Raw genomic sequence first — 144,179 nt, 5'->3', positions numbered from 1 at the left:
ACACCAGAAACAAAATTGTAGCCCTGCACCAGGCTGGGAAGACTGAATCTGCAATAGCCAACCAGCTTGGAGTGAAGAAATCAACAGTGGGAGCAATAATTAGAAAATGGAAGACATTCAAGACCACTGATAATCTCCCTCGATCTGGGGCTCCACGCAAAATCCCACCCCGTGGGGTCAGAATGATCACAAGAACGGTGAGCAAAAATCCCAGAACCACGCGGGGGGACCTAGTGAATGAACTGCAGAGAGCTGGGACCAATGTAACAAGGCCTACCATAAGTAACACACTACGCCACCATGGACTCAGATCCTGCAGTGCCAGACGTGTCCCACTGCTTAAGCCAGTACATGTCCGGGCCCGTCTGAAGTTTGCTAGAGAGCATTTGGATGATCCAGAGGAGTTTTGGGAGAATGTCCTATGGTCTGATGAAACCAAACTGGAACTGTTTGGTCGAAACACAACTTGTCGTGTTTGGAGGAAAAAGAATACTGAGTTGCATCCATCAAACACCATACCTACTGTAAAGCATGGTGGTGGAAACATCATGCTTTGGGGCTGTTTCTCTGCAAAGGGGCCAGGACGACTGATCCGGGTACATGAAAAATGAATGGGGCCATGTATCGTGAGATTTTGAGTGCAAACCTCCTTCCATCAGCAAGGGCATTGAAGATGAAACGTGGCTGGGTCTTTCAACATGACAATGATCCAAAGCACACCGCCAGGGCAACGAAGAAGTGGCTTCGTAAGAAGCATTTCAAGGTCCTGGAGTGGCCTAGCCAGTCTCCAGATCTCAACCCTATAGAAAACCTTTGGAGGGAGTTGAAAGTCCGTGTTGCCAAGCGAAAAGCCAAAAACATCACTGCTCTAGAGGAGATCTGCATGGAGGAATGGGCCAACATACCAACAACAGTGTGTGGCTACCTTGTGAAGACTTACAGAAAACGTTTGACCTCTGTCATTGCCAACAAAGGATGTATTACAAAGTATTGAGATGAAATTTTGCTTCTGACCAAATACTTATTTTCCACCATAATATGGAAATAAAATGATAAAAAAACAGACAATGTGATTTTCTGGATTTTTTTGTCTCAGTTTGTCTCCCATAGTTGAGGTCTACCTATGATGTAAATTACAGACGCCTCTCATCTTTTTAAGTGGTGGAACTTTCACTATTGCTGACTGACTAAATACTTTTTTGCCCCACTGTATATATCTTTCCTGGACACCTTTAGACATTGTTCTGTTTTCTATCCAAAGTGGTATTTTACCACATGCATTTTTAGTTAGCATACCAACTGAGAAAAGTGTCAGAACTTTAGATAAATTGGAGGCACAGTAATATGTTATTAAAGGGAACCTGTCATCTGATTCACGCTTCCCAAATTATGTAAAGCATGAGTTAGAGGCTGGCTGCACAGTTATTGCCAAGTATATTTTTCAGTGAAACGCTCATGGCTGGCTCTTCCCAGCACTGATCCATGTGATTGCCAGGTCTCTATGTACACACGAGGGAGGGACTTGTCGATAACTTGCAGCAGGGCAGGGCATAGCCGGCCTAAGGCAGCACCAGATATATCTTGTCTGTGGCTATGGTCCCCTGGTACAAATATTTTAGATACAAATATACCTTGCTGCAATTCTTCTTGCTCAAAGTTTGGGATCAGATGGCAGGTTCTCTTTAAAGTGAACCCATCATGTTCTTTTTGGCATGTAAACAGTCCCCAGTGCATCAGTAGCAAGTATTCTTCATTAAGAACAGAGGTCTAATCTAGTGCAAAAAGCACTTTAAATACACTGCTCAAAAAAATAAAGGGAACACTTAATATATAACTCCACGTAAATCAAACTTCTGTGAAATCAAACTGTCCACTTAGGAAGCAACACTGATTGACAATCAATTTCACATGCTGTTGTGCAAATGGAATAGACAACAGGTGAAAATTATTGGCAATTATCAAGACACACTCAATAATGGAGTGGTTCTGCAGGTGGGGACCACAGACCACATCTCAGTACCAATGCTTTCTGGCTGATGTTTTGGTCACTTTGGAATGTTGGCTGTGCTTTCACACTCATGGTAGCATGAGATGGACTCTATAACCTACACAAGTGGCTCAGGTAGTGCAGCTCATCCAGGATGGCACATCAATGCGAACGGTGGCAAGAAGGTTTGCTGTGTCTGTCAGCGTAGTGTCCAGAGGCTGGAGGCGCTACCAGGAGACAGGCCAGTACCCCAGGAGATGTGAAGGGGCCGTAGGAGGGCAACAACCCAGCAGCAGGACCGCTACCTCAGCCTTTGTGCAAGGAGGAACAGGAGGAGCACTGCCAGAGACCCTGCAAAATGACCTCCAGAAGGCGACAAATGTGCATGTGTCTGCACAAACGGTTAGAAACCGACTCCATGAGGATGGTCTGAGTGCCCGATGTCTACAGATGGGGGTTGTGCTCACAGCCCAACACCGTGCAGAACGCTTGGCATTTGCCACAGAAAACCAGGATGGGCCAATTCGCCACTGGCGCCCTGTGCTCTTCACAGATGAAAGCAGGTTCACACTGAGCACATGTGACAGATGTGACAGAGTCTGGAGACGCCCTGGAGAGAAATCTGCTGCCTGCAACATCCTTCAGCATGACCGGTTTGGCAGTGGGTCAGTAATGGTGTGGGGTGGCTGTTGTGAATTTGGATTCTGGGCTCCCCCGGTGGCCGCTTGTGGAATTGGACTTGTCATCCTCTTTCCTGTTTCACCTGGTTCCATCAGTAGTGGGTGTCGCTATTTAAGCTCATTTCTCTGGTGGTTTCTTGCCGGTCAACAATGTTATCTGATGCCTCTCAGTGCTTGTTCCTGCTTCTAGACTACTACTAGATAAGTTGGACTTTTGTCCTTGTTTTGTTTTGCCTATTTGTTCCAGTTCACAGCTGAAGTTTTGTTACTGTGTCTGGAAAGCTCTCGTTGATCAGGGATTGCTACTCTGGCGTTATGAGTTAATGCCAGAGTTTAAGGTAATCTCTGGATGGTGTTTTGTTAGTGTTTTTCTGCTGACCATGAAAGTATACTATCTGTCTTCTGCTATCTAGTAAGCGGACCTCAAATTTGCTAAGACTATTTTCCTGCTGCGTTTGTTGTTTCATCTGAACTCACCGTCATTATATGTGGGGGGCTACTGTCTTCTTTGGAAATATTTCTCTAGAGGTGAGCCAGGTCTTATATTTCCCTCTGCTAGCTATTTAGGTCTTAGGCCAGAGCTGGGCATCTAGCGATAAATAGGAAATGCTACCTGGCTATTTCTAGTTGCGCGGCAGGCTTAGTTCATGGTCAGTATAGTTCCATCTTCCGAGAGCTTGTCCCTCTATAGGCTTGCTATGATCTCTGCCTGCAGAGATCATGACAGTTTGACCGGCCACTAAAGTGTTAAAGACCCAGGTTTAGAAAGGAGAGTTATAAGAAGTCTGCTGGAATTTTTTTTTTTTTTTTCCTCCAGTCTGCCTTGCTGCAGTCTTTTTTCTCTCTCTCCTCCTAATCTCTGTATGCTCTGTGTGCACCTGACAATAATGGATCTCCAGAGTGTAACTGCGGGTTTGAATAATCTCATCACGAAAGTACAAAATTTACAAGATTTTGTGGTACATGCTCCGGTATCTGAGCCGAGAATTCCTTTGCCGGAGTTCTTCACAGGGAATAGAGCTAGCTTCCAGAATTTCCGAAATAATTGTAAGCTTTATTTGTCCCTGAAGTCTCGTTCAGCTGGAGACCCTGCTCAGCAGGTTAGGATTGTGATTTCCTTGCTCAGGGGTGACCCTCAAGATTGGGCCTTCTCATTGCCAGCAGGGGATCCTGCGTTACGCGATGTGGATGCGTTTTTTCTGGCCTTGGGCTTGCTTTATGAGGAACCTCATTTGGAACTTCAGGCAGAAAAAACTTTGATGGCACTATCTCAGGGGCAAGACGAAGCTGAAGTTTTCTGCCAAAAATTCCGTAAATGGTCTGTGCTTACTCAGTGGAATGAGTGCGCCTTGGCGGCAACTTTCAGAGAAGGTCTCTCTGATGCCATTAAGGATGTTATGGTGGGGTTCCCTTTGCCTGCAGGTCTGAATGAGTCCATGACAATGGCTATTCAGATTGATAGGCGTCTGCGGGAGCGCAAACCGGTGCACCATCTGGCGGTGTCTATGGAAAAGACGCCAGAAAGTATGCAGTGTGATAGAATTCTGTCCAGGAGCGAGCGACAGAATTTTAGACGGAAGAATGGATTGTGTTTCTATTGTGGGGATTCTACTCATGTTATATCGGCATGCTCTAGGCGTACAAAGAAGCTTGATAAGTCTGTTTCCATTGGCACCATTCAGTCTAAGTTTATTTTGTCTGTAACCCTGATTTGCTCTTTGTCATCCATTGCCACGGACGCCTATGTTGACTCTGGCGCCGCTCTGAGTCTTATGGATTGGTCCTTTGCCAATCGTTGTGGTTTTGATTTAGAGCCTTTGGAGACTCTTATTCCTCTGAAGGGGATTGACTCCACTCCATTGGCTAATAATAAACCACAATACTGGACACAAGTAACCATGCGTATCAATCCGGATCACCAGGAGATTATTCGTTTCCTGGTGCTGTATAATTTACATGACGATTTGGTACTGGGATTGCCATGGTTGCAGTCTCACAACCCAGTCTTGGACTGGAGAGCAATGTCTGTGTTGAGCTGGGGATGTAAGGGTATTCATGGGGACGTACCTTTGGTTTCTATTTCGTCGTCCATTCCCTCTGAAGTCCCTGAGTTCCTCTCTGATTATCAAGACGTCTTTGACGAACCCAAGCTTGGGTCGTTACCTCCGCACCGTGAGTGCGATTGTGCCATAGATTTGATACCGGGTTGTAAATATCCAAAGGGTCGTTTGTTTAATTTGTCTGTGCCGGAACATGCTGCTATGCGGGAATATATAAAGGAGTCTTTGGAAAAGGGACATATTCGTCCATCTTCTTCTCCCTTGGGAGCTGGGTTTTTCTTTGTCTCAAAAAAAGACGGCTCTTTGAGACCATGTATTGATTATCGGCTTCTGAATAAGATCACTGTTAAGTATCAATACCCATTGCCATTGCTTACTGATTTGTTTGCTCGTATAGAGGGTGCTAAGTGGTTCTCTAAAATTGATCTTCGTGGGGCGTATAATTTGGTGCGGATCAGGCAGGGGGATGAGTGGAAGACCGCATTTAATACGCCCGAGGGCCACTTTGAGTATTTGGTCATGCCTTTTGGTCTTTCTAATGCCCCTTCAGTTTTCCAGTCTTTTATGCATGATATCTTCCGCGATTTTCTGGATAAATTTATGATAATATATCTGGATGATATTCTGATTTTTTCTGATGACTGGGACTCTCATGTCCAGCAGGTCAGGAGAGTTTTTCAGGTTCTGCGGTCTAATTCTTTATGTGTGAAGGGGTCTAAGTGCGTTTTTGGGGTCCAGAAAATTTCCTTTTTGGGGTATATTTTTTCTCCCTCTTCCATTGAGATGGATCCCGTCAAGGTGCAAGCTATTTGTGACTGGACTCAGCCCTCCTCTCTTAAGGGTCTTCAGAGATTTTTGGGCTTTGCCAACTTTTACCGCCGATTTATTGCTGGTTTTTCGGATGTCGTTAAACCTCGGTTCATCGGCCCTTATAGAATATTGGAGATTCTTAATCCTGTTTCTTTCCGTTTGGACCTCCCTGCGTCCTTTTCCATTCATAACGTTTTTCATCGGTCGTTATTGCGCAGGTATGAGGTACCTGTTGTACCTTCAGTTGAGCCTCCTGCTCCGGTGTTGGTTGAGGGTGAGTTGGAGTACGTTGTGGAGAAAATTTTGGACTCTCGTGTTTCCAGACGGAAACTCCAGTATCTGGTTAACTGGAAGGGTTACGGCCAGGAGGATAATTCTTGGGTCAATGCATCTGATGTTCATGCTTCTGATCTTGTTCGTGCCTTCCATAGGGCTCATCCTGGTCGCCCTGGTGGATCTGGTGAGGGTTCGGTGCCCCCTCCTTGAGGGGGGGGTACTGTTGTGAATTTGGATTCTGGGCTCCCCCGGTGGCCGCTTGTGGAATTGGACTTGTCATCCTCTTTCCTGTTTCACCTGGTTCCATCAGTAGTGGGTGTCGCTATTTAAGCTCATTTCTCTGGTGGTTTCTTGCCGGTCAACAATGTTATCTGATGCCTCTCAGTGCTTGTTCCTGCTTCTAGACTACTACTAGATAAGTTGGACTTTTGTCCTTGTTTTGTTTTGCCTATTTGTTCCAGTTCACAGCTGAAGTTTTGTTACTGTGTCTGGAAAGCTCTCGTTGATCAGGGATTGCTACTCTGGCGTTATGAGTTAATGCCAGAGTTTAAGGTAATCTCTGGATGGTGTTTTGTTAGTGTTTTTCTGCTGACCATGAAAGTATACTATCTGTCTTCTGCTATCTAGTAAGCGGACCTCAAATTTGCTAAGACTATTTTCCTGCTGCGTTTGTTGTTTCATCTGAACTCACCGTCATTATATGTGGGGGGCTACTGTCTTCTTTGGAAATATTTCTCTAGAGGTGAGCCAGGTCTTATATTTCCCTCTGCTAGCTATTTAGGTCTTAGGCCAGAGCTGGGCATCTAGCGATAAATAGGAAATGCTACCTGGCTATTTCTAGTTGCGCGGCAGGCTTAGTTCATGGTCAGTATAGTTCCATCTTCCGAGAGCTTGTCCCTCTATAGGCTTGCTATGATCTCTGCCTGCAGAGATCATGACAGGTGGCATTTCTTTGGAGGGCCGCACAGCCCTCCATGTGCTCGCCAGAGGTAGCCGGACTGCCATTAGGTACCGAGATGAGATCCTCAGACCCCTTGTGAGACCATATGCTGGTGCATTTGGCCCTGGGTTCCTCCTAATGCAGGACAATTCCAGACCTCATGTGGCTGGAGTGTGTCAGCAGTTCCTGCAAGATGAAGGCATTGAAGCTGTGGACTAGCCCGCCCGTTCCCCAGACCTGAATCCAATTGAGCACATCTGGGACATCATGTCTCGCACCATCCACCAACATCACGTTGCACCACAGACTGTCCAGGAGTTGGCGGATGCTTTGTTCCAGGTCTGGGAGGAGATCCCTCAGGAGACCATCCGCCGCCTCATCAGGAGCATGCCCAGGCGTTGTAAAGTAGGGAGGTCATACAGGCACATGGAGGCCACACACAATACTGGGCATCTTTTCCTTGTCATGAGGCATTTCCACTGAAGTTGGATCAACCTGTAATTTGATTTTCCACTTTGATTTTGAGTATCATTCCAAATCCAGACCTCCATGGGATAATCTTTTTGATTTACATTGATAATTGTTATGTTTTATTGTTCTGAACACATTCCAATATGCAATGAATAAAAATTTGCAACTGGAATATTCAGAGATATCTAGGATGTGGTATTTTGGTGTTCCCTTTATTTTTTTGAGCAGTGTAGTTAGATCATACCTGCTCATTTAGTCATGGGTGTGCTTCATTTCATTCAATCACAGTTGTCGCCGCCCACGCAGTCTGAATGATGTTCCCAGGGTTACGCCAACGTAACTCAAATCCGCTTTGAAAATCCCGCACTTGTTCAGTGTATTGTGGAACCGCGCATGCGCCAGTTGCGTGGGTGGTGACAACCGTGACTGAATGAAATGAAGCACACCCCTTTGACTAAACGAGCGGGTACAATCTAACTATATAAAGTGATTTTTGCACATGATTACAGCACTGTTTTTAATTAAATTAAAAAAAAACTTGTTAATTATGCACATTGCATCACTAAAAACGCACTGGGAACAGTTTCCATGACACGTTCCTTTTAACAATTGTTCTATTATCATGTAATATAAGCAGAGCATTCTATTTTATTTCAGTTCCTGTGCAGTATTATTTTGAAAATCGTATGATATGGCATTCTTATGATACAACATTTTGATTTATGATGCCGAATTCCTATTTTCCCTCTTTAATGAGGACACAAAATAACTTTTTTAATTTAAAAAGCATAAATGTATTATTGTCTTAAATTCACCACAAACAGTGCAGATGTAACACTCTGCATCCCTGCGTGGCCCTTCTCCCTCCTTCCGGCAGGGTCGCCGACATACACACAGTTCTGACAGCGTCCTCGTTCCCTGCTGTGCTTCCTCCTGCTCTGTGCATGTCGCACAGGTTTCTCAGTGGCACGCCTAGTGCGTTCACTCAATATTTTTAAATAGGGCAGCATGCACACTCTAGCTAAAATCTGGGAGGCATTAGGTATTCAAGGCACACTTCCCAGTAGGGAGATGCCTAAGCAACTTTTTCATTTTAGTGATATCATGTGCAAGAACCCTGTATCCCTGCCAGATCCCTGTATCCCGTACTGTCTTAGTCTGAACATTCTCCTTTATCTCATTTTGTGTAGCCCTAAATCCTGAAATCGCACTACCTGTGGCTTGAAACTGCACCCACGGCACCTGAACCCTGACACTACTCCCTGTGGGACCTGTGCCTGACACCACTCCCTGTGGTACCTGTGTGAAGCCACACCCATGGTACGTGAACCCTGATACCACTTCCTGTGTTATCCGAGCCTGACACTGCTCCTTGTGGTTCCTGTTCCTGAAGCCGCACTCGTGGTACTTGAATCCTGACATCGCTCCATGTTGTACCTGTGCCTGAAACTGCACCCATGGCACCTGAACCTTGACACCGCTCTTTGTGGTTCCTTTGCCTGACAACACTCCCTGCCGTACCTGTGCCTGAATCTTCCCCTGCAGCACGTGAATCCTGACACCGTTTCCCTCCAGTACCTGAACACAGAAGCTGCTCCAGTAGGATACCGGCTACTTTTTTTAATTTTGCATTCTCACAGCCATAATTTTAGAATTTTCTAGCGATTCTATGAGTGGCTCAGTGCAGAAGGGGTCAGAAGTTTTGCTTACCAAATCTACACAAATGGTAGTTGAACTTCACCTGGATTGTCTAGCTACTATATATGTGCAGGGGTCAATCTGTTCAGTTGAGAGCTCCTGGAGCTTTCCTGCTTTGATGGTCTCAACTGTTCAGTGTTAGCCACTTCCCTCTGCTATATATATTAGGGATTGCCAGTGCTAGTTTCATACTGCTTGGTTCTGGAGCTAGAGGTGTTGGCTGTTTGAGGAGGCATTTGGAGTGTTGTTCAAAAGTCTGTTGCTTGGTGATTTGTCTGTGTGCATATCCTCATTCTCTCCCATTTGTTTTTTCCTTTCTTAACTTCCTGGTGTTCCACTCTGTTATTTGTGAGTGCATATTTGTATGATTGGTATTTTTTTTTAATATCTTTCCTTGTTAGTCTTGTTTGTGTATACCTATACACTACAACTCTCCACTTTCCTGTGTGGGGGAGGGGACAGATAAGGGTTGATTTAGGAGCTGAGCAAGGGACGTGGCCCCAGCGTCTTCACCATCAGAAGTAAACCGGGGAGAAGGGATAGCTAGGACGCACCTACCTTTAGGGATAAGGAAGGAGGCCATAGCCCTGGGATATCTTGCAACAGTGCTGTGACATTAACACTGTCTGAAGCCATTTTTTTGTTCCATCATGGATCCAGTGACAATTCTGGCAGGGCAACTGCAGCAAATCAGCCTGAAGCTAGCAGACCTATGCACTGTTGTTTTGCAGCAGCCAAACACATTTAAGGACCATGACTCCCAGGCAACCCCTGGTGGAGCCCAAGATCACTTTGCCTGATGGGTTTTCTGGGTGGGTGAGACAAGTTTGCTGTTTTCAGGGAGGCCTGTAAGCTGTATTTTAAATTATGTCCTCACACCTCAGGAACTGAGGGACAATGAGTGGGGATCGTAATTTCTCTCCTTCAGAGTGACCCCAAGCCTGGATTTTTTCTCTAGCAGAAGACTCTGAGTTGCTTCGGACGGTTGAGGAATTTTTTCGGGTGCTGGGTCATATATAGGACTAACCCGACCACGTCTCTGGCTCAGTCTTTGTTGTGTCAGCTTCAGCAGGGCGACCGGCCAGTGAAAGAGTATTACTCCAAGTTTCAGAGGTGGTCCACAGATACTAAGTGGAATGTCTGTCATGGGGAGACTAGGTGAGCAAGAGCTAATAACCCGGGCCCCTGCAGTTTCCCTCAGACTAGGGAAATCCTGACTGACCCTCTACCTGGAGTTTACACTGATGGTGTGCATGTCCAGGCCTCGAACCTCACCCTGAGTCCTGTTTTAACCCTAGGCTGATACCTCCGCACTCCACCCAGTGAAGAGGTAATATTCCAATACCCACAGTTAGCACAGACAAGGATAAAGGAAAATATACACCACGCCACAGTCACTCAGGAATACACTATAAATGTGCAGGGCAAAATAAATACAAATATAGGAGTAAATAAGACAGAGGAAAATACACCACCAGCAACGAATCTCCAACAACCAGCTCTCCACTCCAGACCGAGATAACAACACACAAGACAGAAGCTATAATCGGCGACGCCCAATGAACAGGAGAACTATTTAAAGGCAATGGGCATGGCCCAGCTTCCAATCCAAGGATTAGGTAAATTAAGGGTACCTTTACACAGTGCAATTTTGATCGCTACGACGGCACGATTCGTGACGTTGCAGCGTCGTATGATTATCGCTCCAGCGTCGTAGACTGCGGTCACACGTTGCAATACACAGCCCTGGAGCGATAATTTCATGACGTATTTGCGATGTAGAAGCCGCTGGTTACTGTGCGCACATCGTATACAACCTGTGTCACACGATGCAATCATGCCGCCACAGCGGGACACTAGATGACGAAAGAAAGTTTCAAACGATCTGCTACGACGTACGATTCTCAGCGGGGATCCGGATCGCAGTAGCGTGTCAGACACAACGATATCGTAAATGCATCGCTGGAACGTCACAAATCGTGCCGTCGTAGCGATCAAAATTGCACTGTGTAAAGGTACCCTAACCCTGGAACAGCTAGATAAAATCTAGCAGATGCAAATGAGCAAATAGTGGTCAAAAGTGGAATTAACGCTGTCTGTCGGACGACCTGGTCTGATCAGCGTTCGACATGACAGTACCCCGCCTTTTACGAGGGACCCCAGGGCCCTCACGGCTTATAGGACCCGGCTTGTCTGGATGGCGACGATGAAAAAACCTGACAAGCCGATCCGCATGAATGTCCGAGGCTGGTACCCAGGATCTCTCCTCAGGCCCATAACCACGCCAGTGTACCAAGTACTGTAAAGTGCGACGCACTACACGAGAGTCAACCACCTTGGAGACTTCAAACTCCAAATTACCATCCACCAAGACTGGAGGTGGCATAGACGCTGCGTCCACAGAACCCACCACCTTCTTTAGAAGAGACCTGTGGAACACGTTGTGTATCTTATACACCGTAGGGAGCTCCAATCGGTACGCTACTGGGTTAATGACGGTGGTGACCCTAAATGGACCAATAAACCGTGGACCCAATTTAAGGGACGGTATTTTGAGTCTTATGTTTCTTGTGGATAACCACACCCAGTCATCCACACTCAGGTCCGGACCTGGCACACGCCTACTGTCAGCCACACGCTTGTACCTAGCACCCACACTCAACAGGCGCTGCTTAACTCTCCTCCAGACTGATGACAATTGTGTCCCCAACTGGTCCTCCTCCGGAACGCCGGAAGAGCCCCTCTGACTCAAGGCACAAAATTGAGGATGTAGCCCGTAAACACAAAAAAACGGAGACTCCCCAGACGACTCCTGGCGGTGATTATTGATGGCAGACTCAGCCAAAGGAAGAAAGGTAGACCACTCCTCCTGGTTATCAGAGACAAAGCAGCGTAAGTACTGTTCCAAATTTTGGTTCATACGCTCAGTCTGACCATTTGACTGAGGATGAAACGCCGAAGAATGAGATAACTTGATCCCCAGCCGTGAGCAAAATGCTCTCCAAAATTTTGCCACAAACTGAGACCCCCTATCAGACACGATGTCAGATGGAACCCCATGAAGTCTGACCACCTCCTGCACAAATACCTGAGCCAGAGTCTTAGCGTTAGGCAACGAAGGCAAAGACACAAAGTGCGACATTTTAGAAAACCGATCAACAATCACCAAGATGACCGTGTTCTCAGCTGATGAGGGCAAATCAGTGATGAAATCCATGGAGATTTCCGTCCAAGGCTTACTAGGCACCTCAAGAGGAAGTAGTGTGTCAACAGGACGGGAGCGAGGTGTCTTAGCCCTAGCGCACGTGGAACAAGCCGACACGTATGAGACCACGTCCTGTCGGATCTTGGGCCACCAAAACCGACGTGACACCAACTCCAAGGTACCTCTAACCCCTGGGTGGCCAGCCAGGACAGCATCACGATGCTCCGCCAAAACCTTTAGGCGGAGATGAAGCGGTACAAAAGATTTGTTGACGGGAAGCTCAGATGCTACCTCCTCCTGAGCCTCGGCAATCTCAGCCTCAACCTCGGTAGTGAGAGCCGAAACCACAACACCCTTTTGGAGGATGGGTACTGGATCCTCCCGAGGTTCTCCCCCCAGAAAACACCTGGACAGAGCATCCGCCTTAGTGTTTTTAGACCCCGGTCTGTAAGTGACCACAAAATTGAACCGCGTGAAAAACAATGCCCAGCGAGCCTGCCTGGGGGACAGACGCTTGGCTGACTCCAAATACAGCAGATTCTTATGATCGGTAATAACAGTAACCTGATGTACCGACCCCTCCAAGAAGTGTCGCCATTCCTCAAAGGCCAACTTAATTGCCAAGAACTCCCTGTTGCCGATATCGTAGTTACGTTAGGCGGACGACAGTTTCTTGGAGAAATAGGCGCACGGACGTAAACCACTCAAAGATGAGCCTTGAGATAGTACCGCCCCCACACCAACCTCAGACGCATCGACTTCCACAACAAAGGGTTTAGATACGTCTGGCTGCACAAGAATGGGGGCTGAAAGAAAACTGTTCTTAAGAAATTCAAATGCGCGCACAGCAGCCTCAGGCCAAACGGAGAAATTGGTACCCTTTTTAGTCATGTCAGTTAGCGGTTTAGCAATGATGGAAAAATCCTTGATAAATTTCCTATAGTAGTTAGAAAACCCAAGGAACCGCTGAAGTGCTTTCAGGTTATCAGGACGTTCCCAATGCAGCACCGCTTGCACCTTAGCGGCGTCCATTTTAAACCCAGAAGCAGACACAATATAACCCAAGAAAGGCAACTCTTGAACAGAAAATACACATTTCTCAAGTTTAGCATACAGCTTATTCTCTCTGAGAAGCTGTAACACCTGCCTGACATGATCTAAATGAGCATCACGGTCACAAGAATATATGAGGATGTCATCTAGATACACGATAACGAATTTCCCCAAAACATGCGAGAACACATCATTGATGAAATGTTGGAACACTGCAGGTGCGTTAGTCAACCCAAACGGCATCACCAAATTTTCAAAATGACCCTCAGGGGTATTAAAAGCCGTCTTCCACTCATCACCTTGACGGACTCTTATGAGGTTGTACGCCCCCCTGAGGTCAAGCTTGGTAAACCACTTAGCACCTGCCACCTGGTTGAACAAATCTGGTATCAGAGGCATAGGGTATGGATCACGAACCGTAATCTGGTTCAACTCCCTGAAATCCAAACACGGGCATAATCCGCCATCTTTCTTCTTCACGAAGAAGAACCCTGCTGCCACCGGCGAGGATGACGGCCTGATGTGCCCTTTGCTCAAGCTTTCAGCAATGTAATCTTTTAACGCTTGTCTCTCCAGACCGGAGATGTTAAACATCCTTGTTTTAGGCAATTTGGCCCCTGGTTTAAACCTGATAGAACAGTCATAGGGACGATGTGGCGGCAACTCTGAACAACCCTTCTCAGAGAACACATCCACAAAATCCAGAAGTGACTCCGGAACGCTTGAAGTCACCGCAGCCACACATGTGGCCAGGCAATTCTCCTGGCAGAACTCGCTCCACCGAATTATGTCCTGAGTTTTCCAGTCAATTACCGGGTTGTGCATAGACAACCAAGGAAAACCCCAAACCACCTGAGCAGGAAGATTCCTGAGCACCTTACATGTAACCCGCTCGGAATGTAGAACTCCTATGTGGAGTTTCACTTCAACCACATATTCAGTTATCTCCCCCTGAGAGAGAGGAGCAGCATTGATGGTGACCACGCGGATAGGATGAGACAGTTTTTCAATCCTAAAACCTGCTGTGCGCGCTGTTGTGAATTTGGATTCTGGGCTCCCCCGGTGGCTACTGGTGGAATTGAACTTGTGACATCATCTTCCCTGTTCACCTGTTCTGATTAGATCTGGGTGTCGCTATATAACCTGGCTTCTCTGTTAGATGCTTGCCGGTCAACAATGTTATCAGAAGCCTCTCTGTGCTTGTTCCTGCTCCCAGACATCTACTAGATAAGTTGGACATTCGTCCATGTTTTGTTTTTGTATTTTGGTTCCAGTTCACAGCTGCAGTTTCGTTACTGTGTCTGGAAAGCTCTTGTTGATCAGGAATTGCCACTCTGGTATTATGAGTTAATGCCAGAGTCCTAAAGTAATTTCTGGATGTGTTTTGTTAGGGTTTTCTACTGACCATGAAAGTATGCTTTCTGTCTTCTGCTATCTAGAAAGCGGACCTCAAATTTGCTAAAACTATTTTCCTGCTGCGTTTGTTGTTTCATCTCATATCACCGCCAATATATGTGGGGGGCCTCTGTCTCCTTTTTTTTGGGCATTTCTCTAGAGGTGAGTCAGGTCTTATATTTCCCTCTGCTAGCATTATTTAGTTCTCCGGCCGGCGCTGGGCATATAGGGATAAAAAGTAGGACATGCTACCTGGCTACTTCTAGATGATGCGGTAGGTTTAGTTCATGGTCAGTACAGTTACATCTTCCAAGAGCTTGTTCCTATTGAGGCTTATGCTAGTTCTCTGGCCATGGAGATCATGACAGTTTGACCGGCCCACTAAAGGGTTAAAATCCTTGGCTGAGAAAGGAGAGAATAGAAGTCTGCTGAAAATTTTTTTTTTTTTTTTTTTTCTAGTAGTTAGTGTGCTCTTAATTGGATCACTTGCCAGTCTGTCTATGCTGCAGTCTTTCTTTTTTTTCTCTCTCCTTCTAATCTTTGAATGGCTCTATGTTCACCTGTCTATAATGGATCTACAGAGTGTAACTGCAGGTTTGAATAATCTCGCCACGAAAGTACAAAGTTTGCAAGATTTTGTTGTTCATGCTCCGGTATCAGAGCCGAGAATTCCTTTGCCGGAATTCTTCTCAGGGAATAGATCTAGCTTTCAGAATTTTAGAAATAATTGTAAGTTATTTTTGTCCCTGAAATCTCGTTCTGCTGGAGACCCTGCACAGCAGGTTGGGATTGTGATTTCCTTGCTCCGCGGCGACCCTCAAGATTGGGCTTTTGCATTGGCACCAGGGGATCCTGCGTTGCGCAATGTGGATGCGTTTTTTCTGGCCTTGGGCTTGCTTTATGAGGAACCTCATTTGGAACTTCAGGCAGAAAAAACTTTGATGTCCCTATCGCAGGGGCAAGATGAAGCTGAAATTTACTGCCAAAAATTCCGTAAATGGTCTGTGCTTACTCAGTGGAATGAGTGTGCCTTGGCGGCTACTTTCAGAGAGGGTCTTTCTGATGCCATTAAGGATGTTATGGTGGGGTTCCCTGTGCCTGCAAGTCTGAATGAGTCCATGACAATGGCCATTCAGATCGATAGGCGTCTGCGGGAGCGCAAACCAGTGCACCATCTGGCGGTGTCCACTGAGAAGACGCCAGAAAACATGCAGTGTGATAGAATTCTGTCCAGAAGCGAGCGGCAGAATTTTAGACGGAAAAATGGGTTGTGTTTCTATTGTGGGGATTCTACTCATGTTATATCAGCATGCTCTAAGCGTACTAAAAAGCTTGATAAATCCGTTCCCATTGGCACTTTACAGTCTAAATTTATTTTGTCTGTGACCCTGATTTGCTCTTTGTCATCTATTACTACGGACGCCTATATCGACTCTGGCGCCGCTTTGAGTCTTATGGATTGGTCCTTTGCCAATCGTTGTGGGTATGATTTAGAGCCTTTGGAGACTCTTATTCCTCTGAAGGGGATTGACTCCACCCCATTGGCTAATAATAAACCACAATACTGGACACAAGTGACTATGTGTATTAATCCGGATCACCAGGAGACTATTCGTTTTCTGGTGCTGTATAATCTACATGATGATTTGGTACCAGGGATTTGGTGGCAAGATCCTTCTGGTGGCCTTCCCTGTCACGAGATGTGCGAGGCTTTGTGCAGTCTTGTGACGTTTGTGCTCGGGCCAAGCCTTGTTGTTCTCGGGCTAGTGGATTATTGTTGCCCTTGCCTATTCCTAAGAGGCCTTGGACACACATCTCGATGGATTTTATTTCAGATCTGCCTGTTTCTCAGAAGATGTCTGTCATCTGGGTGGTGTGTGACCGTTTTTCTAAGATGGTCCATTTGGTTCCCCTGCCCAAATTGCCTTCTTCTTCCGAGTTGGTGCCCCTGTTTTTTCAAAATGTTGTTCGTTTGCATGGTATTCCTGAGAATATCGTTTCTGACAGAGGAACCCAATTTGTGTCTAGATTTTGGCGGGCATTCTGTGCTAGGATGGGCATAGATTTGTCTTTTTCGTCTGCTTTTCACCCTCAGACTAATGGCCAGACCGAGCGGACTAATCAGACCCTGGAGACATATCTGAGGTGTTTTGTGTCTGCTGACCAGGATGATTGGGTTGCTTTTTTGCCATTGGCGGAGTTCGCCCTCAATAATCGGGCCAGCTCTGCCACTTTGGTGTCCCCGTTTTTCTGTAATTCGGGGTTCCACCCTCGATTTTCCTCCGGTCAGATGGAATCCTCGGATTGTCCTGGAGTGGATGCGGTGGTGGAGAGATTGCATCATATCTGGGGGCAGGTGATGGACAATTTAAAGTTGTCCCAGGAGAAGACTCAGCTTTTTGCCAACCGTCACCGTCGTGTTGGTCCTCGGCTTTGTGTTGGAGATTTGGTGTGGTTGTCTTCTCGTTTTGTCCCTATGAGGGTCTCATCTCCTAAGTTTAAGCCTCGGTTCATCGGTCCGTATAAAATATTGGAGATTCTTAACCCTGTTTCCTTCCGTTTGGACCTCCCTGCATCCTTTTCTATTCATAACGTTTTTCATCGGTCGTTATTGCGCAGGTATGAGGCACCGGTTGTGCCTTCCGTTGAGCCTCCTGCTCCGGTGTTGGTTGAGGGTGAGTTGGAGTACGTTGTGGAAAAAATCCTAGACTCCCGTGTTTCCAGACGGAGACTCCAGTATCTGGTCAAGTGGAAGGGATACGGCCAGGAGGATAATTCTTGGGTCACTGCATCTGATGTTCATGCCTCTGATCTGGTTCGTGCCTTTCATAGGGCCCATCCTGATCGCCCTGGTGGTTCTGGTGAGGGTTCGGTGCCCCCTCCTTGAGGGGGGGGTACTGTTGTGAATTTGGATTCTGGGCTCCCCCGGTGGCTACTGGTGGAATTGAACTTGTGACATCATCTTCCCTGTTCACCTGTTCTGATTAGATCTGGGTGTCGCTATATAACCTGGCTTCTCTGTTAGATGCTTGCCGGTCAACAATGTTATCAGAAGCCTCTCTGTGCTTGTTCCTGCTCCCAGACATCTACTAGATAAGTTGGACATTCGTCCATGTTTTGTTTTTGTATTTTGGTTCCAGTTCACAGCTGCAGTTTCGTTACTGTGTCTGGAAAGCTCTTGTTGATCAGGAATTGCCACTCTGGTATTATGAGTTAATGCCAGAGTCCTAAAGTAATTTCTGGATTTGTTTTGTTAGGGTTTTCTACTGACCATGAAAGTATGCTTTCTGTCTTCTGCTATCTAGAAAGCGGACCTCAAATTTGCTAAAACTATTTTCCTGCTGCGTTTGTTGTTTCATCTCATATCACCGCCAATATATGTGGGGGGCCTCTGTCTCCTTTTTTTTGGGCATTTCTCTAGAGGTGAGTCAGGTCTTATATTTCCCTCTGCTAGCATTATTTAGTTCTCCGGCCGGCGCTGGGCATATAGGGATAAAAAGTAGGACATGCTACCTGGCTACTTCTAGATGATGCGGTAGGTTTAGTTCATGGTCAGTACAGTTACATCTTCCAAGAGCTTGTTCCTATTGAGGCTTATGCTAGTTCTCTGGCCATGGAGATCATGACAGCGCGCAAACTCCTCATCAATGAGATTTGTGGCTGAACCACTATCCACAAAAACAGTAATTGGCAGCTCACTGCCAGCAATAAAAACCTTAGCAGGGAGCATGCATTGAGAAACCACCATGGAGGATATACATAAGCTCAGATTGGTCTCCTCCACACCCTCTGAGCTTAGAAGTTTTCCGCTGTTGCGCTTTTCTTAGACAGCAGAGGACAGATGTTAATAAAATGACCAGTTTTACCACAGTAAAAACAGGCTCCCTGCTTCCTGAGCTCAGGGGCTTAACGCTTGACATGTGACACCCCTGCGATTTGCATAGGCTCCGTGGGCTCACCTGCAGCAACCTCACGTGAACCTAAGCCCTCTCCCATAGGCGGTGTTTCATGCTCCCCCTGACGCAAACGGCGATCTATGCGGACAACCAGACTCATGGCGGAATCTAGAGAAGCAGGAGTCTCGTACATCAGAAGGGCTTTTTTAACCCTTCCAGAAATCCCTTGTATAAACTGACTCCACAATGCTGGATCATTCCATTGTGTATCGATCGCCCAGCGATGAAATTCAGAACAGTAATCCTCTGCAACTCGCTCCCCCTGGCGAATAGTGTGTATCTTAGATTCTGCTAGAGCCATTCTGTCAGGTTCATCGTAGATTTTCCCAAGAGAAAAAAAAAACTCACCACAGAGTCAAATGCAACAGAATCAGATGGCAATGAAAACGCCCATGCTTGGGGATCCCCGCTTAACAATGACAACACCAGGCCCACACGCTGAGCCTCATTACCCGAGGAGATCGGGCGCATACGGAAATATAGTTTGCAAGCTTCACGAAAAGAAACAAATTTACTGCTTTCCCCAGTAAATCTTTCAGGCAAAGGAAATTTAGGCTCAGCAACTCCTCCTGTCGCTCCAGCCTGAACATTAGATACTGCTAGTCCCTGTTGCTGCACTGCCCCCCTCAACTCAGTGACCTGTAGGGACAGCGCATCCAACTGGCGGGTTATGGAAGTCATGGGATCCATGACAAAACACAAAAAAAAGAAACCCCTTTTTTTTCGTTGGGCCGATTATAATGTCACGGGGAGACTAGGTGAGCAAGAGCTAATAACCCGGGCCCCTGCAGTTTCCCTCAGACTAGGGAAATCCTGACTGACCCTCTACCTGGAGTTTACACTGATGGTGTGCATGTCCAGGCCTCGAACCTCACCCTGACTCCTGTTTTAACCCTAGGCTGATACCTCCGCCCTCCACCCAGTGAAGAGGTAATATTCCAATACCCACAGCACAGACAAGGATAAAGGAAAATATACACCACGCCACAGTCACTCAGGAATACACTATAAATGTGCACGGCAAAATAAATACAAATATAGGAAGGAGTAAATAAGACAGAGGAAAATACACCACCAGCAACGAATCTCCAACAACCAGCTCTCCTCACCAGACCGAGATAACAACGCACAAGACAGAAGCTATAATCAGTGACGCCCAATGAACAGGAGAACTATTTAAAGGCCATGGGAATGGCCCAGCTTCCAATCCGAGGATTAGGTAAATTAACCCCGGAACAGCTAGATAAAATCTAGCAGACGCCAATGAGCAAATAGTGGTCAAAAGCGGAATTACCGCTGTCTGTCGGACGACCTGGTCTGAACAGCATCCGACATGACAATGTCCCTGTCTATAGCCAGTTCCGTCAAGGGATATCTACAAGGGTGAAGGATGCCTTTGCTCTGTATGAGACTTCGTTTTCTCTTGAGGCGGCCATGTCTCTGGCTATCCGTGTGGACTTCCGTCTTTACCAAAGACATAAAGAGACAATCAAATTTGCGGGGGCCTGGGGTCATGGAAACCTACTGTAGGTCTGAGTCAACTGTGGAACCCATGCAGTTGGATGGGGCGACTCGTTCTTTTTGTCCAACTGTAGTTCGGCGTAAAGGGGAGTGTGTTTTTTCCGTGGTGGAAAGGGTAATTTTGTTGGTGCTTGTTCTTCCTTATCACACCATAAAAAAAAACACTTCAAAACTAAAAACCTTGGGTTGCGGGGAGGCTGGAAACCTGGGTGTACGTATTTCCTCTGTGGGTAGGTCTCAATATGTTTTTTTACCAGCCGAGATCCAACTAGGCAAAAATATGGTGGTTATTTCAGCCTTTCTGGACAGGTAGGAAGGGTTTAATTTTATTGATGCTAGGTTCGTCCAGGTCTAGGGAGTTAAACTACATAAACTGTCTAGACCAATACCCATTATGGCCATTGACTCTGCACCCTTGAGTCAGGTGTATTTTACTCATGTCATTCGAGTGTTACATCCACAGTGCTACATCTCCTGTGGTTCTTGGACTACCTCGGTTTACACTGCACAATCCTGTAGTAGACTGGCAGACTCGTGAGGTTGTAAAGTGGACCAAGTAATGTCAAGGACAGTGCTTGGGCACTCGGCTAGTAGGGTGGCTACCTAATCTCTGCCTGAACACCCGTCTGACTTTGGGGATGTGTTTTCATAAAAGGGGTGTCAAGATCTTCCTTCCCATCACTATTCATTTTTTACTTGGGGCTAAGCTGCCAAAGAGCAGGCTATGCATGTGGCCCCAGTATCTTCACTATCAGAAGTAATCTGAGTAGCAGGGATATCTGGGGCACCCTGTTATGGACCTGGTGGTTAGGAGCACCCGGAAAGACCTGATGAGTAAACTAGTAATCGGAACAAGCTCTGGGAAAGTGGGAACTCTGCTGACCGCAACCCCTACTCCTATCACACACACTAGAAATAGCCGTGGAGCATACCTAACTCTCCCTAGACGCCTCTTCACAGCCTAAGAGCTAACTACCCCTAAAGATAGAAATAGAAGCCTAACCTTGCCTCAGAGAAATTCCCAAAAGGTAAAGGCAGCCCCCACATATATTGACTGTGAGTTAAGAGGAAAGTCACAAACACAGGAATGAAACAGGTATTAGCAAAGGAGGCCAGACTTCACTAAATAGTCAGAGGATAGAAAAGGAAACTATGCGGTCAGCATAAAAACTACAAAAACCACGCAGTGTATGCAAAAAGACCCCCACACGGACTCACGGTGTGGAGGCGCAACTCTGCACTCCCAGAGCTTCCAGCTAGCAAGGAAATATCATGATAGCAAGCTGGACTAGAATTTAGCAGTACTAAGAAATATATTCAGGCTGCAGTAACAACAAATGAACTAGCAGGGACTTAGCTTCTGCTGGAGTAGACAGGTCCTCAGAGAAGTCCAAGAGAGATCTGAACCAATACTGAAACATTGACAGCTGGCATGAAGTAACGATCTGAGTAGAGTTAAATAGGGAAGCCAGCATAACAATAAACGAGGGCAGCTGAGGAAGCAAACCTCAGAGACCAGCAGTTCCGCTCAAAGCCACCAGAGGGAGTCCAAGAGCAGAACTAACCAAAGTACCATTCATGACCACAGGAGGGAGTCCGAGAAATGGAATTCACAACAGTACCCCCCCCTTGAGGAGGGGTCACCGAACCCTCACCAGGGCCCCCAGGCCGATCAGGACGAGCCAAATGAAAGGCACAAACTAAATCGGCAGCATGGACATCGGAGGCAAAAACCCAGGAATTATCCTCCTGACCATAGCCCTTCCACTTAATCAGGTACTGGAGCTTCCGTCTCGAAATACGAGAATCCAAAATTTTTTCCACCACATACTCCAACTCCCCCTCAACCAACACTGGAGCAGGAGGATCAATGGAGGGAACCATAGGCGCCACATACCTCCGCAACAACGACCTATGGAACACATTATGGATGGCAAAGGAAGCTGGAAGGACCAAACGAAATGACACAGGGTTGAGAATTTCAGAAATCTTATAAGGACCAATGAAACAAGGCTTAAACTTAGGAGAAGAAACCTTCATAGGAACATAACGAGAAGATAACCAAACCAAATCCCCAACACGAAGTCGAGGACCAACACAACGACGGCGGTTAGCGAAACGTTGAGCCTTCTCCTGGGACAACGTCAGATTGTCCACCACGTGAGTCCAAATTTGCTGCAATCTGTCCACCACAGAATCCACACCAGGACAGTCAGAAGGTTCAACCTGCCCTGAAGAAAAACGAGGATGAAAACCAGAATTGCAAAAAAAAGGCAAAACCAAAGTAGCTGAACTAGCCCGATTATTAAGGGCGAACTCAGCCAATGGCAAAAAGGTCACCCAATCATCCTGATCAGCAGAAACAAAGCATCTCAGATAGGTTTCCAAAGTCTGGTTGGTTCGTTCGGTTTGGCCATTTGTCTGAGGATGGAAAGCCGAAGAAAAAGACAAATCAATGCCCATCTTAGCACAAAAGGACCGCCAAAACCTAGAGACAAACTGGGACCCTCTGTCCGACACAATGTTCTCCGGAATGCCATGCAAACAAACCACATGCTGAAAGAACAATGGCACCAAATCAGAGGAGGAAGGTAATTTAGGCAAGGGTACCAAATGGACCATCTTAGAAAAGCGATCACAAACCACCCAGATGACAGACATCCTTTGAGAGACAGGAAGATCTGAAATAAAATCCATGGAAACATGCGTCCAGGGCCTTTTCGGGACCGGCAAGGGCAAAAGCAACCCACTGGCATGAGAACAGCAGGGCTTGGCCCGAGCACAAGTCCCACAAGACTGCACAAAAGAACGCACATCCTGTGACAAGGAAGGCCACCAAAAGGACCTAGCCACCAAATCCCTGGTACCAAAAATCCCAGGATGACCAGCCAACACCGAGCAATGAACCTCAGAAATAACTCTGCTAGTCCATCTATCAGGGACAAACAGTCTCTCCGCTGGACAACGGTCAGGTCTATCAACCTGAAACTCCTGCAGCACCCGCTGCAAATCAGGAGAGATGGCAGACAGAATTACCCCCTCTTTGAGAATACCAGCTGGCTCAGGGACTCCCGGAGAATCAGGCACAAAACTCCTAGAAAGGGCATCAGCCTTCACATTCTTAGAACCTGGAAGGTATGAGACCACAAAATCGAAACAGGAGAAAAACAGTGACCATCTTGTCTGTCTAGGATTCAACCGCTTGGCAGACTCGAGATAAGTCAAATTCTTGTGATCCGTCAAGACCACCACGCGGTGCTTGGCTCCCTCAAGCCAATGTCGCCACTCCTCGAATGCCCACTTCATAGCCAGCAGCTCCCGATTGCCAACATCATAATTACGCTCGGCAGGCGAAAACTTTCTAGAAAAGAAGGCACATGGCTTCATCACAGAGCCATCAGAACTTCTTTGAGACAAAACAGCCCCTGCTCCAATCTCAGAAGCATCAACCTCAACTTTAAAAGGGAGCGAAACATCTGGCTGACGCAACACAGGGGCCAAAGAAAAACGACGTTTCAGCTCCTGAAAAGCCTCCACGGCCGCAGAGGACCAATTCACCACATCAGCACCCTTCCTTGTCAAATCAGTCAAAGGTTTAACCACACTAGAAAAATTAGCGATGAAGCGACGGTAAAAATTAGCAAAGCCCAGGAATTTCTGAAGACTCTTCACAGATGTAGGCTGAGTCCAATCATAAATGGCCTGAACTTTAACAGGATCCATCTCGATAGTAGAAGGGGAAAAAATGAAGCCCAAAAAGGAAACCTTCTGAACTCCGAAGAGACATTTAGACCCCTTCACAAACAAGGAATTAGCACGAAGGACCTGGAATACCATTCTGACCTGTTTCACATGAGACTCCCAATCATCTGAAAAGACCAAAATATCATCCAAATATACAATCATGAATCTATCCAGATACTTTCGGAAAATGTCATGCATAAAGGACTGAAACACAGATGGAGCGTTAGAAAGCCCGAATGGCATCACCAGGTATTCAAAATGGCCCTCGGGCGTATTAAATGCTGTTTTCCATTCATCGCCCTGTTTAATACGCACAAGGTTATACGCCCCTCGAAGATTTATCTTGGTGAACCAACTAGCCCCCTTAATCCGAGCAAACAAATCAGACAGCAGAGGCAAAGGGTACTGAAATTTGACCGTGATTTTATTGAGAAGGCGGTAGTCTATACAGGGTCTCAGAGAACCATCCTTCTTGGCCACAAAAAAGAACCCTGCTCCCAACGGTGATGAAGACGGGCGAATATGCCCTTTCTCCAAGGATTCCTTTATATAACTCCGCATAGCGACGTGTTCTGGCACGGATAAATTGAAAAGTCGGCCCTTAGGAAACTTACTACCAGGGATCAAATTTATAGCACAATCACAATCCCTATGAGGGGGTAGGATACTGGATTTGGGCTCATCAAATACATCCCGGTAATCCGACAGAATCTCAGGGACATCAGAAGGAGTGGATGAAGAAATTGCCATCATCGAAACATCGCCATGTACTCCTTGACAACCCCAACTAGACACAGACATTGATTTCCAATCCAATACTGGATTATGAACCTGTAGCCATGGCAAACCCAACACGACCACATCATGCAAATTATGCAACACCAAAAAGCGAATATCTTCCTGATGTGCAGGAGCCATGCACATGGTCAACTGAGTCAAGTACTGAGGTTTATTCCTGGCCAAAGGCGTAGCATCAATTCCTCTTAATGGAATAGGATACTGCAAAGGCTCCAGGAAAAAACCACAATGCCTGGCAAACTCCAAGTCCATCAAATTCAGGGCAGCGCCCGAATCCACAAATGTCATAACCGAGTAGGATGACAGAGAGCAAATCAAAGTAACAGACAAAAGAAATTTAGGCTGTACAGTTGCAATGGTGACAGACCTAGCGAACCGCTTAGTGCGCTTAGGACAATCAGATATAGCATGAGTAGGGTCACCACAGTAAAAACACAGCCGATTCTGACGTCTGTGTTCTTGCCGTTCAGTTCTGGTCAAAGTCCTATCACATTGCATAAGCTCAGGCCTCTGCTCAGAGGACACCGCCAAATGGTGCACAAGCTTGCGCTCACGCAAACGCCGATCAATTTGAATGGCCAAGGACATTGATTCATTCAGACCAGCAGGCGTGGGGAAGCCCACCATAACATCCTTAAGGCCCTCAGAGAGTCCCTTTCTAAAAATTGCTGCCAGGGCACACTCATTCCATTGAGTAAGCACAGACCACTTTCTAAACTTCTGACAATATACCTCCGCTTCATCCTGACCCTGACACAAAGCCAGCAAGGTTTTCTCTGCCTGATCCACTGAATTCGGTTCGTCATAAAGCAATCCAAGCGCCAGAAAAAACGCATCTACATTAAGCAATGCAGGATCTCCTGGCGCAAGGGAGAATGCCCAGTCTTGAGGGTCGCCACGTAACAAAGAAATAATAATCTTTACTTGCTGAATGGGGTCACCAGAGGAACGGGGCTTCAAAGCAAGAAACAGTCTACAATTATTTTTGAAATTCAGAAACTTAGATCTATCCCCAGAAAACAAATCAGGAATTGGAATTCTAGGCTCTAACATCGGATTCTGAACTACATAATCTTGAATGTTTTGGACCCTTGCAGCGAGTTGATCCACACAAGAGGACAGACCTTGAATATCCATATCTACACCTGAGTCCTGAACCACCCAGAGATTAAGGGGAAAAGAGAGACAAAACACACTGCAGAGAAAAAAAAATAGGTTCAGAACTTCTCTTATCCCTCTTTTGAGATGCATTAACACTTTGTTGGCCAGCTGTACTGTTATGGACCTGGTGGTTAGGAGCCCCCGGAAAGACCTGATGAGTAAACTAGTAATCGGAACAAGCTCTGGGAAAGTGGGAACTCTGCTGACCGCAAACCCTACTCCTATCACACACACTAGAAATAGTCGTGGAGCGTACCTAACTCTCCCTAGACGCCTCTTCACAGCCTAAGAGCTAACTACCCCTAAAGATAGAAATAGAAGCCTAACCTTGCCTCAGAGAAATTCCCAAAAGGTAAAGACAGCCCCCACATATATTGACTGTGAGTTAAGAGGAAAGTCACAAACACAGGAATGAAACAGGTATTAGCAAAGGAGGCCAGACTTCACTAAATAGTCAGAGGATAGAAAAGGAAACTATGCGGTCAGCACAAAAAACTACAAAAACCACGCAGTGTATGCAAAAAGACCCCCACACCGACTCACGGTGTGGAGGCGCAACTCTGCACTCCCAGAGCTTCCAGCCAGCAAGGAAATATCATGATAGCAAGCTGGACTAGAATTTAGCAGTACTAAGAAATATATTCAGGCAGCAGTAACAACAAATGAACTAGCAGGGACTTAGCTTCTGCTGGAGTAGACAGGTCCTCAGAGAAGTCCAAGAGAGATCTGAACCAATACTGAAACATTGACAGCTGGCATGAAGTAACGATCTGAGTAGAGTTAAATAGGGAATCCAGCATAACATTAAACGAGGGCAGCTGAGGAAGCAAACCTCAGAGACCAGCAGTTCCGCTCAAAGCCACCAGAGGGAGTCCAAGAGCAGAACTAACCAAAGTACCATTCATGACCACAGGAGGGAGTCCGAGAAATGGAATTCACAACAGCACCCCTAGCTTTAGGGATAGGGAAGGAGCCCATAGCCCCAGGAAATCATGCAACAATGCCGTGACAATGTACCTGCCGAGTTTCAGGAGTTTGTTAATGACATCTTACAGGATCTCCTCTTTGTCTTCATGACTGTGTATTTGGATGATATCCTGATATTCTCCACTGATTAACCTACCCACAGAAAGCATGTCCATCAAGTTCTGCAGCATTTCCAGGAGAACAATTTATTTGACAAGTTTTCCAAATGTGCCTTTGAAAAAACCTCCTTGCGTTTCCTCGGCTACATTGAAAAAATGTCTGCCATTCTTTCCTGACCAAGTTCTCAAGGTCTACTTGACATCCAGTGCTTCATGGGTTACGCTAACTTCTACAGGCAATTTATTCCTCACTTCTCCTCCCTTGTGGCCCTTTCTCCGCTTTTACCAAGAAGGGGGTTATTGACAGAGTATGGCCTGAGATGGCCATGTTGGCCTTCCAGCATTTAAAAGAGGCCTTCGTGAGGGCTTCAATGCTGCATCACCCCAATCCAAACAAGCAGTATCTCTTGGAGGTAGATGTCTCATCTATCGGTGCTAAGGCAGTTCTCCTGCAAAGAACTCCTTCAAGGAAGTCTGTCTCTTGTGCTTTTTTTCTCCAAACTGTTGACAGAGCGGAATTATACCATTGGGGACCTGTGAGCTTCTGGCCATTATGATAGCGCTTAAGGAATAGCAATATGTACTGGACGGCGCCATTTTTCCAGTAATAATATACACAGACCATAAGAATCTGACCTGAAGGTACCTTCATACAAGTGCGCTCCCTGGTCCTCAGTACAAAATCATTAGGCACCTTTATCCGGTGACCTACCGTCTTCAACTCCCTGTGAATCTATGAATCACAAATGCCTTTCATGTTTCACTTTTGAAACCGATGGTCTTGAATTGCTTCTCGAAGCCCCATGCTGCTTCCACTACCGCTGTTCCTGAGGGTTCCTTGGACGTCTTTGATGCGAAGGACATCCTGGACACTAAAAAGGGTTCGGGGGAGGACCTTCTATCTGGTGGCTTGGAAGGGCTTTGAGCCTGAGGAGGAAACCTGTGTAGAATATCTGTGCCCCTGTCATTTTGGAAAGGTTTCTCCATTAGTCAGTCCATGAAAGGAGCGGGTGTAAGGAAGCGGGGGTACTGTCATGGCAGTAACTCACATGCCTCCTCAGCGCCACCCTATTCACAGTGGTCCACGCACATATCAGACCGTTTTACTGAGTTTGCCTCTTGCAGCAGTCCCAAGCACTGCTGCATCTGCATGCTTTTCCCATTTGGCTTTTGGATTCTGTTTTTAGAATCCTATATCTTGCATTTTAAATAAATAGAGCTGAGAATTGCCTGTAAATTTCACAAGTATGACCATATTACCCGGTGCCTTGTGTTTGCCTACCGGTGATTCCTTCGCTCAGATCGGCGTTCAGTTCCTGCTTCCAAGATGGCCTCTATATTTGCATAGCGAGTGAAGAGGTAAATCTAAACCATGCCTCCTCTGTCTTACCTATCCAACAGTACAGGGAAAGCAGTGGGAGTTGTGGTTTATATATGCCACTGCACTCCCTATGCTACTACAGTGGCCATCTCTGAAGCAGCAGAAAAGGACTCCGATCTGATTGGAGAAGGCAGTGGAAGGCAAAGGAAAAAGCGACTAAAGGGAAAAGTGTCTGTTCATGTGAAATGTATCATCACTTTTTATTCCCAGGATGGAGAGTCGCTTTAAATCATTTATACTTCTGAACCTGTCAGACCCTGTATTAATCTCTTTTATATGCCATCTTCAAATAGAAATTCGCTTAAATTTCCTGGATTAAATCCACTAAAACCGCAGCAGCTGCTCCAAACCACAAATATTCAATAATGTTCATAAAACGTAGAAAAATTGTTTCTATATCACCATAAATCTCTGCAAAATTACTGAGATCTTCGTAGTTAGGATATCAAAGGGGTTTTTTTCACATCCATCTTATATTATGCTTTCTCAGCTGCTAATTTACCTCCCATGACTTTAATAGATTGTACCTGCAAATGAACAGTCACTTCACTTCCGACAACATAGGGGAAAATTGTGCCAGTGCCTCTGTGCCAGTTTTTAAGGCATCAAAAGCTGAGATTTGTCACAAACAAGTAATAATTCTGCAAAATTTTCCAACTTTTTACCCTTTTGTGCCAGTTTGGTTACTATCAATATGGACTGCATCGGGGCGTGTTACTGCCATGCGACCAATTCACTATAAAGCATGGCTAAAACCAGTTAACCAACGTAGCGGAAATATCCGCCAGCAAGTGGAGATTTCATTTTGAGGCGCACTGAAAGCTCAAAATTTAAAAGAAGCACACGCCTCTTAATAAATTTGCCACATCGCACTCAAGAAGTCTATAGTTTCCACACTGGAGCATGAAAATGCGTTTTCAATACATGCGGTCACGTACCGACTAGACATACAGGACCTCGCTCAATACAAGAGAAATAAGCGAGGCTGCACACAACTTGTTGGAATGTGACTAAAGGTATGCAAATTGCAAACTTGTGATCACATGACAGCCCGATCCTGACTAATTCACAGGAGAATCTTGATAGTGCACACTTTGAGCATGTGCTGTGAGATTCACATGGATTGACTGTAGACTTGAACCCCTAGCCTGGACAACCCCTTTAAAAATGACAGAGTAAAGAGTTGTCAATAAATTACCCAGCATAGTGCCATCTGGTGTTCAAAGTGTATAGCAAGGTGCTTATAAACTGAGAGCAGATGGACACACATACTCAGTCTCTCTCAGGCACTCTCCCTATAGCCCCGTTTCGGCATAGCATTTTTTGAACAGCAGTCAATATAAATGGTTGACTGCCCAGATGGAAGCAGTATAGTTGCAATTACATATATGCTCATTTATAACCTATGTTAATTCATTGCATAAGTGCCTGTGTCTTAATGATCCCCTTTTAAAAAGCAATGCAGTAAGTATCCAGTTACTTTCTCAGAGGCAGTTTTGATACATAAGAAGAAATAGGAAGATAAAAGTTGATGTGAAATTAGTTATTCACAAAAAGTAACCTACAGTACAGATCAAAAGTTTGGACACACCTTCTCATTTAAAGATTTTTCAGTATTTTCATGACTATGAAAATTGTACATTCACACTGAAGGCATCAAAACTATGAATTAACACATGGAATTATATACTTAACAAAAAAGTGTGAAACAACTGAAATTATGTCATGTATTCTAGGTTGTTCAAAGTAGCCACCTTTTGCTTTGATGACTGCTTTGCACACTCTTGGCATTCTCTTGATGAGCTTCAAGAGGTAGTCACCGGGAATGGTTTTCAATTCACAGGTGTGCTGTTGTGAATTCTGCTCTTGGGCTCCCTCCGGTGGTTATAAGTGGTAGCACTGCTGTCTTTGGATCGCAGCATTCATCAGGTGTGTCCACTTATTGCAATTCTGACTGGGCTATTTAGTCTTGCTTTACCCTTTAGTCAGTGCCAGTTGTCCATTGTTTCCTGGAGGATTCACTTCCCTGCCTGGTCTCTCTTGCTTTGCTGTTCCTTTCATCAAAGATAAGTTCTGGCTTTGTTTTTTGCAGTCCACATGCTGTGGGCCTGATCATTCAGTGCTTTTCCATGTTTTGTCTTTCCAGCTTGGTCTGTATAAGGATTTGCTCAGCCAAGCTGGTATCTCTGGAGATGCAGATATACCCTCCATGTCTTTAGTTAGATGTGGAGATTTTGCATTTTCTGTGGTGGATATTTTCTAGTGTTTTAATACTGACCGCATAGTACTCTGTCCTGTGCTTTCTATTTAGCTAGAGTGGCCTCCTTTGCTAAATCCTGTTTTCAGTCTGCGTATGTTATTTCCCTCTCCTCTCACAGTCAATATTTGTGGGGGGCCGTCTATCCTTTGGGGATTTTCTCTGAGGCAAGATAGTTTTCCCTTTTCTATCTTTAGGGATAATTAGTCCTCCGGCTGTGTCGAGATGTCTAGGGAGTGTTAGGTACATTCCACGGCTACTTCTAGTTGTGGTGTTAAGTTCAGGGTCTGCGGTCAGTACAGGTACCACCTTCTCCAGAGTACGTCTCATGCTGCTCCTAGGCCACCAGATCATAACAGTGTGCCCTGTCAGGTTTAATAAGTGGGATTTCTTGCCTTATAAATGGGGTTGGGACCATCAGTTGTGTTGTGCAGAAGTCTGGGGATACACTGCTGATAGTCCTACTGAATAGACTGTTAGAATTTATATTATGGCAAGAAAAAAGCAGCTAAGTAAAGAAAAACAAGTGGCCATCATTACTTTAAGAAATTAAGATCAGTCAGTCCGAAAAATTGGCCAACTTTGTCCCCAAGTGCAGTGGCAAAAACCATCAAGTGCTACAAAGAAACTGGCTCACATGAGGACCGCCCCAGGAAAGGAAGACCAAGAGTCACCTCTGCTTGTGAGGATAAGTTTATCCGAGTCACCAGCCTCAGAAATCGCAGGTTAACAGCAGCTCAGATTAGAGACCAGGTGAATGCCACACAGAGTTCTAGCAGCAGACACATCTCTACAACAACTGTTAAGAGGAGACTTGGTGCAGCAGGCCTTCATGGTAAAATTGCTGCTAGGAAACCACTGCTAAGGACAGGCAACAAGCAGAAGAGACTTGTTTGGGCTAAAGAACACAAGGAATGGACATTAGACCAGTGGAAATCTGTGCTTTGGTCTGATGAGTCCAAATTTGAGATCTTTGGTTCCAACCACCATGTCTTTGTGTGACGCAGAAAAGGTGAACGGACGCACTCTACATGCCTGGTTCCCACCGTGAAGCATGGAGGAGGAGGTGTGATGGTGTGGGGGTGCTTGCTGGTGACACTGTTGGGGATTTATTCAAAATTGAAGGCATACTGGACCAGCATGGCTACCACAGCATCTTGCAGCAGCATGCTATTCCATCCGGTTTGCGTTTAGTTGGACCATCATTTATTTTTCAACCGGACAATGACCCCAAACACACCTCCAGGCTGTGTAAGGGCTATTTGACCAAGAAGGAGAGTGATGGCGTGCTACGCCAGATGACCTGGCCTCCACAGTCACCAGACCTGAACCCAATCGAGATGGTTTGGGGTGAGCTGGACCGCAGAGTGAAGGCAAAAGGGCCAACAAGTGCTAAGCATCTCTGGGAACTCCTTCAAGATTGTTGGAAGACCATTCCCGGTGACTACCTCTTGAAGCTCATCAAGAGAATGCCAAGAGTGTGCAAAGCAGTCATCAAAGCAAAAGGTGGCTACTTTGAAGAACCCTTTATTATAAGAAATATTTTCAGTTGTTTCACACTTTTTTGTTAAGTATATAATTCCACATGTGTTAATTCGTAGTTTTGATGCATTCAGTGTGAAGGTACAATTTTCATAGTCATGAAAACACAGAAAAATCTTTAAATGAGAAGGTGTGTCCAAACTTTTGGACTGTACTGTATATATAGATGTACCGTATTTCTAAACTCATTTTAGCTAAGCATATTATGTCATATTCAGTCCAGAGTATTTTAAATACAATATAAATATAACATAGAGCTAGATTATATTTATACAAATAATACAAATATGATATACACTCACCGGCCACTTTATTAGGTACACCATGCTAGTAACGGGTTGGACCCCCTTTTGCCTTCAGAACTGCCTCAATTCTTCGTGGCATAGATTCAACAAGGTGCTGGAAGCATTCCTCAGAGATTTTGGTCCATATTGACATGATGGCATCACACAGTTGCCGCAGATTTGTCGGCTGCACATCCCAAAGATGCTCCATACAAGGCAGGATGGATCCATGCTTTCATGTTGTTTACGCCAAATTCTGACCCTACCATCCGAATGTCGCAGCAGAAATCGAGACTCATCAGACCAAGCAACGTTTTTCCAATCTTCTACTGTCCAATTTCGATGAGCTTGTACAAATTGTAGCCTCAGTTTCCTGTTCTTAGCTGAAAGGAGTGGTACCCGGTGTGGTCTTCTGCTGCTGTAGCCCATCTGCCTCAAAGTTCGACGCACTGTGCGTTCAGAGATGCTCTTAGGCCTACCTTGGTTGTAACGGGTGGCGATTTGAGTCACTGTTGCCTTTCTATCAGCTCGAACCAGTCTGCCCATTCTCCTCTGACCTCTGGCATCAATAAGGCATTTCCGCCCACAGAACTGCCGCTCACTGTATTTTTTTTCTTTTTCGGACCATTCTCAGTAAACCCTAGAGATGGTTGTGCGTGAAAATCCCAGTAGATCAGCAGTTTCTGAAATACTCAGACCAGCCCTTCTGGCACCAACAACCATGCCACGTTCAAAGGCACTCAAATCACCTTTCTTCCCCATACTGATGCTCGGTTTGAACTGCAGGAGATTGTCTTGACCATGTCTACATGCCTAAATGCACTGAGTTGCCGCCATGTGATTGGCTGATTAGAAATTAAGTGTTAACAAGAAGTTGGACAGGTGTACCTAATAAAGTGGCCAGTGAGTGTATAATAAAGCTAAGAATATCAGATATTGTTTTCCAGGAGGTTGGTTAGGGTGACATGTCTGTATTTACCTAACTAAGAAAGTTTCCTGGGTATTATGAGAAATTTATCAGAGAGAAATTTCCTACAACAACTATTAAGTCATGTCCATGCAGATTCCTCTTTCTTCCAGCACCACTTGACTGGTTTGGATATATATACACCAATATTTTCACCCTTAAAAAACAGCACACTTCTTTAATACATGTGGAATATTATATAATTGCAATCAGCTCTCTATCTATTATTATATAATTGCTATCACTTTTCTAGACACCATATATTTGGCACACCGTGAACACTATTTTTTGATCCAATAACCACTACGATTAAAAACTTAGCTTACATTAAGGGCTCGTTAACATGAGTGTATTAAACATCCATATGCTGTCCATTGCAAAATGGGTAGTATACGGACAGCACCGGGACCAATGCATGTTAGTGTGGCAGTTCACATAATCTGATAGGTTGTGTGTAAAAAAAAATTACAGCATGTGCTACTTTGATTCGTATTCTGGATCAGACTTGCTCATGATTTTTTTTTTTTGTCTACAGCCAGTAGACAAGTCAAATTAATTAATGGTAATGTTCATCTTTTTAAAATAGGATCTCTTATCTTCACCATATTAAGAGGGTAATGTCAGTTTTGATAAATTCCTCCACAATAATAAATGCGGCACTATTTGCAATTGCCAGGTCCAAGTTTCCCCTATAAGACAGTATTAGGGCTCATGCAGACTATCATAATTGTCACGGGTATGTCAGGTGTGACAGACAATCATCCTGGATCCGACCGTAGAAGATCATTGCGTTTAGCTCTACAAGCACCTGTTTGATTTTTATATCTCTGTTATAGAGTGATATCCTTCTCCCTCTAGGACCCAGCAGTTACTTCCACCTTCTGCTGCTAATTAACACACCTTTGCTGAAGGTTTAAATACATTAAGTTTCTGTAGCAGGGTGCAAGTGTTAATTTCCCTCTTTCTGGTTGGAAATACTTGCAATCAGCTAGTGTCTCCTTGGAGTACTCATGGAGGATTGCTGGTGTGATATCTCAGTGGTCTTCTCAAGCTAAGTGTATCCCCTCATTTGTTCACCCTCTCTCTCTTTAGTTGTAGTGGGGGGTGACTCACGCTCACCCCATCCCCTCCCTATCCAAGGTCTATCATTAAGGTCAGGCAGGGATTATATTCCTGCTCTTCGATAGGTGCAGAACCTATTTAGGGCAGACAGGGTGTTGTTAGATCTACCTAGTCATCTCCACTCCCCCCTTCCCTAATATTTGGGCTTCCCCTCCCTCTCCCTGCTGTTGTGTTGTTGTGCACCTTGCTTCTTCCTCACCCACTGTGACACATAATCGGACAAGTGCTATCTGTTTTGATGGATAGCACTCATCCCTATGTTATTCTATGGGGCAGTGCACGTGTTAGATTTTTTTGCTTAGACCGATCCAGTCCAAGGAAAAAAAACACAGCATGCAGGATTTGCCTTTGATAATCGGATGGCACACGGCCATTCATTTCTATTGGGCCGTGGGAAAACGTTGGACAGCACTGAAATGACATTCAAGTGCGGTCTGATCTTCACGGACATAATGCAGGTAGAATATGCAGAAACTAATTTTTTTCTCCTTGTCCAAGAAAATTGCATCACACTATGATCACACTCTGATCAAACTCTGATCAAAGTCTGAAAAGAGTGTATTAGCAAAATTGGACCCAGTTTCCTGGATGAGAGAAAACCGGTCCTATGACCCCAGCCTAAATGTGTAACTGTGTCCATTGATGTGTCTGTTGAGCTAAATGTAGCCATGCCTATGAAATAAAACAAATGGACATTTCTGTCTGATTTACTGAGAAGTCACTGTGTTTTAGCGTACCCTGAAGGAAACAAATATATCACCACTTTTATTTTATTTTTTAATTTTGTAACTTTCTTGTGAATTGCATTTCAGTGTCATTGCTCCCTTTTTGCTATAACCGTTAATAATTTATGTGCCGGTTAATATTGTTTATTTCTATTCTAAGTCACTTTTGAGTTTTCTGTTCAAACACAAAAATAAGAAGACATAAATCTAACTTTCAAAAAAATCCCGAGCATAATGTAAAACCTCCTCTGTAAGCATCTCGGGTGTATTTTCGCTCAAGCCTTGCTGAGCACAGTCTTCTCTTTTGGTAAAATATTCATCCCCTGGCACATATTTAAGCACTAGTCTGCTTATGATTCAGTACTGACTGTTGGCAACTTCTACAGTTTCACTGCCATCTGATATGAACCTGACAAACTGTAAATCACCGTGAATGTGTGATTCTTTCAAACCTGCCCTGTTAATCTTGTCCTCCATTTACAGCAAACACATTCTACCAAGAAAATTCTGTGTTTTAAAGTGTTTGCTGAAAAATGATATTTAGAAATATGTGTACATGGAAAATGTAATCCAGTTTCTTCTGTTACGGTATATATTTTTCAGTTCTACTTTTATATCCAGGGGGAAAAAAATACAGTAATTTTACTAAATATTTTATGCTAAAAAATATTTGCTAAAGTAAACATAGATGTTTCAAGAGATAACACCAAAGCTACAAAGATGGGAACGGTACTAATAAAAAGGACAAAATGTGTAGAAATTGTTTGTTTATTTTTCTTAGGTTTAATGGTTGTCTGAGGAATGTTCTGCCATGCTGAATGCACTTGGGCAAATCATCAAGATCCTCCTCTGGCAGCTCCCTGTGCAATTGTCGATAATGACGTCTCAGATGTGCTCGATGGGAGACCAGTCTGAAGGTTCCAGGTCATGGTACCACCTTTAGGCCACACATGCTGCTCACAGTAGCACGAGTAACATGAGGCCTGGTGTTGTGTTAAAAAAATGGCTCCTGATACTCTTTGGAGAAATGGCGGTAGCACTGGTTCCACCACCAAGTCAATGAAACAGTGAGCTATTAGTATTCCTGGAATCAAAATTAAATGAATCCATAGATTATGTGACCGTCAAATCAAAATCCCAGTAGTAGCACTGGGGTGACTTTCCCTCACAAAGGTGTTTCTCAAATATCAAGAAACCTTTCTCCAAGATTATCGTGGTTGGAATGGGGGTCTGTCCTCTTAACTGTTGAGTCCTGCTTTTATCTTGGATGCAATGAAGGCTGGAGATTGGTCTGGATACTACATGGGCAAGAAGCCTTCACTAGCGAACTTCACAACAATCCTTCTCTACTAGATTTTATAGTTGGCATAATGTAGGTAGGCAAGTAATTTTCTCCTGCCATTTGCAACACCCAGACTCATTCATTAGATAGAGATGCATGTTTTTTCACTCCACCGAATACCTTTCCCTGCTTCAGAGTCCACTGCTCGCGTCTTTGCACAACTCTATTTGACACTTGTCATTGTGTTGGGTGGAGTAAGGCTGCATGCAGTTGGTCCGCCATGGAAACCCCTGACATGAAGCTCCCAGCATATAGTTTTTGTGCTGATGTTAATGCTTGAGGAGGTTTGGAGCTCCACCGTTATGGAATCAGCAGAGCGTTGGCAACTCTTAGGCAAATTGGCGTCAGCACTGAGCAACTTTGCTCTGCAACTTTGTGTGGTCTCCATTTTGTAGCTGAATTGCTGTAGTTCCTAAACACTTCTACCTTTCAATAATACCACTATTATTTGAGTACGGAATATTTGAGAAGAAGAAAATGTTTAAAAATGACTCGTTACAATGGTGGCATTCTATTGCAGTACCTCCTTCGAATTCAGTATTGTCCTTAGAATGAGTCATTCTTTCACGAATGTTAGTAAAGTCATACTGCATGGAGAGGGGCTGGATATTATACACTTGTGGTAATGGGCCTGAATGATAAAAATTAACCAATGTCATTAAGAACTATCTTAAGTGTAAAGGAGAACAAGAAGCCCTGAAAGTGATGATATGACCGCTACAGAGCCCTGATCTCAACATCATCCAGTCTGTCTGGGATTACGTGACAAGATAAAAGAATTTGCACAAGCGACATCCAAAGAAGATCTGTGGTTAGTTTTCCAAGATGCTTGAATCAACATTTATGCTGCGTTCCTTCAAAAACTGGGCAATTGTGTCTAGAAAAATTGATGTACAAGCTAGAAATAGAAGGAAACCACTATGGCTGTAAAGGGTGCAATAAATGACAAAAATAAAGTAATTAGAGAATAAAAGCATGGTGGTAGTAACAAGGCATTACATAATTATATACAGTTGTGCTCAAAAGTTTACATACCCCGGCAGAATTTTTGCTTTTTGGCCTTTTTTCGGAGAATATGAAACATAACACCAAAACTTTTTCTCCACTCATGGTTAGCGGTTGGGTGAAGCCATTTATTGTCAAACTACTGTGTTTTCTCTTTTTAAATCATAATGACAACCCAAAACATCCAAATGACCCTGATCACAAGTTCACATACGCATGGTTTCCAATGTGGTGGACTTCGGGAAAATGGCTGCCAGGGGAAGCAAGATCTTGGGAGATGAGATGAGATGAGATAATGATCTGTGGTATTATTTGGTCACTATGTGGTCTGGTCATGGTGTGGTGGTATTTCTTCCCTGTATGTTGTAGTATTGGTCTTGGTATAAGGGATTGTGTTGTATATGGTGGTCATTTGTTCTCTGTGATATTAATTAGGAGAAAATTCTATATTTCCATTACAGATTAAATACTTGGATCACAGCGGCAGAGATGCACTTACAGGGGTTCTCCTGTGGAAAAAGTAATCACCTCTCCATAGGATTAGTGATAACGTATTGATTGGCGGGGTCTGACTGCTTGGACCCAATCGCCAAAATGTGGAACTTTTATCCCCATTAGACTGGAGAAGCATGTTCGACTTGACCACTGATCCATTCATTCACTCAGTGGATGTGAGCGCTGCTCTTATATTTTTTCTGGAAGGCTCAAAGAAAATTAATGGAGTTGCGGTCAGACATCCCGCCTGCCACTCTATTTTAAAATTGGGATAAGTGTCCTATCAGGCATAAAACTTCCTCGTTCTTCCAATCAGTCCAGTTTCTAATGGTCGGACCTAAGTGATCACCTATCCTGTGGAGCCCATGGATCGGTGATAACTTGTTTTAACCAAAGAACCCCATTAATGTAAACTACCGTAATTGTACATCCCAGTTATGGTGGCGCACAGTAGAAGTGCAGGAGACGCCTGTGCTTTACAGTAAGTGCTCTACTATAACAGGGATAACAGCTTACAGATACTTGCATGTAGCTGTAGGGTGGGCCCCTAGGGTCAATTCCTCCTGTGGGCCCCGGACACCTCAGTCCGACCCTGTATGTATTTTGCAGAATAAAGACCATAGTTGCAAATCAACAATAATGCAATGTAATACATTATTATTGCAGCAGATCATACACAGTTTTTGGCCACAATAACTTTAGTCTATGGAAATCATTATAAAATAGTAAGACTATGATCATGGTAAAACATAAATAAAGCAGTAGCTTATAGATAATAAGGTCGTCCAGGCAGAGCCGCCCTCTCCGTGTAATTGCAATCCCTGTTATGAAATATAAAGCACGGTGTTATATGTAAAGTTGCATAAATAAAACACAATAACTATATTCTATTAAGATCTGAAAATGTATCTTGTTGATATTTCAGCATTTACAGCCCTCATCCTTCTCTTTAACGCTCGTGTTTCGTTTTTTTGTCCTGTTCTTCATTTATAGCTGCTTCATTAAGTATATATTTTCTGGCACGCACGAACAAAAATGTCAGTGCATATAATTATACAATCAAAATGCATCTATATAATCTTAATTAGCCAATATTCAGCAATCAAATAGTAGATGCATCATTAATGAGGAATTAGCGAGATACATTTATGGGTTTTTTTTTTCATTTCAGATGCATTAGTTTAACTCATTGTAATTTTATTGATGGTTTATTAACAAGCAATATGGAGAGAGCAAATAGCAGTCGGAGAAGCGCAGCAAAACGCCGTTAGTGTTATAATTGGCTGCTGCTTGACAGTCAAAGTAAGAGAGGCGTAAATGGGAATTTTTAATGTTAAGATGTAAGGAGCAAAATCATTGTAATTAATGAACAAATCCAGCATCAACATTTCCATTCTTGATGAGTCAATGCAGGGACCTAGATCTTCTCTGGATCAATCACAGAAAGAAATGTTGGGCTTTGCTTTTTCAGCAAGCCAGCCAAAGTTATTACAAGTTCTCTAGTGTTACCACTCAACCTGCTGCCTCCTTTTTGGCAGAACTTGTTTTCAAAGCTTAAAAGATTATCACGCTGAGCACACTATTCAAAATTATCTTTCAAAGGGGTTTTCCACTTTCAGGAAATTGGACCTCAAGCTCTGTAAAGCACCTAAAACAATAAACAGCGCTGATACTCACCCTTCCGGGTCCAGTACTGGATCTGCTCGGGCCTTGGTAGTTTGGTTGCAGCGGTGACATCACATCGACAGCGCACATCACTGTGTAATAATATTAATATTAGCAAATGCCTCCAATTAACAATGTAATATTGTTCTTCAGATTCGCTATGTCTCTTTCCTCATATGTAGGGCATTGCAGGACCTTAGGTATCCATGGTTATGACCACTAGCAACTAGCTAACTGTCACTATACCAGTCGTAACTGGAGCGCCCCCAGACGCAGGGCTGCGGGGTACTCGGCACCGGGCCTCTCTGTCTCGGTGCTGGGGTTGTCACGGTGGCTAGACCTGGTCCGTGACCCTGCTAAGGGGCGTCCAATGAAAGTTGTAAGTGGTGGTGCGTGGTGCAAGTCGCGATGAATAATGAGGACACAGGGTTGCAGTCTCTTTACCTCTTTACTGAAGGCTTAAAGGTCCTCAATCCAGAGTACGGTCAACAGGGCTGGCTGAGACCGGCCGGTCGGATGGCACCTCCAGAGTTCCCTTTGCAGGTGGAAATCTGTGCCTACCTTCTAGCGCCTGTGTGTTGTAGTACTTCCCTGCTGAGCACCACGGGATAGTCCTCACAACTGCTGTGTCTGTTTCTGATGTTACTTCCCACATCTTATGTCTGTTCTGATCTTCTTCTCCGTCCCCCAGATGATATGGAAAGGACGCACCCATATGACGGGTAGGCCTGGAGTTCTTCCGGGACCCTAGCGTCGCCCCTCTCCCACAGTTGCCCCCTATGTCTTCTTAGGTGATTTAGGTGAGACAGCCAACCTATAATTAACTGTCCTGCCTCTGAAGTATTGCTTGGAGCCTAATACTTCCTTGGCGTTCTGGCCACCGGCTACGCGCCTCAATAGGATGTTGCCTCAATCTTACAGCACGACTCCTACTGGTGTTATCTCCTTGTTGCGTTGATCTCGTTTCTCACTCTCCACAATAAACCTCGCTTCTTGTCCTTTCTTGAGATACTGCCGCGATGTAGTGCAGGCGCGGTTCCTTGACGTTCTTTCCTGTTCGCTAGGCCTCTGTCAGGATCCCACCCCTGACAGGGACCCCCCTGAATCTTCCCCTGCAACACCCTCTGCCACAGGATGTTGCCTGGATCCAACCCAGTCAGCTTCTCACTAACTTTCTATCTAACCCCCAGTTTTTCCAGATTGTGAGGAGTGGCCTAATACATAGTACCCTTAGCTCCCCCTGGAGGCCAGACTATGAAGTGTATTGGTGTCTGTGATACCTGGTTAGGTGAACTCCTTCAGTGCCATCAGACGTACCATAGCCCCCCTTAGCGGCGGAGCATCAGTACTGCAACGACCAGGACTCTGGGGCGCTGCATAACCATGGATACCTAAGGTCCTGCAATGCTCTATGCATGAGGAAAGAGACATTACAAATTAGTAGAACTACGTTACATTTCTAATTGGAGGTATTTGCTAATATTATTATTATTACACCTACTACATATTGGGATAGGATCTTGTAGATGGGAATACCACTTTAAGTACCTGATAGTAGTGAACAGACTACTCTTCTGCTTTCAGGGATGATAAACCCTGACAGAGTTATCAGATATATTATTCACCCCTCTCACAACATGTAAACAGCAGAGCCGAATGTTCATACATATAGGTGATTCAGGAGAGAGATCTGCTCAGCCAACAGCTATCTTGTGTATAGCCAGCTTTAGGGACCAAGGGTTGGAGGCATTTGTTCATGTACATTCAAGGTATAATTTTAATCAGTATAACGGCACCGACCTGACACTGTGTGTAGGTTACCGTGCACAATCCTGCTGACAGGTTCCATTTAAAAGGTTAACAAGATGTTCTTTTCTTAAAATTCTGTGCCCCTTTTTCTCCACACATGCCTTAGATCATTATGGCCAACCAGTTCTATTTTAACCTCATCAGTCTACAGGACTCAAATCACAGACAGACTGCAGCAGGTTTTACTCAAGAATATCTCTGCATTTTGCACCATCCATCTTCCCCTTGACTCAGACCATTTTCCCTGTCCCTGATACAAAAAAATCCCCACAGCTTGATACTGCCACCACCATGTTTCACTGTGGGGATGGTGTTCTTTGGGTGATGAGCTTTGTTCATTTGGCACCAAATATAGTGTTTACCTTAGTGTTCAAAAAGTTCAATATTTGATCATCTCATCTGACCACAGCACCTTCCTCCATACATTCGGGGAGTCTCCCACATGTCTTTTGGCAAATTCAAAATGAACCTTACAATTCTTGTGTGAAAATAAAGGCTTTTTTTCTGACCACTCTTCCATAAAGGCCAACTCTATGGAGTGTACGGCTTATTGTGGTCGTATGAACTGATACTCCTGCTTGGGAGCTCTGCCACTCCTTCAAGGTTAACTAAGGTCTCTGTGCTGCCTCTCAGATTAATGCCATCCTTTCCCAAGCTCAGAGCTATGATGGGAGTCCCTCTCTTGGCAGGTTTACTGTGGTATAATGATAATGGGTTTCATGGTGCCCCGGGGGATAATCAGAGGTTGGATTTTTTGTTTTATAACCCAACCTTGTACTTGTCAACAACTTTGTCCCTGACTTATTTAAGATGTCCTTGGTCTTCATGGTGGTGTTTGTTTAGTGGTGCGACTTGTTTAATGGTGTTGCAGCCTCTGTGGCCTTTCAGAAAAAGTGTCTATATACTGACAGACATGTGACACTTAGATTGCGCACAGGTGGACTTCCTTTCACTTAGCATGTGACTTATGAAGGTAATTGCTTGCACCAAAAAATTTTAGGGCTTCACAGCAAAAGGGGTGAATACATATGCACGTTAATTTTTTTATCCCATAAATTTAATTTGTGTCTATATTTTTGTAACTTCAGTTCACCAACTTAGATTATTTGGTGCTGATGCATTACACACGGGTTGTAATGCAAGAAAAAAGGTAAAAGTCCTCAATGGGGGGTGAATACATTTGCAAGCCACTGTACATGCTAGCCTGGTGCTGGTGCCTTTTATAGTATACATGCTGGTGGTTCTGGTGCCTTTTATAGCATATATGTTGGTGCCTTTTACAGTATACATGCTGGTGGTGCCTTTTATAGTTTACATGGAGAGTATACTATAAAAGGCACCAGTAACACTCACATGTATACATTTTAGTATGGAGAGTGCATATGATTGGGAAAAACTTTCCCAAACTCATTCACTCTGGTGGGAGTCACTTTCTCATTGCCACCCAGTCTCTGGAGGAGCTTAGCAGCAACACAAGCCAACATTTATGGACCATTGGCAACCATAATAAACAGTTGTTACCAGTCATTATACAGGAGGTGGAGGTGAGCTGTGACATCACATATTATGAATGGTGCATCCTGTGTTATCTACTGTATATAGAGGTGTTATCAGTCATTGTACAGGAGGAGGAGGTGAGCTGTGACATCACCTATTGTGAATGGTGGATCCTGTGTTATCTACTGTATATAGAGATGTTATCAGTCATTGTACAGGAGGAGGAGGTGAGCTGTGACATCACCTATTGTGAATGGTGGATCCTGTGTTATCTACTGTATATAGAGGTGTTATCAGTCATTGTACAGGAGGAGGAGGTGAGCTGTGACATCACCTATTGTGAATGGTGGATCCTGTGCTATCTACTGTATATAGAGGTGTTATCAGTCATTGTACAGGAGGAGGAGGTGAGCTGTGACATCACCTATTGTGAATGGTGGATCCTGTGTTATCTACTGTATATAGAGATGTTATCAGTCATTGTACAGGAGGAGGAGGTGAGCTGTGACATCACCTATTGTGAATGGTGGATCCTGTGTTATCTACTGTATATAGAGGTGTTATCAGTCATTGTACAGGAGGAGGAGGTGAGCTGTGACATTACCTATTGTGAATGGTGGATCCTGTGTCATCTACTGTATATAGAGGTGTTATCAGTCACTGTACAGGAGGAGGAGGTGAGCTGTGACATCACCTATTGTGAATGGTGGATCCTGTGTCATCTACTGTATATAGAGGTGTTATCAGTCATTGTACAGGAGGAGGAGGTGAGCTGTGACATCACCTATTGTGAATGCTGAATCCTGTATTATCTACTGTATATAGAGGTGTTATCAGTCATTGTACAGGAGGAGGAGGTGAGCTGTGACATCACCTATTGTGAATGGTGGATCCTGTGTTATCTACTGTATATAGAGGTGTTATCAGTCATTGTACAGGAGGAGGAGGTGAGCTGTGATATCATCTATTGTGAATGCTGAATCCCATGTTATCTACTGTATATAGAGGTGTTATCAGTCATTGTACAGGAGGAGGAGGTAAGCTGTGACATCACCTATTGTGAATGGTGGATCCTGTGTTATCTACTGTATATAGAGGTGTTATCAGTCATTGTACAGGAGGAGGAGGTGAGCTGTGACATCACCTATAGTGAATGGTGGATCCTGTGTCATCTACTGTATACAGAGGTGTTATCAGTCATTGTACAGTAGGAGGAGGTGATGATAATGAGACTGATGAAAAGTCTTCTGTATAGAACAGTATGTCTAAAATTAGGATTAGTGGCCAGTGTAAAAATTGCACGTTTTCCTTTTTTTGTTTCCTTGTTTTTCTTCACAGAAAATGATGCAGAAAAAAAGAATGATTAACAATTTTGGAAGAAAATTTTTAAAAAATGCATTCAACATGAAAAATGACAGTAAGAAAAATAAGACAAAGAGAAAGAGTGTTTAAAGAGAGTTAAAGTTTTCTCCCTTAAAAATACAGTATCAAAGTGAATAAACTGTTCGTACTTGTATTTTACATGGTTTTTTTATCGCTGGAATTCTTCTAATCAGGGAGTTTAACTAGATGCAACTGTACGGTATAACAGCATCAGAAAAGAGACATTACTTCACTCCCTTCCCAAAGCTGAGACATGTGTGTTTCTGAAATTCTAGCACAAGTCGGCAATTAAAATAGCACAGCTGTTTGTTCAGGACTGGGGTCTCCCAGGAACATATCTCACGTTGCAGTATGTGTGAATGAAGCCTTTTTACTGGCTGCAGCCTCTGCTAGTAAAACTAGTTCCACACCGCATCAGCATTTGGGCTTCAACATAAAATCCCCCTCAAATTACCTAGGGTGAATGTTAAGTAGAGGTTGTGTTGCCTTCAGTGTGTATGTATATATACACTGCTCAAAAAAATACAGGGAACATTTAAACAACATAATATAACTCCAAGTAAATCATACTTCTGTGGAATCAAACTGTCCACTTAGGAAGCAACACTGATTGACAATCAATTTCACATGCTGTTGTGCAAATGGAATAGACAACATATGGAAATTATTGGCAATTATCAAGACACCCTCAATAAAGTAGTGGTTCTGCAGGTGGGGACCACAGACCACATTTCAGTACCAATGCTTTCTGGCGGATATTTTGGTCACTTTTGAATGTTGGTTGTGCTTTCACACTTGTGGTAGCATGAGACGGACTCTACAACCCACACAAGCAGCTCAGGTAGTGCAGCTCATCCAGGATGGCACATCAATGCGAGCTGTGGCAAGAAGGTTTGCTGTCTGTCAGTGTAGTGTCCAGAGGCTGGAGGGGCTACCAGGAGACAGGCCACTAAACCAGGAGACGTGGAGGGGGCCATAGGAGGGCAACAACAATCCAGCAGCAGGACCGCTACCTCTACCTTTGTGCAAGGAGGAACCGGAGGAGCACTGCCAGAGCCCTGCAAAATGACCTCCAGAAGGCCACAAATGTGCATGTGCAGCGCCCCAGAGTCCTGGTCGTTGCAGTACTGATGCTCTGCCGCTAAGGGGAGTGATGGTACGTCTGATGGCACTGAAGGAGTACACCTGACCAGGTATCACAGACACCAATACACTTCATAGTCTGGCCTCCAGGGGGAGCTCAGGGCGCTATGTATTAGGCCACTCCTCACAATCTGGTAAAACTGGGGGTTAGATAGGAAGTTAGAAAGAAAGCTGACTGGGTTGGAACCAGGCAACATCCTGTGGCAGAGGGTGTTGCGGGGGAAGATTCAGGGGGGTCCCTGTCAGGGGTGGGATCCTGACAGAGGCCTAGCGAACAGGAAAGAACGTTAAGGAACCGCGCCTGCAGTACATCACGGCGGTATCTCAAGAAAGGACAAGAAGCGAGGTTTATTGTGGAGAGTGAGAAACGAGATCAAAGCAAAAAGGAGATAACACCAGTAGGAGTCGTGCTGTAAGACCGAGGCAACATCCTACTGAGGCACGTAGCCGGTGGCCAGAACGCCGAGGAAGTATTAGGCTCCAAGCAATACTTCAAACAGAGGCAGGACAGTTGATTATAGATTGGCTGTCTCACCAAAATCACCTAAGAAGACATAGGGGGCAACTGTGGGAGTGGGGTGACGCTAGGGTCCCGGAAGAACTCCAGGCCTTCCCGTCATACGGGTGCGTCCTATCCATATCAACTGGGGGACGGAGAAGAACATCAGAATCAGTTGTGAGGGAACATCAGAAACAGACACAACAGTTGTGAGGACTATCCCGTGGTGCTCAGCAGGGAAGTACTACAACACACAAGCGCTAGAAGGAAGGCAGAGATTTCCACCTGCAAAGGGAACTCTGGAGGTGCCATCGGAACGGCCGGTCTCAGACAGCCCTGTTAACCGTACTCCGGATTGAAGATCTTGAAGCCTTCAGTAAAGAGGTAAAGAGACTGCAACTCTGTGTCCTCGTCATTTATTGCTACCTGCACCGCACACCACCACCTACACCTTTCACTGGACGCCCCTTAGCAGGGTCACGGACTGGGTCTAGCCACCGTGACGACCCCAGAACTGAGACAGAGAGGCCCGGTACCGATTGCCCCGCGGCCCTGCATCTGGGGGCGCTTCAAAAACTTGGCGTCACGAACAAGATCTACTTAAGCCTGAAGAATCAGGTCATGTGTGCTTTGGAACTGTGATTTATTTTGCTTGAACTGTGACTTATTGCAAAGACTGTGCATTGCTATTGCCACCAGAAGTTCCCGCCAAAACCGCCGCCATTACAGCGCTAAGGAGAGCGCAGGAGAAGAAGAAGGGCGTGGAAGTGGGCGTGAACAAGCTGAAGAGCGCGAAAGACAATGGCCGTCCAGTCTAAATATTTCTGTACCTTGAGGACGTGTCCGTCAGCAGCCGACATCCGCCTCCTCATCCTCAATGGAGGGCGGAGACAAAGAAAGCGAAACCGCCCACGAAGGAGAGAGCGGGAAAAGGACGAAGAAGAAGTCAGCCACGTGGAGGACGCCATGGCCAGCCACCCGGAGCCGGAGCGTGGGGTCGGAGCAGAGGACTCCCCCAGTTACCCTGAGGGGCACCGTAACCAGGCCTCCACCGCTGATGCTGATTTCCTGCAGGCCGGCGTGGAGTAGCTCAGCGACCAACTCCTGCGGACGCAGCTGAGCACTGAGGCCGGGTGGAAGAAGACCTTCATCGGGAGCCTCACCAGACGCCTGTCGGCAGCCTCGTCTGGTCCGGAGCAGTAAAGAAGTTCCGGCGCTCCGAAGCCGGAAAGCGAGATGCTGCAAGCAGAGATGACAACGTCGCAGCACAAGGCCCCGCCACCAGCGTTCCAGACCCCAGTGGAGGCAGAGCAGACTGGCACCGGAGGCACGCATCTGAAGCAGGTATGAAGGACGACCCTGCCCTGACGACCGACACCACTGCAGTGACTGCTAGTGCCACAGCTGCTGACTCCGTTCCAGTGACTGATCTTGCAGCAGCCGCTACCTATGCTGCAGCAAATGCCCATACTCAAGCGGCGCAGACCTCCATCGCTGCGCATGATTTAACCGTACATGAAGACGGATTAACGGCGGTTGTCCAGTACTGGGTGTAACCCTGGACCTCACTTTTCCCAGGCCAAGAAGGGTGAAGTGCCAGGTGCAGCCCTGGAAGCCGTCCAACTAAACCTCGGAACCACGAGTATGTAAATAGTTAACTTTTTGTTTCCCTGCTTTTTGCTGCTAATACCCGACCAGGGTTATTCTTAAAGGGATCCCTTTGTTTACCCGGGATCCCTATTGCTTTTTATTTTTGCTTTTGTTTTCATTTTTGCTTCTTGTTCACCCATGTTACAAAGACTACTGAATCATGGACGGTGAATGGTTCACAAACTGCTCTGTAAATAGTTCGCACCCTCTTAAGGGTGCCCTCTACTGGTTTTACAACAAAGAGAACTCTTTGCGAAGAAACTGTTTCTGGAGACAGCATCGGAGTTGCTGCCCTATACGAACTTGCAGCTTGAGAAGTTGCGCCTCCCCCCCAGAGACTTGGTTCCCTCTTAAAGGGAACATTCACCAATAGCACTTAAAGTATAATGTTGCCTTAAGAGAAGTAGCAATAATGTTTATACGTAGAAGTAATATGTAGTTAGTTAATTATAAGAAAATGTTTGATAATGTTGCTAGAGATTGAGGACATAGAAGTGAACCCGTATGGGGTTAGATGGTGAGTCCTCCTAGGAGCCATAGAGAGATGGTTCAGTGTTCCTGTGCTAAGAAAAGAGGCAGTAGGCCTGGACAGATAGACAGGCGGTCCTGCATAAGACAAATTAAGAAGAAAGAGTTGCACTTAGAGAGAATTGATAAAAGTTCATTTATATTTTAGAAGTTTTATCATAGGCCTTTAGTGGATTCAGCTTATACGTCCTTAAAGGCAACGTTAAATTATTGTTCAGAATTTGCACTTAAGTAGAACACCCGGCTGGGTAAGCAAAGTTATTTATAGACTGTTATTTAAAAATATTTAACCATGTTTGTAACGTTCAAGAGTCCTCACCTCCCATAAAGGGAAGCATTGTTACTTTCACTTGTTACTTGTTTACTGCATTTCAAAATTTGTATGTCTTTTGCTGACATGTATTGTTGTTTTCTTCCCAGTCCGGGAGTACTGGATTTAACCAGGGGGGAGTGCAGCGCCCCAGAGTCCTGGTCGTTGCATTACTGATGCTCCGCCGCTAAGGGGAGTGATGGTACGTCTGATGTCACTGAAGGAGTTCACCTGACCAGGTATCACAGTCACCAATACACTTCATAGTCTGGACTCCAGGGGGGAGCTCAGGGCGCTATGTATTAGGCCACTCCTCACAATCTGGTAAAACTGGGGGTTAGATAGGAAGTTAGAAAGAAAGCTGACTGGGTTGGAACCAGGCAACATCCTGTGGCAGAGGGTGTTGCGGGGGAAGATTCAGGGGGGTCCCTGTCAGGGGTGGGATCCTGACAGAGGCCTAGCGAACAGGAAAGAACGATAAGGAACCGCGCCTGCACTACATCGCGGCGGTATCTCAAGAAAGGACAAGAAGCGAGGTTTATTGTGGAGAGTGAGAAACGAGATCAAAGCAAAAAGGAGATAACACCAGTAGGAGTCGTGCTGTAAGACCGAGGCAACATCCTACTGAGGCGCGTAGCCGGTGGCCAGAACACCGAGGAAGTATTAGGCTCCAAGCAATACTTCAAACAGAGGCAGGACAGTTGATTATAGGTTGGCTGTCTCACCAAATCACCTAAGAAGACATAGGGGGCAACTGTGGGAGAGGGGCGACACTAGGGTCCCGGAAGAACTCCAGGCCTTCCCGTCATACGGGTGCGTCCTATCCATATCAACTGGGGGACGGAGAAGAACATCAGAATCAGTTGTGAGGGAACATCAGAAACAGACACAACAGTTGTGAGGACTATCCCGTGGTGCTCAGCAGGGAAGTACTACAACACACAAGCGCTAGAAGGAAGGCACAGATTTCCACCTGCAAAGGGAACTCTGGAGGTGCCATCGGAAAGGCCGGTCTCAGACAGCCCTGTTAACCGTACTCCGGATTGAAGATCTTGAAGCCTTCAGTAAAGAGGTAAAGAGACTGCAACTCTGTGTCCTCGTCATTTATTGCTACCTGCACCGCACACCACCACCTACACCTTTCACTGGACGCCCCTTAGCAGGGTCACGGACCGGGTCTAGCCACCGTGACGACCCCAGAACTGAGACAGAGAGGCCCGGTACCGATTGCCCCGCGGCCCTGCATCTGGGGGCGCTCCAAAAACTTGGCGTCACGAACAAGATCTACTTAAGCCTGAAGAATCAGGTCATGTGTGCTTTGGAACTGTGATTTATTTTGCTTGAACTGTGACTTATTGCAAAGACTGTGCATTGCTATTGCCACCAGAAGTTCCCGCCAAAACCGCCGCCATTACAGCGCTAAGGAGAGCGCAGGAGAAGAAGAAGGGCGTGGAAGTGGGCGTGAACAAGCTGAAGAGCGCGAAAGACAATGGCCGCCCAGTCTAAATATTTCTGTACCTTGAGGACGTGTCTGTCAGCAGCCGACATCCGCCTCCTCATCCTCAATGGAGGGCGGAGACAAAGAAAGCGAAACCGCCCACGAAGGAGAGAGCGGGAAAAGGACGAAGAAGAAGTCAGCCACGTGGAAGACGCCATGGCCAGCCACCCGGAGCCGGAGCGTGGGGTCGGAGCAGAGGACTCCCCCAGTTACCCTCAGGGGCACCGTAACCAGGCCTCCACCGCTGATGCTGATTTCCTGCAGGCCGGCGTGGAGTAGCTCAGCGACCAACTCCTGCGGACGCAGCTGAGCACTGAGGCCGGGTGGAAGAAGACCTTCATCGGGAGCCTCACCAGACGCCTGTCGGCAGCCTCATCTGGTCCGGAGCAGTAAAGAAGTTACGGCGCTCCGAAGCCGGAAAGCGAGATGCTGCAAGCAGAGATGACAACGTCGCAGCACAAGGCCCCGCAACCAGTGTTCCAGACCCCAGTGGAGGCAGAGCAGACTGGCACCGGAGGCACCGCATCTGAAGCAGGTATGAAGGACGACCCTGCCCTGACGACCGACACCACTCCAGTGACTGCTAGTGCCACAGCTGCTGACTCCGTTCCAGTGACTGATCTTGCAGCAGCCGCTACCTATGCTGCAGCAAATGCCCATACTCAAGCTGCGCAGACCTCCATCGCTGCGCATGATTTAACCGTACATGAAGACGGATTAACGGCGGTTGTCCAGTACTGGGTGTAACCCTGGACCTCACTTTTCCCAGGCCAAGAAGGGTGAAGTGCCAGGTGCAGCCCTGGAAGCCGTCCAACTAAACCTCGGAACCACGAGTATGTAAATAGTTAACTGTTTGTTTCCCTGCTTTTTGCTGCTAATACCCGACCAGGGTTATTCTTAAAGGGATCCCTTTGTTTACCCGGGATCCCTATTGCTTTTTATTTTTGCTTTTGTTTTCATTTTTGCTTCTTGTTCACCCATGTTACAAAGACTACTGAATCATGGACGGTGAATGGCTCACAAACTGCTCTGTAAATAGTTCGCACCCTCTTAAAGGGAACCTGTCACCACGTTTTTGGAAGATGGGATAAAAATAGCGTTAAATAGGGGCAGAGGTGGGCGTTATATTAGTGTGTTTGTTATGCGTTTATTACCCACCTAAGTTGCCGAAATACCTTTGCAAAGTCTCCGTTTTCGCCTGTCAATCAGGCTGGTCTGGTCAGATGGGCGTTGTCTTCCCCCAGATTTTGCGTAGTTTTCCGTTGGTGGCGTAGTGGTGTGCGCATGCCCAAGGTCCCGAATCCTCTGCCAGGGGATTTCAAAGAGCGCGGTGTCCGTTATTGCATTGGTGATCGGTGGGCGCGGCCATCTTCCTTTGGCCGCGCGTGCGCAGAAGCGGCGCTCTGCTTGCCGCGGCGCTCTGCTGGCCGCGGCTTCAGGAAAATGGCCGCCGCGATATCCATCTGCGCACGCGCGGCATCCCGCGGCCATTTTCCTGATGCCGCGGCCAGCAGAGCGCCGCTTCTGCGCACGCGCGGCCAAAGGAAGATGGCCGCGCCCACCGATCACCAATGCAATAACGGACACCGCGCTCTTTGAAATCCCCTGGCAGAGGATTCGGGACCTTGGGCATGCGCACACCACTACGCCACCAACGGAAAACTACGCAAAATCTGGGGGAAGACAACGCCCATCTGACCAGACCAGCCTGATTGACAGGCGAAAACGGAGACTTTGCAAAGGTATTTCGGCAACTTAGGTGGGTAATAAACGCATAACAAACACACTAATGTAACGCCCACCTCTGCCCCTATTTAACGCTATTTTTATCCCATCTTCCAAAAACATGGTGACAGGTTCCCTTTAAGGGTGCCCTCTACTGGTTTTACAACAAAGAGAACTCTTTGCGAAGAAACTGTTTCTGGAGACAGCATCGGAGTTGCTGCCCTATACGAACTTGCAGCTTGAGAAGTTGCGCCTCCCCCCCAGAGACTTGGTTCCCTCTTAAAGGGAACATTCACCAATAGCACTTAAAGTATAATGTTGCCTTAAGAGAAGTAGCAATAATGTTTATACGTAGAAGTAATATGTAGTTAGTTAATTATAAGGAAATGTTTGATAATGTTGCTAGAGATTGAGGACATAGAAGTGAACCCGTATGGGGTTAGATGGTGAGTCCTCCTAGGAGCCATAGAGAGATGGTTCAGTGTTCCTGTGCTAAGAAAAGAGGCAGTAGGCCTGGGCAGATAGACAGGCGGTCCTGCATAAGACAAATTAAGAAGAAAGTGTTGCACTTAGAGAGAAGTGATAAAAGTTAATTTATATTTTAGAAGTTTTATCATAGGCCTTTAGTGGATTCAGCTTATACGTCCTTAAAGGCAACGTTAAATTATTGTTCAGAATTTGCACTTAAGTAGAACACCCGGCTGGGTAAGCAAAGTTATTTATAGACTGTTATTTAAAAATATTTAACCATGTTTGTAACATTCAAGAGTCCTCACCTCCCATAAAGGGAAGCATTGTTACTTTCACTTGTTACTTGTTTACTGCATTTCAAAATTTGTATGTCTTTTGCTGACATGTATTGTTGTTTTCTTCCCAGTCCGGGAGTACTGGATTTAACCAGGGGGGAGTGCAGCGCCCCAGAGTCCTGGTCGTTGCAGTACTGATGCTCCGCCGCTAAGGGGAGTGATGGTACGTCTGATGGCACTGAAGGAGTTCACCTGACCAGGTATCACAGACACCAATACACTTCATAGTCTGGCCTCCAGGGGGAGCTCAGGGCGCTATGTATTAGGCCACTCCTCACAATCTGGTAAAACTGGGGGTTAGATAGGAAGTTAGAAAGAAAGCTGACTGGGTTGGAACCAGGCAACATCCTGTGGCAGAGGGTGTTGCGGGGGAAGATTCAGGGGGGTCCCTGTCAGGGGTGGGATCCTGACAGAGGCCTAGCAAACAGGAAAGAACGATAAGGAACCGCGCCTGCACTACATCGCGGCGGTATCTCAAGAAAGGACAAGAAGCGAGGTTTATTGTGGAGAGTGAGAAACGAGATCAAAGCAAAAAGGAGATAACACCAGTAGGAGTCGTGCTGTAAGACCGAGGCAACATCCTACTGAGGTGCGTAGCCGGTGGCCAGAACGCCGAGGAAGTATTAGGCTCCAAACAATACTTCAAACAGAGGCAGGACAGTTGATTATAGGTTGGCTGTCTCACCAAAATCACCTAAGAAGACATAGGGGGCAACTGTGGGAGAGGGGCGACACTAGGGTCCCGGAAGAACTCCAGGCCTTCCTGTCATACGGGTGCGTCCTATCCATATCAACTGGGAGACGGAGAAGAACATCAGAATCAGTTGTGAGGGAACATCAGAAACAGACACAACAGTTGTGAGGACTATCCCGTGGTGCTCAGCAGGGAAGTACTACAACACACAAGCGCTAGAAGGAAGGCACAGATTTCCACCTGCAAAGGGAACTCTGGAGGTGCCATCGGACCGGCCGGTCTCAGACAGCCCTGTTAACCGTACTCTGGATTGAGGATCTTGAAGCCTTCAGTAAAGAGGTAAAGAGACTGCAGCTCTGTGTCCTTGTCATTTATTGCTACCTGCACCGCACACCACCACCTACAACTTTTGACTGGACGCCCCTTAGCAGGGTCACGGACCGGGTCTAGCCACCGTGACGACCCCAGAACTGAGACAGAGAGGCCCGGTACCGAGAGCCCCGTGGCCCTGCGTCTGGGGGCGCTCCACATGTGTCTGCACAAAGTTTTAGAAACTGACTCTATGAGAATGTTCTGAGTGCCCAATGTCCACAGATGGGGGTTGTGCTCACAGCCCAACACCGTGAAGGATGCTTGGCATTTGCCACAGAACACCAGGATTGACAAATTCACCACTGGTGCCCTGTGCTCTTCACAGATGTAAGCAGGTTCACCCTGAGCACATGTGACAGACGTGACAGAGTCTGGAGACGCCATGGAGAGTGATCTGCTTCCTACAACATCCTTCAGCATAACCAGTTTGGCAGTGAGCCAGTAATGGTGTGGGGTGGCATTTCTTTGGAGGGCCGCACAGCTCTCCATGTGCTTGCCAGTGGTAGCCTGAGTGCCATTCGGTACCGAGATGAGATCCTCAGACCCCTTGTGAGACCATATGCTGGTGCAGTTGGTCCTGGGTTCCTCCTAATGCAGGACAATGCCAGACCTCATGTGGCTGGAGTGTGTCAGCAGTTCCTGCAAGATGAAGGCATTGAAGCTATAGACTGGCCCGCCCGTTCCCCAGACCGGAATCCGATTGAGCACATCTGGGACATCATGTCTCGCTCAATCTACCAACGTCACGTTGCACCACAGACCGTCCAGGAGTTGGTGGATGCTTTAGTCCAGGTCTGGGAGGAGATCCCACAGGAGACCATCCGCCGCCTCATCAGGAGCATGCCCAGGCGTTGTACAGTAGGGAGGTTATAGAGGCACCTGGAGGTGGATCGACCCCGGGTCCTTCGGTTCTCAGTGGGGATGTCACGGTGGCTGACTTGGTCCGTGGCCCTAGGGACGTCCGTTGTAAATGGGGAAAAGGTCTTTAAAGGGATAATGTTCGTGACGCCACCTGTGGTATTCGGTCAGGGTGACCGACGTTGCTTAGGGGTCCGCTGGGGTGATGTGATGGCAGCTAGATGGTATACCTTCCGACAGGTGAAGTGTATCCCCAGGGCTTCCCAGAGTGTAGTTGGTAGATGGTGAGAGACGCAGTGAAGAACGAGGACACAAGGTTGCAGTCTCTTTACCTTTTTACTGATGGCTTCAGCATCCACAGTCCAGGGTACAGACCACAGGGTAGGCAGAGTCCAGCCGGTCTGAAGGCAAATCTGGAGTCCCCTTATCCAGGTGGAAATCAGTAGCCTTCCTCTAGCACCTGGATGTTGTAGTACCTCCCTGCTGAGCGTCTCAGTAAGGTCCTCACAACTGATGTTGGTGTTCTAGATGTTATGTCTTTCACTCTGTCCCCCTGATGGAATGGATAGGACAAACCTGTATGACTGGTGGCCTGAGGCTTTTTACAGGGACTCTATCACGTCCTGGCTCCCACAAGTTGCCACTGTGCCTCCTGGGTATGGGTCGGACAACCAATATGGAATTAGCTGTCCTGCCGGTCTCTGGAGCAAGGCTTGGAGACGATTCCCTCGGTATTCCGGCTACCGGATCCTGTGCCTCAGAAGGAGGCAGCCTTTTGCAGGGCAGAACTCCTTCTGGTTTCCTCTCCTTTTTGCTATAACTTCGTTTCTCACCCTCCGCAATACAATTCTCTTCTAATATCTCTTTCCTAGGATGCTGCCGCACGTCGGGCAGGTGCAGCTCGGTGGCCTTCTGTTGTGAATTCCGTTCTTGGGCTCCCTCTGGTGGTTTCTAGTGGAACTTAGCAGCTGCATTCACTAATCGGTTCCCTGGTCTTGTTATTTAACTGGGCTCTAGTCTTTAGTCAATGCCAGCTGTCAATGTTCCTCCTGTGGACTCAGTCCTTTCCTGGAAGTGCTCTGTTGGCCAGTTCATTTCAGCTTAAGATAAGTCTGCTAGTTTTTTGGGTGTTTCCTTGCTTATGACCTTCAGTTCAAGTTAATGTTATGTCTTTTGTCCAGCATACCAGTATGAATTATTTTGGCTAGTTGGAAGCTCTGGGGTAGCAGATTTGCCCCTCCACACCGTGAGTCGGTGTGGAGGTTATTTTTTGTAAACTCTGCGTGGATATACTGACCGCACAGTAGCCTTTTCTATCTCTGTCTATTTAGATAGTAATGGCCTCCTTTGATAAAATCTAGTTTCATTTCTGCGTGTGTGATTTCCCTCTCCACTCACCGTCAATATTTGTGGGGGGCTATCTTTCCTTTGGGGGTTTCTCTGAGGCGAGTTAGTTTTCCGTTTCCATCTTCAGGGGTAGTTAGCTCTTAGGCTGTGAAGAGGCGTCTAGGCAGAGATAGGAACGCTCCACGGCTATTTCTAGTGTTGGTGTTAGGTGTAGGGCTTGCGGTCAGTAAAGTTACCACCTCCCTAGAGCTTGTACATGTTTGGTTTTACCCACCAGGTCATTTCAGTACTGCTTCGTAACCATCAGGTCATAACACCTTCTGTCTAGGCCTCTGACAGGATCCCACCCCTGTCAGGGACCCACTCTGTCAGCAGCTCTTAGATGTTCTTCCTTTCCTGCTGTCTGCCTGACAGGGTGCTGCCTGGGTGAAACCCAGTCAGCTTCTGCCTAACTTCCTATCCAGACCACCAGTTTTACCTAATTGTGAGGAGTGCCCTAGTAGATAGGAGCGTAGCTCCCCCTGGTGGGCTGGAGTGTGAAGTGTGTTGTGTGGTTTGTGATACCTGGTAAGAAGATCTCCTTTATTGCCTTCAGACGTAACATCACTCCCCCTGGTGGAAGAACGACATTACTGCAACGACCAGGACTCTGGGGCGCTGCAGAGGCCACACACAATACTGAGCATCTTTGCCTTGTCATGGGGCATTTCCACTCAAGTTGGATCAGCCTGTAATTTGATTTTCCACTTCCACTTTGATTTTGAGCATCATTCCAAATCCAGACCTCCATGGGATATTCATTTTGATTTACATTGATAATTGTTATGTTTTATTGTTCTGAATACATTCCACTATGCAATGAATGAAAATTTGCAACTGGAATATTTCACTCAGAGATATCTAGGATGTGGTATTTTAATGTTCCCTTTATTTTTTTGAGCAGTGTATATATGTATATAGAAAAAAGCTGAACCGCACAGCCACGTCACCTGGAGCTGACCACAGTCCGTGAGTGGTGCGAGAGGAGAGCCTGACATCCAGGTGGAGGTGCTCGCATGGAAAACAACAATGCAACAAGTGAAAAAATAGAAAAAATGCGGCAGCACTCACCAACCTCAGTGTGGTCTAAGTCCTTTATTAAGACATATAAAACATCACCATTTTCTTCACGGCACGAGGTAGTTTGAAAAAGGAGGAGGTGAGCGGGGATCGACGACGACCGTTTCACGCCAACAGCAGCGCTTCCACGGGTGTTGTATACACTGTGTTCCAAATGATTATGCACAAAGAGTTTAGGAGTGATAAGGTTAGAATTTTTTTGTTTGTCATTTAAACTCATTGATGGTGATGTGTGTCAGGGCTCTTTATATCACTGAAAGCAATTGCAGATACCTGTGCAAATTAGTTTGGCAGGTGTGTCCAAATAAAGGCAAGACTACTTAAGAAGGCTGTTCCACATTATTAAGCAGCCTACATTTTTTGCCAAAATGGGAAAGAAAAGGATGTGTTGGCTGCTGAGAAGCAACAAATTGTGGAGTATGTAGGTCAAGGCATGACTACAATCAACATTGCCAAGACACTTCATCGTGATCATCGCACAAGAAGTATGTAGCTGATTCCCAGCACACACGTGTGCGTGTTGATAAGGAAAAATTGAGGACTCTTTCCAACAGGCAATTGCATAAGGTTAAAAGAGCAGCTGCAAAAATGCCTTGTCATAGCAGCAGACAAGTTTTTGAAGCTGCTGGTGCCTCCAACGTCCCCAGAACAAGATGCAGGGTCCTTCAGAGGTTTGCAGCTGTGCATAAGCCATCCTGTCGACCACTACTATCCACTGCACACAAGCAGAAACGGCTCCAGTGGGCCAAACGATACATGAAGACTGACTTCCAAACTGTTTTGTTCACCGATGAGTGCCGTGCAACGCTCGATGGTCCAGATGGATGGAGTGGAGGATCGCTGGTTGATGGACACCCCATGAAAACACGGCTAAGGCGCCAACAAGGAGGAGGTGGAGTAATGTTTTGGGCTGGAATCATCGGGAGAGAGATTGTCGGCCACTTTATGATCCCTGAAGGGGTGAAGTGTTATGACCCCAATGGCAGAGGATCTCAGAGGTTACAACAAAGTCTGCAAACACAAAAAACCAGCTCATAGGGAAGTGGTAACTAGGCTGACCGTATACCTGATCCTAGCACAACAACTAGCAGTAGCCGGGGAACGTACCTACGTTGATTCTAGACGTCTCGCGCCAGCCGGAGAACTAACTAACCCTATAAGGGAAAATAAGACTTTTCTTGCCTCCAGAGAAAATACCCCAAAGTTGAATACAAGCCCCCAACAAATAATAACGGTGAGGTAAGAAGAAAAGACAAACGTAAGAATGAACTAGGTTTTAGCAAAGAGAGGCCCACTGACTAATAGCAGAATATAGGAAGATGACTTATACGGTCAGCAAAAAACCCTATCAAAATATCCACGCTGAATATTCAAGAACCCCCGAACCGACTAACGGTGTGGGGGGAGAATATCTGCCCCCTAGAGCTTCCAGCAATATCAGGAATCACATTTTGTACAAGCTGGACAAAAATCAGAACAATGAAAAATAACCAAAAATAAGGAAGCAGGACTTAGCTTATCTTGCAAAGAACCAGGACCAGCAGACAGGAGCAAACAGAAATGAACTGATTACAACGATGCCAGGCCCCAGACTGAGAATCCAGGAAGTTTAAATAGCCAGGTGGGTACCAAGCTGGGGAAAGACAATCCCAGTGCCATACCACTAGTGACCACAAGAGGGAGCCAAGAAGTATAGTTCACAACAGTACCCCCCCTTTAAGGAGGGGTCACCGAACCCTCACCAAGACCACCAGGGCTATCAGGATGAGCAGCGTGAAAGGCACGAACCAAATCGGCTGCATGAACATCAGAGGCGACCACCCAGGAATTATCCTCCTGACCATAGCCCTTCCATTTGACCAGATACTGAAGCCTCCATCTAGAGAGACGAGAATCCAAGATCTTCTCCACCATGTACTCCAACTCGCCCTCAACCAACACCGGAGCAGGAGGCTCAACAGAAGGAACCACAGGCACAACGTACCGCCGCAACAAAGACCTATGGAACACGTTGTGAATGGCAAAAGACACCGGAAGATCCAAACGAAAGGACACTGGATTAAGGATTTCCAAAATCTTATAAGGACCGATGAAGCGAGGCTTGAATTTAGGAGAGGAGACCTTCATAGGAACAAACCGAGAAGACAGCCATACCAAATCCCCAACACGAAGTCGGGGACCCACACCGCGGCGGCGGTTGGCAAAATGCTGAGCCTTCTCCTGTGACAACTTTAAGTTGTCCACCACATGATTCCAAATCCGCTGCAACCTATCCACCACGGAATCCACCCCAGGACAGTCAGAAGGCTCAACATGTCCCGAGGAAAAACGAGGATGAAAACCAGAGTTGCAGAAAAATGGCGAAACCAAAGTAGCGTAACTAGCCCGATTATTAAGGGCAAACTCAGCCAATGGCAAGAAGGTCACCCAATCATCCTGATCCGCAGAAACAAAACACCTCAAATAAGCCTCCAGTGTCTGATTAGTTCGCTCCGTTTGGCCATTAGTCTGAGGATGAAAGGCAGACGAAAACAACAAATCAATGCCCATCTTAGCACAAAAGGATCGCCAGAACCTGGACACAAACTGGGATCCTCTGTCAGACACGACATTCTCAGGAATGCCGTGCAAGCGAACCACATTCTGAAAGAACAAAGGAACCAGATCGGAAGAGGAAGGCAACTTAGGCAAGGGCACCAAATGGACCATCTTGGAAAAGCGATCACACACCACCCAGATGACAGACATTCCTTGAGACACCGGAAGATCTGAAATGAAATCCATGGAAATGTGTGTCCAAGGCCTCTTCTCCAAAGACTCCTTGATATAAGAACGCATTGCGGCATGCTCAGGTACAGACAGATTAAATAATCTTCCCTTAGGAAATTTACTACCCGGAATCAAATCTATAGCGCAGTCACAGTCCCTATGAGGAGGAAGAACACTGGACCTGGACTCACTGAATACATCCTGATAGTCAGACAAATACTCAGGAACTTCTGAAGGAGTAGAGGAAGCAATAGACACCGGCGGGGAATCGCAATGAATTCCCTGACAGCCCCAACTTGACACAGACATAGCCCTCCAATCCAAAACTGGACTATGGGTCTGTAACCATGGCAGACCCAAAACAACCAAATCATGCATTTTATGCAGAACAAGAAAACGAATCACCTCCCGATGTTCAGGAGTCGTGCACATGGTCACTTGTGTCCAAAACTGCGGCTTATTTTCCGCCAATGGCGTAGCATCAATTCCTCTAAGAGGGATAGGATTTACTAAAGGCTCCAGAACAAAACCATAGCGCTTGGCAAACGACAAGTCCATAAGACTCAGGGCAGCACCTGAATCCACAAACGCCATAACAGGGTAGGAAGACAATGAGCAAATTAAAGTCACAGACAAAATAAATTTAGGTTGCAAATTACCAATGGCGACAGGACTAACAACCTTTGTTAGGCGTTTAGAGCATGCTGATATAACATGTGTAGAATCACCACAGTAAAAACACAACCCATTCTGACGTCTATGATTTTTCCGTTCGATTCTAGTCTGAATTCTATCACATTGCATTAAATCAGGTGTCTGTTCAGACAACACCACCAGAGGATTAGCGGCTTTGCGCTCCCGCAAACGCCGATCAATCTGAATGGCCAGCGCCATAGAATCATTCAGACTTGTAGGAATGGAGAAACCCACCATCACATTCTTAATGGCTTCAGAATGGCCATTTCTGAAATTTGCGGCCAGAGCACACTCATTCCACTGAGTAAGCACGGACCATTTCCGAAATTTTTGGCAATACACTTCAGCTTCATCCTGGCCCTGAGAGATAGCCAGCAAAGCTTTTTCTGCCTGAATTTCAAGATTGGGCTCCTCATAAAGCAATCCGAGCGCCAGAAAAAACGCATCAATATTTGCCAATGCCGGATCTCCTGGCGCCAACGAGAAAGCCCAATCCTGAGGGTCGCCACGCAAAAAGGAGATAACAATTTTAACTTGCTGAGCTGAGTCTCCAGACGAACGAGGTCTCAAAGATAGAAACAATTTACAATTATTCCTAAAATTCCTAAATTTAAATCGATCTCCAGAGAACAGCTCAGGAATAGGTATTTTAGGTTCTGACATAGGACTACCAGTAACAAAATCCTGAATGCCCTGCACACGTGCAGCAAGCTGATCCACACTAGTAATCAGAGTCTGGACATTCATGTCTGCAGCAAAGCTTAAAGCCACTCAGAGAAAAAGGGGAGGAAGAAAAAAAAACAAAAAAAAAAAACTCAGAATTTCTTTTCTTTTAATCCCACTTCTGCAATGCATTAACTATTCACTTAGGCCTGGCATACTGTTATGACCCCAATGGCAGAGGATCTCAGAGGTTACAACAAAGTCTGCAAACACAAAAAACCAGCTCATAGGGAAGTGGTAACTAGGCTGACCGTATACCTGATCCTAGCACAATAACTAGCAGTAGCCGGGGAACGTACCTACGTTGATTCTAGACGTCTCGCGCCAGCCGGAGAACTAACTAACCCTATAAGGGAAAATAAGACCTTTCTTGCCTCCAGAGAAAAGACCCCAAAGTTGAATACAAGCCCCCAACAAATAATAACGGTGAGGTAAGAAGAAAAGACAAACGTAAGAATGAACTAGGTTTTAGCAAAGAGAGGCCCACTGACTAATAGCAGAATATAGGAAGATGAATTATACGGTCAGCAAAAAACCCTATCAAAATATCCACGCTGAATATTCAAGAACCCCCGAACCGACTAACGGTGTGGGGGGGGGAGAATATCAGCCCCCTAGAGCTTCCAGCAATATCAGGAATCACATTTTGTACAAGCTGGACAAAAATCAGAGCAATGAAAAATAACCAAAAATAAGGAAGCAGGACTTAGCTTATCTTGCAAAGAACCAGGACCAGCAGACAGGAGCAAACATAAATGAACTGATTACAACGATGCCAGGCCCCAGACTGAGAATCCAGGAAGTTTAAATAGCAACACCCCTGGCCTAACGAACCAGGTGGGTACCAAGCTGGGGAAAGACAATCCCAGTGCCATACCACTAGTGACCACAAGAGGGAGCCAAGAAGTATAGTTCACAACAGTGAAGATGAACTCCATAATCTATGTGGAGTTTCTAAAACAACACTTCCTGCCATGGTTCAAGAGGAAGAACCGTGCTTTCTGCAGCAAGATCATTTTCATGCATGATAATGCACCGTCTCATGCTGCAAAAAACACATCTGCATCTCTGGCTGCTATGGGCATAAAAAAGGACAAACTTATGGTGTGGCCACCATCTTCCCCTGACCTCAACCCCATTGAGAACCTCTGGAGCATCATCAAAAGGAGTGTCTGTGATGACGGGAGGCAGTTCACCTCTAAGCAACAGCTCTGGGAGGGTATTCTGTCCACATGCAAAACAACTGAAGCAGAAACCATCCAAAAACTGACAAATTCAATGGATGAGAGAGTTCAGAAGCTTCTTTCCAACAAGGGGTCCTATGTGCAAATGTAACATCACCTAGAATAAAGTTTTCACTTGAAAACTGTTTGATTTCATTTTGTAATAAGCTGATAATGCTTATAACTTCACAATTGACCATTTTTTTGTTCAAAATAAAAAAAAAAGGTTGAAAACTCTGCTGTGCATAATAATTTGGAACATGCATTTTGAGTGTTTATTTTTTTTTTTAAAAAGATACTGTTTTCATAGGCAGTTTGTTCCAAAAATTTGCAATTATACTAGAATAGTAGATGACTGGAAAACAACAATGACTGCAATTCAGATAGGTAATTTAGAGAAAATATGAGGAAATATTATTTGCATAATAATTTGGAACACAGTGTATATGTATATACTGTATATGTGTATATATATATATATACAGTGGGGCAAAAAAGTATTTAGTCAGTCAGCAATAGTGCAAGTTCCACCACTTAAAAAGATGAGAGGCGTCTGTAATTTACATCATAGGTAGACCTCAACTATGGGAGACAAACTGAGAAAAAAAAATCCAGAAAATCACATTGTCTGTTTTTTTATCATTTTATTTGCATATTATGGTGGAAAATAAGTATTTGGTCAGAAACAAACAATCAAGGTTTCTCGCTCTCACAGACCTGTAACTTCTTCTTTAAGAGTCTCCTCTTTCCTCCACTCATTACCTGTAGTAATGGCACCTGTTTAAACTTGTTATCAGTATAAAAAGACACCTGTGCACACCCTCAAACAGTCTGACTCCAAACTCCACTATGGTGAAGACCAAAGAGCTGTCTAAGGACACCAGAAACAAAATTGTAGCCCTGCACCAGGCTGGGAAGACTGAATCTGCAATAGCCAACCAGCTTGGAGTGAAGAAATCAACAGTGGGAGCAATAATTAGAAAATGGAAGACATTCAAGACCACTGATAATCTCCCTCGATCTGGGGCTCCACGCAAAATCCCACCCCGTGGGGTCAGAATGATCATCAGAACGGTGAGCAAAAATCCCAGAACCACGCGGGGGGACCTAGTGAATGAACTGCAGAGAGCTGGGACCAATGTAACAAGGCCTACCATAAGTAACACACTACGCCACCATGGACTCAGATCCTGCAGTGCCAGACGTGTCCCACTGCTTAAGCCAGTACATGTCCGGGCCCGTCTGAAGTTTGCTAGAGAGCATTTGGATGATCCAGAGGAGTTTTGGGAGAATGTCCTATGGTCTGATGAAACCAAACTGGAACTGTTTGGTAGAAACACAACTTGTCGTGTTTGGAGGAAAAAGAATACTGAGTTGCATCCATCAAACACCATACCTACTGTAAAGCATGGTGGTGGAAACATCATGCTTTGGGGCTGTTTCTCTGCAAAGGGGCCAGGACGACTGATCCGGGTACATGAAAGAATGAATGGTGCCATGTATCGTGAGATTTTGAGTGCAAACCTCCTTCCATCAGCAAGGGCATTGAAGATGAAACGTGGCTGGGTCTTTCAACATGACAATGATCCAAAGCACACCGCCAGGGCAACGAAGGAGTGGCTTCGTAAGAAGCATTTCAAGGTCCTGGAGTGGCCTAGCCAGTCTCCAGATCTCAACCCTATAGAAAACCTTTGGAGGGAGTTGAAAGTCTGTGTTGCCAAGCGAAAAGCCAAAAACATCACTGCTCTAGAGGAGATCTGCATGGAGGAATGGGCCAACATACCAACAACAGTGTGTGGCAACCTTGTGAAGACTTACAGAAAACGTGTGACCTCTGTCATTGCCAACAAAGGCTATATTACAAAGTATTGAGATGAAATTTTGTTTCTGACCAAATACTTATTTTCCACCATAATATGCAAATAAAATGATAAAAAAACAGACAATGTGATTTTCTGGATTTTTTTGTCTCAGTTTGTCTCCCATAGTTGAGGTCTACCTATGATGTAAATTACAGACGCCTCTCATCTTTTTAAGTGGTGGAACTTGCACTATTGCTGACTGACTAAATACTTTTTTGCCCCACTGTATATATATATATATATATATATATATATATATATATATATATTGCGGTAGATCGGCTCACTCTGCTGCACATGGAGCTAGACAGGGGAACACTGCGGCTTGAAGGATGCATTTGGTTTATTAAATATTGCATAAACCAAGGGTTAAGCACATAATAAACACTGCCTTCTGGGCAAAACAGCAAAGCAAAACAAAATGATTGTTCTTGGTACAATCCTTGTAGTAGCGGGGTCAGCCCGCTCAAGGTTAACATGATCCACGGTTCAGGCCTAAATCATAGCACAAACCACTTCTCTGAAGTCTTCCTCTCCAGACACTTATCACCCAGACTGCCTCTGGAGCCCAGCTATTTAAGACCAGAACAGGTGACTCCTCACCCATGTGACTGATCACATGACTGTGACAGCACACAGGTCCTGTCACTTGTGGAGATAAGGTGGACATTTTCCCACCCACTCTATGAATGTACACATAAAAGCCAGCCCATTATGCAACTTAGCTTAACCCTTGCAACACTTAATGTGCTGGAGGAAAAACTCTGGGTTTTATATCACTGATGCAATTAGGCATAGTGAAACATATCTTCCCACCAGCACTTTACCAGTGACTTTGTCACAACATATATACAGTATATATATATATATACAGTATATATATACACACATACAGTATACATTATATGCAGGAGGTGTTGCGCTATTGCTGGTGCCCCTACATGGTGTGCCCTTCTCCCTCCATGCAGGGACGCTGGCTTACTCATCGACCCAGCCTCAGCATGCTCCTGCCTCCTGGTCTGTGTGCATGCTGCAGTTCCCGCTGGCGTGCCTAGTATGTGCCTGCATGTGCTCCCCTGTAAATGCCCCCAGCTGACAGTTATGAGACATTTTGTTAAAATAATCACTTGCAAGGTGTCTCTCAGCCAATAGCAGGGAAGCATCTTGTATAAAAGGCACCCTCCCCAAATGGGAGGTACCTGAGAAACCCCTATAGTTACTGTTAGGTGGTTTGGCGTGTGCAACTGTATGTTGCCAGGTCCCTTTTGACTAGTCTGCTAAAGCTAGTTCCTTATCACGTGTCCTGTTAGTTCAGCATAGGTTGTCCTTGTTTCCTGTGACTGCTTTGGCGATGTCTTCATCTTGAAACCGCATCCTCAGTATCTGTACCCCATGGCTGCATCGGGAGTAGCTGAACTGTTACCCGAGACCTGTGAGTCTGAACCTGTCCCAAGTTGCTGTGCTGTCTTCAGTCAGAGGATATTTTGTAGATCACCTGACAGGAACTTATATTGCCGCAGAAACTGGACACATGATTGGAGCAAGATCCAATGGAAATGATATAGGCGGCACATGCGCGTCTCAACGCTCGCGCCACAAGCCAACCTCCACTGGTTTCAAATGCAGAGCACATGATGCGCAGGAGCGCGGTCATGTCTCCATGGCTCCCAGACATGCGCACTACAGCACTGTGACGCCGTGGAGAGGAAGGATGATAGGCGAGGGTGGGCGCATGCGCACATCATCATCACAGGTATTTAAACAGAAATAATAGCCCACCAATACAAATGTGCAGAGATCATTAAACAGGTAAAAGGGACAGTAGTGGTATGGCAAATATTAAAACCTGGAGCATTAGAGGGAGTAACTTTGAAAAGATGGTAGCCCAAAAAGAAACACGATGGATTACTATTCTGGGGACCGAGGTCCCCCATGGACTACATGAAACTATCAGTATTGCACCGTAGACGTCCACCATTCGCCTTTACCTTTTTCCCTCTCTCTTTTATTTATGTGGAAAAATTACTTTCCTTTTTTAATACCTTACATCTTTGCTGATATTTGTCTTTTTTGTTGCTTTTTGTCTTTTGATTCCTTTCATCTGACAGCCAGCTTGTTGTTATGGCATTTGGATATGGTTAATCATGTGAAATCAGGGAATAATTTATGCTTATATATCAGTATGGACTATGTGTGTATTTCTCGTTGCAGTTTTAATATTTGCATATTTGTCGCACCACTACTGCCCGTTACCTGTATGATGATCTCTGCACATTTGTATTGGCGGGCTATCATCTCTGTTTAAATACCTGTTATGATGATGTGCGCATGCGTTATTTGTGTGTCACAACTTTTACATATTTGTACTTCTTAAAGATTGTTATATCTGAAGCATCCTTAGACTCCAATTATCCTCCTTCATACAATATGTTGTTATATGGAGCTGCATCCAGGTTCATCTAGGACACAGGTGCTTAGTTCATCCCTCTATCATGTATTTGTTGTACCATGTGGGCCTTTGTTTAAATAAATATATATATATATATATATATATATACACCGTATATATATTACTTCATATATATTTATATTACACTAAACTAATACTCCTATCACAAGATTTATTCATGCAAAGTCCAACATCCTCCTGTTTATTACATCACTGTCATGCCATGTGTACAGGATTTGCTGTAATGGGGAACACCTGTGTATGGAAAACAGAGACGCCACATTTCCACAGATTACTCAATCTGTATATTGGTTGCAAAAATTCTTAAAAGGATCCTGTCATTAGATTCATGCTTCCTGTCCCCGTCTTGGTGTGCTGTTGTGTGTGGTGTGCATCACACTTACTTGTGGCTCACAGGCCTCCACCGGTTCCAAGCTTTCATCTTCTAGAACCTTCGCAGCAACCAATCCAGAGGACGCAGAATTCGCTAGAACAATCAAACTTTTACTTGGCATCTTACTGTTGTTACAATCAGTCATATAGGTTAAGGCCCAGCGGGTTACAGTCTTTCCCACAGATATCGGACTCAACTTTAGCCCTGGTTCTCAATATGGGTAGTGTAACTCTGCAGCTCTGCAGGTAAATGCAAATTCAATTATGGTGGCAGCAGAGCGGAGAGAAGACTGAAAACCCGTTCAGAGCAGACCAGCAGAACTGCAGCGAGGCTACCATCAGGTGGCAACAAAATAATCAAACAAGCTGGGTCGATACCAGACAGTAGCGTAGTACAAAGGGAAATATCAAACACAGAGTCAAATGAGCGCCAAGAGGTCTGTACCAGTCCGAAGCAGAAGTACCAGGAGGAGGAGACAGAGTCAGGTCAGAGCCGTAGCAGAGTCGAGTACCAGGGAATCCAGACAAGAAGGAAAACACACAGTCGGGGCGGGCAGAGGGGAATGAAAAGACAAGGGCTAAGTCAGCTAAACGCAGCAGGACCAATCAGGGTTTCACCAGAGTCAGCTACTCATGCCGTAGCCAGGAAGTATAACTGACACTGCCTGCAGGATGCAGAGCAGAGAAATAGCACACCTGAAACCGAAATGAGGCAGAAAGTTAACCTCTGACATGACCAGACCAGGGAAAGGAGAGACAAAATCCAAAACCCGGTCTGGATCATGACAGGTAGAGCATCCCTCTTGCTAACTTTTCTAGGACTAGGGATTCTTCTCCACCACTAGCAGTGCACCTCTCGCTTCTAAGGGTTTGAGTCGACCTTTCCCTGCACCTCCGCAGGCTTGATGCACCCAAGGGCCTCAATGTCCATATCCAGGTTCCTAGGCCAACAGGTGAACTCACGTGGAAGGGTTCCTTGGCAATCCACTTCCCTAAGTAACAGGTTCACACTGTCCCTAGGAGCCTACTGCCTATGACCGATGCTGTCACTTCATCACTCTCTCTCCAACTGAACGTCACACTTCCTGAACTTGGCACTAACCCTCATTCCCCCTTCCCCAATCTGGACTGGCCTAAACCCTCACACTTTCTCTGTGCCTGCTGTGTCACTGGGCAGACTTCACCTTTCACCTACATTCTATACAGTGACATTTTGTGACGTTAGTTAGTACAGTTGCCCCAAGGGAAATTAACACTTATCACAAGGAAGCATATCAGGAACAAAACATTATTCACATCCTACATATTCTATACCACAGTACCATTGATGTCTTAAGGGGGCAAAAATCTCATTACATATGTATTACAATGGCATTGCTAGAAGGTGGCCATTACCGAGTGAAGAGCAACTCAGCAGTTGGGTGTGCACAACATGCAATATACTGTGTGCACCTGCCTGCGTATCTATGTGTCTATGCAGGCCTGGTGCACACTGCCAAGGAAAACTATCACTGCACTTAGCAGTACTTATAGCATGGCCAGCATCCCTCCCCAGCACGGCGAGCATCCCTCCCAGAAAACCCAGCACCACAACTCAGCAAAACCAACACTACCTTCAGCAGGGCCAACTCTGTCTCCCAGCACCGCCCCAGCACTGCTTCCTAGTATGGCCAGCACCGATCTGAGCATGGCCAGCACTACCCTCCAGTAAGGCCAGCACCTCCCACTCCTTAGCAATGCCAACACTGCCTCCTAGCATGGCCAACACCACCTGCCAGCATGGCTAGCACCACCCCTAGCATGGCTAGCATTGCCTCATGCTACTGTGAGCAGTCCACGTGGCCGAAATGTGATACCATGGTATGCAGTGTCTCTGGACTTGCCTCCCATCGAGCACATCTGAGATGGTAGGCAATTGCAATTGGAGCTGCCAGCAGCAGATGTTGATGATTTGCCCTAGTGGATTCAGTGTGGCAGAACATTCCTCAGACAACCATTAATCCCTTCACTGGTAGCAGCAAAGGCTGTAAGTGCGGGGATTTCTGCAAGTAGCTCTCATACTCCAAACTGAATAAATTGAGATGTTTTGAACATTTGGTTTTCATGTTCTCATGATTTACAAATCATTAAGATGTCTATCCATCCTGTGATTTCCAGAACTCCATGAAGTTCCATGATGAGTATATATATATATATATATATATATATATATATATATATATATATATATATACAGTTAGGTCCATATATATTTGGACAAAGACAACATTTTTCTACTTTTGGTTATAGACATTACCACAATGAATTTTAAACAAAACAATTCAGATGCAGTTGAAGTTCAGACTTTCAGCTTTCATTTGAGGGTATCCACATTAAAATTGGATGAAGGGTTTAGGAGTTTCAGCTCCTTAACATGTGCCACCCTGTTTTTAAAGGGACCAAAAGTAATTGGACAATTGACTCCAAGGCTATTTCATGGACAGGTGTGGGCAATCCCTTCAATATGTAATTCTCAATTAAGCAGATAAAAGGCCTGGAGTTGATTTGAGGTGTGGTGCTTGCATTTGAAAGGTTTTGCTGTTAAGTAAACATGCGGTCAAAGGAGCTCTCCATGCAGGTGAAACAAGCCATCCTTAAGCTGCGAAAACAGAAAAAAAAATCATCCGAGAAATTGCTACAATATTAGGAGTGGCAAAATCTACAGTTTGGTACATCCTGAGAAAGAAAGAAAGCACTGGTGAACTCATCAATGCAAAAAGACCTGGGCGCCCACGGAAAACAACAGTGGTGGATGATCACAGAATAATCTCCATGGTGAAGAAAAACCCCTTCACAACAGCCAACCAAGTGACCAACACTCTCCAGGAGGTCGGCGTATCAATATCCAAATCTACCATAAAGAGAAGACTGCATGACAGTAAATACAGAGGGTTCACTGCACGGTGCAAGCCACTCATAAGCATCAAGAATAAAAAGGCTAGACTGGACTTTGCTAAAAAACATCTAAAAAAGCCAGCACAGTTCTGGAAGAATATTTTTTGGACAGATGAAACCAAGATCAACCTCTACCAGAATGATGAAAAGAGAAAAGTATGGCGAAGGCGTGGTACAGCTCATGATCCAAAGCATACCACATCATCTGTAAAACACGGCGGAGGCAGTGTGATGGCTTGGGCATGCATGGCTGCCAGTGGCACTGGGTCACTAGTGTTTATTGATGATGTGACACAGGACAGAAGCAGCCAAATGAATTCTGAGGTATTCAGAGCCGCCATACTGTGTGCTCAGATCCAGCCAAATGCAGCCAAACTGATTGGTCGTCATTTCATACTACAGATTAACAATGACTCAAAACATAAAGCTAAAGCAACCCAGGAGTTTATTAAAGCAAAGAAGTGGAATATTCTTGAATGGCCAAGTCAGTCACCTGATCTCAACCCAATTGAGCATGCATTTCACTTGTTAAAGACTTAGCTTCAGACAGAAAGGCCCACAAACAAACAGCAACTGAAAACCACCGCAGTGAAGGCCTGGAGAGCATCAAAAAGGAGGAAACACAGCGTCTGGTGATGTCCATGAGTTCAAGACTTCAGGCAGTCATTGCCAACAAAGGGTTTACAACCAAGTACTAAAAATGAACATTTCATTAAAAATTATTGAATCTGTCCAATTACTTTTGGTCCCTTTAAAAACAGGGTGGCATATGTTAAGGAGTTGAAACTCCTAAACCCTTCATCCAATTTTAATGTGGATACCCTCAAATGAAAGCTGAAAGTCTGAACTTCAACTGCATTTGAATTGTTTTGTTTAAAATTCATTGTCATAATGTCTATAACCAAAATTAGAAAAATGTTGTCTCTGTCCAAATATATATGGACCTAACTGTATATACTGTATATACACAGGTGCTCCTCACAAATTTAGAATATCTTCAAAAAGTTAATTTATTTCAGCTCTTCAATACAAAAAGTGAAACTCATATATTATATAGGGTCATTACAATCAGTATCTATTTAAGGTGTTTATTTCTGTTAATGTTGATGATTATGGCTTACAGCCAATGGAAACCCAAAAATCATTATCTCAGTAAATTAGAATACTTTATAACACCAGCTTGAAAATTTATTTTAAAATCAGAGATGTTGGCCTACTGAAATGTTCAGTAAATTCACTCAATACTTGGTCGTGGCTCCTTTTGCATCAATTACTGCATCAATGCAGCGTGGCATGGAGGCCATCAGCCTGTGGCACTGCTGAGGGGTTATGGCAGCCCAAGTTGCTTTGATAGCAGCCTTCAGCTTGTCTGCATTGTTGGGTCTGGTGTCTCTCATCTTCCTCTTGACAATACCCCATAGATTATCTGTGTGGTTAAGGTCAGGCCAGTTTGCTGCCAATCAAGCACAGTGATACTGTTGTTTGTAAACCAGGTATTGGTACTTTTGGCAGTGTGGACAGGTGCCAAGTCCTGCAGGAGAATGAAATTTCCATCTCCAAAAAGCTTGTCGGCAGAGGGAAGCATGAAGTGCTCTAAAATGTCCTGGTAGACGGCTGCGCTGACTTTGGTCTTCATAAAACACAGTGGACCTACACCAGCGGATGACAAGGCTCCCCAAACCATCAATGATTGTGGAAACTTCACACTAGACTTCAAGCAGCTTGGATTGTGGCCTCTCCACTCTTCCTCCAGACTCTGGGACCTTGATTTCCAAATGAAATGCAAAATTTACTTTCACCTGAAACCAACACCTTGGTCCACCGAGCAGCAGTCCAGTTCTTTTTCTCCTTGGGCCAGCAAAGATGCTTCTGGCGTTGTCTATTGGTCATGAGTGGCTTGACACAAGGAATGCGACACTTGTAGCCCATGACCTGGATACATCTGTGTGTGGTGGCTCTTGAACCAATGACTCCAGCAGCAGTCCACTCCTTGTGAATCTCCTCCAAATTTTTTAATGGCCTTTTCTTAACAATCCTTCCAAGGCTGCAGTTATCCCGGTTGCTTGTGCACCTTTTTATACCACACTTTTTCCTTCCACTCCACTTTCCATTAATATGCTTGAATACAGCACTCTGTGAACAGCCGGCTTCTTTAGCAATGACCTTTTGTGGCTTCCCCTCCTTGTGGAGTGTGGCAATGACTGCCTTCTGGACATCTGTAAAGTCAGCAGTCTTCCCCATGATTGTGGAACTACTGAAACAGACTAAGGGACCTTTTAAAATGCTTAAGAAGCCTTTGCGGGTGGTATTTGTTAATTATTCTAATTTACTGAGATAATGACTTTTGGGTTTTCATTGGCTGTAAGTAAGCCATAATCATCAACATGACTAATGACTATATAATATGACTTTCACTTTTTGCATTGAAGAACTGAAATAAATTAACTTTTTGATCATATATTCTAATTTTGTCAGAAGCACCTGTATACAGTATGTATATAGACGCACACACATACAGTATACTGAATTTGCTATTGCAGTTTTTTTTTTCTATTATTTCTTCGTGACTGATTTTTGCTTGCAAAGTCAACCAGTAACTGTATGAAGTGCTCTCTATTTCTGACGAATCATTCTCACTGTAAGATAATAGACATCAAATGGTTTGGAAATGGTTTTATAACCCCTTACAGAGTGATGAGCAGCAGAAAAATTGCTTCTCTGAGTTCACTGAAGATATTGTTTCTGCTCTCCGTGTTAACACCTGAATGCGCCAAGCTGAGCTGCTGTCTGGCAAAAGGGGCAGCGCTTCCATGATGATCAGAAATCCAAGAGAATTTGAACAGCAGTAACTACTGTTATTTGTACTTTACATATCGCCAAAGTAGAGTAGCGTTGTATAGAGAATGTATGCATTTATTCTACCCCTACAATTAATTTCAGACTCTAAACATAACATTGTAAGAGCTTAAATATGGTTCTATATTTTGCAAAATTAAAGGGGATTTCCCTCCATTGTGCAGTGAGCGGCTAATCGAAATGGTTAAGCTGCTATGACTTCCCTGGAGAGAAAAATCAATTTATACCAACCAATCCAGTATGTCCAGTGTATCTCTATGGAGCTGTGCTGTTTACATTGGCTGGACTTTGTCTTCCAGTACCTGGAGATCAGTTTCTACACGGCTGTTAGTTGATAGGGAGGGGGTTATTAGCTCAACATACTGCAAAAGCAGCAGTAGTATTTTCTCTCTTAAAGCTACAAAAGAAATGTATATACATAAATGCATCAGCCATAACATTAACCCCATAAAAGTTAGGCCATTGTTTTAATTTGCTTGCTTTAAAATGTTTCATTTGTGCTTTCCAAGAAAAAGTCATAATTTACTTTTTACTAATTTTCTATAGAGGCAACCATATAAGAGTTGTTCTGTTTTTGGATAGATTGGAGTTTTAAATAACACCATTTAATTCATCACAAAATGTACCAAAAAAAAGACAGAATAAAAGAATTATTTGCAGGCTGGAACAAAAAAAAAAATCCTGCCCTGTATTGGTTTATTTTTGCAGCATTTAATGAGAGGTGAAAAATTATAATGTAAATTTATTTTGCAGAGAAGTATAATTACAATACCAAATGTAAGCAGTTTATTTTTAATACTGTATTTTGTTGCTTTTAGAAAAAGACAAGTAGAAAAAAATTGCTTTGGTTTGTGTCGCGGAAACGGTTCAAAGAGTGGTAGGGAGTAGAAATTAGCGAACTTGTTTGGAAAACGTTCGCCAATCTCAAATTCAGCGTCAATGTAGCTCAGTCAGATTCCCGTTCAGATTCCAGAGCATTTACCCTCAAAGTCGGAAAGGTTCGGGCAATGTTCAGTACATTTTCTCGTTTTGCTTTTGTTAGGACTTTGGCTAGGATAGTGGTGCTGTATGATGAGCAGGGCAACGTGTTTTATGAGGGAACGGTGTGGGTAGAGGTCACAGGAGCGGTGGAGTGAATTTTTTTTTTAAACTAACTTAATGTGTGTAAATTCTAGCAGTTAATCAGTGCACAGAAACCATCCACAACGTCCAATCTTCTGCCAAAGTCACATGACAGAAAAGCAAACATGTTGTTTTGCTGGTGCCATTTTGTCAGCAGTGTAACAGTGCAGAGAGGCTGCTCCTGCTGCTGCTGTAAGTTGTCATATAGTTAGATAAGATCGTGCACTATATTAAATTGACCTTTCAGCATCTAACTAGTTTGTGCTAATAGTGTTGTGCAGGCAGGAGTGCACATTTCCTAATCCAAATCATTTGGGCTAATACTGTGTTGCAGTCAGGACTCAGGAGGTCACATTTACTAATCAAAATTGTTTGGGCTATTATTGGGGTGGAGGCAAGAGGCTTAATTTCCTAATCATAATTGTTAGGACTAATATTGGGGTGCATTCAAGCAAAAAGGCAGCACACTGTAGCTCATAGCACGCAAATATGAAATACGAAAATTGAATAACATCACTGCACTAGAAATATGACAAATTGAGAGTTTAGCGCATAAATTGGCCAATTCATGTGTACCTGGAAGCCACGTTAAGGCATTTCTCTTTTCCAGGACCTAGCAATGCATTTCCTGACTTAGAATAAAGTCTCCATCTGTATGGGAACATAAATCCTCTGTTAGACTAAAATCCATGTCTCTGTGCAAGGATAGTGGTACTGCTGGAGTTAAAAACACCTGTGGCTAAAAGGTGGAGTGCTCAGTCGGAAGGCTAATGAATGCAAACTACAAAAAACTGACAGTCACATCCAAACATAGACTAAGTGTGAACAGGTGCTGAACCTAGAGTCACCAACTCATGTACTCTCAAACAAAAAGGCAGCACATTGTAGCTCATAGCATGCAAATATGAAATACGAAAATGTAATTGCATCAGTGTACTAGAAATATGAAAAATTGAGAAAATGAGTAAAGGCATTGCTAGGTCCTGGAAATGAGAAATGCCTTAACGTGGCTTCCTGGTACACATGAATTGGCCAATTTATGCGCTAAAGTTTCTCAATCTTACATACACCGTGTTCCAAATTATTATGCAAATGATATTTTTCCCGGATTTTCATAAATGGTCAGTGCAAATGACAGTCAGTCTAATAAAAGTCATCACCCGTTAGAGTATACATCAAATTTTATTGAAGAAACCTCCCAATGATAACAGTATAATCTCCAAAATGAATAAAAACTCAAAATGCACTGTTCCAAATTATTAGCCACAGTAAAATTTCTAAACATTTGATATGTTTTAAAGAACTGAAAATGCTCATTTGTGGAATTTGCAGCATTAGGAGGTCACATTCACTGAACAAAAAAGCTATTTAATTCCAAAACATCCTAACAGGCCAAGTTACATGTTAACGTACAACCCCTTCTTTGATATCACCTTCACAATTATTGCATCCATTGAACTTGTGAGTTTTTGGAGAGTTTCTGCTTGTATTTCTTGCATGAAGTCAGAATAGCCTCCCAGAGCTGCTGTTTTGATGTGAACTGCCTCCCTCCCTCAAAGATCTTTTGCTTGATGATCCTCTAAAGGTTCTCTATAGGGTTGAGGTCAGGGGAAGATGGTGGCCACACCATGAGTTTATCTCCTTTTGTGCTCATCGCAGCCAATGACTCAGAAGTATTCTTTGCAGCATGAAATGGTGCATTGTCATGCATGAAGATGATTTTGCACCTGAAGGCACGTTTCTGCTTTTTATACCATGGAAGAAAGTTGTCAGTCAGAAACTATATATACTTTGCAGAGGTCATTTTCACACCTTCAGGAACCGTAAAGGGCTCTACCAGCTGTTTCCCCATGATTCTGACCCAAAACATTTCTCCTACACCTCCTTGCTGATGTCGCAGCCTTGTTGGGACATGGTGGCCATCCACCAACCATCCTCTACTCCGTTCGTCTGGACCATCCAGGTTGCTCGACACTCATCTGTAATCAAGACTGTTTGAAAATTAGTCTTCATGTATGTCTGGGCCCACTGCAACCGTTTCTCCTTGTGAACACTGTTTTGGGGTGGCCGAATACTAGGTTTATGCACCACAGCAAGCCTTTGACGGATTCTACACCTTGAGGTTCGAGGGACTCCAGAGGCACCAGCAGCTTCAAACATCTGTTTGCTGGTTTGTAATGGCTTTTTAGCAGCTGCTCTCTTAATTCGATGAACTTGCCTGGCAGAAACCTTCCTCATTATGCATTTGTCTGCATGAACTCTGTCTGTGCTCTGTTTCAGCCACAAATCTCTTCACAGTATGATGATCACTCTTAAGTTTTTGTGAAATATCTAATGTTTTCATACCTTGTCCAAGGCATTGCACTATTTAACCCTTTTCAGCAGCAAAGATAGATCCATTTTAGTTCCCATATTGTTGTGAGTTCCGTTCTCGAACTCCCTCCTGTGGTCATGAATGGTACTTCGGCGAGTTCTGTCTGTGAACTCCCTCTGGTGGCTGTGAGTGGAGCTACTAGCCATTGAGGTGCTTTCCTCACCTGGTCCTCATTTGTTGCTAGACTGGCTTCTCTATTTAACTCCACTCAGATCGTTAGTGTATGCCAGCTGTCGATGTCTTAGCATTGGTTCAGTTCTCTCTGGGACCTTTCTGAGGACCTGTCTATTCCAGCAGAAGCTAAGTTCCTGCTTGTTTATTTTTTGCTCATTGTTTTCTTGCTAAAATTCCAGTCCAGCTTGCAACCATGATATTCCCTTGCTAGTTGGAAGCTCTGGGGGTGCAGAGTGGCACCACCGCACCGTGAGTCGGTGCGGGGGTCTTTTTGCACACTCTGTGTGGTTATTTGTAGTTTTTTGTGTTGACCGCAAAGATCTCTGTTCTATCCTCAATCTGTTTAGTTAGACTGGCCTCCTTTGCTGAAACCTATTTCATTTTTGTGTTTGTATATTCCTCTTAACTCACAGTCAATACTTGTGGGAGGCTGCCTTTACCTTTGGGGAATTTCTCTGAGGCAAGGTGAGGCTTTGTTTCATATCTTTAGGGGTAGTTAGCTCTTAGGCTGTGAAGAGGCATCTAGGCAGAGTCAGGCACGCTCCACGGCTATTTCTAGTGTGTGTGATAGGAGTAGGGTTTGCGGTCAGCAGAGTTCCCACTTCCCCAGAGCTAGTTCCGATTCCGTGTATACTATCAGGTCATTCCGGGTGCACCTAACCACCAGGTCCATAACAGTACAGCTGGCCCACAAAGTGTTAATGCATCTCAATAGAGGGAAAAGAGAAGTTCTGAGACCATTTTTTTTTTCCTCTGCAGTGTGTTTTGTCTCTCTTTTCCCCTTAACCTCTGGGTGGTTCAGAACTCAGGTGCAGATATGGACATTCAGGGTTTGTCCTCTAGTGTGGATCAACTCACTGCAAGGGTACAAAGCATTCAAAATTATGTGGTTCAGAATCCGATGTTAAAGCCTAGAATACCAATTCCTGATTTGTTTGCTGGGGATAGATCTAAGTTTCTGAGTTTCAAAAATAATTGTAAACTGTTTCTTGCTCTGAAACCCCGCTCTTCTGGTGACCCCATTCAGCAAGTAAAAATCATTATTTCTTTGTTACGTGGCGACCCTCAAGACTGGGCATTCTCCCTGGCGCCAGGAGATCCCGCATTGTGTAATGTAGATGCGTTTTTTCTGGCGTTGGGATTACTTTATGATGAACCTAATTCTGTGGACCAGGCAGAGAAAATTTTGCTGGCTTTATGTCAGGGTCAGGATGAAGCGGAGGTTTATTGCCAGAAGTTCAGAAAGTGGTCTGTGCTTACTCAATGGAATGAGTGTGCCCTGGCAGCAATTTTCAGAAAGGGTCTTTCTGAAGCCCTTAAGGATGTTATGGTGGGGTTCCCCACGCCTGCTGGTCTGAATGAATCAATGTCCTTGGCCATACAGATCGATCGGCGTTTACGTGAGCGCAAAACTGTGCACCATTTGGCGGTATCCTCTGAGCAGAGGCCTGAGCCTATGCAATGTGATAGGACTTTGACCAGAGCTGAACGGTAGGAACACAGACGTCAGAATGGGCTGTGTTTTTACTGTGGTGACTCCACTCATGCTATCTCTGATTGTCCTAGGCGCACTAAGCGGTTCGCTAGGTCGGTCACCATTGGTACTGTACAGCCTAAATTTCTTTTGTCCGTTACTCTGATTTGCTCTTTGTCGTCCTACTCTGTTATGGCATTTGTGGATTCAGGCGCTGCCCTGAATTTGATGGACTTGGAGTTTGCCAGGCCTCTGTGGTTTTTTCTTGGAGCCATTGCAGCATCCTATTCCTTTGAGGGGAATTGATGCTACGCCTTTGGCCAGGAATAAGCCTCAGTACTGGACCCAGTTGACCATGTGCATGGCTCCTGCACATCAGGAGGATATTCGCTTTTTGGTGTTGCATAATCTGCATGATGTGGTCGTGTTGGGTTTGCCATAGCTACAGGTCCATAATCCAGTATTGGATTGGAAATCAATGTCTTTGTCCAGTTGGGGTTGTCAAGGGGTACATGGGGATGTGCCATCGTTGTCAATTTCTTCCTCCACTCCTTCTGAAGTCCCTGAGTTTTTATCGGATTACCGGGATGTATTTGATGAGCCCAAGTCCAGTGCTCTACCTCCTCATAGGGATTGTGATTGTGCTAATAATTTGATTCCTGGTAGCAAATTCCCTAAGGGACGACTTTTCAATTTGTCTGTGCCAGAACACGCCGCTATGCGGAGTTATATAAAGGAGTCCTTGGAAAAAGGGCATAATCGCCCGTCGTCGTCACCATTGGGAGCAGGGTTCTTTTTTGTGGCCAAGAAGGATGGTTCTCTGAGACCTTGTATAGATTACCGCCTTCTCAATAAAATCACGGTCAAATTTCAGTACCCTTTGCCTCTACTGTCTGATTTGTTTGCTCGGATTAAGGGGGCTAGTTGGTTCACCAAGATAGATCTTCGAGGGGCGTATAATCTGGTGCGTATTAAACAGGGCGATAAATGGAAAACAGCATTTAATACACCCGAGGGCCATTTTGAGTACCTGGTAATGCCATTCGGGCTTTCTAATGCCCCCTCTGTGTTTCAGTCCTTTATGCATGACATCTTACGAAAGTATCTGGATAGATTCATGATTGTATATTTGGATGATATTTTGGTCTTTTCGGATGATTGGGAGTCTCATGTGAGACAGGTCAGAATGGTGTTCCAGGTCCTTCGTGCTAATGCCTTGTTCGTGAAGGGATCTAAATGTCTCTTTGGAGTTCAGAAGGTTTCTTTTTTGGGCTTCATTTTTTCCCCTTCTACTATCGAGATGGACCCTGTTAAAGTTCAGGCCATTTTTGATTGGACTCAGCCTACATCTGTGAAGAGCCTTCAGAAATTCCTGGGCTTTGCTAATTTTTACCGTCGCTTCATCGATAATTTTTCTAGTGTTGTTAAACCGTTGACCGATTTGACCAAGAAGGGTGCTGATGTGGTGAATTGGTCCTCTGCGGCCGTTGAAGCTTTTCAGGAGTTGAAACGTTGTTTCTCTTCGGCTCCTGTGTTATGTCAGCCAGATGTTTTGCTCCCTTTTCAGGTCGAGGTTGATGCTTCTGAGATTGGAGCAGGGGTTGTTCTGTCTCAGAGAAGTTCTGATGGCTCTGTAATGAAGCCATGTGCTTTCTTTTCTAGAAAGTTTTCGCCTGCGGAGCGTATTTATGATGTTGGCAATCGGGAGTTGTTGGCTATGAAGTGGGCATTCGAGGAGTGGCGACATTGGCTGGAAGGAGCCAAGCACCGCGTGGTGGTCTTGACGGATCACAAGAATCTGACTTATCTCGAGTCTGCCAAGCGGTTGAATCCCAGACAGGCTCGTTGGTCGCTGTTTTTCTCCCGTTTTGATTTTGTGGTTTCGTACCTTCCGGGTTCTAAGAATGTGAAGGCTGATGCCCTTTCAAGGAGTTTTGTGCCTGATTCTCTTGGAGTTCCTGAACCAGCTGGTATTCTTAGAGAAGGGGTAGTTCTGTATGCCATCTCCCCTGATTTGCGGCGAGTGCTGCAGGAGTTCCAGGCTGATAGACCTGATCGTTGTCCAGCGGAGAAACTGTTTGTCCCTGATAAATGGACTAGTAGAGTTATCTCTGAGGTTCATTGTTCGGTGTTGGCTGGTCATCCTGGGATTTTTGGTACCAGAGATTTGGTGGCTAGGTCCTTTTGGTGGCCTTCCTTGTCGCGGGATGTGCGTTCTTTTGTGCAGTCTTGTGGGACTTGTGCTCGGGCTAAGCCCTGCTGTTCTCATGCCAGTGGGTTACTTTTGCCCTTGCCGGTCCCGAAAAGGCCCTGGACGCATGTTTCCATGGATTTTATTTCAGATCTCCCTGTTTCTCAAAGGATGTCGTTCATCTGGGTGGTTTGTGATCGTTTCTCTAAAATGGTCCATTTGGTACCCTTGCCTAAGTTGCCTTCCTCCTCTGATTTGGTTCCATTGTTTTTCCAGCATGTGGTTCGTTTACATGGCATTCCGGAGAACATCCTGTCTGACAGAGGTTCCCAGTTTGTTTCAAGGTTTTGGCGGTCCTTTTGTGCTAAGATGGGCATTGATTTGTCTTTTTCTTCAGCCTTCCATCCTCAGAGAAATGGCCAAACCGAACGAACCAATCAGACTTTGGAAACATATCTGAGATGCTTTGCTTCTGCGGATCAGGATGATTGGGTGACCTTCTTGCCATTGGCTGAGTTCGCCCTTAATAATCGGGCCAGTTCGGCTACTTTGGTTTCGCCGTTTTTTTGTAATTCTGGTTTTCATCCTCGTTTTTCTTCAGGGCAGGTTGAGCCTTCGGACTGTCCTGGTGTGGATTCTGTGGTGGAGAGGTTGCAACAGATTTGGACTCATGTGGTGGACAATTTGACTTTGTCCCAGGAGAAGGCTCAACGTTTCGCTAACCGCCGTCGCCGGGTTGGTCCCCGACTTCGTGTTGGGGACTTGGTTTGGTTGTTGATAGATAGCTGTAGGCACTACTATTTTCTGGGGGTGGTGCACAAGTAGGTGCCCAAACCATATATACTTGTAGATCAACTTGGCACACACGTGATAAGATGCAAATGTGATATTTAATTTCAGAGAGTACATACACAGACGTTTCGGTCATAGACCTTCTTCAATGTACTAAACAAAATGATAGATAATAATAAAAATAAACAAAGTATATACAATGAATTTCATACAATTTATGGTCTCGTACATGTTTCAGAGTAAATAAATCATATAACTGCTATGGAATGGGTCATATGTAGAATATATCGCTCCCTTCTGCAAAGCAGTGTAGAAAAAAACGTTTCTAATAATAAAGCACGAGTGATGCGGAAGAGGCTGATTAGTAGTGACCGATGTGGTGAAACATATTAGGAAATATGTGCATAAAGTGGAGGAAAAAGGAATGGGAAACCTACCCTCTCTTATTATAGAGATGGCTGATGAATATATTTTATAGTCGGGTTACCTGTAAATAAGTACACAGGTGTCTAAGGCCATTAGATTATGTCATAACCATAGTGAGGTGAGTGGAAATAAACATACCACTTAGGAAATCCGGTAGTCCTAGGTACAGACTTTGTGCTGGTATCGCACTGTGGGGGTAAGACAGAGAGCTATAAGGGCCCCATGAAGTGGCCTGATAATGTTGAGTATGCTCCGTGAGCAGTGCGTGCCTGACTTACCTAGTGAGCTCCCATTCCGGACGCGGTATCCACCGCTTGTCCTGAGTGTGGAGGAGCTCACCGGCCCGTGTCTTTTTATGAGCACGCTACTGCGCCGCGTTCCCGGAAGTGACACACCGGAAGTGACCTAGTGCGAGGGGCGGTATGGTTGTGGTGTGTTCCACCAGTGCTGCAGTGGGTGGGACTATGCGTTCCACCTTAGGCATGCGCTATACATATTGCTCTGCAGCGCCGTGATGTGTTTCTCCAAAGTGATGAGAGGTACTGGGATTAGTGACACAGTGATCATCCATGGTGACTGTATTCAGTGAATTAGCAGAGGTGATATAGATTCCAGGCAATCTTAGTAAAGGCGATTCTGCAAGGAAAGATAACAGTGTTAGCAGGAATATTAGAAATCCAATGTCATTCAAGAAAATATTGATGTCATCCATCATATGTAACTCCCATGGTGTACATAGTATTTTGTAACAATAATCAATAAGTCAATCGCTGTTCAGGAGAGGAATGACTGGATGTCGTAGTCTCTATTAAGGCCCCTTGGGGCTAAAGTCTGCAGTTCGTGTATCCAGTAAGCCTCCCTCTTCTTAAGGAGGCTTATCCTGTCGCCCCCTCTGCGTAGCGGAGTCACCTGCTCAATGACTTGAAATCTAAGTTGGGCGATAGAGTGTCCCTGGGTGACGAAATGGTAAGGAATGGGTAATAAGGTGTTTTTACACCTTATGGTGGATTTATGTTTTGAGATTCTTTGTTTGATGGGTTGTGTTGTTTCACCCACATAGTATAACCCACAGGGGCACTTGATAACATAAATGACATATGCAGAGTCACATGTAAAGAATCCTTTAATGGGATATTCTTTGCCATTATGTGGATGATATAGGGTTGTGCCTCTCTGTATATTATTGCACTGCATGCACTGTAGGCAGGGAAATGTGCCTGTCCTTGGATTGGAAAGGAAGCTGTTATGGTTCTCAATGGCAAGAGAACATAGCCCAGAAAACATAAGTACTAGCTCTTGGAAGGATGGAAACTAAACTGACCATGAACTAAACCTGCCGCACAACTAACAGTAGCCGGGTAGCGTTGCCTACGTTTTTTATCCCTAGACGCCCAGTGCCGGCCGGAGGACTAACTAATCCTGGCAGAGGAAAATATAGTCCTGGCTCACCTCTAGAGAAGTTTCCCCGATAGGCAGACAGAGGCCCCCACATATATTGGCGGTGATCTTAGATGAAATGACAAACGTAGTATGAAAATAGGTTTAGCAAAATTGAGGTCCGCTTACTAGATAGCAGGAAGACAGAAAGGGCACTTTCATGGTCAGCTGAAAACCCTATCAAAATACCATCCTGAAATTACTTTAAGACTCTAGTATTAACTCATAACATCAGAGTGGCAATTTCAGATCACAAGAGCTTTCCAGACACAGAAACGAAACTACAGCAGTGAACTGGAACAAAATGCAAAAACAAACGAGGACTAAAGTCCAACTTAGCTGGGAGTTGTCTAGCAGCAGGAACATGCACAGAAAGGCTTCTGATTACAATGTTGACCGGCATGGAAGTGACAGAGGAGCAAGGTTAAATAGCGACTCCCACATCCTGATGGAAACAGGTGAACAGAGGGGATGATGCACACCAGTTCAATTCCACCAGTGGCCACCGGGGGAGCCCAAAATCCAATTTCACAACAGTACCCCCCCTCAAGGAGGGGGCACCGAACCCTCACCAGAACCACCAGGGCGATCAGGATGAGCCCTATGAAAGGCACGGACCAGATCGGAGGCATGAACATCAGAGGCAGTCACCCAAGAATTATCCTCCTGACCGTATCCCTTCCATTTGACCAGATACTGGAGTTTCCGTCTGGAAACACGGGAGTCCAAGATTTTTTCCACAACGTACTCCAACTCGCCCTCAACCAACACCGGAGCAGGAGGCTCAACGGAAGGCACAACCGGTACCTCATACCTGCGCAACAATGACCGATGAAAAACATTATGAATAGAAAAAGATGCAGGGAGGTCCAAACGGAAGGACACAGGGTTAAGAATCTCCAATATCTTGTACGGGCCGATGAACCGAGGCTTAAACTTAGGAGAAGAAACCCTCATAGGGACAAAACGAGAAGACAACCACACCAAGTCCCCAACACAAAGCCGAGGACCAACCCGACGCCGGCGGTTGGCAAAAAGCTGAGTCTTCTCCTGGGACAACTTCAAATTGTCCACTACCTGCCCCCAAATCTGATGCAACCTCTCCACCACAGCATCCACTCCAGGACAATCCGAAGATTCCACCTGACCAGAAGAAAATCGAGGATGAAACCCCGAATTACAGAAAAAAGGAGACACCAAGGTGGCAGAGCTGGCCCGATTATTGAGGGCAAACTCCGCTAAAGGCAAAAAAGCAACCCAATCATCCTGATCTGCAGACACAAAACACCTCAAATATGTCTCCAAGGTCTGATTCGTCCGCTAGGTCTGGCCATTAGTCTGAGGATGGAAAGCAGACGAGAAAGACAAATCTATGCCCATCCTAGCACAGAATGCTCGCCAAAATCTAGACACGAATTGGGTTCCTCTGTCAGAAACGATATTCTCCGGAATACCATGCAAACGGACCACATTTTGAAAAAACAGAGGAACCAACTCGGAAGAAGAAGGCAACTTAGGCAGGGGAACCAAATGGACCATCTTAGAGAAACGGTCACACACCACCCAGATGACAGACATCTTCTGAGAAACAGGAAGATCCGAAATAAAATCCATCGAGATGTGCGTCCAGGGCCTCTTCGGGATAGGCAAGGGCAACAACAATCCACTAGCCCGAGAACAACAAGGCTTGGCCCGAGCACAAACGTCACAAGACTGCACAAAGCCTCGCACATCTCGAGACAGGGAAGGCCACCAGAAGGACCTTGCCACCAAATCCCTGGTACCAAAGATTCCAGGATGACCTGTCAACGCAGAAGAATGAACCTCAGAAATGACTTTACTGGTCCAATCATCAGGAACAAACAGTCTACCAGGTGGGCAACGATCAGGTCTATCCGCCTGAAACTCCTGCAAGGCCCGCCGCAGGTCTGGAGAAACGGCAGACAATATCACTCCATCCTTAAGGATACCTGTAGGTTCAGAGTTACCAGGGGAGTCAGGCTCAAAACTCCTAGAAAGGGCATCCGCCTTAACATTCTTAGAACCCGGCAGGTAGGACACCACAAAATTAAACCGAGAGAAAAACAACGACCAGCGCGCCTGTCTAGGATTCAGGCGTCTGGCGGACTCAAGATAAATTAGATTTTTGTGGTCAGTCAATACCACCACCTGATGTCTAGCCCCCTCAAGCCAATGACGCCACTCCTCAAAAGCCCACTTCATGGCCAAAAGCTCCCGATTCCCAACATCATAATTCCGCTCGGCGGGCGAAAATTTACGCGAGAAAAAGGCACAAGGTCTCATCACGGAACAATCGGAACTTCTCTGCGACAAAACTGCCCCAGCTCCGATTTCAGAAGCGTCGACCTCAACCTGAAAAGGAAGAGCAACATCAGGCTGACGCAACACAGGGGCGGAAGAAAAGCGGTGCTTAAGCTCCCGAAAGGCCTCCACAGCAGCAGGGGACCAATCAGCAACATCAGCACCCTTCTTAGTCAAATCAGTCAATGGTTTAACAACATCAGAAAAACCAGCAATAAATCGACGATAAAAGTTAGCAAAGCCCAAAAATTTCTGAAGACTCTTAAGAGAAGAGGGTTGCGTCCAATCACAAATAGCCTGAACCTTGACAGGATCCATCTCGATGGAAGAGGGGGAAAAAATATATCCCAAAAAGGAAATCTTTTGAACCCCAAAAACGCACTTAGAACCCTTCACACACAAGGAATTAGACCGCAAAACCTGAAAAACCCTCCTGACCTGCTGGACATGAGAGTCCCAGTCATCCGAAAAAATCAAAATATCATCCAGATACACAATCATAAATTTATCCAAATAATCACGGAAAATGTCATGCATAAAGGACTGAAAGACTGAAGGGGCATTTGAAAGACCAAAAGGCATCACCAAATACTCAAAGTGGCCCTCGGGCGTATTAAATGCGGTCTTCCACTCATCCCCCTGCTTAATTCGCACCAAATTATACGCCCCACGGAGATCTATCTTAGAGAACCACTTGGCCCCCTTTATGCGAGGAAACAAATCAGTCAGCAGTGGCAACGGATATTGATATTTAACCGTGATTTTATTCAAAAGCCGATAATCAATACACGGTCTCAAAGAGCCATCTTTCTTAGCCACAAAGAAAAAACCGGCTCCTAAGGGAGATGACGAAGGACGAATATGTCCCTTTTCCAAGGACTCCTTTATATATTCTCGCATAGCAGCATGTTCAGGCACAGACAGATTAAATAAACGACCCTTAGGGTATTTACTACCCGGAATCAAATCTATGGCACAATCGCACTCCCGGTGCGGAGGTAATGAACCAAGCTTAGGTTCTTCAAAAACGTCACGATATTCAGTCAAGAATTCAGGAATCTCAGAGGGAATAGATGATGAAATGGAAACCACAGGTACGTCCCCATGCTTCCCCTTACATCCCCAGCTTAACACAGACATAGCTTTCCAGTCAAGGACTGGGTTATGAGATTGCAGCCATGGCAATCCAAGCACCAACACATCATGTAGGTTATACAGCACAAGAAAGCGAATAATCTACTGATGATCCGGATTAATCCGCATAGTTACTTGTGTCCAGTATTGTGGTTTATTACTAGCCAATGGGGTGGAGTTAATCCCCTTCAGGGGTATAGGAGTTTCAAGAGGCTCCAAATCATACCCACAGCGTTTGGCAAAGGACCAATCCATAAGACTCAAAGCGGCGCCAGAGTCGACATAGGCATCCGCGGTAATAGATGATAAAGAACAAATCAGGGTCACAGATAGAATAAACTTAGACTGTAAAGTGCCAATTGAAACAGACTTATCAAGCTTCTTAGTACGCTTAGAGCATGCTGATATAACATGAGTTGAATCACCGCAATAGAAGCACAACCCATTTTTTCGTCTTAAATTCTGCCGTTCACTTCTGGACAGAATTCTATCACATTGCATATTCTCTGGCGTCTTCTCAGTAGACACCGCCAAATGGTGCACAGGTTTGCGCTCCCGCAGACGCCTATCGATCTGGATAGCCATTGTCATGGACTCATTCAGACCCGCAGGCACAGGGAACCCCACCATAACATCCTTAATGGCATCAGAGAGACCCTCTCTGAAATTCGCCGCCAGGGCGCACTCATTCCACTGAGTAAGCACAGCCCATTTACGGAATTTCTGGCAGTATATTTCAGCTTCGTCTTGCCCCTGAGATAGGGACATCAAGGCCTTTTCCGCCTGAAGCTCTAACTGAGGTTCCTCATAAAGCAACCCCAAGGCCAGAAAAAACGCATCCACATTGAGCAACGCAGGATCCCCTGGAGCCAATGCAAAAGCCCAATCCTGAGGGTCGCCCCGGAGCAAGGAAATCACAATCCTGACCTGCTGAGCAGGATCTCCAGCAGAGCGAGATTTCAGGGACAAAAACAACTTGCAATTATTTTTGAAATTTTGAAAGCAAGATCTATTCCCCGAGAAAAATTCAGGCAAAGGAATTCTAGGTTCAGATATAGGAACATGAACAACAAAATCTTGTAAATTTTGAACTTTCGTGGTGAGATTATTCAAACCTGCAGCTAAACTCTGAATATCCATTTTAAACAGGTGAACACAGAGCCATTCCAGGATTAGAAGGAGAGAGAGAGAGAGAGAAAGGCTGCAATATAGGCAGACTTGCAAGAGATTCAATTACAAGCACACTCAGAACTGAAGGGAAGGGGAAAAAAAAAAAAAAAAAAATCTTCAGCAGACTTCTCTTTTCTCTCCTTTCTCTGTCAATTAATTTAATCCTTTTTTGGCCGGTCAAACTGTTATGGTTCTCAATGGCAAGAGAACATAGCCCAGAAAACATAAGTACTAGCTCTTGGAAGGATGGAAACTAAACTGACCATGAACTAAACCTGCCGCACAACTAACAGTAGCCGGGTAGCGTTGCCTACGTTTTTTATCCCTAGATGCCCAGCGCCGGCCGGAGGACTAACTAATCCTGGCAGAGGAAAATATAGTCCTGGCTCACCTCTAGAGAAGTTTCCCCGATAGGCAGACAGAGGCCCCCACATATATTGGCGGTGATCTTAGATGAAATGACAAACGTAGTATGAAAATAGGTTTAGCAAAATTGAGGTCCGCTTACTAGATAGCAGGAAGACAGAAAGGGCACTTTCATGGTCAGCTGAAAACCCTATCAAAATACCATCCTGAAATTACTTTAAGACTCTAGTATTAACTCATAACATCAGAGTGGCAATTTCAGATCACAAGAGCTTTCCAGACACAGAAACGAAACTACAGCAGTGAACTGGAACAAAATGCAAAAACAAACGAGGACTAAAGTCCAACTTAGCTGGGAGTTGTCTAGCAGCAGGAACATGCACAGAAAGGCTTCTGATTAAAATGTTGACCGGCATGGAAGTGACAGAGGAGCAAGGTTAAATAGCGACTCCCACATCCTGATGGAAACAGGTGAACAGAGGGGATGATGCACACCAGTTCAATTCCACCAGTGGCCACCGGGGGAGCCCAAAATCCAATTTCACAACAGGAAGCGCTGTCTGGATATGGGTTGTGAACTGCCTATATCTGCCTTTACTAATTTGTCTCGTATGTTACGTGGTCTCCGGAAGCAAGGGAGAAAGGGTTCGTTAAATTCCTTGACACTTGGATGTGCTGCTCCTAAGATACCCCAATGGCGTCGTATGGATTTATGCAATAGATAGGCCACGGGATGAAAATTATGAACGAAGGGGATGCGGTATTTTGCATCTGTCCTCCTACACGGGGAGGGGTCTGTTTTAGTAATATCAAGAGTATGGGGGGGATAGCCCCTCTCTAGAAATTTCTTCCGCATCTCCTCTAAACGTTTCTCTTGTAAGTTCTTGTCAGAGACTATTTTGTTGACCCTATGTAGCTGAGATTTGGGGATGGAATCTTTCATTTTTTGGGGGTGGAAGCTATCGTAGTGTAATAGGCTATTTCGATCTGTAGGTTTGATGTATAAATCTGTGGAGAGATCGCCTATTTCATTTTTGAGGACTGTGGTATTAGGAAAGTTGATTTTGCTTTGATCATAAGTAATTGTAAAATCTAGGCCCGGCCAGGAGGTCTTGAGGAATTCAAAAAAAGGATTCCAATGTTGCCTGGGGGCCATTCTAGATGCAAAATGTGTTTGGTTGTTGTCTCGTCATGTTCCTATGAAGGTTTCTTCTCCTAAGTTTAAGCCTCGTTTCATTGGTCCGTATAAGATTTCTGAAATTCTCAATCCTGTGTCATTTCGTTTGGTTCTTCCTGCTTCTTTTGCCATCCATAATGTGCTCCATAGGTCGTTGCTGCGGAGATATATGGCGCCTATGGTTCCCTCCGTTGATCCTCCTGCTCCAGTGCTGGTCGAGGGGGAGTTGGAGTATGTGGTGGAGAAGATCTTGGATTCTCGTATTTCGAGACGGAAACTTCAGTACTTGGTCAAATGGAAGGGCTATGGTCAGGAGGATAATTCCTGGGTTGTTACCTCTGATGTCCATGCTGCCGATTTAGTTTGTGCCTTTCATTTGGCTCGTCCTGATCGGCCTGGGGGCTCTGGTGAGGGTTCGGTGACCCCTCCTCAAGGGGAAGGTACTGTTGTGAGTTCCGTTCTCGAACTCCCTCCTGTGGTCATGAATGGTACTTCGGCGAGTTCTGTCTGTGAACTCCCTCTGGTGGCTGTGAGTGGAGCTACTAGCCATTGAGGTGCTTTCCTCACCTGCTCCTCATTTGTTGCTAGACTGGCTTCTCTATTTAACTCCACTCAGATCGTTAGTGTATGCCAGCTGTCGATGTCTTAGCATTGGTTCAGTTCTCTCTGGGACCTTTCTGAGGACCTGTCTATTCCAGCAGAAGCTAAGTTCCTGCTTGTTTATTTTTTGCTCATTGTTTTCTTGCTAAAATTCCAGTCCATCTTGCAACCATGATATTTCCTTGCTAGTTGGAAGCTCTGGGGGTGCAGAGTGGCACCACCGCACCGTGAGTCGGTGCGGGGGTCTTTTTGCACACTCTGTGTGGTTATTTGTAGTTTTTTGTGTTGACCGCAAAGATCTCTGTTCTATCCTCAATCTGTTTAGTTAGACTGGCCTCCTTTGCTGAAACCTATTTCATTTCTGTGTTTGTATATTCCTCTTAACTCACAGTCAATACTTGTGGGGGGCTGCCTTTACCTTTGGGGAATTTCTCTGAGGCAATGTGAGGCTTTGTTTCATATCTTTAGGGGTAGTTAGCTCTTAGGCTGTTAAGAGGCGTCTAGGCAGAGTCAGGCACGCTCCACGGCTATTTCTAGTGTGTGTGATAGGAGTAGGGTTTGCAGTCAGCAGAGTTCCCACTTCCCCAGAGCTAGTTCTGATTCCGTGTATACTATCAGGTCATTCCGGGTGCACCTAACCACCAGGTCCATAACACATATTGCTTGAAACCTGTGGCCTGCTTAATAATGTGGAACATCATTTTTAAGTAGTTTTCCTTTAATTAGAATCCCCTGAAAACTAATTATTACATGTAACATGTATCATATTAACATTGATTTCAGTGATACATTGAGCCCTGAGACACAATACCATCCATGAGTTTATTTGAAAAACAAAAAATTAAATCATTAAGACACTTAAATCCAATTTGCATAATCATTTGGAACACGGTGTGTTTCTAGTGCAGTGATGCAATTAAATTTTCGGATTTCATATTTGCATGCTATGAGCTACAGTGTGCTGCCTTTTTGTATGAGAGTATATGAGTTGGTGACTCTAGGTTCAGCACCAGTTCACACTTAGTCTATGTTTGGATGTGACGGCCATTTTTTTGTAGTTTGTATTCATTAGCCTTCAGACTGAGCACTCTGCCGTTTAGCCACAGGTATTTTTAATTCCAGCAGGACCACTACCCCTACGCAGAGATAAAGATTTTAGTCTAACAGAGGATTTATGTTCCCATACAGATGAAGACTTTATTCTAAGTGAGGAAAGGCATTGCTAGGTCCTGGAAATGAGAAATACCTTAACATGGCTTCCAGGTACACATGAATTGACCAATTTATGTGCTAAACTTTCTCAATTTTTCATATTTCTAGTGCAGTGATGCAATTCAATATTTGCATGCTAGGCCCCATTTCCTATTCCAAATCATTTGGGCTAATATTGGGGTGCAGGCAGGAGGTCCATTTCCTAATTCTAATCGTTTGGGCTAATATTAAGGGTCAGGAGGCCTCATTTCCTAATGAAAATTGTTTGAGCTGATATTGGAGTGCAGGTACCAGACCACATTTCTTAAGTAAAATCATTTGGGTTAAAATTGTGGTGGAGGCAGGAGGCCCCATTTCCTTATCAAAATAGTTTGGGCTCATATTAGGGTACAGACACCAGGCCCCATTTCCTAATCAAAATCGTTAGTACTAATATTGTTGTGCAGGCACACTATCTCAGTAAATAAATACTGCTTGCTAATTTAGTGACAGGTGACTGACAGGCAGGTCATGGGCCTAGAGTTCTGAAACAGGTGGGAAGAGTACATCCAACATGAGTGGAAAAAGCGAGGTCATGGTGGAAGGGGCAATAAGATTGGTGTTTGACGTGTAGGTATGTTAGGCGGTAATGTTGCAGAAAGGTCTACTGAACACTGGCTTGTCCTATCCAAAGACAACTGACAACATCTGTTACTGGACAGGCTACTCAACTCCCTGTGCTACGCCTTGTAGATGAGGGCCAGAAAGAGCATATGCTGCAGTGGATGGCAAACACTGCATCAAGTGGCCTCTCCTCCTCTTCTTCCACCTTAACATCACACACACAGTACAATACTCAGACAAGGTACCGTAATTACCCTTGTTTCCCCCCACATCACAACTTTCCAAACTCCCAACTGACTGTGGAACCACAGATAGGCGAGTCTGCAGAGCTATTCACACATTCTATTCCATGGGCATCAGAGGTCTGTTCCAAAGATTTACAGAATCCAGAGGAAGAAAGCATCTACACCGATGCCCAACATTTTTTCCTGTAGGATCCAGGGCAGAAACTAGACCTTCATCACCAGATGTTAACCCATGGGGTGGAGGTGATCCTGATGAGATTCAGAAATATGAGATGCAGACTGACTGTACTGTGCGGTCAGGGCAGAAAGAGGAGGAAGGTGACTCTCAGGACGATGAGTGGGAGAACAGAGAGGATAACGATGAGGTTGTAGATCCCACTCAGTGTAAACTCAGAGACAAGCAGCCTGCTGAGCTACTCAGCAGAGGAGGTGAAGGAGATTACGATGTGGCTTGATGCACAGACAAGGAGTGATGTAACCACAACAAGCACTGCACTCGCAGCCACAACTCTGGCTGTGGCCAGCAGCGGTCGTGAGTCTGCAGCTCGCAGTGGCGGCAAGGGTTGCCTAGACTGGGCCATTTTGAAACTGCAAAGGATGACCCAACCCACATTATCTGCCAACATTGCAAAAAATGATTCAGTAGATGCAAAAATTGCAATAATTTGACTACTACATGCATGAACCGGCACATGCACAATCAACGTGCCTTAGTCTGGGAATGTCACTGAGCTAAACTAGTGGACCTCGCCAACCACCGGCCATTCCATCAACCGCATCTGCTGCTTCTTCCTCCTCTGTCACCATGGCAAGTGTTCTCACACACATCACACCAGACAATCTTAAGAGTGAATTTCATAGAATCATAGAATGGTAGAGTTGGAAGGGACCTCCTGGGTCATCTGGTCCAAGCCCCTGCGCAAAGCTGAATTTACTAAATCACCCCAGACAGATGTCTGTCCAGCCTCTGTTTGAAGACTTCCATGGAAGGAGAACTCACCACCTCTCGTGGCAGCCTGTTTCACCCTAACTGTCAAAAAGTTATTTCTAATATCTAATTTTTGTCTCCTCCCATTCAGTTTCTTGCTTATTTGCTTCTTCTTGATTCAGTTTCTTGCTTGCTTTGCTTCTAGTCTTTCCTTGTGCAAATGAGAATAAAGATGATCCTTCTACAATGTAACAGCCCTTGAGATATTTGTAGACAGCTATTAAGTCTCCTCTGAGTCTTCTTTTTTGCAAGCTAAACATTCCCAAATCCTGTAACCGTTCCTCATAGGACATGGTTTGCAGACTGGTCACCATTCTGATCACTCTTCTCTGAACTTGCTCCAGTTTGTTGATGTCTTTTTTAAAATGTGCTGCCCAAAACGGGACATAGCATTCCAGTTGAGGTCTGACCAAAGAGGAGTAGAGGGCAATAATGACTTTGCATGATCTAGACTGTATGCTTCTGTTAATACATCCCAGAATTACATTTGCCTTTTTGCTGCTGCATCACTCATGTTCAGTTTATGATCTATTAGTATACCCAAGTCTTTTTCACATGTGCTGTTGTTTAGCCCAATTCTTCCCATTCTGTATATGCTTTTTCATTTTTATTGCCCAGATGTAGAACTTTGCATATTTCCTTGTTAAAAAACATTCTGTTATTTGCTGCCTACTGCTCCAGTTTATTTATATCTTTTTGAATCCTCTCTCTTCTATAGTACCAGCTTTCCCTTCTAGCTTTGTGTCATCAACAAATGTAATCAGTGTACCCGCAATTCCTTCATCTAAATCATTGATAAAGATGTTGAATAATGCAGGGCCCAGGACAGAACATTCTTCCAACTGGATGTGCAGCCATTTACGACCACTCTATGGGTTCGATCACTAAGCCAGTTATGAATCCACCTAACAGTTGTCTTGTCCATTCCATACTTAGTCATTTTTTCAATAAGGATAGTGTGAGATACTTTGTCAAATGCTTTGCTGCAGTCAAGATATACTATATCTACAGCATTTCCCTGATCCACCCAGTCAGTGATTCTGTCATAGAAGGAAATTAAGTGGGTCTGACATGACATTAGTTACAAACCCATGCTGACTCTGGTTAATCACTTCATTCTTATCCAGGTAGTTACATACATGTTGTATAATAATTTGTTCAAAGATCTTTCCTGGTATAGAAGTCAGACTCACCGGTCTACAAATCCCTGGGTCCAACTTCTTCCACGTTTTAAAGATAGGAACAACATTTGCTCTTGTCCAGTCTTCTGGGACTTCTCATGTTCTCCAAGAATCCAAGACAGCAGTGAGGCACACAGTATGCATTGCAGTTATAGACTTCCAACCCCAGGAACGTTGAGTCGTCAATGCAAAAACATTAGCAGCAGCAGTTTAAGTGGCATAAGCAATTTCTGTGAGATGTGTCATACATTTTTTACACCAGCACATGCACCAGCAGAACAGCATATAAGTCTGACACGTTATGAATGACAGAAAAGGATGATGCAGTAGTATCTCAAGCTCAATATCAATGCCATCTGGGAGACTCCAAGTTGGGTCTCTATCTGGTGGGTTGCCTTTAGTGGAAGGGGTCTCAGAGCACCATTATACTACTTCTACTCTGGGGAAATTGATGCCACTTTAGTAGTGTGTGACAATAATTTTGGGAAATGTGGAGACTTCAAGTTGGGTCTCCATCTGGTGGGTTGCCTGTAGTGGAAAGGGTGTCAGAGGTCCATTATACTATTTTTGTTCTGGGGAAATTGATGCCACTTTAGTGGTGTATGTCAATAAGTTTTTGAAATGTGGAGACTCCAAGTTAGGTCTCCATCTGGTGAGTTGCCTGTAGTGGAAGGGGTGTCAGAGACCCATTATACTATTTTTGCTCTGGGGAAATTGATGTCACTTTAGTGGTGTGTGGCAATAATTTTTTTAAATGTTTGCACTCCAAGTTGGGTCTCCTTCATGTGTGTTGCTATAGAAGTAGGGCTCCCAGAGCGGCAGGCCTGCACTTACTTTCGGTCATTACCTGTGTTACTACAAAGGTTCGGTATCTGCAAACTCATGCTGACCTGGATAATCATAATGGCAGATCAATTTTAACATTTAGCGAACATGATGAATAAAAAAAACCCAAACTGTTGCGAAATTGCACTTTTTTTGCAATATCATCACACATGGAATTTTGTTCCTATTTTCTAGTAAACTAAATAGTAAAATCAATGGTGTTGTTCAAAATGACAACTCGTCCCGCACAAATAAAGCCATCATATGGCCAGAAAAATAAAAATATTATGGTTCTGGTAAGAAGGAGAGCAAAAAACAAAAAGTGCAAAAATAGAAAATTGCAAGGCCGTGAAGGGGTTAAGTAAAATAGGTTACTTGCATTTCTTTCAAAAATATGCAAAGTAAAAATATTCTTTGTGGGAATGTAGCATAAGTGGCTTCCACACCCCTGATTTACCCCAGTGTGTTTGCCTGACTTCAGCTACATTCAGAACATACACATTTGGAGTACAGATGATAGAACTGATGGGTCAGCAGCAATGTCTTCTGAGTTTTCTGCTTATGAGACCAATGCACTGCAGCAGAGGCGCATTCTAAGCACAATGCCTGGGGATCTGAGTGCGTGTGCACACCCCAGCAGTAGCTGACAAGGAAGGAGGAGGTGCGGGACGGGACGGGGCTGTGGCGGTGAATGAGTCGCTTACCTGCCGCAGAGAGGACCAGAGTGCAGGGACATCAGATGGATATAAATAACCATGGTACTGCTGAAAACGTCATCTTGTTCTGCAAAAAATGAGCCGCCATACAGCATCATCAGTGAAAAAATAAAAAAGTTATAGTCCTCAGAATAAAGTGATGCAAAAATAATTATTTTTTATATAAAATAGTTTTTATCATATAAAAGCGCCAAAACATAAAACATGATATAAATGAGGTATCGCTGTAATCGTACTGACCCGAAGAATAAAACTGCTTCATCAATTTTACCAAACGTGGAACGGTATAAACGCCCCCCCTCCAAAAGAAATTCATGAATAGCTGGTTTTTGGTCATTCTGCCTCACAAAAATTGGAATAAAAAGTGATCAAAAAATGTCACATGCCCGAAAATGGTACCAATAAAAACGTCAACCCGTCCCGCCAAAAACAAGACCTCACATGACTCTGTGTACCCAAAATATGGAAAAATTATAGCTCTCAAAATGTGGCGATGCAAAAACTGTTGTGTGTGTGACGGCTGCAAATCATAAAAATCCACTAAAAAAACGCTATAAAAGTAAATCAAACCCCCCTTCATCACCCCCTTAGTTTGGGAAAAATAATAAAATTTGAAAAATGTATTTATTTCCATTTTCCCATTAGGATTAGGGTTAGGGTTAGGGTTGGGGCTAAAGTTAGAGTTAGGGTTGGGGCTAAAGTTAGGGTTAGGTTTGGGGCTAAAGTTAGGGTTAGGGTTGGGGCTAAAGTTAGGATTGGGGCTAAAGTTAGGGTTAGGGCTACAGTTAGGGTTGGGGCTAAAGTTTGGGTTAGGGTTGGGGCTAAAGTTACGGTTAGGTTTGGGGCTAAAGTTAGGGTTAGGGCTAAAGTTAGGGTTGGCAATACAGTTAGGGTTGGGGCTAAGGTTAGGGTTGGGGCTAAAGTTACGGTTAGGTTTGGGGCTAAAGTTAGGGTTAGGGCTAAAGTTAGGGTTAGGGTTTGTGCTAAAGTTAGGGTTAGGGTTGGGGCTAAAGTTAGGGTTAGGGTTAAAGTTAGGGTTAGGATTACATTTACGGTTGGAATTAGGGTTGGGGTGTGGTTAGGGTTAGGGTTGGGATTAGGGTTAGGGGTGTGTTGGGTTAGGGGTGTGTTGGGGTTAGGGGAGTGTTTGGATTAGGACTAGGGGCATGTTCGGGTTAAGGGTGTGGTTAGGGTTATGGTTAGGGTTGGGATTAGGGTTAGGAGTGTGTTTGGGTTAGGGTTTCAGTTAGAATTCGTGGGTTTCCACTGTTTAGGCACATCACGGGCTCTCCAAAAGCGACATGGCGACATATGGGGTATCAGCATACTCAGGACAAATTGGACAACAAGTTTTGTGGTCCAATTTCTCCTGTAGGGTAACAGGGAAACTGGGAAAATACAAAACTGGGAGCTAAAAACTAATTTTTGTGGGGAAAAAAAGGATTTTTTATTTTCATGGCTCTACGTTATAAACTGTAGTGAAACACTTGGGGGTCACAGTTCTCACAACACATCTAGATAAGTTCCTTAGGGGTCTACTTTCCAAAATGGTGTCACTTGTGGGGGGATTCAATGTTTAGTCACATCAGGGGCTCTCCAAACGCGACACGGCGTCCCATCTCAATTACAGTCAATTTTGCATTGAAAAGCCAAATGGTGCTCTTTCCCTTCCGAGCTCTCCCATGCGCCCAAACAGTGGTTTACCTCCACATATGGGGTATTGGCGTACTCAGGACAAATTGTACAATAACTTTTGGGGTCCAATTTCTTCTGGTACCCTTGGGAAAATAAAAAATTGGGGTCGAAAAGTTCATTTTTGTGAAAAAATATGATTTTTTTATTTTTACGGCTCTACATTATAAACTTCTGTGAAGCACTTGGTGGGTCAAAGTGCTCACCACACATCTAGATAAGTTCCTTTGGGGGTCTACTTTCCAAAATGTTGTCACTTGTGGGGGGTTTCAATGTTAGGCACATCAGGGGCTCTCCAAACGCGACATGGCATCCGATCTCAATTCCAGTCAATTTTGCATTGAAAAGTCAAATGGCGCTCCTTCCCTTCAGAGCTCTGCCATGCGCCCAAACAGCGGTTTACCCCCAGATATGGGGTATCAGTGTACTCAGGACAAATTGTACAACAACTTTTGGGGTCCAATTTCTCCTTTTACCCTTGGTAAAATTAAACAAATTGGAGCTGAAGTAAATTTTTTGTGAAAAAAAGTAAAATGTCCATTTTTTTTTTAAACATTCCAAAAATTCCTGTGAAACACAAGAAGGGTTAATAAACTTTTTGAATGTGGTTTTGAGCACCTTGAGAGGTGCAGTTTTTAGAGTGGTGTCACACTTGGCTATTTTCTATCATATAGACCCCTCAAAGTGACTTCAAATGTGATGTGGTCCCTAAAAAAAATGGTGTTGTAAAAATGAGAAATTGCTGGTCAACTTTAACCCTTATAACTCCCTAACAAAAAAAATGTTGGTTCCAAAATTGTGCTGATGTAAAGTAGACATGTGGGAAATGTTACTTATTAAGTATTTTGTGTGACATAACTCTGTGATTTAAGGGCATAAAAATTAAAAGTTGGAAAATTGTGAAATTTTCTAAATTTTCGCCAAATTTCCATTTTTTTCACAAATAAACGCAAGTTATATCGAATAAATTTTACCACTATCATGAAGTAGAGTATGTTACGAGAAAACAATATCAGAATCATCAGGATCCGTTTAAGCGTTCCAGAGTTAAAACCTGGGGGTTAAGGGGTTAAACAACTTGCACAACAAATTGAGATAACATAATTGTGAAATCCTCTGTTTGCTGTGACAGCCGCTTTAGCGATGATGTCAGGAGTAGTGTTGAGCATTCCGATACCGCAAGTATTGGGTATCGGCCGATACTTGCGGGTATCGGAATTCCGATACCGAGATCCGATACTTTTGTGGTATCGGGTATCGGTATCGAAACAACATTAATGTGTAAAAGAAAGAATTAAAATAAAAAATATTGCTATACTCACCTCTCCGACGCAGCCTGGACCTCACCGAGGGAACCGGCAGCGTTCTTTGCTTAAAATGCGCGCGTTTACTTCCTTCCGTGACGTCACGGCTTGTGATTGGTCGCGTGCTGCCCATGTGGCCGCGACGCGAACAATCACAGCAAGCCGTGACGTAATTTTCAGGTCCTGAATGCCTAATTCTAGGCATTCAGGATTTTAAAATTACGTTCCGGCTTGTGATTGGTCGCGTCGCGGTCACATGGGCGACGTGACCAATCACAAGCCGTGACGTCACGGGAGGCAGGAAACGCGCGCATTTTAAAATTACGTCACGGCTTGTGATTGGTTGCGTGCCGCCCATGTGACCGCGATGCGACCAATCACAGCAAGCCGTGACGTAATTTAAGGTCCTTAATGTCTAATTCTAGGCATTCAGGATTTTAAAATTATGTTCCGGCTTGTGATTGGTCGCGTCGCGGTCACATGTGTCCGCAACGCGACCAATCACAGCAAGCCGTGACGTAATTTAAGGTCCTTAATGCCTAATTCTAGGCATTCAGGATTTTAAAATTACGTTCCGGCTTGTGATTGGTCGCGTCGCGGACACATGTGACCGCGACGCGACCAATCACAAGCCGGAACGTAATTTTAAAATCCTGAATGCCTAGAATTAGGCATTAAGGACCTTAAATTACGTCACGGCTTGCTGTGATTGGTCGCGTCGCTCAACACTAGTCAGGAGCCGTATTAGGGTCCGACATCCTTTTCCCACAAATATCTGTTAGGCACTAACGTAAGTTGTGTTGCTGTATGTCACTGTGACTTTCAGACGACTGCTCCCCTCCAGCGGCAATATCAAGGGGAGGAAAGGTCTAATACTGTGACGACACCAGTAATAATTATCAGCACGATTTATGTGAACATCAGTTGAACCCACTGATTTTGACGGGATCAGGCAACTATCTAATGTGGATGAGAGAGCTCCAATCCCTATAAATGATGTGGGGAAAAGAAGGAAGGGGCATGTTGCCTTTCAACATGTCTGATCCTTTCTCATGAAAAATAAGCTGTAGCAAGAGGTGTTTCGCAGTAGCTTATCTCCCTCGCCCTATTGCGAATATGTGCATGCTAGCCTGGCGCCTTTTAAAGGTGTAGAGGCAACTTTAAACCAGTTGAGCAGTCAAAAAATATGAAGACGTGATCCCCCATAAATCCATATTTTATTGTACAGAAGGACTATAATGACCCTCCTGTCATATTATTTTTAATTTAAGAGCACCCCTCATTTCAAAAAAAGCTAAAGAAAAGCATGGTCTTTCTGCTCCAATCTCCCACAATAAGTTAAAACCGATTTTGGGTAACATACCAATCTAATATATCCAGGTACTGTAACTATTATGGTTTCTAACTTGCCATCCATTATTTTTAAGTGAGTGGTTCTTCTTCTGCAATCTGACAGCACTATAGGTACTAGTACTTTGCATACAACACTTTTTAGCATGCATTGTTCCCATCATAACCAGGATTCACGCGAAAGACATTCTGATAGGGAATTTAGATTGTGATCTCCATTAGGGACAACGATGATAATGTCTGTAAAGTGCTGTATAATATGATGGTGCTATATAAGCAAAGCATAATAATGATAATAATAGTAATTCTCCCAAACTGAAAGTCCTCCTCTCTGTTATGCTTCTTTGGAGTTTTACAGACTGAAGAGTGGAAACTGGGGGGTCAGGACTTTAGAGTGATTGGTGGGGGGGGGGCCTGAAAACTTTTTACAAAAATATGCATTCTGGAAAATAACAATTGTTTGGAAATTCAGCAAAATGGCGGCTGCCTATGGCCATCATCTTTCTGAATGGTAGAGGGCCGACAAAAGGTTAAAAAGAAAAAAAACATACTCACCTGACTGCTCACCTTTTCAGCCGCCCCCGCTACTCCCTGCCTGCTATCCGGTTCTTTGTGCTTCCGTCACTTTCCATCTCTGGACAGGGGTTCACACTACGACTGGTCTTCCGGCCGGGGGCAGGCCTCGAAGGTCACACCAGTGGGCAGGGAGAAGCAGGAGTGGCCAGAGAGATAAGTATAAGCAGGGTCGGACTGGCCCACCAGGGAACCGGAGCATTCTCCGGTGGGCCCAGGCCCTGACACCTGCTGGCATACAGTGCCAGCAGCTGCCTAGGGCCCCCGCTGCTCCAGGGGCCCCCAGCAAGTGGGGTGTCGCTAATAGCGCACATCCGCAGCTGCTATGGGGCCCCCGGTACCAGCGGAGCAGCAGCGGGAGACAGGAAGCCTAAGCCTGTCCCAGCTGCTAAATTGAAATGAATATTCACGCTTCCCCACGCGAGAGTGGCTTCAGGCTCAAGTATAGCCAGAGTGGCTTCAGGCTCATGTACCGCCTTAGCGGCTTCAGGCTCAGGTACCACCGGAGTGGTTTCAGGTTCAGGTACCGCTGGAGCGGCTTCAGGTAACACAGGCAACGGGGATAGGTTCTGGGTTAGGCAATATGGGTCACAGGCACAGGTTGTTCCGCATAACAAAAAAGAAAAAACTGGTGTCTCTGGAAAAATCTTGGCAGCTTTATTACATTTCCATTAAAATCAGGTCACATAGAGGAGAGCGTTCTGGTGTTGATGTGTTTCAACTTTAGCAGGCTTAATTGTAACGATTAATTGTTATGATTGTTACGATTAAGATTGATAAAGTCGAAACGCATCAACACCAGAACACTGTCCTCTTGTGACCTGATTTTAATGGAAATGTAATAAAGCTGCCAAGATTTTACTGGAGACACCAGTTTTTTTCGTTATACTGGATTTATTTGCCCAGGTCGAGGGGCTTGCTGGATCTATGAAACTTATGCGATGGTGGATGTCTACAATGGTGAGCTCATCCAGATTTCTACAGGTTGTTCAGACTAAACGGGTTCTACAACAGGAACATTTTAGGGACCTGACAACTAACTAACAGGGACAAACTCAAACACTCGCCCAGAAAATGGCACTTTGCCGAAACACACGTTGTTCGTCAGTGAATATACAGCAGTCTCTGTGTCTCCTATGTGATGTATATACAGCAGTCTCAGTATCTACTATGTATACAGCTCTCTATGTGATGTATATATAGCAGTCTCTGTGTCTCCTATAAGATGTATATACCGCAGTCTCAGTATCTCCTATGTGATGTATACAGCTCTCTCTGTATGTGATGTATATACAGCAGTCTCTGTGTCTCCTATGTGATGTATATACAGCAGTCTCAGTATCTCCTATGTGATGTATACAGCTCTCTCGGTATGTGATGTATATACAGCAGTCTCTGTGTCTCCTATAAAATGTATATACCGCAGACCTCCCACTGCTTGAGTTCAATAAATGTAACATGAGCAGTGATGAAGCTCCCACTATGAAGAAACCTGCAGTGTAATATACATCTGTATTCAAAACGGCTTACTGCTGCAAGTTCTTTACAAAACTTATCACAAAGAGTCGGCTGTGCTCCAAACTCAAGCAATCCTGGAAAAGCAGCTACATGTAGCAACATCATCAATACCACCTAATATCAACCGTGGCAACAAAGTGAAGCAGCTCCAACCATTACATTAGGATTGAGTTAATTAAATGTTTGATCAAATATAGCAGGATCATGTTGATAATGTGCGGTCCCCGAAGGATGGTATAAATATCCAAATGGCCCTTGGCAGAAAAAAGGTTCCTACCTCTGAGCTAGTACGTAGAACCTGTGATATTGAATCTTTTTGAAGAAGAGCCTCCAAACCCATCCAAACTTGAACTTGAACCATCTCTCCATAGTATGACTGTTGTTAGTCAAGATTCCCTGTATGTATACAACTAATGGATGCCTCCTTGGCATGTTTGCAAGTCTAGGTATACTGTATATATTGCATACTTATGTGGGAGATGGGGTGACAGCTGCTAGATAGAAATGGAGCTATAGCTGGTAATTGATGGGGAAACGACGGGACTGAGATGTGCTAGAAATGTGAGATGATCTGACGGTATAAGTGTCAGAATCTCAGTAGAATCATTCAGAATATGTTGTAGCATAAATGGAAATCAGCTGAGTATGTGAACTAATCTAGGTGGAAAGTAGGCGGCTGGAACTGTGTGCTGGGGTCCAATAATAACAAATCTTCTGGGTATAGTGGTTGTGATGTACATGAAGTACTTTTGTTTCAGAGCTGATAATTAATTGGGGATTTATACGTTATAATTAATTGGATGTGCTAGGTTTTTTTTTTCTTTTAATGAATTAGGGGGGAATGTTATATGCATGTTTAATTGACTTGGGTGTAATGATGGCTTTACTGATTAATATGCGGGATTCTGTAGTCTTTGAGAATGTTGATAATAATCTGGCATTCCTATTACAGTGAAGCACAATGGATTGTTATATTTGCTAATAATTTTCTAAAACAGAAGAATAATAATCGCCTTTATTTACATGATTTTGATGTGGACCTAAAGCTATGTTCACATGTAGGGTTTTTTCTTACTTTTTATGCAAATGTAAAGCTGTTTTTACAGTAAAGGCAATAGATATGGAATTCAGAAATCTCTTGTAGACACTTGTTTGTGTTTTTGACTGACTTTGAGAATTGCAGCTTTTAAAACCTGCAGCGTGTCATTTCTTTCAGCATTTTTTTTTCACCCATGGAATTCAATGAGAAAGTGAAAAAAGCTTGAAAAAACACAACAAACATTTTTAGTGAATAAACCTAACTTTATTAACCCCTTCACCCCCAAGGGTGGTTTGCACGTTAATGACCGGGCCAATTTTTACAATTCTGACCACTGTCCCTTTATGAGGCTATAACTCTGGAACGCTTTGACGGATCTTGGCGATTCTGACATTGTTTTCTTGTGACATATTGTACTTCATGTTAGTGGTAAAATTTATTCGATATAACTTGCGTTTATTTGTGAAAAAAATGGAAATTTGGCAAAAATTTTGAAAATTTTGCAATTTTCCAACTTTGAATTTTTATGCCCTTAACCCCTTCACCCCCAAGGGTGGTTTGCACGTTAATGACCGGGCCAATTTTTACAATTCTGACCACTGTCCCTTTAGGAGGTTATAACTCTGGAACGCTTCAACGGATCTTGGCGATTCTGACATTGTTTTCTCGTGACATATTGTACTTCATGATAGTGGTAAAATTTCTTCGATATAACTTGCGTTTATTTGTGAAAAAAACGGAAATTTGGCGAAAATTTTGAAAATTTTGCAATTTTCCAACTTTGAATTTTTATGCCCTTAAATCACAGACATATGTCACGCAAAATACTTAATAAGTAACATTTCCCACATGTCTACTTTACATCAGCACAATTTTGGAACCAAAATTTTTTTTTGTTAGGGAGTTATAAGGGTTAAAAGTTGACCAGAAATTTCTCATTTTTACAACACCATTTTTTTTTAGGGACCACATCTCATTTGAAGTCATTTTGAGGGGTCTGTATGATAGAAAATACCCAAGTGTGACACCATTCTAAAAACTGCACCCCTCAAGGTGCTCAAAACCACACTCAAGAAGTTTATTAACCCTTCAGGTGTTTCACAGGAATTTTTGGAATGTTTAAATAAAAATGAACATTTAATTTTTTTTCACACAAAATTTATTTCAGCTCCAATTTGTTTTATTTTACCAAGGGTAACAGGAGAAAATAGACTGCAAAAGTTGTTGTACAATTTGTCCTGAGTACGCTGATACCCCATATGTGGGTGTAAACCATTGTTTGGGCGCATGGCAGAGCTTGGAAGGGAAGGAGCGCCATTTGACTTTTCAATGCAAAATTTACTGGAATTGAGATGGGACGCCATGTTGCGTTTGGAGAGCCCCTGATGTGCCTAAACATTGAAACCCCCTACAAGTGACACCATTTTGGAAAGTAGACCCCCTAAGGAACTTATCTAGATGTGTGGTGAGCACTTTGACCCACCAAGTGCTTCACAGAAGTTTATAATGCAGAGCCGTAAAAATAAAAAATCATATTTTTTCACAAAAATGATCTTTTCGCCCCCAATTTTTTATTTTCCCAAGGGTAAGAGAAGAAATTGGTCCCCAAAAAATGTTGTGCAATTTGTCCTGAGTACGCAGATACCCCATATGTTGGGGTAAACCACTGTTTGGGCGCATGGCAGAGCTTGGAAGGGAAGGAGCGCCATTTGACTTTTCAATGCAAAATTGACTGGAATTGAGATGGGACGCCATGTTGCGTTTGGAGAGCCCCTGATGTGCCTAAACATTGAAACCCCCTACAAGTGACACCATTTTGGAAAGTAGACCCCCTAAGGAACTTATCTAGATGTGTGGTGAGCACTTTGACCCACCAAGTGCTTCACAGAAGTTTATAATGCAGAGCCGTAAAAATAAAAAATCATATTTTTTCACAAAAATGATCTTTTCGCCCCCAATTTTTTATTTTCCCAAGGGTAAGAGAAGAAATTGGTCCCCAAAAAATGTTGTGCAATTTGTCCTGAGTACGCAGATACCCCATATGTTGGGGTAAACCACTGTTTGGGCGCATGGCAGAGCTCGGAAGTGAAGGAGCGCCATTTGACTTTTCAATGCAAAATTGACTGGAATTGAGATGGGACGCCATGTTGCGTTTGGAGAGCCCCTGATGTGCCTAAACATTGAAACCTCCTACAAGTGACACCATTTTGGAAAGTAGACCCCCTAAGGAACTTATCTAGATGTGTGGTGAGCACTTTGACCCACCAAGTGCTTCACAGAAGTTTATAATGCAGAGCCGTAAAAATAAAAAATCATATTTTTTCACAAAAATGATCTTTTCGCCCCCAATTTTTTATTTTCCCAAGGGTAAGAGAAGAAATTGGTCCCCAAAAAATGTTGTGCAATTTGTCCTGAGTACGCAGATACCCCATATGTTGGGGTAAACCACTGTTTGGGCGCATGGCAGAGCTTGGAAGGGAAGGAGCGCCATTTGACTTTTCAATGCAAAATTGACTGGAATTGAGATGGGACGCCATGTTGCGTTTGGAGAGCCCCTGATGTGCCTAAACATTGAAACCCCCCACAAATGACACCATTTTGGAAATTAGACCCCCTAAGGAACTTATCTAGATGTGTTTTGAGAGCTTTGCACCCCCAAGTGTTTCACTACAGATTATAACGCAGAGCCGTGAAAATAAAAATTCTTTTTTTTTTTCACAAAAATGATTTTTTAGCCCCCAGCTTTTGTATTTTTACAAGAGTAACAGAATAAACTGGACCCCAAAAGTTGTTGTCCAATTTGTCCTGAGTACGCTGATACCCCATATATGGAGGGTAACCACTGTTTGGGCGCATGACAGAGCTCGGAAGGGAAGGAGCGCCATTTGGAATGCAGACTTAAATGGATTGGTCTGCAGGCGTCACGTTGCATTTGCAGAGCCCCTGATGTACCCAAACAGTACAAACCCCCCACAAGTGACCCCATATTGGAAACTAGACCTCCCAAGGAACTTATCTAGATGTGTTGTGAGAACTTTGAACCCCCAAGTGTTTCACTACAGTTTGTAACGCAAAGCTGTGAAAATAAAAATTCTTTTTTTTTTCACAAAAATGATTTTTTAGCCCCCAGCTTTGTATTTTTACAAGGGTAACAGAATAAATTGGACCCTAAAAGTTGTTTTCCAATTTGTCCTGAGTACGCTGATACCCCCTATGTGGGGGGGTAACCACTGTTTGGGCACATGACAGAGCTCGGAAGGGAAGGAGCGCCATTTGGAATGCAGACTTAAATGGATTGGTCTGCAGGCGTCACGTTGCATTTGCAGAGCCCCTGATGTACCCAAACAGTACAAACCCCCCACAAGTGACCCCATATTGGAAACTAGACCTCCCAAGGAACTTATCTAGATGTGTTGTGAGAACTTTGAACCCCCAAGTGTTTCACTACAGTTTGTAACGCAAAGCCGTGAAAATAAAAATTCTTTTTTTTTTCACAAAAATGATTTTTTAGCCCCCAGCTTTGTATTTTTACAAGGGTAACAGAATAAATTGGACCCTACAAGTTGTTGTCCAATTTGTCCTGAGTACGCTGATACCCCCTATGTGGGGGGTAACCACTGTTTGGGCACATGACAGAGCTCGGAAGGGAAGGAGCGCCATTTGGAATGCAGACTTAAATGGATTGGTCTGCAGGCGTCACGTTGCATTTGCAGAGCCCCTGATGTACCCAAACAGTACAAACCCCCCACAAGTGACCCCATATTGGAAACTAGACCTCCCAAGGAACTTATCTAGATGTGTTGTGAGAACTTTGAACCCCCAAGTGTTTCACTACAGTTTGTAACGCAAAGCCGTGAAAATAAAAATTCTTTTTTTTTTCACAAAAATGATTTTTTAGCCCCCAGCTTTGTATTTTTACAAGGGTAACAGAATAAATTGGACCCTACAAGTTGTTGTCCAATTTGTCCTGAGTACGCTGATACCCCCTATGTTGGGGGTAACCACTGTTTGGGCACATGACAGAGCTCGGAAGGGAAGGAGCGCCATTTGGAATGCAGACTTAAATGGATTGGTCTGCAGGCGTCACGTTGCATTTGCAGAGCCCCTGATGTACCCAAACAGTACAAACCCCCCACAAGTGACCCCATATTGGAAACTAGACCTCCCAAGGAACTTATCTAGATGTGTTGTGAGAACTTTGAACCCCCAAGTGTTTCACTACAGTTTGTAACGCAAAGCCGTGAAAATAAAAATTCTTTTTTTTTTCACAAAAATGATTTTTTAGCCCCCAGCTTTGTATTTTTACAAGGGTAACAGAATAAATTGGACCCTACAAGTTGTTGTCCAATTTGTCCTGAGTACGCTGATACCCCCTATGTGGGGGGTAACCACTGTTTGGGCACATGACAGAGCTCGGAAGGGAAGGAGCGCCATTTGGAATGCAGACTTAAATGGATTGGTCTGCAGGCGTCACGTTGCATTTGCAGAGCCCCTGATGTACCCAAACAGTACAAACCCCCCACAAGTGACCCCATATTGGAAACTAGACCTCCCAAGGAACTTATCTAGATGTGTTGTGAGAACTTTGAACCCCCAAGTGTTTCACTACAGTTTACAACGCAGAGCCGTGAAAATAAAACATATTTTTTTCCCACAAAAATGATTTTTAGCCCCCCAAATTTTTATTTTCCCAAGGATAACAAGAGAACTTGGACCCCAGAAGTTGTTGTTCAATTTGTCCCGAGTACGCTGATAACCCATATGTTGGGGTAAACCCCTTTTTGGACGCACGGGAGAGCTCGGAAGGGAAGGAGCACTGTTTTACTTTTTCAACGCAGAATTGGCTGGAATTGAGATCGGACGCCATGTCGCGTTTGGAGAGCCCCTGATGTGCCTGAACAGTGGAAACTCCCCAATTCTACCTGAAACCCTAATCCAAACACACCCCTAACCCTAATCCAAACGGTAACCCAAACACACCCCTAACCCTAATCCCAACGGTAACCCTAACCCTACCCCTAACCTCACCTCTAACCGTTTAATGAACATTTTCTGACAGTCATAAGTGCCACGTATTTAAGTGCCACGTATTTAAGTGCCACATATTTAAGTGCCACGTATTTAAGTGCCACATATTTAAGTGCCACGTGTTTCAGTGCCACGTGTTTCAGTGCCACGTGTTTCAGTGCCACGATATTTCAGTGCCACGTATTTCAGTGCCACGTACTATAAATACTATAACTATGTGGTTATACGTGGCACTGAAATATCGTGGCACGTAAATACGTGGCACTTAAGTACGTGGCACTTAAGTACGTGGCACTTAAGTACGTGGCACTTAAATACGTGGCACTTAAATACGTGGCACGTAAATACGTGGCACGTAAGTACGTGGCACGTAAGTACGTGGCACTTAAGTACGTGGCACTTAAGTACGTGGCACTTAAGTACGTGGCACTTAAGTACGTGGCACTTAAGTACGTGGCACTTAAGTACGTGGCACTTAAGTACGTGGCACTTATATACGTGGCACTTATATACGTGGCACTTATATACGTGGCACTTATATACGTGGCCACTGAAATATCGTGGCACTTATATACGTATATAAACGTATATTTTAGTGCCACGTATTTCAGGTTAGGGGTAGGGGTAGGGTTAGGGGTAGGGGTTTTTTTTTTTGTTTGTTTTCTTGTGTTTTTCTATAAAAACGCATGCGTCTAAAAACGCATGCGTTTTACCACGTTTACATGCGTTTTTTCACACATGCGTTTTTTTAAAAAACGCATGCAGATAAAAACGCAAGTGTGAAACCAGCCTAAAAGACGCTTTTTATAGCAAAAAAGTTTTTGCGTCTCCACATTTTGAGACCTATAATTTTTCCACATTTTGGTCCACAGAGTCATGTGAGGTCTTGTTTTTTGTGGGACGAGTTGACGTTTTTATTGGTAACATTTTCGGACACGTGACCATTTTTGATCACTTTTTATTCCGATTTTTGTGAGGCAGAATGACCAAAAACCAGCTATTCATGAATTTCTTTTGGGAGAGGCGTTTATACCGTTCCGCGTTTGGTAAAATTGATAAAGCAGTTTTATTCGTCGGGTCAGTACGATTACAGCGATATCTCATTTATATAATTTTTTTATGTTTTGGCGCTTTTATACGATAAAAACTATTTTATAGAAAAAATAATTATTTTGGTATCGCTTTATTCTCAGGACTATAACTTTTTTATTTTTTTGCTGATGATGCTGTATGGCGGCTCGTTTTTTGCGGGACAAGATGACGTTTTCAGCGGTACCATGGTTATTTATATCCGTCTTTTTGATCGCGTGTTATTCCACTTTTTGTTCGGCGGTATGGTAATAAAGCGTTGTTTTTTGCCTCGTTTTTTTTTTTTTTTTCTTACGGTGTTTACTGAAGGGGTTAACTAGTGGGGCAGTTTTATAGGTTGGGTCGTTACGGACGCGGCGATACTAAATATGTGTACTTTTATTGTTTTTTTTATTTTATTTAGATAAAGAAATGTATTTATGGGAATAATATTTTTTTTTTTTTTTCATTATTTTGGAATATTTTTTTTTTTTTTTTTTTTTTACACATTTGGAAAAAATTTTTTTTAACTTTTTTACTTTGCCCCAGGGGGGGACAATACAGATCGGTGATCTGCCAGTTTGCATAGCACTCTGACAGATCACCGATCTGAGGAAAGTGCAGGCTGCTTCACAGTGCCTGCTCTGAGCAGGCTTCTGTGAAGCCACCTCCCTCCCTGCAGGACCCGGATCCGCGGCCATCTTGGATCCGGGTCTGGGAGCTGCAGGGAGGGAGGTAAGACCCTCGCAGCAACGCGATCACATCGCGTTGCTGCGGGGGGCTCAGGGAAGCCCGCAGGGAGCCCCCTCCCTGCGCGATGCTTCCCTGCACCGCCGGCACATCGCGATCATGTTTGATCGCGGTGTGCCGGGGGTTAATGTGCCGTGGGCGGTCCGTGACCGCTCCTGGCACATAGTGCCGGATGTCAGCTGCGATAGGCAGCTGACACCCGGCCGCGATCGGCGGCGCTCCCCCCGTGAGCGCCGCTGATCGCGTATGACGTACTATCCCGTCGGCGGTCATACGGGCCCACCCCACCTCGACGGGATAGTACGTCGGATGTCAGGAAGGGGTTAAATCACAGACATATGTCACGCAAAATACTTAATAAGTAACATTTCCCACATGTCTACTTTACATCAGTACAATTTTGGAACCAAAATTTTTTTTTGTGACGGAGTTATAAGGGTTAAAAGTTGACCAGCAATTTCTCATTTTTACAACACCATTTTTTTTTAGGGACCACATCTCATTTGAAGTCATTTTGAGGGGTCTATATGATAGAAAATACTCAAGTGTGACACCATTCTAAAAACTGCACCCCTCAAGGTGCTCAAAACCACATTCAAGAAGTTTATTAACCCTTCAGGTGTTTCACAGGAATTTTTGGAATGTTTAAATAAAAATGAACATTTAACTTTTTTTCACACACAATTTATTTCAGCTCCAATTTGTTTTATTTTACCAAGGGTAACAGGAGAAAATGGACCCCCAAAGTTGTTGTACAATTTGTCCTGAGTACGCTGATACCCCATATGTGAGGGTAAACCACTGTTTGGGCGCATGACAGAGCTCGGAAGCGAAGGAGCGCCATTTGACTTTTCAATGCAAAATTGACTGGAATTGAGATGGGACGCCATGTTGCGTTTGGAGAGCCCCTGATGTGCCTAAACACTGAAACCCCCTACAAGTGACACCATTTTGGAAAGTAGACCCCCTAAGGAACTTATCTTGATGTGTGGTGAGCACTTTGACCCACCAAGTGCTTCACAGAAGTTTATAATGCAGAGCCGTAAAAATAAAAAATCATATTTTTTCACAAAAATGATCTTTTCGCCCCCAATTTTTTATTTTCCCAAGGGTAAGAGAAGAAATTGGACCCCAAAAAATGTTGTGCAATTTGTCCTGAGTACGATGATACCCCATATGTGGGTGTAAACCATTGTTTGGGCGCATGGCAGAGCTTGGAAGAAAAGGAGCGCCATTTGACTTTTCAATGCAAAATTGACTGGAATTGAGATGGGACGCCATGTTGCGTTTGGAGAGCCCCTGATGTGCCTAAACATTGAAACTCCCTACAAGTGACACCATTTTGGAAAGTAGACCCCCTAAGGAACTTATCTAGATGTGTGGTGAGCACTTTGACCCACCAAGTGCTTCACAGAAGTTTATAATGCAGAGCCGTAAAAATAAAAAATCATATTTTTTCACAAAAATTATCTTTTTGCCCCCAATTTTTTATTTTCCCAAGGGTAAGAGAAGAAATTGGACCCCAAAAAATGTTGTGCAATTTGTCCTGAGTACGATGATACCCCATATGTGGGTGTAAACCATTGTTTGGGCGCATGGCAGAGCTTGGAAGGGAAGGAGCGCCATTTGACTTTTCAATGCAAAATTGACTGGAATTGAGATGGGACGCCATGTTGCGTTTGGAGAGCCCCTGATGTGCCTAAACATTGAAACTCCCTACAAGTGACACCATTTTGGAAAGTAGACCCCCTAAGGAACTTATCTAGATGTGTTTTGAGAGCTTTGAACCCCCAAGTGTTTCACTACAGATTATAACGCAGAGCCGTGAAAATAATTTTTATTTTTTTTCTCAAAAATGATTTTTTAGCACCCAGCTTTGTATTTTTACAAGGGTAACAGAATAAATTGGACCCCAAAATTTGTTTTCCAATTTGTCCTGAGTACGCTGATACCCCATATGTGGGGGGGAACCACTGTTTGGGCGCATGACAGAGCTCGGAAGGGAAGGAGCGCCATTTGGAATGCAGACTTAAATGGATTGGTCAGCAGCCGTCACGTTGCATTTGCAGAGCCCCTGATGTACCCAAACAGTACAAACCCCCCACAAGTGACCCCATATTGGAAACTAGACCTCCCAAGGAACTTATCTAGATGTGTTTTGAGAACTTTGAACCCCCAAGTGTTTCACTAAAGTTTATAGCGCAAAGCCGTGAAAATAAAAATTCTTTTTTTTTTTCACAAAAATGATTTTTTAGCCCCCAGTTTTGTATTTTCACAAGGGTAACAGGATAAATTAGACCCCAAAAGTTGTTGTCCAATTTGTCCTGAGTACGCTGATACCCCATATGTGGGGGGGAACCACTGTTTGGGTGCATGACAGAGCTCGGAAGGGAAGGAGCGCCATTTGGAATGCAGCCTTAAATGGATTGGTCTGCAGGCGTCACGTTGCATTTGCAGAGCCCCTGATGTACCCAAACAGTACAAACCCCCCACAAGTGACCCCATATTGGAAACTAGACCTCCCAAGGAACTTATCTAGATGTGTTGTGAGAACTTTGAACCCCCAAGTGCTTCACTACAGTTTATAACGCAGAGCCGTGAAAATAAAACATCTTTTTTTTCCCACAAAAATGATTTTTAGCCCCCCAAATTTTTATTTTCCTAAGGATAACAAGAGAACTTGGACCCCAGAAGTTGTTGTTCAATTTGTCCTGAGTACGCTGATAACACATATGTTGGGGTAAACCCCTTTTTGGGCGCACGGGAGAGCTCGGAAGGGAAGGAGCACTGTTTTACTTTTTCAACGCAGAATTGGCTGGAATTGAGATTGGACGCCATGTCGCGCTTGGAGAGCCCCTGATGTGCCTGGACAGTGGAAACTCCCCAATTCTACCTGAAACCCTAACCCAAACACACCCCTAACCCTAATCCCAACGGTAACCCTAACCACACCCCTAGCCCTGACACACCCATAATTCTAATCCCAACCCTAATCCAAACGTAAATGTAATCCAAACCCCAACCCTAACTTTAGCCCCAACCCTAACTTTAGCCCCAACCCTAACTTTACCTCCAACCCTAGCCTTAACCCTAACCCTACCCCTAACCCTAACCCTAAACGTGACTGAAATACGTGGCACTGAAATACGTGGCACTGAAATACGTGGCACTGAAATACGTGGCACTGAAATACGTGATACGTGGCACTTAAATACGTGGCACTGAAACACGTGGCACTGAAATACGTGGCACTGAAATACGTGGCACTGAAATACGTAGCACTGCATACGTGGCACTGAAATACGTGGCACTGAAATACGTGGCACTTAAATACGTGGCACTGAAATATGTGATACGTGGCACTTAAATACGTGGCACTGAAATACGTGGCACTGAAATACGTGGCACTGAAATACGTGGCACTGAAATACGTGGCACTGAAATACGTGGCACTTAAATACGTGGCACTGAAATATGTGATACGTGGCACTTAAATACGTGGCACTGAAATACGTGGCACTGAAATACGTGGCACTGAAATACGTGGCACTGAAATACGTGGCACTGAAATACGTGGCACTGAAATACGTGGCACTATGACTGTCAGAAAATGTTCATTAAACGGTTAGGGGTGAGGTTAGGGGTAGAGTTAGGGTTAGGGTTTGGATCCCTTTATCACCTTGATGGTGGTGGGTGGCTTTTCAGTGTGTTTTCTGTTTTTTTTCTATAAAAATGCATGCGTTTTTAACGCAAACAAACGCATGTGCTTAAAAACGCAAGAAAATACTGCAGGTTGTATTTCTGAAAATGAACGCATGCAGAAAAAAACCGCATGCCTTTGAAAACGCGACCAAACGCGTACAAAAAAACCGCATGCGTTTTCAATGTTAAATATATGGAAAAAACGCATGCGTTTTTTTGTGCAAAAAACGCTGCAGACAAAAACGCAAGTGTGAAACCAGCGACGCTTTTTATAGCAAAAAAGTTTTTGCGTCTCCACATTTTGAGACCTATAATTTTTCCACATTTTGCTCCACAGAGTCATGTGAGGTATTGTTTTTTGCGGGACGAGTTGACGTTTTTATTGGTAACATTTTCGGACACGTGACCGTTTTTGATCGCTTTTTATTCCGATTTTTGTGAGGCAGAATGACCAAAAACCAGCTATTCATGAATTTCTTTTGGGGGAGGCGTTTATACCGTTCCGCGTTTGGTAAAATTGATAAAGCAGTTTTATTCTTCGGGTCAGTACGATTACAGCGATATCTCATTTATATCATTTTTTTATGTTTTGGCGCTTTTATACGATAAAAACTAAAATATAGAAAAAATAATTATTTTGGTATCGCTTTATTCTCAGGACTATAACTTTTTTATTTTTTTGCTGATGATGCTGTATGGCGGCTTGTTTTTTGCGGGACAAGATGACGTTTTCAGCGGTACCATGGATATTTATATCAGTCTTTTTGATCGCGTGTTATTCCACTTTTTGTTCGGCGGTATGGTAATAAAGCGTTGTTTTTTGCCTCGGTTTTTTTTTTTTTTCTTACGGTGTTTACTGAAGGGGTTAACTAGTGGGGCAGTTTTATAGGTTGGGTCGTTACGGACGCGGCGATACTAAATATGTGTACTTTTATTGTTTTGTTTTTTTTATTTAGATAAAGAAATGTATTTATGGGAATAATATATATTTTTTTTTATTATTTATTTAGGATTTTTTTTTTTTTTTTTTTTTTTTTTTTACACATGTGGAAAATTTTTTTTTTTACTTTTTTACTTTGTCCCAGGGGGGGACATCACAGATCATTGATCTGGCAGTGTGCACAGCACTCTGCCAGATCGACTATCTGCTGTGCAGGGCTGCAGGCTTACCAAGTGTCTGCTCTGAGCAGACACTCGGTAAGCCACCTCCCTCCCTGCAGGACCCGGATGCCGTGGCCATCTTGGATCCGGGACCTGCAGCCAGGAAGGAGGTAGGAGACCCCCGCAGCAACGCGATCACATCGCGTTGCTCCGGGGGTCTCAGGGAAGCCCGCAGGGAGCCCCCTCCCTGCGCGATGCTTCCCTATAACGCCGGTACACTGCGATCATGTTTGATCGCGGTGTGCCGGGGGTTAATGTGCCGGGGGCGGTCCGTGACCGCTCCTGGCACATAGTGCCGGATGTCAGCTGCGATATGCAGCTGACACCCGGCCGCGATCGGCCGCGCTCCCCCCGTGAGCACCGCTGATCGGTGATGACGTACTATCCCGTCGGCGGTCATACGGGCCCACCCCACCTCGACGGGATAGTACGTCTGATGTCAGGAAGGGGTTAAACATGTAGCCAAAGCACACATGTAATCTGGACCAAAAATGCTGCAAAAAAAAAGGTGTAAAGCCAGGTGTCCATGATCCGGAACTAGCAGTGCTTTGGACGCAGAGTATGTTTGCTGCGTCCAAAGCGCTACCTTCTATTGAACGCAGCGTCAAACCGCATGTGTTCCCTGAACTGTGCAGATTTACCGCATTCAGTACATTTCTGTTGATGTAATTTCTGTCGCGGAGGCTAGCATATCCACAAGAGAAATTGACATGCTGTGGCCTGCAGGTGATCTGTGGGCGTCTGTGGACGCATAGTGGACATGGGATTTCTAGAAACATCTGTAACATCTGGCCGCTGCAGGTTTGACGTTGCATAAATGCGCAGTGTCAAACCCGCAGCAGTTCCTGATTGTGGGCACATACCCTAAAAAGTGCCGCAAGCCAGACATTTTGAAAGCTGCATTTTTACTGTCAAAGAGAAGTTTTTGCTGCAGAAAAAAACGTAAGTGTGAACATAGCCTTAGAGTTACAATTCCCTGTTCTCAAAAGGGTTTACCTGGCAAAACCACCTTCCAATTTATCTGGATGTCCTGTAGTGTCTCCAAGCCAATGTTAGCTTTATTTTCCTTTTATAGCTCCCCTTCAGCTATCTGCAGCCATCCTTGTCGTCTGTTATTATTTATATTCCTGATTTTTCACCCTCAGTGCTTTTAGACTACATTTCCCAAGGGGCACATCATGACTCCTTCCCTGTCCCTAACACTGGGGGCACCCTAGCTCGCCCTGTTTCTCTGATAACTTCTGATGGTGAAGATACCGTGGCCATGTACCTTGAATCCGCCCTCAGTGTGTTCCCTTCCCCGACCCAGGGAAGAGAGGAGGAGTGTACCATAATACGCCAACCAGATTAACAAGGTAATATGAAAAGATATAATTAAAAATACCAAACATACAAATAAACACACACATATAACAGAAAAATGCACCGGGGAGTGGAGGATGGGGTTAAACCAAAGTAGAAGAAGAAAGGGAATTATCACACACTCAAAACCTAGCAAGTCACAGATAAACCCACCAAATGCCTTTTCCTATAACGACCAACAACCTCCTGACATGCAGCACAAACTAGCTCTGACCATGAGTGCTAGCCAGGGCCCAGATTATGTAGGAGATGGGAATGGCTGACAGTGCACAGCTGAGAGCCTAAACGCTCCAGGAGCGTAAAAGAAATTTACCCCATTTAATAATAAGGTGAAGTGCTTATAATCAGTGCAGGAGTAGGAAAAATCAGATGCTGCGGTCTTCTGGCTCCTCTCTGTCGGGGTAAACCCGTGACAGGGTATTGTGCTCTGGCTTCTATGCCACATCTGCGTCACATACTTTCAGCCTCTTTGGCTCCAACCTACAAAACACAATCCTAAGACTCCCATAGAGTCTTATAGGGGTACCAAAGTTTAATCAATTCAAGACCCCTTATGGAAGAAAAACAGTGAATACTCACCTCCTGCAATGGTGCTGTTAAAAGGATTTCAACTCCACTGTTCCTGGAGAGGTGATTTGTTGTGTTACATGCTCGCTGCAGTCAATGAATGCTTCCTTGTCAGCTTTAACCTTTACTGTTTCATCAGAGCAGATGTTAACCCTGTTAGAATATTGATTAGATGCAGCCAAAGAGCTGCCGTTGATTGGCTGCAGCTGGCACATGACACAAGTCACATTGCATCTGGTAACAGCGGCACAGACACCGCTGGAACAGCACCACCGACACCGCTGGAACAGCACCACTGCAGGAGGCATCCATTGTTTTATTGTATATGGAGTCCTGAATTGATACAACTGGGGCTGTCCAGTAGTGGACAACTCCTTTAAGATGGAGATAATTCGATACACAGTTTCTTCCTGCTAACATTCTTTCCACTTCACCCTGTCTGTATTATCTTGAGACTCTTGTGTAGTCTCAAGATTGCAAAATCCCAGCTTTATTGTACAAAGGATGTTACTGTTGCTGACACTGGCTCCGCACAGGCTTTAGGGAAGTAAATGGGTGATATACTTGATAGATCTGCCCACAACCCACTCACTAACATTACTAATTAGAGCACAATTCTTAGAGATGCTGGCTGAGTCCTGCTCCCTGCATGTAGACCTGTGTTGACTAACAGTCTACATTCTATTGAAATCACAAACCGTAAATTAAAAATTTGCAACTTTTGGCCTCTTAGCCAGCTGTGTCAAAGCGGGAGGAGGTGGGGCAGGATGGAGGGTAATGAAGCAAACTCATCAAAATTTACTCCACCTTAGTAGCGTAAATGACACCAGTGATGCACACCAGCCTGTTAATGCATCTCACTTCAGTGTTCTGTAAGGCAACGACTTTCATGTCAGTGTGGTAAAGAGGCAATGACCAAAAAAAGTTCAACTTTAATGTCTTTATTTGCCAACTTACTAAATAAATTCAAACTTTACCATCCGACGTCTGTATCCAGTCCGTTAGGATTTAGGCCACCCGAAATAGAGGGAGAGATCCATCCCACTACCTTCCTACAGATCTCTCCAAAAATAAACACCCATGTCTGGTTTTCCTAACTCTTGCTTGGTCAAACAGCTTGACCCAGTCCATACTTACTTTTGTTTTGCGTTGTAGCCATAGCTGTGGCTGTAATTATAATGCTCTCTAGCGGGTTCATTATGTTTCCATACACATCCTGGGGGACACATAACGACCCTCATATATGATTCCCATCACTGCCTCACAGTTGCCTTCATTAAAACTGGAGTGCAAAACACCAGTCTTACGAATCAGTGCCTCTTTCATCAGTCCCCTACATTTTCTAAACCTCTGAATATTTTTGTAAGACGGGGACAAATATCAGGGTAACAGTGAGCTCAGAATACACAGGGATTGTTTGTATTCTGTGAGGGAAACACATAGGTTTGCATAGGAACTGTATACACAAAGCAGTAGGTGTTAATCAAGAATATTTTTATATGCTTATTTTTATCTTATTTACAATGGAGCAATACAATAATTTTTTTTTTACAAAAGTGCCCATATACTTTATAGCTAAAAGTAAATCTATACATGGCCATAATAACACCTATATGACCCTTTTGTGGCTATAATTGCCCTTATTCTTCTGGTAAAGATCAATGTCAGATTGTGTCTTTTGGGAATTTTGACATTTCAAGCAAAAGAATATTAATGAGATCAAGCAGTGATCTTGAGTGAAGATCTATAGCAGTGTGGCTGAGGCAGGGTCCTGCGCTAGATTTTTTCCACATTTAGGGCCTGATACACTATCGCATGTCCACCAGTGATTTGTCGTGAACACTTCTGAATTTGTGACTTTTTGATTTGGTCTTTAATTCAAGTTGTCTTGTAGTTTAGTTTGTTTTCCGAGTCTGATGCAAATGTGACTTTTCCAAATATTTTAGACTGATTCATGAAATGCGACTTTTTTAAAAAAGTTGCAATATTTGGAGCAAACCTTCTCCATTCCCCCTGTTTAGTTATTTTTTGTGTCATTTAGTGAAACTTTTTTCAGCAAAACCAGTTTCAGACAGAAAAAAAATATAATTTGGGGCTTTGTGCAAAATTCTTCAATCGCGTGCATCATTTTGATGAATTTGGTGCAAAAAACATCAGCAAGAACCAAAGTAAAAAAAAAAAAAAGTGACTTAAAAAAACCCGCAAATGATGAATAGAGGCCCAAGTCTTCATGAACATTGTTTTATGCACAAGGGGACAGTATAAAAATATATATATATATAAACGCTTTTCTCCAAATGGTTACCACAAAGTTGGGAGCATATGGTTACAATATCTGTGCATGCTGTACAATTACTGTTACTCGTTACTAGAAATTGTGATTTCACACCACAGAGAACATTTAATTAAAAAACAAAACATAAGTAAATCTTAGCATTTCCCTCCGTACTTCCCAGGTCTCCATCTGGTCTCTGTATTACTTGCACCATCTGGATGGATATGTGACCACTGCAGACAATCACTGACCACAGTAGTCACATGCCTTCTCCAACACTTCCTGCTTCATCAGAACAATTACGTGACCGTATCAGCCAATCACTGTACCCACTGCTTGATTGCGGTGTTTGTTCAGGTTTAATTATAGGGGTTGAACAAAAATATTCCGTGAAACGTTTAGGAATTACAATAAATTTTCTAAAAAGTCTCCTCATTTCTGGGGCTTAAAAGTAATTGGACAAATTAACTTTAACAACAACTAAAATGTTCATTTTTAATACTTCGTAGATAATAATTTGCAGCAATGACGGCCCGAAGCCTGTAAGCCATGGATGTGACCAAACTCCGGGTTTCCTCCTTTGCCAGGCTTTTGCTGTAGCTGATTTCAGTTGTTGCTTTTTTGAGCGTCTTTCTGCCTAAAGTTTTGTCTTAAGCATGTGAAATGCTACTCAATGGGGTTGAGATCTGGAGTTTTTCTCGACCACTGCAGACTATTCCACTTCTTTGCCTTAACACACTCCTGGGTTGTTTTCGCATTATGTTTTGGGTCATTATTCATCTGTATTGTGAAGCGTCATCCAATATACCTTGCTGCATTCATTTCATCTGGCTGTTTCTGGCTTCAGTCACATCATCAATAAATATTAGTGACCCAGTGATTGGAAGCCATGCATGCCCGCGCCATCACACTGCCTCCACCATGTTTTACAGGGGGTGTGCTGTGCTTTAGATCATGAGCCATTCCAAGCCTTCTCCATACTTTCTTATTCCCTTCATTCTGGTACTGATTGATCTCAGTTTCATCTGTCCAAAAAAAAAACTTTTCCAGAACTGTTTTTTGGCAAAGTCAAATCTGTTCTTTCTATTTTTAAGGAAGGTGAGTTTCTTGGCTCCTTTCACTTGGTGTTGGTGCTGTGTGGTGGCCATTGTTGCTATGGCTTTGTGCTTGTGGGGTGGTGCAGTCTGGAGTCATGGGGACAGTCTTGCAGCATGGACGCTGTAAAGCACCAGGCCACCCGTCCTGCTGGTACATTGTAGCTGCAATTGTGGTTTGCGCACAACGTGGCTCCTTTAAGGTGATAGATGATAGGACCCACTGAGAGGTTCACCGTGACGTGGCAGAGGATTTCACACAGTCTGATCAGAATGTTAAACTAAGAACCTGTCATGATCCTGTTAGGGTTTTGAGTCCTGTCTACCCTTTTCCCAGGCTGATGGATTTCTGTGTTTGACTCGGCTTTGACTCTGACTTGACTTTGCCTCTGGTCCCTGGTACTTCTGCCTCATGTCTGGTATTTGACCCTTTGGCTCTCCACGGACTCTGTTATTGTTTTTTCCCTTTGTACTGCGTGATGGTCTAGGTTTTGACTCGGCATGACTATTCTGCTGCCATCTGGTGGTAACTTCGCTGCAGCACTGCAGGTCTGCCCTTACAGGTAACGGCAACTTTCACCAGATGGCAACAGAGTGGAAGGAAAGTAACAAGTCTGCAAGGGCAGACCTGCAGTGCTGCAGTGAAGCTACCACCAGGTGGCAGCAGGTTGTGAAGTAGAAAAACACAAAAAATGCCACGTGGGTGTGTGAACAGTTACACAAGCCACTGTATAGTGAAAATCATGTTCTCCTTGAAGCACATCTACAGGCAGTGTCTTCAGCAGACCCCCATCTGTCATAGCAACCCATTGGCGATCCACGATCACATCACAGGTGCGCCCTTGGGAAAATGGAATGACGCACCACCATGCTACTGCCAGAATTTGACAGCGGCATTTAACAGGATGACAATTGCGGGCTTAGCTTCATTCCAGCCACGATTGTTAAAGGCAGGTACTGGTTGGAAAACACAACCATTACCTCTTGCGTATTGGGGGGGCTTACCCTGTAAGCCCGCTCCATACACCCGCTTCCAATTTGCACTGCACATGTACGGCGGATGTCGTGAAGGGATTAAAGAGCTGTCGTTGCTAAACCCTTTCTCCAATTAGGATGTGAACACCCATAACCCTTCGCGACATGCGCCGTACTAGTACTGCACTGTGGGAACTGCATTTGTTCCAGCCGCAGTACTAGTATGGCGGCACGATCACCACGGTCTCACGGTGAGCGCCGCAGCGATCGCGTTCGGGTGTCAGCTGTAGGTGACAGCTGACACCCTGCAGCAATGCCCACGATCGGTGCTAGCACCGATAGCGGGCATTTAACCACTCTGATGCCGCTGTCAGTAGTGACAGCGACATAGAGGGGTATCGTTCAGGGTGCCTCCATCTCTGTGCGATGCCCCTCTATGTCGCTGTTACTACATGATCGCGTTATTCTCATGGTCTCCATGGAGACCCCGGGATCCAAGATGGCCATAGAGTCCTTCCGGGTCCTGCAGTGAGGTGGCTTGCGAGCAAAGTGTCAGATCAGCGATCTGATGTAATATAGTGATGTCCCAACCTGGGACAATGTTATAAAGTTAAAAAAAAAATTAAAATGTGTAAAAATATATATATATTTTTTAAAAAAATCCCCAAATAAAAAAAAAGTAAATAAATGTTTCCAATAAATCCTTTTATTTATGTAAATAAAAAAAAAACTATAAAAGTACACATATTTGGTATCGCCGCGTCTGTAGCGACCCGACCTATAAAACTGTCCCACTAGTTAACCCCTAGAGTGAACGCCATAAAAAAAACTAGGCAAAAAACAATGCTTTATCATCATACCGCCGAACAAAAAGTGCAATAAAATGCGATTAAAAAGACAGATGTAAATAAAAATGGTACCGCTGAAAACGTCATCTTGTCCAGCAAAAAACAAGCCACCAGAAAGCTCCATGAGCAGAAAAATAAAAAAGTTACAGCTCTCAAAATAAAGCGATGCAAAAATAATTATTTTTTCTATGAAATAGCTTTTATCGTATAAAAGCGCCAAAACATTAAAAAATTATATAAATGAGATATCGCTGCAATCGTACTGACCCGAAGAATAAAACTGCTTTATCAATTATACCACAAGCGGAACGGTGTAAAAGCTCCCCCCAAAAGAAATTCAGGAATTGCTGGTTTTTGTTCATTCTGCCTCACAAAAATAGGAATAAAAACTGATCAAAAAGTGTCATGTGCTCGAACATGGTACCAATAAAAACATCAACTCGTCCCGCAAAAAACAAGACCTCACATGACTCTGTGGGCCAAAATATGGAAAAATGATAGCTCTCAAAATGTGGTGATTCAAAAACTTTTTTTTGCAATAAAAAGCGTCTTTTAGTGTGTGACAGCTGCCAATCATAAAAATCCGCTTTAAATACCCCCCTTTATCACCTCCTTAGTTAAGGAAAAATAATAAAGTAAAAAAAATGTATTTATTTCCATTTTCCCATTAGGGTTAAGGTTGGGGCAAAAGTTAGGGTTAGGGTTGGGGCTAAAGTTAGGGTTGGGGCTAGAGTTGAGGTTAGGATTATGTTTACGGTTGGGGTTAGGGTTGGGATTAGGGGTGTGTCAGGATTAGGGGTGTGGTAAGGGTTATGGTTAGGGTTGGGATTAGGGGTGTGATGGGGTTAGGGGTGTGTTGAGGTTAGGAGTGTGGTTAGGGTTGGGATTAGGAATAGGGGTGTGTTAGGGTTGGAGTTAGAATTGAGGGGTTTCCACTGTTTAGGCACATCAGGGGTTCTCCAAACGCGACATCGCATCCAATCTCAATTCCAGCCAATTTTGCATTGAAAAGTCAAACGGCGCTCCTTCCCTTCTGAGCTCTGCCATGCGCCCAAACAGTGGTTTACCCCCACATATGGGGTATCGGCGTACTCAGGACAAATTGCACAACAACTTTTGGGGTCCAATTTCTCCTGTTACCCTTGGTAAAATAAAAAATTTGGGGCGAAAAGTTCATTTTTGTGAAAAAAATATGATTTTTTTTACGGCTCTACATTATAAACTTCTGTGAAGCACTTGGGGGTTCAAAGTGCTCACCACACACCTAGATTAGTTCCTTATGGGTTCTACTTTCCAAAATGTTGTCACATGTTGGGGGTTTCCACTGTTTAGGCACATCAGGGGTTCTCCAAACGCGACATGGTGTCAGATCTCAATTCCAGCCAATTTTGCATTGAAAAGTCAAATGGCACTCCTTCCCTTCCGAGCTCTGCCATGCGCCCAAACAGTGGTTTAACCCCACACACGGGGTATCAGCGTACTCAGGACAAATTGCACATCAACTTTTGGGGTCCAATTTGTCCTGTTATCCTTGGGAAAATAAAAAATTTGGGGCGAAAACATTTTTGTGAAAAAAATATGTTTTTTTTACGGCTCTACATTATAAACTTCTGTGAAGCACTTGGGGGTTCAAAGTGCTCACCACACATCTAGATTAGTTCCTTAGGGGGTCTACTTTCCAAAAGGGTGTCACTTGAGGGGGGTTTCCACTGTTTAGGCACATCAGGGGCTCTCCAAACGCAACATGGTGTCCGATCTCAATTCCAGCTAATTTTGCATTGAAAAGTCAAACGGCACTCCTTCCCTTCCGAGCTCTCCCTTGCGCCCAAACAGTGGTTTACCCCACATATGGGGTATCAGCGTACTCAGGACAAATTGCACAACAACTGTTTGGGTCCAATTTCTACTGTTAGCCTTAGTAAAATAAAACAAATTGGATCTAAATTAATTTTTTTGTGAAAAAAAGTTAAATGTTCATTTTTTTAAACATTCCAAAAATTCATGTGAAGCACCTGAAGGATTAATAAACTTCTTGAATGTGGTTTGAGCACCTTGAGGGGTGCAGTTTTTAGAATGGTGTCACTTTGGGGCATTTTCTGTCATGTAGGCCCCTCACGTAGACTTCAAATGTGAGATGGTCCCTAAAAAAAGGTTTTGCAAATTTTGTTGTAAAAATGAGAAATCGCTGGTCAACTTTTAACCCTTATAACGTCCTAACAAAAAAAATTATGTTTCCAAAATTGTGCTGATGTAAAGCAGATATGTGGGAAATGTTATTTATTAACTATTTTATGTGATATGACTCTGTAGTTTAAGGGCATAAATGCTAAAAGTTTCAAAAATTCTGAAATTTTCGGCAAATTTCCATTTTTTTCACCAATAAACGCAAGTCATATCAAAGAAATGTTACCACTATCATAAAGTACAAAATGTCACGAGAAAACAATTTCAGAATCACTGGGATGCGTTGAAGCGTTTCAGAGTTATAACCTCATAAAGTGACAGTGGTCAGAATTGTAAAAATTGGCCTGGTCATTTAGGTGAAAACAGGCTTCGTCTAAAAGGGGTTAAACTAAAACTCATGTTGATTATATAACTGTATCTTGAATACGTTTTGATAAATACCTAAGATGCCAAAACTTGTATCACTGTCCAAATAATTCTGGACCTAACTGTATAAGTTTATTTTTTTTTTATTTTCACATTTATCTGGTTAATTCATTCTTGAACTGTAGTTCTTGGGCCTAAAACAACTTGAATCTTTTTTTTTTTCTTCTTGCAATTGTCAGTCTTTGATAAAGATCTTTATGTCGGAAATACCCTCCAACTTTGCTCTCTGCGGTTGTTCTCTTTTGCAGTTTTCACTTCCCTTCTCTTCCATCCTTCGCTGCTTCTACGTTAAACCTTATACCATTGTAATGAAACTTCCTTCATTATTCCTGCATTCTTTTTAGCTGCCCTTGGCATTGCAAGGATTTACAAGTGTACTTAAGTAAAGGGCCAGTTGACTTCACAGTTCTAAAAAGAATGGATCCGAAGAGGTGAAATGCCACATTTCTACTTCCCTCCCTTGTTAATTTAAGGGCTTTTCTGGGAACCTTTTTTTTTCCTTTTTTTAATCATAAAAGTTTATTCACTTATTAAATTAATCTAAAGTGCAGGAACACTGGAACTGCTTTACTGTAGGTAAAAGAAAAATCCCAACCCCCTATTTAAGCAGCTGAAGATATAGATGTAGTGCAGACATTTTGGCACCGATTCATCAAGACTGGCGATGTTCCATCAGTCTTGATGAAGGGCCATGATGGAGTCAGACTCTCATGGTTCATTAAGGGGTGCATAAGTCTAACAAGTGGCTTATGCCTCATCACTAATTTACTCCAGTCAGGAACTGGCGTAAGATTTATGGCATAAGGAGGGTAATAGCTCATCATAAATTTGAAAAGCCGTGGCGTCACGTCCTCATCGCGAAAATTGGCATGAAAACACCAGAAGTAGCAAAGTGTCTTTGTCTTTTTAAAGAATGGCGTAATCGCTTTGATAAATCATGGCCAAAGAGTTTTGTATAACTTGTATATTTTGCTTCCCTTTGCCGTTTTCTATAAGCATACATTTCTTTCCTCTTCATTCTTACTAAATGGAAGAACTCTTCCTGGTGTCACAAAAATGGAGAAAAATGGAGGTGGCATTTCTATAGCACCAACATATTCCACAGCACTTTACAATTAAGTGGGGACATGGACATACAATAAAGACATTACCGAGTCTTTGAACACATAGTTCAACAGTTACAGGAGGAGTGAGTGCCCTGCTCGCAAGCTTACAATCTCTTAGGAAATGGGAGGAACACAATAGGTATAAAGTGCTGGCCATGTATGGTCCAGACATCTAAATAATACATACGGGTTTTCACATAAAACTGCAAGAACCGGTCTTCAGCCAGTATCTGTCTAAGTGCATTTAGCAAGTGCTATTAGGTGTATTGAGGATGTGGTCACAGATGAACAGGAGGGAGCTGATTTGGAGGAAAATTTAGAAAGGGTGAACATTCCAGAAAACAGGCGCAGCATGAGAGAAGTCTTGGAGGTTCAGACTACAGAGGATGTTAGTCTTAGATAAGTCGTGGAACAGAGAGCACTTGTAGGGTCACAGAAAGAGATGATGCTTTGTGGGCGAGAGAGATAAGTTTATATTGTTCTCTCTATCGGATGGGTAAAGAGTGCAAAGACTGGCACAAGGTGGTGGCATGGGTGAAGCAGCTGGTCAGAAATACAATGCTTGCTGCTGCCTTTAGGATGGATTAGAGAGGAGGAAGTTTGGTAAAAAGATTGGTTAATAGAAAGCTACAGTAGTTCAGATGAGAATGAATTAGAGCAACAGTAAGAGTTATTGCAGTTTCAAAAATGGTGTCCTCAATATAGGCAGACACTTATCCATCATGCAGTACCATCTGTAATACCTGCGTCCTTGCAGGGCTACTCTCCCATACACTCTGCCATGTCCTCTGCTCTGGCATCCCAGGGTCTGCGCACTCCACACAGGTCTCCTGACAGCGTGTTTAGGTCGCCCACCCGCTTCCTGATTCTGCAAAAGACAGCATGCACACTCCTAATGTGTTCTCAGCCAATAGCTGGCACTTAGTACTTAAGGCACCTCCATCTGTTGGGAGCTGCCTGAGCAACATTAGTGTTTTGTTAGTTAGTAATCTGCTAGTCTATTGTCAAGTCCCTGTTCCTATGTATTCTGTAGCTGAACAGTTCTACCTTCCTGAATCTGCACAGCCTGAAACCTGCGTTACCTGAGCCTGCAGCTGCATTTGTTGTACCTGAACACTGAAGCTTCTCCAGCGGTACGTGAACTTGAAACCGCTCTGGTGGTACCTGAATCCGCTGTGGCAGTACATGAACCTAAAAACCACACCTGCGGTACTTGAACCTGAAACTGCTCTGGCGGTATGTTAACTCAAAACCGCTCCGGGGTACCTGCACCTGAAACAGCTCCGTCGGTAGATGAACTCAAAACTGCACCTGCAGTACCTGAGCCTGAAACCTTGTCCTGTCTGTACTAGCAATAGTATCCAGTCCCATCTTGGTCTCCGAGCCCATGTCTTCTGTCCTTATCCTTGGGGTCAGCTGCAGTGGTACCATGATCTATCCTCGAGTAGAATCTGGCATCCACCTGTGACTTAAGACTAACCACACCATGTGGGGGGCTCTAGTGAAAACCCAAGTGGTCACTTAATTACTGTCAGGACCAGAACCCAACAGCTCTTGTGCACCAGGCGGCAGTTCTTCTCTTTGGGCTATTCAGCTCGCTGGACAGTTCCTTGCAAAACCAGATATCTGTGCTGTTCCTGATTATCTCCATCCCTGATTCCTGATTGGCACAACCCTGTGATCTCCTGATTGAACACCCTACTTAAACCTGGCACTGCACTTCCTTCAATGCAAGACTATTGAGCTACCAGCCTCTAGTCAAGCTTCCTTTCATCTGCTCCTTCATTCTAAGATTACATTGCTGCTCCTGTGCACAGACTTCATGGTTATTTCTGACTACGCTACATGCAGCTCCTTTAAACTACATTGCTACTCCTGCATATCGACTTCTTGGCTATCCCTGACTACCTGCTGGTGCTGCCCCAGTGGTTGCAGTACCACTACTCCAACCCAGGTGAGTCCATAACAGTTACACTCCTCCAGGCTCTCCCAGGTCCATGGAGCAGTGGGTCCACCATCCTCATACTTTACACCATCACAGAAGAGTCTGGCTCCAAATTTATTCTGCAGAAGGACAACAACCCCAAACATACAGCCAAGGTCATTAAGAACTATCTCCAGTGTAAAGAGGAAACAAGTAGACCGGGAAATGACAATACGGCTCCACAGAGCAGGGGATCTTAACATTTATTACATCTCTTGGGATTAGATGAAGAGACAGAACATTTGTGGTTATTTCTCCAGGATGTTTGGAAACCTGTAAACAAGTGACAAGTGTAACTACAAGAATTGATGCTATTTTGAAGGAGAACGATAGTCACTCCAAATATTGATGTGATTTAGATTTCTCTTTTGTTCAATCACTTTCTTAATTGATAGAAAATAAACTATTTTTTTAAATGTTCTTACTCTGCAGCATTTTCTCCACACCTGCCTAAAACTTTTGAGAGAGAGGACCTAAATGCTTGATCGAGTATATCAGATAAGGGCATCTAACCCCAAAAGGTATAGGACGTACCCCAGAATATATGGGTCAACAACACTCATAAAAGTGTACATCACAAGTATATGAGGGCCCCCTATTGTTTAAACCTCTAAAAAAAATAAGAAGCATGCATCCAAGGATGTCTTATGACTTACATGGTCTTATTTGTAAAGAGTAAATGCCCATATTGAGATATTTGATATGCATGACAAGCAGGGAAAGTGATATTATTACTATTTATTAATAAAATTAATATTAAATAATTGCATGGCAAGTGTAAGGAAGGGCAAAATTAAATAGAATGCCAAGGTCCCATAACTCATCTAATTTACACATCTGTCACACTAGAAAGAACCGCATCCGCCAAAAGGCAAGCGCCACCCCCCCTATAGTGTCTCAAGAGTGCGAGACAAAGTATATAACATCCATCTCCGCACTCAAGAGATCCCATTAAATGACCATGCAGCTCGATGGGTTGCTGGCTATAGAGCCGCAACTATGGACCCTACTTAAGAATAATCCTATAAATGGACGGTATGATATATTATTAAAGCCACACTATTAAGTCAATGAGAAAAATATAAAGCGCTTCTCATTGATTGCCCATTTATTATAAGCTCTAACATCTGACACCACAGTGATATCATTTCACATGAAGATAAAAAAAAATACTCAGAGAAATGTAAAAAAAAAACATTATAGGAAAAACTATTATAGAAAAAATAAATAAAGTTTCAGGACAGGTGACTGGATTCCACAGATAAACTCACTGTGCTTTTAAAAACATGGCAGAAAAAAAAAGTGAATATATTGAATATAATATATACTGCACTCTCGGATGTGGGTAATAAATATAAATAATAACCATATGCACAATACTATATAGAGTGAAAAACATCACTCTTGACAAAAAGAGGACAACTGAGATGGCTTCAAACAATAGGGGAATCATTTTTTTATAAGTCCATTTATTTTTATGGGAATGATAGATGTTTTACACATTAATGAGAAAAACTAAATTACCCTCTTGGAACTCTATGGGTTGCATATATCAGTACATAATTAAAAAAAAAATCTTCTGATAAGACTGATGGGTGGTTGAAAAGCATTGCTGTAATTTTTAATGTCCTTGATAAATTTCTTTTTACCACTTGTTGACTTCTTGAGCCTCCAGACCTCACCACCAGCAGCCTACTCATTTGGGTGCCATCTCTTTTCCATTCCAGAAGTTTTTAAATTTTTGAGTATTGCATCTAACCAGCTAAATGGTTAGGATCCGTCTCTGTGGTAGCAGGGTTCCAGCCGACACCAACTGTCAATGGTGCAGGCTCAGTTCCTGAGCCTACCGTAATAAAACAGCGGTTTGCTTCTGGGCCCAACCACCTATGAAATTAGATCAATTAAGGGTGTTATCCGCTACTCAGACAAAAATAACATGGAGCCGTCCTCACATTTATGTAAAAAAAAATAAATTGCAGCAGGCTTCCCAGTGCAAGTCAATGGGTGAGAGAGAAAAAACAGATGGCACTCGGACAATGCGCATACCATACGATTCTTATGCACACATATCAAATGAACCAGGAAACGTCATCAGCCAAGTACAGTAAACTCACAGCCAGAATCCTCAGAATAGATATATAGATGTCTTGTAGATATATAATTTCACAAGGGAGCTACATAAAATAAACGAGCACCCTTTACTGCCTTTCCTGTGACACTAAAGTGTATTCACCCTGGTTTAACCTAATCATTTAAAAAAATGACGTGGGGTCCCTCCCATTTTTGATAACCAGCAAAGGTAAAGCAGATAGATGAAAGCTAATATTATGAGGCTTGGAAGGTCCCTGATTATTGAGCCCTTCCCAGCCTAAAAATACCAGATCTCAGCTGCCCCAGAAGCGGTGCATCACATGAAATGCACCAATTCTGATGCTTTGCCTTCGCTCTACCCGATTGCCCTGGTGCGTTAGCAATCGGGGTAATGGAGCTTGGGCATGATGTCAGCTGTGATTTGTCAAGCTATGGGGATAAGAATGGAGAGTTGTCTATGAGACACCCCCATTAATAACCCAATACTCAAAAATAAAAACACCTACAAAAATAGTTTATTTGAATAAATACTATCACATACGTTCCGTGGTTCATCAATTTATTACAAAAAAAACCCCAAACCCATGTAGGTCCAACTTAGTCCACCGAATGCAAAGCCTGATAATATCAGCTCGCAGCTGTCTGCTTAACTTCAGGGGGTGACAGCATGAAATTTTTTTCATGTATTTATTTATTAGGTTAAATACCCTTCATTGCCACGTACAAGTTTACAATATGTAGGGGGCTTGTGACAATGTATCTCTGCAGGACACGTATTTATTATTTATCCATAATATATCTAATATCTTTCTATCATCTATATGTTTATATGAGATTGCTTTATTAGTCTTGTAAACTATTTTTAAGGTACACAGAGCATTATAGTATGTAAAAGATGTTAAAAGCGAATTGCATAAAAATGTCATATGGATACTAGGTCACAAAAATATCACACTCTCCTGACATACGGAATAACACTCTACAAAATCCGGATTGTGTTAGGGCTCATACTCATCTGCGTATAAATCGAAGGAGTGCAATAAGGTAAAAATCGACTTGTACTCTGACTTATGCTATTCCCAGTCAATTTTTTTTCAACGCTCAGATCAGACTGAGAAAAAAATTGCAGCATGCTGGGATTGGCCGCGTATATCGGACAAGACTCACCAATGCAAGTCAATGGGTGCAAGAAAAAAAATTGCATGGCACACGGATTTTTCAGATTTCTCATAGGAAACTTGACATTTCATCAGCCGAGTACAGTAAATTCACAGCGTGAACCGTCAGGATAAATATAAAGATGTCAGTGAGATATCTAACTAGTGCAGTGCGTATGTAGTTTAATGTTCACGTATTTAGGTAATATAAAATCAAATGAAAAAAATGGTGTAGGGTCCCACTATTTTTAATAACCAGCTGAGGCAAAGCAGACAACTGGGGGCTTGTGTTATTATTCTGAGAAATGGGCAATAAACATGGATCATTCCAGGTTATTAATATCAATTTACAGCTGGCTACTTAGCCTTTACTGGTTATTAAAAAAGGGGGGGACCCAACTCCAAAGAAAATGAAGTAGGGTCCCCCTATTTTTATTAACCAGCAAAGGCTAAACAGACAGCTGTGGGCTGATATTAATAGGCTGAAAAGGGGCCATGAATATTGGCCCCCTCCCAGACTAACACGAGCCCCCAGCCACCCCAGAAATGGCACATCCATTAGATACAGCAGTTCTGGCTCTTAGCCTCGGTTCTTCCCTATTGCGTGTTGGAAATCGGGATAATGGTTTGGGGGTTGATGTCAGCTGTGTAATGCCTGCTGACATCATGCCCAGGGCTTAGTAATGGAGCGGCATATCAGACACCCACAATACTAACCCCGTAGTCAAAAGAAATAAACGCACACACGATCCTTTAATTGTAAAAAGCACTGCCTGACCCTTTTAATGATTTAAAACCATTAAAAAAATCAAATAATCCATAGAAGTCTGCCGTAAATACATTACAAGGTCCCACGATGATCCCTGACTCTGCTACATACAAAGGCAGTGCTGAGCGGTGACCTCAGTAATCTGACCGCTCAGCACGGCCTCCAGAACACTCTGAGAGTAGAGTGTCAAAGCAGCGGCTGTGACGAGCGCTGACATCAGTCAGGTTATCGCAGTTCATCGGCTTGCAGGCTCTGAAATGCTCTCACTGGGGTCAAATCAACAGGTTCGGATGCCGAAAAGAATGAAACTCCTCCCAGGACACCCCCTCCAGTCCTCCCAGCACACTACCCTCAGGTCCTCCCAGCACACTTCCCTCCAGTACACCCCTACAATCATCCCAGGACACCCCCTCCAGTCCTCCCAGCACACTACCCTCCAGTTCTCCCAGCATACTTACCTCCAGTCCTCCCACCACACTTCCCTCCAGTTCTCCCAGCACACTTAGCCTCCAGTACACCCCTACAATCATCCCAGGACACTCCCTCCAGTCCTCCCAGCACACTTCCCTCCAGTCCTCCCAGCACACCTCTACAATCATCCCAGTACACTCCCTCCAGTCCTCCCAGCCCACTTCCCTCCAGTTCTCAAAGCACACTTACCTCCAGTCCTCCCATCAGGGCTGTGGAGTCGGTAAGCCACAGTTGCGACTCAGACTCCTGGATTTTATCAGGTTCCGACTCCGACTCCGGCTCCTTCATAAATGGCCAATTCGTAACAATAAATTTACTGTTGTAAAATATTAACATCGTGCTTATTCAGTTTCTCACCATCATATAAGTAATCAGACCACTTAGAGCAAAAACTATATTTATTAGAATACAATTAGAATATAGCAAATAACTTTTATAAACTTTTCTAAACTCTTGTAAGTAAATATGCAATAAACACTGTTATGCAGTTAATAAGAAATCTATAAATTTGTCCTCAGAAAAAAGTATTGCCTCTGTCAGATCCTCCTTCATGGATGCCCTCAAATCTGATCTAATTATTTTGAGAGCAGAGAACAACCTCTCTACACTAACTTGGGTTGGTGGCAAAGCAGTAACCACTCGGGCAACATCTCTGACAATGTCAGGATACAGAGGAATCGCTTGTTGCACTGTTATTTTTGATGAACGGTCAAATTTCTCAATTTCTTTTAGTGCACATGAAAAATTCTGCTGAAATGTACTGGCTGTGTTCTTTGATGGGGATGACTCTTCTTCTATGCGGGAACGCTTTGCACGGTCCTTGTGATCCAAATATTTCTCGAAATTAAATTCTTCATCAGTTGATGAGGGCGAAGATGTGGTAGGACGACCAAATTCTTCTTGTTCCTCCTAACTGTTCTGCAACCCTTTCATCCTTACTGCTATTTCAAACAGAGCTTCTTTTCCTTTAGTTAGCTGTTGATCATCTAGAAGAATCCGATGCATTGGGTCTACATAAACAGCTGCCAAAAGAATGTTATTTTGTAATAGTAGCTCCTCTCTCCGTTTCATTGATGTAGCAATGCCACTTGCCATTAACCCTCCTCTTTGGGACAGGCGAAACATCAGGTTCTTCCACTCCTTTAAGAAAATACCTGGAGTTAAGTCCTCTGCTTGTAATTTTTTAGTCACTGTAAATGGATGCTCTAGCAATTTTTCCAGCTCAGTCACCAGATTCCACTGACTTTCATTCAGCGTCAGTTGAGGGTTAGCCATGTCTACAAGAAAGGTTTTCAGTTCAACCAAGCGCTGAATCATTAAGTACTGCCCCATCGTGTGGCTTGATCAATAATTGCCCCTTTTCCAGCACGTCTCTTCAAAATTGAGTCAACTTTAGGGGTTCTGGCACAGTAGCCAATTTTCTCACCTTGCCAATCAGTGCAGCAGCATGTCCTTCTTGCAGACTGTCTTATAGCCAGCTGTAGCGTATGCACAAACAGCGCATGTGATGAATGAAAGAACGTATTGACAGTTTCAACAAGATCATCTAAACTATCATGTTGCTGTTCATCTGAAGCAACTTCAGTTTGCTCCTCAGTTACAATACTGAGTTCCTCTATTTCAAACATTTCTGTGTCTGTGGACCCAGAATGTTCTTCTAGCTGCTGGTCACCATCATCACTCTCATTCATTAGCTTAATAGTACTTATAATATTTGAAGCATTGTCAGTTACGACAGAAAGAACTTGCTCTTTTTTAAGTTCATAGTCTTGCAGAACCTTTTCCACCAAGACCTGGAGAAACTCACTGGTGTGATGAGCTTTGGTGTCTTTTACTGCCAATGTCTTGGTAACTATTTCATTTTTGTCACAAACAAATCGGACATTGATGGCAAAATAGTTCACTCTGTGACGTGTGCAGGCATCCATTTTAAGAAACAGAAAGCGTCCCTTGAGAGTTTTTTTTAAGTTCTTCCTTTTGTTTAAAAGCTTCTTCGATTACTAATTTTCTAATACTCTCTCTCTCCAGAGAAACACCAAGCTTGCGGGCCATTTCCCCATTCAGACACATAAAAGCTGGTCTTGAAAATAATGAAATAGGCACACTATCCTTTACAACAAGCTCTATGATCTGTTTTTTTAAATGTATCTACTGTCATTGACACAGTAACTTTGTCACTGACAAAATATCTTACAACTGATGGCTGCAAAGTTCTCTGCTCCTTTGGCTGGAAGAGCTGGGCACTGGTTCATTGGTTTGGATGCAGTCTTTCTCATCCACTGCTTTCAGTACTTCTGGATGAAAGCGCTGTAAATGTCTCTTTAGATTAGAAGCTCTGGTAGGAGCATTTTTATCTTTGCCTGAATATGAACTGATCTTGGCTTCACAGCATTTGTTTTCATCTGGATCATTTGTCATACACTGATAGACATAATGTTTTCTATCTTGAGTGATGGTGAAATGTTCAAATACAGCTGATTTAATGTGACGCTTCTTTGACATTCTCAGGTTTTTAATTCTGCATTCACAATCCAAATGACAATTGTTTTTCCTAAAAACAATTGTACAAAATTATTGCCAGGTCGTACAACTGATATAGTGGTCAGTAATACTGTTATTCCTCATGTACTCACAGTTAACTGATGCAAAGTTTGTTGAAAGGATAATACTTCTTACAGTCTTCCTCTTCTGAGTAGCAGCTGTGAGATGCTTGGAAGATGCACACTGTTGTGAATTCTGCTCTTGGGCTCCCTCCGGTGGTTGTTGGTGGTAGTGCAGTTATCTTGGGGTTGTAATCCAGGGCAGGTGTTTCTGCTGATTGCAGCTCTACTAGGGATTTAGGTTTGCAGGATCCATGAGTCCTTGCCAGTTGTCCATTGTTCTTGGAGGGATTGCATCTCTCTCTGGTTCCTCTTGCCCTGCTGCCAATTCAGCTAAAGATAAGTGTCTGGTTTTTTGTCTCTGTGCACACATGCAGTGTGCTTTGCAATTCAGTGCAATTCATTGTGTTTTTGTCCAGCTTAGACTTTGTTTGGATTTTTCAGTCATGCTGGATTCTCAGGAGATGCAGATATACTTTCTATGTCTTTAGTTAGATGTAGAATATTTGTATTATCTGCTGTGGATATTTTTAGGATTTTAATACTGACCGCTTAGAATTCTGTCCTATCCTTTTCTATTTAGCTAGAAGTGCCTCTTTTGCTAAATCCTGTTTTTCTGCCTGCGTGTCTTTCCTCTTATACTCACGGTCAATATTTGTGGGGGGCTGCCTATCCTTTGGGGTTCTGCTCTGAGGCAAGATAGAATTCCCATTTCCATCTATAGGGGTATTTAGTCCTCCGACTGTGTCGAGGTGTCTAGGACGTGTTAGGTACATCCCACGGCTACTTCTAGTTGCGGTGTTAGTTTAGGGTTTGCGGTCAGTACAGGTACCACCTACTCCTGAGAGTCTCTCATGCGGCTCCAAGGTCACCGGATCATAACAGTACAACTGGCCAATGAGTAAAATGCATCTCAGAAGAAGGGAAGAAAGAGCCATTTTTTTTCTGTAGCCTGCTTTGTCTTTTCTTCCCTCTTTTCCTCTGGGTGACTGAGGAGTCTTGTGCTAGCATGGATGTTCAGGGATTAGTTTCTCGCGTAGACCAGCTTGCTGCTAGGGTACAGGGTATTTCGGATTATATTGTTCAGACTCCGCTTTTAGAGCCTAGGATTCCTACTCCTGATTTGTTTTTTGGGGACAGGTCCAAATTTTTGAGTTTTAAAAACAACTGTAAACTGTTTTTTGCTTTGAAGCCTCGTTCCTCTGGTGATCCCATTCAGCAGGTTAAAATTGTCATCTCCCTGCTGCGTGGCGACCCTCAGGATTGGGCATTTTCCCTGGAATCTGGGAATCCGGCCTTGCTTAATGTAGATGCCTTTTTTCAGGCTCTAGGATTATTATATGAACCAAATTCTGTGGATCAAGTGGAGAAGACCTTGTTGGCCCTGTCTCAGGGTCAAGAAGCGGCAGAGTTGTATTGTCAGAAATTTAGAAAATGGTCTTTGCTGACTAAATGGAATGAGGATGCTTTGGCGGCAATTTTCAGAAAGGGTCTTTCTGAATCTGTTAAAGATGTTATGGTGGGGTTTCCCACGCCTGTTGGTCTGAGTGATTCTATGTCTTTGGCCATTCAGATTGATCGGCGCTTGCGGGAGCGCAGAACTGTGCGCGCTGTGGCGTTGTCCTCAGAGCAGATGCCTGAGCCTATGCAGTGTGATAGGATTCTGTCTAGAATGGAACGACAAGGATTCAGACGTCAGAATAGGTTGTTTTTATTGTGGCGATGCTTCTCATGTCATTTCAGTCTGCCCAAAGCGTACAAAGAGAATCGCTAGTTCAGTTACCATCGGAACTGTACAACCTAAATTTCTGTTATCTGTGACCTTGATCTGCTCATTGTCGTCATTTTCTGTCATGGCGTTTGTGGATTCAGGCGCTGCTTTGAACTTAATGGACTTTGAATTTGCCAGGCGTTGTGGTTTCCCCTTGCAGTCTTTGCAGAACCCTATTCCTTTAAGGGGCATTGATGCTACACCTTTGGCTAAAAATAAACCCCAGTTTTGGACACAGGTGACCATGTGCATGGCGCCAGCCCATCAGGAAGATTGTCGTTTTCTGGAGTTGCATAATTTGCATGATGCTATTGTTCTGGGTTTTCCATGGTTGCAGATACATAATCCTGTGTTGGATTGGAAGTCTATGTCTGTGACTAGTTGGGGTTGTCAGGGGGTTCATAATGACGTTCCTGTGATGTCAATCTCCTCTTCCTCCTCTTCTGAAGTTCCAGAGTTTTTGTCTGATTTTCAGGATGTATTCGATGAGCCCAAGTCCAGTTCCCTTCCACCGCATAGGGACTCTGATTGTGCTATTGACTTGATTCCAGGCTATACTAAATAACACTACAGCTGACGCACTCCTATGTATATGTCAATGCTATATATGTGGGGGTGCAGAACTAGTGGCTGAAATGTATAACTCAAAACAGACAGAAAAGAAGCCACTAAACAAAAGTTCGCACACCACCTGATACATATCAAAAAGGAACAACTTTAATGGGTAACACAACACAATAAAACCATTTAAAAACAATACAACACAACTCCCCCCATCAGACCCATATAGCTCATGAGTATATATATAAACATGCTACATAAAGCTGGCTGTGTTAATAGATAAGGTACCACGTGATGTCACTAGAAAAAAATAAAGGACCGGGCTCAATAAAATCTGGGTCAACGTACCCCGCAAGGAAACTCAGAGGGGATACGGAGAAGGCGAGCAACCGCGCCCAACACCCTCAAATAAAATCCCCTAGAGAGCCTGAACAACTATGGCATCCTGTGTATAAGCGCCCAAGATATATGATAGTACCTTGCCACCTTATGCGATGTACTCGGGGAGAACAATGTCTAAGCACACTCTGCAGGAAGACCCCTTGGCTCACATGTGTGGTACACCAACAGCCATGTAATCACCTTCAATAAGAGCAATAAGAGCAGGACCGACGGGAGGGAGGACCCAACGCGTGTCGCGGTTACACGGACCGCTTCGTCAGGGGGAAGTGACTTGATTCCAGGCTGTAAGTTTCCTAAGGGCCGACTTTTCAACCTGTCTGTGCCTGAACATACCGCCATGCGGAGTTATGTTAAGGAGTCTTTGGAGAAAGGGCATATTCGGCCATCTTCTTCACCGTTGGGAGCGGGATTTTTTTTTGTTGCTAAGAAGGATGGCTCCTTGAGACCCTGTATTGATTATCGCCTCTTGAATAAGATCACGGTCAAGTTTCAATACCGTTTACCTTTGCTTTCCGATTTGTTTGCCAGGATTAAGGGGGCTAGTTGGTTTACTAAAATTGACCTTCGGGGGGCATATAATCTTGTTCGTATTAAGCAGGGTGACGAATGGAAAACTGCGTTTAATACGCCCGAAGGCCATTTTGAATACCTTGTGATGCCATTCGGGCTCTCTAATGCTCCATCTGTTTTTCAGTCCTTCATGCATGATATCTTCCGGAATTATCTTGATAAATTCATGATTGTATATTTGGATGACATCTTAATTTTTTCCAATGATTGGGAGTCTCATGTGAAACAGGTCAGGATGGTATTTCAGATCCTTCGTGATAATGCTTTGTTTGTGAAGGGGTCTAAGTGTCTCTTTGGAGTGCAGGTTTCTTTTTTGGGCTTCATTTTTTCTCCCTCATCTATAGAGATGGATCTGGTTAAGGTTCAGGCCATTCATGATTGGATTCAGCCCACATCCGTGAAGAGCCTTCAGAAATTTTTGGGCTTTGCTAATTTTTATCGCTGTTTCATTGCTAACTTCTCCAGTATGGTTAAACCCCTGACCGATATGACGAAGAAAGGCGCTGATGTAACGAATTGGTCCTCTGTGGCTGTCTCTGCCTTTCAGGAGCTTAAACGCCGATTTACTTCTTCCCCGGTGTTGCGTCAGCCAGATGTTTCTCTTCCGTTTCAGGTTGAGGTTGACGCTTCTGAGATTGGGGCAGGGGCCATTTAGTCTCAGAGGAATTCTGATGGTTCCTTGATGAAACCGTGTGCCTTCTTTTCCCGTAAGTTTTCGCCTGCTGAACGCAATTATGATGTCGGCAATCGGGAGTTGTTGGCTATGAAGTGGGCATTTGAGGAATGGCGACATTGGCTTGAGGGAGCCAAGCACCGTATTGTGGTCTTGACCGATCATAAAAATCTGATTTACCTCGAATCTACCAAACGGCTGAATCCTAGACAGGCTTGATTGTCCCTGTTTTTCTCCCGTTTTGATTTCGTGGTCTCGTATCTTCCGGGTTCTAAGAATATTAAGGCTGATGCCCTCTCTAGGAGTTTTTTGCCTGATTCTCCTGAGGTACTTGAGCCGGTCGGCATTCTGAAGGAAGGGATGGTTTTTTCTGCCATTTCCCCTGATTTGCGACGGGTTCTGCAGGAATTTCAGGCTGACAAACCTGACCGCTGTCCAGTGGGGAAACTGTTTGTTCCTGATACATGGACTAGTAGAGTGATTTCTGAGGTTCATTGTTCTGTGTTGGCTGGCCATCCTGGTATTTTGGTACCAGAGATTTGGTTGGTAGGTCCTTTTGGTGGCCTTCTTTGTCGCGTGATGTGCGTTCTATTGTGCAGTCCTGTGGGACTTGTGCGCGGGCCAAGCCTTGTTGTTCCCGTGCTAGTGGGTTGCTTTTGCCTTTGCCGGTCCCTGAGAGGCCCTGGACGCATATTTCTATGGATTTTATTTCGGATCTTCCGGTTTCCCAGAGGATGTCGGTTATCTGGGTGGTTTGTGACCGGTTTTCTAAGATGGTTCATTTGGTGCCTTTGCCTAAATTGCCTTCCTCTTCTGATTTGGTTCCGTTGTTTTTTCAGCATGTGGTTCGTTTGCATGGTATTCAGGAGAATATTGTGTCCGACAGAGGTTCCCAGTTTGTTTCTAGGTTTTGGCGGGCCTTTTGTGCTAGGCTGGGCATTGATTTGTCTTTTTCTTCCGCATTTCATCCTCAGACAAATGGCCAGACCGAGCGAACTAATCAGACTTTGGAAACTTATTTGAGATGTTTTGTGTCTGCTGATCAGGATGATTGGGTGGCTTTCTTGCCATTGGCCGAGTTTGCCCTTAATAATCGGGCTAGTTCGGCTACCTTGGTTTCGCCCTTCTTTTGTAATTTTGGTTTTCATCCTCGTTTTTCTTCGGGGCAAGTTGAACCTTCTGATTGTCCTGGTGTGGATTCTGTGGTTGATATGTTGCAGCAGATTTGGGCTTATGTGGTGGACAATTTGGTGTTGTCTCAGGAGGAGGCTCAGCGTTTTGCTAACCGTCGTCGGTGTGTTGGTTCCCGGCTTCGGGTTGGGGATTTGGTCTTGTTGTCTTCCCGTCATGTTCCTATGAAGGTTTCTTCCCCTAAGTTTAAGCCTCGGTTTATTGGTCCTTATAGGATTTCTGAGCTTATCAATCCGGTGTCTTTTCGTTTGGCCCTTCCGGCCTCTTTTTCCATCCATAATGTTTTCCATAGATCATTATTGCGGAAATATGTGGTGCCCGTTGTTCCCTCTGTTGATCCTCTTGCTCCTGTGTTGGTTGATGGGGAGTTGGAGTATGTGGTTGAGAAGATTTTGGATTCTCGCTTTTCGAGGCGGAGGCTTCAGTACCTTGTCAAATGGAAGGGTTATGGCCAGGAGGATAATTCTTGGGTTTTTGCCTCTGATGTTCATGCTGCTGATTTGGTCCGTGCCTTTCATCTGGCTCGTCCTGATCGGCCTGGGGGCTCTGGTGAGGGTTCGGTGACCCCTCTTCAAGAGGGGGGTACTGTTGTGAATTCTGCTCTTGGGCTCCCTCCGGTGGTTGTTGGTGGTAGTGCAGTTGTCTTGGGGTTGTAATCCAGGGCAGGTGTTTCTGCTGATTGCAGCTCTACTAGGTATTTAGGTTTGCAGGATCCATGAGTCCTTGCCAGTTGTCCATTGTTCTTGGAGGGATTGCATCTCTCTCTGGTTCCTCTTGCCCTGCTGCCAATTCAGCTAAAGATAAGTGTCTGGTTTTTGTCTCTGTGCACACATGCAGTGTGCTTTGCAATTCAGTGCAATTCATTGTGTTTTTGTCCAGCTTAGACTTTGTTTGGATTTTTCAGTCATGCTGGATTCTCAGGAGATGCAGATATACTTTCTATGTCTTTAGTTAGATGTAGAATATTTGTATTATCTGCTGTGGATATTTTTAGGATTTTAATACTGACCGCTTAGAATTCTGTCCTATCCTTTTCTATTTAGCTTGAAGTGCCTCTTTTGCTAAATCCTGTTTTTCTGCCTGCGTGTCTTTCCTCTTATACTCACGGTCAATATTTGTGGGGGGCTGCCTATCCTTTGGGGTTCTGCTCTGAGGCAAGATAGAATTCCCATTTCCATCTATAGGGGTATTTAGTCCTCCGGCTGTGTCGAGGTGTCTAGGACGTGTTAGGTACATCCCACGGCTACTTCTAGTTGCGGTGTTAGTTTAGGGTTTGCGGTCAGTACAGGTACCACCTACTCCTGAGAAAGTCTCTCATGTGGCTCCAAGGTCACCGGATCATAACAGCACACCTAGTAAACATCTAGTCTAGTCAGTTTCATACATTGTAAGTAGGGGGTTGGGGCACCATGAGGTTAACCAAGTATAAGATTAGATAAGGGCAATGGAGAACAGTGACACACAAGAAGTAAGAAATGCCTCTATCTCCAGCAGAACTGCTTATCACTGTTGTTCATAGTTTGATAGAACATATATATTTGAGTTTGAGTTTAATTATGAAATATTAATACATTTTTTTTTAAAGCTGGAGTCGGAGTCGGTACATTTCTACCGACTCCAACCAAAACTAACTCCGACTCCACAGCCATGCCTCCCATCACACTTCCCTCCAGTTCTCCCAGCACACTTACCTCCAGTCCTCCCAGCACACTTACCTCCAGTACACCCCTACAATCATCCCAGTACACTCCCTCCAGTCCTCCCAGCACACTTCCCTTCAGTTCTCCCAGCACACTTACCTCCAGTCCTCCCATCACACTTCCCTCCAGTTCTCCCAGCACACTTCCCTCCAGTCCTCTCAGCACTTACCTCCAGTACACCCCTACAATCATCCCAGTACACTCCCTCCAGTCCTCCCAGCACACTTCCCTCCAGTTCTCCCAGCACACTTACCTCCAGTCCTCCCACCACACTTCCCTCAAGTTCTCCCACCACACTTCCCTCCAGCACACCCCTACAATCATCCCAGTACACTCCCTCCAGTCCTCCCAGCACTTCCCTCCAGTTCTCCAAGCACACTTACCTCCAGTACACCACTACAATCATCCCAGGACAGTCCCTCCCGTCCTCCCAGCACTTCCCTCTAGTTCTCCCAGCACACTTACCTCCAGTACACCCCTACAATCATCCCAGTACACTCCCTCCAGTCCTCCCAACACACTTCTCTCCAGTTCTCCCACCACACTTCCCTCCAGTTCTCCCACACTTCCCTCCAATCCTCCCACACTTCGCTCCAGTTCCCCCAGCAAACTTCCCTCCAGTCCTCCCAGCACTTCCCTCCAGTACACCCCTACAATCATCCCAGTCCTCCCAGCATAGTCCCTCAAGTCCTCCCAGTTCACTCCCTCCAGTCCTTCCATTACACTCCCTCCAATCCTCACAATACACTCCCTCCAGTCCTCCCAGCACACTTCCCATCAGTCCTCCCAGCACACTTCCCATCAGTCCTCCCAGCACACTTCCCATCAGTCCTCTCAGTACACTTCCCTCTAGTCCTCAGCAAACTTCCCTCCAGTCCTCCCTGCACACTTCCCTCCAGTACACTTCCTCCAGTCCTTCCAGCACACTTCCCTCCAGTCCTCCCAGTATACCTCCTCCAGTCCTTCCAGCACACTTCCCGCCAGTCCACCCAGTACACCCCTACAATCATCCCAGTACACTTCCTCCAGTCCTCCCTGCACACTTCCTCCAGTCCTCCCAGCACACTTCCTCCAGTCCTCCCAGCACACTTCCTCCAGTCCTTCCAGCACACTTCCTCCAGTCCTCCCTGCACACTTCCTTCAGTCCTCCCAGTTCATTCCCTCCAGTACAGCCCTACAATCCTCCCAGTATACGGAGGGAATAGCAGAGCAGTGTCTCCATCATCCCGTATTACCACGTGACGTGCGCGTCACCGCAGCTTCCAGGCGCAGGCCCGTGGTGTCCGCGCTCTGCCGGCTCCCACGACTCGTGTGACGTCGCTATCCCCGCCCCCCACGCTGAGTGTTGCGGCTGAGGCAGTGAGCGGCTGTGAGGCCGGGACTGCGGCCACGTCTGCTGTGCGGAGGGAGGACGGCGCGGCTGCCGGCCTGTGTGCGGTGCTGCAGGATGTGGGGGCCCGGGCCGCGCTATAGCCGCCTGCTGCTCCTCCTGTGCTGCTGGCAGCTGCTGCCCGCCTCAGCCTGGGACAACGGGGATCTGGAGCTTTTTGACTTGGTGGAGGAGATTCAGCAAAACTTCTACCAGTTCCTGGGAGTGGAGCAGGTAATGGTGATGGTGGGACGGGGGGAGTGATGGATAGCGGGTTATAGCGTCACCGAGAAGTCACTGCAGCTGCATGCCTGATGGAGGTGACATCATATCTGGGACCGAGCGGATATATATATATTACTGGGGACCAGGGACCGTGTTGATGTATATAACCGGGGACCGTACCGATGTATATAACCGGGGACCAGGGACCGTGCCGATGTATATAACCGGGGACCAGGGACCGTGCCGATGTATATAACCGGGGACCAGGGACCGTGCCGATGTATATAACCGGGGACCAGGGACCGTGCCGATGTATATAACCGGGGACCGAGCGGATATATGTGTGTATATATATATATATATATATATATATATATATATATATATATATATATATTTACTGGGGACCAGGGACCGTGCCGATGTATATAACTGGGGACCGCGTGATATATATACTCAGGGACCGTGCCGATGTATATAACCGGGGACCAGGGACCGTGCCGATGTATATAACCGGGGACCAGGGACCGTGCCGATGTATATAACCGGGGATCAGGGACCGTGCCGATGTATATAACCGGGGACCGCATGATATATGTACGGTACTCGGGGACCAGGGACCGTGCCGATGTATATAACCGGGGACCAAGGATCACACGATATATATAACTGGGGATTTCACTATATATATATATATATATATATATATATATATATATATATATATATATATATATATATCTGTCTGGGACCATGGACCGTGCCAATGTGTATGTATGTGTGTATATATATATATATATATATGTGACCGCACCAGCATATAAATCCAGGGACCACCCCAATCTGTATAACCAAACACTGCACCAATGTGAGTAACCCGTGACTGTGCCCATATAAAAAACTGGGGACCCAAGGATGGCGCCGGTGTATAATGCTGAGGACCCAAGGACCGCACCGATGTATAATAACTGGGGACCCAAGGATGGTGCCGATGTATAATAACTTAGGAACCAAGGACCACGCCGATCTGTAATAAATGAGGACCCAATGACCGGTCCGATGTGTAATAAGAGGACCCAAGAACCGTGCCGATGTGTAAACAGAGGACCCAAGGACTGCGCTGATGTATAATAACTGGGGACACAAGGACCGCGCCGATGTGTAATAACTGAGGACCCAATGACGGCGCCGATGTGTAATAACTGAGGACCCAAGGACCACACCGATGTATAATAACTGGGGACCCAAGGACGGCGCCGATGTACAATAACTGGGGACTCAAGGACCGCTCCGATGTGTAATAACTGAGGACCCAAGGACCACGCC

At 44.4% G+C, this 144,179-nt stretch overlaps 1 protein-coding gene across 1 annotated transcript in view; it reads left to right on the top strand.

The window, feature by feature from the left end:
• Window positions 1-142,577: 142,577 nt before the first annotated feature.
• DNAJC1 (DnaJ heat shock protein family (Hsp40) member C1) overlaps window positions 142,578-144,179 on the top strand; it is an 85,930-nt gene continuing 84,328 nt past the window's right edge. The window contains exon 1 of the mRNA XM_077268351.1: window positions 142,578-142,862. Within this exon, the coding sequence (XP_077124466.1) occupies window positions 142,707-142,862 (156 nt within the window). The 5' untranslated portion in view covers window positions 142,578-142,706. The remainder of the gene's footprint in view (window positions 142,863-144,179) is intronic.

Source organism: Ranitomeya variabilis, chromosome 6 (assembly GCF_051348905.1).
Source record: "Ranitomeya variabilis isolate aRanVar5 chromosome 6, aRanVar5.hap1, whole genome shotgun sequence".
In the NCBI taxonomy this organism is placed as follows: domain Eukaryota; kingdom Metazoa; phylum Chordata; class Amphibia; order Anura; family Dendrobatidae; genus Ranitomeya; species Ranitomeya variabilis.
The sequence above is the reverse complement of the archived record's forward strand: the minus strand, read 5'-3'. Positions and strand labels throughout refer to the sequence as shown.